Source organism: Clupea harengus, chromosome 15 (assembly GCF_900700415.2).
Source record: "Clupea harengus chromosome 15, Ch_v2.0.2, whole genome shotgun sequence".
Classification (NCBI taxonomy): domain Eukaryota; kingdom Metazoa; phylum Chordata; class Actinopteri; order Clupeiformes; family Clupeidae; genus Clupea; species Clupea harengus.
Window position 1 is genome coordinate 8,397,460 of NC_045166.1, and position 144,179 is coordinate 8,541,638.

General features: G+C 43.6%; 4 protein-coding genes across 5 annotated transcripts; all 4 read right to left on the reverse strand.

The window, feature by feature from the left end:
* Positions 1-7,716: 7,716 nt before the first annotated feature.
* On the reverse strand, positions 7,717-15,224 carry LOC105889656 (cholesterol 24-hydroxylase-like). The gene is given in 16 exon segments (XM_012815556.3): positions 7,717-8,739; positions 8,958-9,024; positions 9,155-9,243; positions 9,598-9,708; positions 9,853-9,937; positions 10,733-10,805; positions 10,904-10,969; positions 11,424-11,580; positions 11,904-12,017; positions 12,392-12,530; positions 12,728-12,797; positions 12,800-12,813; positions 14,007-14,080; positions 14,179-14,260; positions 14,746-14,826; positions 14,984-15,224. Coding segments are annotated over 16 exon segments (1,518 nt in total). The 5' UTR covers positions 15,133-15,224; the 3' UTR covers positions 7,717-8,592.
* A 4,864-nt stretch (positions 15,225-20,088) lies between these two features.
* ism2b (isthmin 2b) lies at positions 20,089-30,706 on the reverse strand. Its single transcript, XM_031581183.2, has 6 exons — positions 29,262-30,706; positions 26,860-27,102; positions 25,719-26,109; positions 23,372-23,512; positions 23,147-23,215; positions 20,089-22,951 (listed from the first exon to the last, which is right to left on the reverse strand). The coding sequence occupies exons 1-6, from the start codon at positions 29,391-29,393 to the stop codon at positions 22,434-22,436; spliced, it is 1,494 nt and encodes a 497-aa protein (XP_031437043.1). The 5' UTR covers positions 29,394-30,706; the 3' UTR covers positions 20,089-22,433.
* Positions 30,707-30,794: 88 nt separating this feature from the next.
* Positions 30,795-44,513, reverse strand: sptlc2b (serine palmitoyltransferase, long chain base subunit 2b). Its single transcript, XM_012815568.3, has 12 exons — positions 44,239-44,513; positions 42,076-42,270; positions 41,586-41,740; positions 40,811-40,959; positions 40,410-40,534; positions 39,034-39,127; positions 38,713-38,818; positions 38,003-38,222; positions 37,584-37,710; positions 33,892-34,027; positions 33,509-33,638; positions 30,795-32,498 (listed from the first exon to the last, which is right to left on the reverse strand). The coding sequence occupies exons 1-12, from the start codon at positions 44,386-44,388 to the stop codon at positions 32,388-32,390; spliced, it is 1,698 nt and encodes a 565-aa protein (XP_012671022.1). The 5' UTR covers positions 44,389-44,513; the 3' UTR covers positions 30,795-32,387.
* Positions 44,514-49,121: 4,608 nt separating this feature from the next.
* Positions 49,122-66,395, reverse strand: snw1 (SNW domain containing 1). Of its 2 annotated transcripts, none has more exons than XM_012815567.3 (14): positions 66,292-66,395; positions 65,223-65,376; positions 64,956-65,117; positions 63,978-64,073; positions 63,734-63,840; positions 63,396-63,500; positions 59,841-59,910; positions 59,612-59,677; positions 59,350-59,466; positions 58,620-58,761; positions 54,076-54,178; positions 53,400-53,517; positions 50,448-50,611; positions 49,122-50,046 (listed from the first exon to the last, which is right to left on the reverse strand). In XM_012815567.3, exons 1-14 carry the CDS (start codon positions 66,303-66,305, stop codon positions 49,854-49,856), a joined length of 1,611 nt encoding a protein of 536 aa, XP_012671021.1. In that variant the 5' UTR covers positions 66,306-66,395; the 3' UTR covers positions 49,122-49,853. The 2 variants fall into 2 exon arrangements, with proteins under 2 accessions (XP_012671021.1, XP_012671020.1); XM_012815566.3 differs by having other exon boundaries at positions 54,076-54,181; positions 66,292-66,394.
* Between the last annotated feature and the right edge of the window lie 77,784 nt (positions 66,396-144,179).

Consider the following 144,179-nt stretch of genomic DNA (forward strand, 5'->3'; position numbering starts at 1 on the left):
CTTCAGAGCATTCTTTTTTATGGGGTTGCATATGTTGTATAAGTTAATGTGCCTCAAACCACCACACTACGTCAGAAACCACTAAAAACGAGACATGTCTACTTACTTGTACTTGTTTGGCCAAGTAGGCTTCATTGTCATGCCTGGCCTCCCGCGCTTCCGCTCATCCTTCTTCAACACCACCATCCCTGGCCTGATAGGATACCTCTTGGTCCCCTTCTTAATCCTCTTCCCGTAGGCATCTCTCTGTCTCTGCTGGGCCCTCTCCAGGTTGGCATGCACCTGGTTATGTAACAAAGCAATTTTGTGCACAACCGACCTTTGTTAACATTGTCCACACGCTACAGGTGTCAACTCGCTAAATATTTACTTACCTTTTCAAAAACCTCGGCATCTTTCCTGTGTCGCTCCTCGACATAGGCCTCGACGTCCGCCTCATCTGGACTGTCGACATCCTCCTCCTCCGGAGAGTCTCCTCCAGTGACCTAATGTATCATGTAATGCAATGTCACATAACATGACAGAACATCGTAGTCTATAATATTTGTATGCTACATTCAAAAAGTTTCAGGTGAATTGAATTACCTCACAAAAGAGTCGTGGCTCACGGCCATACATCAGGCGGAAAGGCGAGAACCTAGAAGAAGACTGAACACAAGAGTTGTGGGCAAAAACAATTTCTTTTAATTGATCTTCCCACCTCTCCTGAAGTCCGTCGAGGGTCTTCCCAATCGAAATTTTGAGAGTTTGGTTTGTCCTCTCATCCAATCCTGTTTGTCGAAGTGATAACAATAACCAAAATAAACATTTTTCTTTACCACAAATGACAATTGCACCCAACAGTGTGATAATGCTATTCCACATACCATTAGTTTGCGGGTGGTAGGCGGAGGACATGCGGTGCTTGACCCCACACCTCCTGAACATGTCCGTGTTCACCTTATTCAGAGAACAGAAAAGAGTTAATACCAAATGGAAATCATGAGTAACAGACAGCATTATGTTGTTAGTTTCACCGTGCTGAAAATGTTAACGAATGGTGAAACAACCTCATTCCAGAACTCCCTTCCTCTGTCGGTCAAGATGACCTCCGGGGCACCATGTTTCAGGAAGATATCCATCATAGCCTTAACAAAAGCAACAAAATGTAAAGATACATTCCAGTTTAGGCAGCATGATACTGGATGACACGACGTTCGAATATGGAAAGCTAATGACTGTTACACCTCATAGTGCATTAACTTTTGATATTCAAACGTTGTGAATTCCATTATCACACTTATTCAACCAAGCAGTGGTATAAGAAATCACTACATCACCATAATTCACAAAATATCCATCATAGCCTTACCTCCGCAGTCAACACGGCTGCCTTCCTCTTGATGGGAATAGCCTCTACCCACTTGGTGAAATAGTCAGTCGCTGTGAGGCAATAGGTGTTTTTCCCCTTTCTTGACGCCTTCATGGGTCCGATGAGATCAACACCTGCAAGTAATTGTTTCAGAGAAAGAGACACAAAGGCAAAAAAAGGCTGTTTTTGCAGCTATACTATCAAAGGTTTTTAAATAACAGTGAATGTTACACAGAGATGTTTAGTCTACCAATCATGTGCCAGGGAGCAACTGGCTTGATGGGCCTCATCTCCGGGGCCTCCGTCTTCACCCTCTCAAAGCGTTGGCACCGCATGCAGGTCTGAATCTGAAAGACATTGGTCATTAAGTGTTGGAATGACTTATCCTGCTGCAATTAATAGTGTGTGCCTCCTTTTTTTACCCAGTTGTCCACATCCTCCCTGATGTTCTGCCAATAAAAGCGCTGCCGGATCTTGGCCTCCATGCGCGCTCGCCCAAAGTGGCCTGCGTGTGCCTCTTCGAGGATGGGAGTCTTAAAAAAATCAAGGCAGATTTTTTTTTGTCACATACCCAGTCTACAATTCCTTAAGTAGCCCTCCCATTCAAAATGAACAACTAGTACATTTGGGCATGTGTCATTGAAGGAAAACTGCACACACCCTATAGAATCTATTAAAACATATTGAGGGGATAACCTTTAAAGATGTGTTGAGAGAAGTCCCACCCTCCTTTCACTTTGTTGTCCAAGACTATAGGTAAATCAAGTGTATGACTGATATATATAGGCCTCTACTATTAGGGCTTGGAGGGCTTGACTTATCTTAACTCATGTTAAATGACATCTCAAGGGTGTATGTTTTTAGGAAATATATAGTTTTGGTGGTTTTACCTTCAATGACACAGACACAGAAAAACACACACACTGTGGCTACAGTCTTTTAGTTTTGGGAAACAGACTAAACTGTTATGTTGCCTCTATTAGGCCGCAACATGAACCACGAAAAGTCCTTTAGAAAACGAATCCCGCTCCACAGGCGCGCATCTACACAATCTTTAGCTCATAAAAAAGAACGAGTCGTGCTTAGCTACCAAAAAAAAGTTCGTCGCTGACTTTCCAGTCAATTTTTGGTGCGTCTATGTTTTATGCCGAACTAGTTTCTTCAGAGCGCACAAGGATCTTGGTCGCGAGTGCTGGCACTTTTCGACACGTGATCATGCTACACCAATAAGGTAGCTGCTTTTTGTCAACAGAGTTGCAAGATGGCGTCCACCATGCCTTCGTCGTGCAGTACGGAAGACGAAGAAAAATACACCGGAATGTCTTAATAAATCAAAAAACAAACATTGTTTTATGCATATTACTTCAGTCAAGCACGAGGAGGTACATTATTTCACCACTACACGATGGAATACATACAGGACAAGCCTACAAACGTGGCTCGGGTTGGAGGGTGAGTCTCGAGACATGGCTGAGAACTTCAAACACTGTGTTGATGTGGAGTTTGAAAATATTCCCGAGGATGCATGGGCCAGCTGAGGAAGGCCTTAATTGAACTGGTGAAAGCCAATGAAGGCCTTGATGCTTCAAACTACAGGTAACTGCAATGCATTTTTCTCTCAAGTCTTATTATTTGTCATGTGCAAGTCCAGCTTTACACAACATGTGTGTGACAGGCCTGAGAAACTGTTTTTAAGTCTTGCTGTTTGCACAGACATGTACCAGTTGGCAACAAGGAGAATAGCTGGTGTGTGTGTGTGTGCGTGTGCGCGTGTGCGTGCGTGTGCGTGCGCGTGCGTGTGTGTGTGCGTGCGTGTGGTGTGGTTAGTGATGTTGTGTGCCTTTCTTGGGCATCTTTGGTGTTAAATGTGCTGTATGGCAGATAGGTTCTCTCAAGTCTTATTATTTGTCTGCAAGTCCAGCTTTACACAACATGTGTGTGACAGGCCTGAGAAACTGTTTTTAAGTCTTGCTGTTTGCACAGACATGTACCAGTTGGCAACAAGGAGAATAGCTGTGTGTGTGTGTGTGTGTGTGTGTGTGTGTGTGTGTGTGTGTGTGTGTGTGTGCGTGTGCGTGCGTGCGTGTGTGCGTGCGTGTGTGGTGTGGTTAGTGATGTTGTGTGCCTTTCTTGGGCATCTTTGGTGTTAAATGTGCTGTATGGCAGATAGGTTCTAGCCTGTTATGTCTTGTACCACCTCCACCACTCTCTGCTTTTCATGATACTCCTGTGACTCTTAATTGTCACTGTTTTGTTGTGTTGCAGACAGGATATGTTGAAGAAGAGGCTGACTCGTGATTTCCCCCATCAGTATCAAAAACCTAGAACGGTCACGTAGAGCTGATGCAGGGTCACAACGCATACAAATCTTAGACCCGGATCAGAGGACCCCAACCCAATGGAAAAAGTTTCTCTCAGAAGGAACAAATAAGGAAGCACTTGCCGAATTCCTGTATGTTGCATGGAAAAATGCAGACCTTACAATAGTGGGCAAAAACCTCTGCTTGTACATCGCACATACAAATCAATGTCACTGTGTGACTGTTAAGGAGAGTGTACAGTCTGTTCGTGTTGTTGAAGACCTGTTGTTGTTTTTACATGCACAACATGCTGCACGGGAGCATAAAGCTGTCATTATCAAGAGCTCTGACACTGATGTGGCAGTCATTGCTGTAAGTGTGTAGACAGATTTCCCATGCAGTTTATATGTTTTCACAGGGACTGGCAACAGGACACGTATCATTGACATTACCAAGGTGTCATCAGCAAACAAAATATAAGTGCTCCATCACCTGCTGAATGTGGTTGGCAAATAGAGGATGGGACCTTGCACCTGGATGACCAGAAATCCGGCCCCTGACAGTGGTTTGCATGTGATACACTGCGGCTGCAAAGGTGCCTGTGAGACAGGAAGATGTTCCTGTTTTTCTGCAGGACTGTGTTACAGACTTATGTCGTTGCTGTAATTGTGCCAACACAAAAGAAACTGAGGAACTGGAAGATAACTCTCCTGACACTGACAGTGAGGACTGAGTGTCCTTAATCTGTTATTTCTTATTTAGTTTTGTACAGTTTTATATATCATATTTCATATTTTTCATAAAGATTGTTTTTATGGTTCATCAGTGTTGTTTTCATTTGTGGAAGAATGAATGAATGAATGAATGAACGAACGAACGAACAAATGGTCATTGGTATAAGTACAATTACTGCCTTTTATTGATACAAGGAAGGAGGTTTATTTGTCACATACATAGAAATACTAACGTAAAGCATGTAGTCATTGTGTGTGTTCAGGATACGGAATGCTTGAGGAAAGAAGCTCCTCCTCAGTCTCTCTGTTCTGGTCTTGTAGCAGCAGAGACGTTTGCCTGACCTCAGTGTTTTGAAAAGTCCATGGTCAGGATGTTAGGAGTCCTTTACAATACTTTGGGCCCTGGTATGTAGTCTTCTCTTGTAGGTCTCCTGCAGAATAGGGAGAGGTGCTCTGATGATGCGGCACTGCAGTCACAGGCTGTACAGTTCCCATACCAAGTGATGATGCTGTCAGGACACACAGCTGATGGGTGCTGATGCTATGAACTTCCTCAGCTGACGTAGGAAGTACAGTCTTTGCCTTGATTTCTTCAGTGTGTGCTGGGTGTTCACAGTCCATGTTAGATCGTCAGTAAGGTGTATTCCCAGGTATGTCAAACTTGATCTAAATGACTTAACATAAGCATAACATTATCGTATATTTGCCTCATTGTTCTTATGGGACGCGGCTATGTATACAGCACTATTTAGAACCCATTTAGCCCACTTTTGAGGATGTTCGGGTGTTTTCCTCTTTATCGGTAACGTTGAATCTAACCACGGGAGCCGCCATCTTGCCATTCTGTTGACAAAAAGCAGCTACCTCATTGGTGTAGAACGATCACGTGTCGAAAAGTGCCAGCACTCGCGACCAAGATCCTTGTGCGCTCTGAAGAAACTAGTTCGGCATAAAACATAGACGCACCAAAAATTGACTGGAAAGTCAGCGACGAACTTTTTTTTGGTAGCTAAGCACGACTCGTTCTTTTTTATGAGCTAAAGATTGTGTAGATGCGCGCCTGTGGAGCGGGTTGAAACGAAAACAGTGTTCATGTTGCGGCCTATATGTTTTAACTATATGTAACCATTCACAGGCACACACACACACAGAGAGCAACAAGGAAACACTTGTAGCTCGTTCTATCACTTCAGCTAGTCTGGTTTATTACAAACGAGAATGTATACATGATACAGGTGCCACTTAGTGTTCACCATCAACGAAGCAACATTCATCTTCGTAAATAACTCTAACCTTCTCCTCTTCCGTCATCACCACTCTCCTCAGACAGGACTCATCGCCTTGGTGGTACAACGCATCACCTGTAAATGAAAACAAATTGTTTCCCAACGTGTCCGTAAAATAAATCGACATCAATGTCCTACTGCCTGTCAAAACTACTTCATAACATAATTTCTTTTTCTTTAAGAAGTCAAGCTTGCTGGCCGTTCTCGTCGACCAAATAGTCCGGTAGCACTAGTGCCATTTCAAACACTTTGCTAGCACTGAGCTAGGGCTCTATCAGTTAGCTGAACTCTACTCTTGACACTCTGAGGTAAATTTAGCTAGGTGCTACTGATAACTAGCGGTGGGGAATCGCTACATGCCTTCTCAACTTGTAAAACACAGCAATTAAATATAACTGCGGATGTTTTGATATACTTTGTGATGTTTTTCTTACTAGCCGAGCAGTTCAAATGCATATTAAAGTAATGAAGTAGTGCCTAAACAATGTCCAAAGACAGCTAGCTTTAACCATCTCTGCTCTGGATCTTCCCGAAGTAATAACAATTAACCTTTCTGTTCATAACAACCTTTAAGAACCACGTCGGTATTTCATGTAAAAATGTAAGCTAACAATCAAGTACTAAAGACGAACGATTTAATTCTGACACAAGCAGCTAATTGCTGGCCTACCTTAGACACAGTAGGCTTTTGCAGCTTTTCTAATAGCTCTTTTGGCGGACTCTTCCGTCCCTGGTTTGTACTTGTCCTTGCTACCTACAAGATAAAATAAAATATTATCAAACGATACCATTTTCACAAAGTAGGCAAATAGGATAATGAAGATTAGAATGTAATAAAGAAATGTAATTGAAATTGAATGCTGTCGCTGTCCGCTTGTGTGTTCCTGAGGTGTTCCTGAGGTAAATGACAGCTTCTCGCGACTCCTATATGTCAACCGCGAGCTCATAGCAACCATCATAGCAACGACGCCAAGATTCTTTGATAAACAGCTGATCGGAACGTCTGTTGCGTCATCCGGAACTTCTCGCTAGCCGGAACTTTCTGTCCATGACAGCTCCTCTACTCTCTGTCCCTCTCCATTCAACTGTATAACTAGGAATACTAATAGAGACCTTCCATACTCTACTTTTTTTTTCTCTCCATCTTTCTCTCTATCCCTCTGTCTACTTTCTCTCAAACTCCATCTCTCTGCTTCACTCCATTTTCTCTCCTTTCAATATTTTCCCTCTTCACTCTCTCTTCTTTCCTTCTTCCACTCTTCTTTCCTTCTTCCACTCTTCTTTCCTTTCTTCACTCTTCTTTCCTTCTTCCACTCTTATTTCTTTTCTTCTTTCCTTCTTCCATTCTTCTTTCCTTCTTTCACTCTTCTTTCTTTTTTCTTTTCTTCTTCCACTCTTCTTTCCTTTCTTCTTTCCCTTCTTTCTTTCTTCCACTCTTCTTTCCTAGCTTCACTCTTCTTTCCTTTCTTCTTTCTTTTCTTCTTCCTTTCTTAACTTTTGCATTTCATGCACTGGTATTTCCTTTAGGAAATGCATTTTCTAGTTAGATTATATGTTCTATCCATTTACACTGAAAGTGCAGTGAAGCATTGAAGGGTGGAGCTCGCACTCATGCTTTACGGATAATGATCGCGTTGCTGCTTAATGTCGTCCAAAGTTTCTATGGATCAGCTAAGGGCAGCCCCCACATAAAGTAATCTAACTGCACAAATAAACGAAACTATACATTAAAAGCGGACTAGGTTACCGCTGTAAAGGTTAACTTCTCAAACCGGCTTTGACTTGAGTGTTCAGCGTGGACGGTGTACTTGATTAACTGCTATTGTGAGAGCCGAAGGTGGTGGGGGGCTCCCAGCTCCCCCTGCCCTCTCTGCTTTCGACGCCCCTCGCCCATGGTGGTACGCAAGTACGTTTTTAATAGTTTAAAGCCACTGACTTCTGCTTGTGCGTAGCAATTGTGAGATATATTTAGTAAAGGGTTGCATCTCAGTGTCCAGGATATTAAAGGACTGCCACGTGGTAAAAACTGTCAGGCAACACAGGTGTGAGACTGCAGCTTTATTCAAGGCACCGGCACCAGGGAAAGTTACAAGCACCACAAGAGTCAAGCAACAAATACAAAGCTCTGTGGGGCAAAGCCCCTGCTTATTACAAACTCAACTCATGTCACACATACAGTTGCATTATTTCAGTGAAAGACACATGGCTAACAGACATGACCCAACTAGTTTTGGTTGGTTTCTATCAAGACTAGGACAAATTGATGACTCAAGGGGGTTTCACAATGCACTATATACATCCTTCTGTCTTCCACTTGTTGTCATCACATGCTCCATCCCATGGTGTCAATTATGTATGTCAGTATCCTTTCCTGCCATGTATGCTGTATTGTGGCTTATGTCTGCCTAAAGGAGGTCCACAGGGTCCTGTTAATATGTTTCTCATGTTCCTCGTTAGGAAAAGGAATTTTTGTATGCACCAAAATGCATATTACAGTCATATGACCTCAGGGACAGAAAGGAGGGCATATTTTTCAAACCTACAGACAGTAAACAGACAAATTATCTCCACCAAGCTCTTTAAGGTGAACAAAAATGAACCAACAGCCACGTCTCCAGTCAAGCCTCTGCAGCAGTGCAGTGTAATAGTCTACCTTTGGGTGTAAGCCTATTATGAAGTCTAAAATGGTTACTGGTTTGGATAAAGTCAATCAGAAGTCATAAAAAGACTAGATACAAGCAGATATAATACCTCACACATAAAACACTGGGAAAGAAAAATGAATGGTTAATTAGTCTTTTAATTAAAACAATAAGATAAACGCATTCAGAAGTGTTACTGTATAAATATGATATATTTTTATGATTCAAAGCCAGCCTGTCTTCTTACTGTGAGACACTGTTTGTCAAGGGCTCTGAGGGTCATGCACTACTGCGCTGTTTGATCTCGCATATCACCCCGCTCTCCGGCCGCAGTGACCCCGTGTCTAGGATGTCAAAAGACTGCCCTGGCACCAGGGTGAAGTCAAATCTCTGCAGCAGTTTAGCCAGTGCAACCTTTGCCTCCATCTGCAAACAAACATGGCATTTATTGCCAGGCTGATTGCATACGCCCATTGATAACGCTGATCTCATTACGAAATGGGTGATTTCTCAGAAGGGCAGGTAATCTTTTAGGGGTCAAGGTACACTTTACATGTGGAAGTGGTCTGTAATGTAGCATACTAAAATAGCCTACAGGTCTAGTCAAAACACAATTTTAGTGACTTTAGATGTGTGTGTTTTACCTGAGAGAAGTTTTGCCCGAGGCAGGACCGTGGGCCCAAGGCAAAGGGATAGTAGCAGAAATAAGGCCTTGATGGATAAAGCACAAAAAGATTTGTTTCGTTTTTAAAGTTGAGATAACATTGTGTGTGTATTCCATTATATACAATACCATTCTTATAAACAAACTCAATCTAAGGAGCCCAAATTGATGTCTTACTTAGGAGCATTCAAATGAAATCTCTCTGGATCAAATGTCAGTGGATCCTTGAAGAATTTGTCCATCCTTGAACTCACATATGAACTGAGCTACAAAAAGATGATACAACTGTTACAACACTTCTATCCATTTAAAACATCCATTCTGTACTGCCAAAGTACTGAGATGACTTCAATATGTAAATCAGGATCGTGCCAAGGTTGTGACCAACACAGACCTGTCATAGAATTAATCAGGATGGTGTTCTGTTAAATCATAATGGCCCAACCAACTCTAACTTTCATTGAGACCTTCACTGAGACTTTCAGTAAGACAATCACCCAGATTGCAGATTGATGCTTTAACAGACCGGGCCCTGATTGGGCAAAGGGTCTGACGGATCCATGTCAGATCAGGATTGGACCAGGTTCCAGCATGTCATAATATAAGAGCTTGACACTCACCATAATGCCACATCCTGCAGGGACCTTGATGCCATTAATGACAGTTTCCTTTGCCAGCCAGCGAGAGGTACCAGGAGCAGTTGGGTATAACCTCAGAGTCTCTTTCAGCACCTACACAATCATCATTTAAAGACCTATTTTCAAAATGTGTGATTTAGACATCTTCAAACAGAAGTTATAAAAGATGGGAAGACTCTGGTCAGTAATCCCCTTAGGCTGATTATTAGAACAGTGATATAGGATAGTGTAAATTACCTGGGTTAGGTAGGTCAGATTTCCTAGGTCCTCATAGCTGATCTCCTGTTTCACCCCAAGGACTTCATCCACCTCCTCCTTTAGCCTGGGTTAATAAGCAGAATTATTATATGGCAACGACAGTACGAGCATTCTGATTGGCTAATGGGTAGTCATGCCAGCCGCGTATTGACCTCCTCGCTGGTCTGCCGGTCTGATAAGTATTCTTATTACCCTCCTCTGACGTCATCTTAAAAATTAGCGATATTGATAGACATAAAAAAAAAAAAGCCAAAGAAAATTCAGAAGCAGCGAAAATGTGCCAAAGGGAAAAAAAAAAATAAAGACATCAAAAGCCATGAGGAAATTCAGAAGCAGCGAAAATGTGTTATTGAAAGTGATGATGAAGACTAGACTACTATAGTTTGAATCACTTGTGTTGTTACTTTACTGTAAATAGGGGTTAAGCGCAACATTCTTCCTCTAGACTCTTCTTCTTAAAAAGCCATTTTAGCTGAACCGTTTTCTATTTATCATTGTAACTTGAAGTTAGCAAGTAATTGGTTGCTAGGCAACGCCTGAAACAAACTGCGTCGTGAGAAGACTTGAGAGCTGAACAAAACGACATGTTTTCTATTTACAATTACCATTTCTTTTCATTTAGAAAATGAAAGGAGCTAAAAATGCCATATAATAAACAACTTACTAACATTGACCGTTCGCTATCGCTCGGTCGATACGTTACAGCCTCAGTCTGATATTTCCCGGCATGACCTCACTCTCGGTTAGTAAGTAGTTAGAATTAGTCTTTTAAAAACTCTCATTATTACACTTATTATAACTATACAGCATATATATATGTGTTAGAGTCAGGCATATTAGCACTTATAACTCTTCATACCTCAGTAGTATCTCAGGATGTCTTCCAAGTTCCATGATGGCAAATGAAATCTGATTAGCAGTTGTTTCTTGACCTTAATTCATACAATTATAAGGTGATCAATGCAGAACAACAATATCAGTAATTGGATTGTTCAACTGGATTTATTTTTTAGGGTAATGAGATAGCAACCTGCTATGAAAAATGTGACAAAGTTGTCAAGCATGGTTTCCTCATCATTGTCATCTTTGTTTTCCTCTGTGAACATAAAGCAACGTCAAGCATAGACAGCCCTTAAAGCAACACAATATGATTTTTATATTCCTCACACTCGGAATAAAATATATGCAGATCAGGTTATTGGACTCTGGGTCACAAGATTAAATATAGAACCTAAGGATGCAAGTAAACTAAGACAAGTGATTATACCGGCGAGTGTTAAACTTTTACTCTGAAAAGGAAAAGTCTGTTGACAAACTACACAAAGGTTACCTACCTGGAACCTTTAGTAGTGAACAAAGTGGCGCAATAAAATATACAAATATACAAGTAGAGGAGACTAATCCTAACCCTTCTAAATGGACTATGCAACATACTGAACACAGTGTCTGAATCCTGTATTTATGGATATACATACATATACATACATACATATAAATATACATACATATATTAATGTGTGTGTGTGTGAGTGTACACAAATTGAAATTACCTGCACTTTTGAGAATCTGTGTAAGAATGTCCATAGGCACATCCTCACCATTCTGAACAGCCTTCTTCCTCTCGTTTATCCAGATGGCTCCTGTTTCACGGAGAAACTGGGCAGCTTCCTTTATTTCCTGCACCACCTTTTTGTTCTTTCTCAAATACTGAATAAAAGTATGAGGTCAACACTCATCTATCTCAGCTGGTGACGCTCCGATCCAATACACTGGGTCTGAATTGGCACCAGTATTGGCATTATTAACTGGATCTTTTACGGTCCAGACTGGATACCGTTACATTGTCACTGTCATAAAGTTGTAACAACGCAATCTTATAAATCTTCAACATCAATGTAATTTGCAGTGGAATAGGATCAGACCTCTGTGTCAGCTGATACCATTAGTTATCAGGTTATCAGTATCCGTCTCAGGAGATAAAACGTATATATCACTAGCTTGATTTCTCCCATACTGCTGTGACACCTTACCTCAAAGAATGGATCTCGTATGTAGAGGACCATGCCCTTCAGACATAACTCTATGGCTCGAGGGAAAGGGGAGTCACTGATGTTCAGTAAATCTAAATCAACTCCAAACGCCACCTACATGGAATATCACAAACACTTCATGACAATCAACATAGCATAGCATAGCATAGCATAACACTATAACGTATTTGAAACATGTTTCTTTTTGAGAACATTACTACAAATCTGTGGGGAAGGACCCTGATCTATGTTATGTAGTTATGAAGGTTGGTTAAGTAAGATGTAGTGAACTTGCTGTTCATTTAGTAAACACATAGTTTGGGACGACATTCTGTGCCTTATCTTTGGGTAAATTTGCTCCGCTATTTTGAACTCCTTGACATTGAAACGTTTGCCATAGGACGTTATTAAAAGTATAACAATGAATTCATTCAATAATAAACAGTTGGCCACAAACTTGTTCACATAGGGCTCAAAGTGGCAGTGACCTTTGTAATCACATCCAGGGTGAAGGAGGTGACCAGCTTGTGCATGTGAGCCGGTGTCTGGCTATCGACATACTCATCCAGTTTGGTCATCAGGTGCTCCGCTCTCTCATTGAAGGTAGTCATCAGACCCCGTAAGTATCTGTATCACAGCATCACAGACTTGAAACAGCTCAACACACCCTTCAGGATACTTTATAGAAAGTACAGTGATTCTACAACTCAACTGAAAACTGTTAGGAATACACATACTATTTGTAATGCATACCTGTACCATGAATTGCTGTAGATACAGGTATTTGTTTTAAATGAGTAAGTGATTAAGATTGTATTACTCACACACTACTAAATGCAGGATCCATGATTCTGCGCTGCTTGTACCAGAAATCATGGTCCATGGCAGTCACCAGCCATTTCCAAGGAATCTGAAGGGTAACAGTCGAGATTGTTTACTAGAGCAGTGTAAAGGGTCCTCAGAGGCTAAAAAAACAACTCTAAAAGTCTTCTTCCATGCAAATTTTAGCTTTTGTTCATCAAGCAGAAGAGAAGTTTGAACAAGATTCAAGCAAAAACAGAGGACTGACTGTTAGTTATGCATATACATGAGAAAAGACAATGCAAATAAAATGCATGAAATCATTGCACTTGTTCAAGTTAATCGAATGCTGCTGCAGTTAGCCTTGAAATCGAGTTATGTGTGTGGAGTTTGATCTCGCTTTGCATTTGAAAGATTTAGCCAGAGGGGCAAACTCAATTCCTCTCCACACGAAAATAGCCTCAATTGGTTTGTCAAGCAGAGAAACGCATAGGTAGTGCAAATAATTACATCGCAGTCTGCCCTTTCTGCAGGCCTACTCTCAGCTACACGGTTGAATAACAATTAAACCTCTTCCTTCGTTATGAGTCAGGATATATTGAACCAGTCAGAGGTTTAAAATAAGACCCTGATTGCGCTGTGTAAAATAAGTATCATGCGTGAACATGGTTAATCGAAAAGATGGTGATGGAATGTAATGTGAGCAAGCAGGGAACTGAAAACAATGAGCTGTGTATAGTCTGCATGGCAAATGTGAGTGGGAGTTGAGTTCTATGTCTCTAACAATGTCAAGGTAGTTTAGGAAGCTGAAGAAAAAAGTGCTCATGCTCCAATGGCTCTGGTAGAAAGTTATAAAACTGTGATTTTGTGATCAACCATGTACTGACGACAACGAAAAAGAGCACTAAACTCGTAACTGAAGCATGATTGGATTCGGGCTTTCTATTGTCCGTCAATAAGTCATATGCTAAATGTGCATTCCTTGTTGCTGGCGAAAGGTTGTTGATATTTGAGCTCAACAGCCAATCAAATTACACCCCTCACTTCCATGCTCCTGAAGCAATGTGCTGATTTGCTGGAATAGTGTATAGCCTGGTCTGAGCCCCTTTGTTTGTTTCCCATACAGAGCCAGGACTGTGTACAAATACTGAGTATACACATGGCCAGCTAGAGGAATGAGAGAGGATTCTGCTGAATTTGATGAAAAGTGTAATGTATTATAATCATTGTGCCTTTACATGGATGATTATATTTTAGGTTGCATGTAAATTAGCACAGTGAGGAGACTTTTCAAGACATTACCTGGTACCAAATAAGTTGAACAGGCGCTTGTACACAAAAGGGTCTTTGGAATACTTTGGAGACATTAAGAACTCCTGTGTGCATAGAGTATAAAAGTTATGGTGTTTACTGGAGAGGTATTTGCCATGAGGAAGTATTTTTAAATTTGATTTTAGGAAGCAAAATTTCGTACCTTGGTTGCCTCAGGACAAGTAACAATGAGAAATACAGAATGCAGGCTGTTCACTCTACAAACAGGACCATACTTCTCAGCCCTACAACATTAAGATATTAAAACATGGGATCGGGTTTATTCAAGCTCTATTCACAGATTGTTCATGCTTAAACTATCCAAATTGTGCTGTGTCGTAAAATAAAAGTAGTTTAAGACCATGACAGTTTAGTTTAGTTCAACTGTTCTGTCCAACAAATCCCCATATGGGTGTACTAAAACTGCTTTCCTGTATGAGGCTTAAAGCAGGAGTGTTAAAGCAGGATATGTAACCTTTTTGCAGACAACATATTACAGTAACAGTTACAATTCGCAGACTTCTTAACCCGCAGAAACAGTGAAGAGACTTAGCCCCACAGGTGTACTCGTTGCACGTCAACTTTGAATCTATGCCTTACATCAGAGCGAATGGTTTGACATATTAGGCTAGTCTGCAGTTTACATATTAACTGAAGGGAGAAACTTTGCTTGAACCCTCAAAAGCAATTAACATACTAAATACATAGTTTTACGCATGGTTGCGCTTACCATTCCAGAAATCTTTGGTTGATATGTCGGCCAGGTGTTTTAGTGTCTGCCAAAATAGTTGGCAAATGTCCAAGTAGGAAGCTGTAGATCAGCCAGGAACAAAAGTACGAACACAAGAACCATCAAAAAAGTATGTGGTCCAGATGTCTTTCATGTTAATAATAACACAATTAGGCATTCGTAACATTTGAATACATTGCTGTTTTGTTTTTTCGCAAAATAAGGATGCGTCACTTACTTGTTTCTTGGCGGTCCTGGGATATGACCGAACTTTCGATGAATATGTTTAATGTAAAGTAAGTAGCAAGCAAATGCTATAAATGCCACCGTAATCAGTAATAATACTAGATATCCAGCCCATCCTGTAATCATCTGAATAAATGCCATTTTCTGTTGACGTTCTTCTGAGCTGTCAAGTCTGAGCGAGTATGCATTACACTCACCCTTGTATCAGTTGCATAACAGCATACGTGAGGCCGGGACAGCAATCTACATCAAAGATGATTTATTACTCCAAAGAAAGTTTGTCCCGAGTTTCCCTGAAGCTTGGAGCCACTCAACACGAACTAGTAAAGAGGGAAATGGTTTAAAGTTGGATTTTTAGATAAAATCGCTACTACCACTGGGTCTAAAGTGACAGTTTGCAAATGTATACATAGATCGACAGTATGAACATAATTTGAATCGACATTAAATATTTTGTACAAGAGTTAGCCTATGTGTGATATTAGGCTATGTGTGGTACGTGATATAGGCCATTATGCACTGGGAATTGATTCTTGTAAAGCACATTTCTAATATGATAATTTTGTCCTTTTTTCTAATTGATTTGTTTGGAGAAATTGAGATTAGCTGTCCATCAGACAATATTAATTTGGTATTTGACGATAAAAAAGGTGTTTGTGAGATCTAAGTACTGTTAAACAATAGGGGGCAGTCTTGGTCCTGGACAGTATTGCAAAATATGCACAGCACAAAGACGCTTCTTGGATGTATGTAGTTCCCAGAATTCTGTCTGTTCTATTAATTCTATTAATTAAGAGTAATTCCGTTTTTAATGTTCGAATTTATAATATTCGTGTTCCTTTTTGTGTCGGTGTGTTATTAGTGATGCCCAAGTGTAGTTTTCCTTGTGTTTTAGTGTCTTGTCCAACACTGCCCTAACTATCATGTTTGCGTAAAATATCTCCACCCGTTTGCTAATCTGTATCATTTAGCTGAGGTTTATATGGTGGTTATATGATTTTATGGGTGATATGTCGAGACGACTAAGGATAGTTATCGTGATGCTCATCATTACAATATGGATTGTAGCGACCCCTTTGGTAGTGACCACGTTGAATTGTCTTGAGGCTGGAGAAAGTCTTCCCTTGGTGGGAAAATGCACCTTGATAATTTAGGTGACAGCTGTGTCACAATGTTTTTTTTTTTTTTAAACTAGAATAAATACATATAAAAAACTTTTGCACGCCTGTAAAGAGTTTGAATGGCACCTAATAACTATATAAAATACACATCCAAAACATACAAAAATATCTCTCTGAAATCAAATCAAATCACCTCTTAGATAAAGTTTTCACAAATGGCAAACTGTTCTACACGAATGCAAAAACAAAATCTATTATTTATAACGGTGACTATAAAATAAGGTCCCAGGGACAAGATGGTCTCCAAAGACCCCCCAACACCAGCAAACAGACCACTGACTGGCCATAACATACACACAACACATGTTCCATTTGTACAAGGCAATGCACACACAACACATGTTTCATTTGTACAAGGCAATGCACACACAACACATGTTCCATTTGTACAAGGCAAAAACAGCCCTCCTCTCCCACACACTATTTAATCATAGACCTTTGCATGAGCCCTTCTGGGCCTTAGGCTGGGGTCATCTTAACCCCCCCCCCCCCCCCCCCCGCCCTCCTGATAGCAGGCCTGCTCCCCATCGCTTCTCTCATGTGTATTTGTCTCGCAAAACAAAGCAATCATATTCTGGGAATGTGGCTGGACTTGGAGTCCCAGGCCGAGGTCATTTGCTGTTTGATGTTGTTTTTCCTGGCTCCCTGCCCTGCAGTAGCACTGGTTCCTCTGCTATCATGTTTCATGCTTTGAAATGGCTTTTGTTATGATTGCATCTCAGAGAATGACGGAGAAAATTAAAGACTCCTGTTGACAAAAAACCTAATACCCTTACCTATGAACTCTGGGGTATTAGAATGGCTTAATGAATATATAACTTTCACATCCTTAAACACTATAGAGTTGGTGCAAATTATATATTGTGATCTATTAATCTTCCATGTCAAAGGTTTTACATATAAATGTAATGTAGAATGTAATGTAGTAATCTTTCTGATGAAGACCTGTTAGCATTTGGTCTCCCTTTATAGTATGCATTAACATTCCATGTGCATGCCATGCAGTGACAAATCAACAGTTTAATCATTGTGACATATATTGGGACGAACAGCACCAAGACATGGCACCACATGCGCATGAGGAAGAGAGGGAGAGAGAGAGAGAGAGAGAGAGAGAGAGAGGGTGAACGAGAAAGAAAGGGAGTGAGAAGGAGAGAGAGAAAGAGAAGGAGTCTCTCAAATCATCTGTTTAGGGGCTGAGCCAGTCAGATAGCATTGGCAGCGCTAACGCTCTCTGTTCTTCCAAGACGGCTCCATCAGTGAGCGGTGTCCACTCTGCAGCGCTGGTCTGCACGTGTGGTCGTCTGAATCACTTTAATCTGTCCACCGCAGGGGGACCTCTGGCTCAGTGGGTGGCTTAGTGGGTGGCACAGTGGCGGAGTGACTGAGAAGGGGTCTCGGGGGAAGGCTTAGCGGTTGCAGACACGCGGTTGCAGACATACGCGCACACACACAAACACACATGCGCACCCACAGAAGAAATCTCAAATTTCTGTCAGCTTGGACGAGTAAGCAGTCGTGACCACCAGGACCTGGCATAGGGCCTGGCCAGACCTCATCACCAACACTACCACCACCACTTCCGCTGCCACTGCATCATCAACAGACAGCTCTCCGTTAAAGGTGCATACCGCAATTCTACAACAATACACAGTCAAATTCGGTGGATTTTTCCTCAACGCCCTCAAGGTGTACTCAGTCTTGGCTCTGTAAGTGTCTCGGACCGAGCCATATACCATACTAGCCAATCAACAATGTTGCGTCAAGAGCACGGAAGGGAGGGGTATAATTTTGATTGGCTGTTGAGCTCAAACATCAACCACCTTGAGCCAGAAATGTGGACTGTACCTTGAAGCCGCTTTTATATTCCCTGTCAGGCAGACATGCCGACAGCACCTGCTCATAACAGGTCTGGCTAGCTGTATCTGTAACAAATAAGAGTGACGGGTCTCCCAAAAGTTTCCCATTTGTTTGACTGACACTCTTCCAAACAACCATCAAAGGGGATAAAGTGTATCCCAAACACTGAGCAACCAGCAGGAACCGATGGAACACTGAGGTACACAGATGTGCCAGCAGTACGTCATCATACTACAGCAGGCACCAAACATCAGATTTAAACAACGTTTGAGCCTGGTCTGGTGATTTCCCTGCAGTTAAGAACTTTTTCAAACATGCTTATTTATTTTGTAACTGCCTCTGTATAGTATTTGCTGATAGATCTGTTGAAACATATGTGGTTCTTTATTGATGTTTGTGAGATAAAAATAGTAGGCTTTCAATTTCCTGTGTTCCCATAACATATAGTTTGTTTTGTATGCTATCCTTTATCCTTCTTCTTCTTTTGTGTGCTTTCCTCAAACATGCCCTTCCTCCTCTGTCTTCACATGTGCAGCTATTTATCTGTTTTTCTTCAGCCCAGATGTGGTCAACATCTGTCTGGCATTATTTCAAAGAATGCTCATCTGCAGTCAGCATCTGTCTCCTCTCGGCCGATTCCATGCATTCATGAACCAGTGACACTGCCTCGAGTAACATTCACATGCATGAAGCTGCCACCGCAAACAACTAACTCCACCGGGTTTACTGAATCTTTTAGCCTGTGCGAAACATTTGCAGCCAAGAATATTAGCAATAGCATCAATAACAGCAATGACAACTAGCTGCCAAAATGTCTTGAGTAAATCGCAAGTTCTTCGGTCAGTTTACCTCAGTCCAAAATGTGCAACTGATTTTCAATTAGAGCAAGCCCATGCTTTAGTGTGTTCTTTTACGATGAAAGAGCAGGAGTATCTTCAGGAGTATTGAGGATTACCTTCTGTGGATTCACATTACAGTGCCCTTTGACCGCCTAATCCCTGCCATTTAATCCAAGTCTAAGACTCCTCTGACTCTTATGATTAACTGCAGGGGGAATTGCTATCTGTGCCCCTGATGCCAGGAGCCTATGGAAACTGAGTATATGAGCACTGAGCAACGACTATGTTAATGGCAGAATAGGTGAAACATTTTCATACACCTGAAAATAAAAAATAAAAGGAAAGTTGGTGGTACTTGGTGTTTTGTCCCCCTGTGTTTAAATAGACTCTGTTAGAATGCTACCTCCTAATATATGATTAAACATACCAAGGCATTGGTAAGGTAGGTTGTAATGTCAAATCCATCACTTTTACAGGGAAACATCCCGCAAAATGTGGAAGCTAAGGTGAGCTGACCAATAGATCTCTATTCTTTGAGATAGGTGAGCCATCTCTTCATCTGATGAGAGTCGTGTGCTTTTCCTCTCAGTTAAGGGACGAGCATCATCATCATCATCAAACCTTATTTCATGTCTGTTATCTGTAATCTCTCTTGATTCTCTGGAGAGTATCAAAGGGTGGAAAATCTGCTTGCCCAAATAGTAACAGGGGTGATTGTTTCAAAGCTCCCTCTCCCCGATGAGTAACAAGGTTCCTCTGTATTCATGGGCCCCAGTTCATCTTTCGTTAATATCTATCATTCGCGAGGGCTGGAATACAAAAGGCCCTTTGATCCGACGTCTCTGTTTGCCTCCTGACTCCTCAGAAGATAGAGCAGGTTTGTCGGAGGATAAACAAAACGCAAAATGGAACATTACGCCTGTCTTTCTGTGTACGGGGGCTGCAAAATTGGAAACAGATTGCTTTGGGAGCACTAGGGAGATCAGCAGTCCCTGAATGGTCTTGGTTAAGGCTGCGAACGGCAGGAACAAAAACAAATGCATCAAAACCAATTCGTACCTACAGCTTTCATCTATGAGACACACTTTCCTTGTAGGATCTTTTATATCTTCTGAGATATGGTATCTAGAGGCTTTTGGGGTTCGTTTGAGTGTGTTAATTCTGTTTGTTGGCAGATGAGTTACGTGTCACTACAGAATTAAAACAAAAAACAAATACACAAGAGAATAGATTATCTTTATACACATCTTTGTTTTTATCATGACATGTTTCTTTAAATTGCATAATGCAGTGAAAGTCACAGGAAAATGATGCACATTGATGTACATTGTTTCTTTTTTTCACAATACAGTCATTGCTATTGAAGTGGTATGAGGCATATGAATTCCCTTTTGACCTGTGTTTCTCAGTCTGAGAAGTGCACCGTCTGGACAGAAGCATCAGTTCAAAGCTTAAAACATTACAAAATAGACAATAAATACTGTACAGGCACAAACCTACCACTAGTCAATGAACTTACTGACATGGAGTGGAGCATTTCATAAGAAAGAACAATGCAGCATTTCTGGCAAGTTATCCCTTCACAGTAACAGAACTGCTGTATAAACATAGACCAATTCATACTCATATACATGTTCATTTTTATATATACTTTAAATAAAGTGCCATTCATAGCAAGTGAATATGATGCACATATGCACACACCGTTAAATCATATATTCCTGATGAGAGGCCTGAAGCTATCAGTCCACAAGTTTTATACAGGCCTCAAGCGATGCGTCACAACATATTTGAATAATAATAATAATATAATATAAAATATACAACGATTACAATGAATGACTTTAATTTGCTTGCCAAAACTGCACACAGATCGTTATGTAAATACACAAATAGTATCAACTGTATGTCATTCATTCTGAGACCTTCACATATACCAACTAAATTAGCCATGTATTTTACTCCCTAACATTCATCATTCCCCATAATGCTAAGTACCAACAGTGCTCCGTTGTAGAGGTACATTGACTCTAACTGTAACAATATGCTCCCCCTGAGTTAACAGTGAAAAACAGGTCTTTCATGTGTCCGGGTCCCTCGTGCACTGAAGTTGAGAGACTAACAATCTGTTGCTCGTAACTGATTTGAGAATGAAAAGAAGAAAACTGAGCAAAGAAGAGCACTTGTTTTCCGATTGGTATGTTGGTAGTGGAGTAAGTCACCCATCTGTGAGGGATTGATTTCTGATGTTGAAACTGGTGTGTTTGTGAGTGGATGGTCCTCTGTGTGCTGGGTGCTCGTAAGACCAATTAAAAATGGCCCTGCTCGAGCAGCAGGTCACCACACATAACGAGCTAAACATTGCTTTCTCCTCTCCCACATTGTGGCAGTATTGGGCTCCATTTGACAGAGAAGAGCTCTGCGCCAAAATAGTTTCCTATGTCGAGCTTCCCACAGTTGGACGGCTTGCCCCAGTCACACAAACAGAGGCTCTGTTTGATCATGCTGTGGATTGATGCTGGCTTCTCAGCGAGGAACTCTGACCAACGTTTAAACCCGCTGCAGTTTTAGAGGCTCGTCAGGAATTTCACTCTTCAAATGTGAGAGTTAAAACGAAAACTTCAAAGGACTCGCGACTGATCAAATATCAAGTACATGTCTACATATCAGTGGCAATCACCCCATCACATCACATAGCATATCTGATGTTCTTCCTTTCTTATCTTAGCAGCGGCATTTATATGAAAATATACTTCGTGTGTGTGCATGTGCATGTGCGTGTGTGCGTATGTGTGTGTGTGCGTATGTGTGTGTGTGTGTGTGTGTGTGCGTGTGTGTGTGTGTGTGTGTGCAGAGCTGTGATTTACAAGCCCTGCAAAACCACCAACATTGGTAAAGGTATCCAATCTCCAAATGCTGTTTTGCCAGGACTATGAGTACAACATGCAGGCATTGACTTTAACAGTGTGGCGTTTGGGTTACATACATCACCAGCCAACACCAAACACCAAAAAAAGCAACGACAACAAGAAAGTGTCTGTTCATTGAGCTGTCATGCTATCAACCCCGTAGTAATGTGCATGATCTAACTCCAGTGCTTACAAGCCCACATCACGCATGCATGATCTAAGCAAGACCAACAAAGACATCAACGAAGTCAGTGATTGGTAAAAGCACTGTGAGAAGACTGCCACATGGAACACAAAATGTATACAGTTTATGGTGGATTAGTGGGGTTGAAAGAGGGACTGGTTTGGGGCTCTGTTGGTTTAGTCAGTGTTTGACTGGTGAAGGCAAGGCTGGGTTTGTTTGGTGACTGTTATTTCTTGCCTTGCCTTGCCTTGAGCTTGTGCAACTAGAATAGTAGGGGGTTGGATGGAGATGGTTGGGATGAGTTGAATTGAATACAGTCTGGATTGATTTGGCAACTCAGTTCCATCAAGGCTCCTTCAGCTGTTGCACGAGCGACTGCTTGAGTCAGTTTCGAGTTCGGTCAGGCTGGGGCCAGTCGGGTTTGGTCGGGTTGCTTCAGGCTGGGTTCTGTCGGTTCGGTCTCGGTGGCTCAGTACTCTCTAGCCTCCTCCAGCTCATTCATGAACACGTCCTCATGGGGGTTGGCGGCACACCGCAGGTCATTGTTGGGCGGTCGCACTGCGTGGAAACGGCTCCAGTCCCCCTTGCATAGGATCCAGGGCAGCACGTCCACCTTGAAGTGGAGCTCAGGTGAGAACTCGGTGCTGATGAGGTTGGGTGTGCCGGCGCCCTTGCCCCGCGTGATGAGCCGGCCACGGTTGTCGTAGCAGCAGTGCTGGGCGGCCAGGGTCGTGCCCTCGCCCGTTAGCGCTGACCTTGCGCATGTCCTCGCTGACGGCTTGTAGATGTCCAGTCTCTCCTTTGGCCCACTGGCATCACGCCAACGGAAGGTCTGTCCGTGGCCTTCGTCGAAGACGCTGACCGTGGAGTGCGCTAATCCCTCGGGGTAGCTGCAAGGGCAGCTGGGTAATTCTGTCAGCACCTGCTGGAGGTATTGCTGCAGGAAATCGCTCTTGCAGTTCAGCCACTTCTCACAACTGTCGACATCTGTGCGAGAAGGAAAAGCCAGTGCTGTAAATATCTTGCCCTGAGAATGGCAGCAGAATAGCTACAAGCGAAGAATATCTGATATGGTATCACACTTGATTTGTATTAGTCATCAGAGTGTTTGAAGTAAAAGGGTGTTAAAAGTAAAATGCATTGTGTGTAATTGTGTGTGAACTACTGTTCTAGGCCACAAACCTGTGCCAAAAGGTTCTGAACCATTCACCATCTCAAACGGGAACAGATCAGATACTGTATTCAGGTCATCTGCATGGAAAAATAACTCAAGTTCATCTCCATAAATGGGACAGACAAGTGGAAGCCCAGATCCTTTGCTCTAAATTTACAACAACAACTACAAAAATGAACGAACACAGATAATATGGAGTGGTGTGTTGTATGTTAGATAAGGAGATATCTCACCAGGGCATGGTTCCAGGTCACAGGTTCTGGTCTCTGTTGCCGTGCAGGAGTAACCGCATGACCGTGTGCGGATCTGGTGCCCATTACCACAAGTGACATTACAGGGGGACCATGAACTCCACTCCTCATTGCCAGCATTCTCTGGAAAGGAAAAAAAGAAAAATAATGTAATTGCATTTATATTTTAGGCAAATCAGAAAAAAAAATTGGAATCTCTTTCCACCAGAATAAATGAATGAATTTGGTCACTGGGTAAATGTCACCCCTTGCTGTTGAGGACTTTCCCTCATAAGCTCACAGCTCTCTAAGCGGTGTGCTGCAGCTAAAAGCCCTCCTTTAAAAGCCAGTTTACCACACTCAGAGTTAAATAGGCTCTCCAGGAAAAGAAAACAACTTCAAAAGAGTGATTAGGGGGCTGGCAGCCGTTCCCAAACTGGCATACTTGATGCAAAAAATAGATTTAACCTTTGATTACCACTGGGTCTGTTGAGGACAACCCACTTACACCAAGTTTTCTTATCATTGTAACCAATCATAAGCTGCTTAAGAGCAATGAATCAGTGAAAAAGAGCTGACTTGTGAGGTTCACTACTCACTCAAAACAGCACCACTGAGTATAGTTTCGTTTTTGTTTGCTTTCTTGTGTGATCCACACTTCATGCTTTGACAACTGGATTTTAAGTCCAATGTCAACGAAACCCACATCCAGGGAGATTTTTCCACTGTTTTAACATTGGCCTTTCTTCTATAATGAAAAGGCTTCAAGATATAAAGATGCACTTTGTCTCAATATTTGACTTTCATGGCTGGGGGAGGGAGAAGTTGTTTTTGCTGTTTGGTGAAGATAGAGAGTACCCAGTTGCCTTGATTACAGATATACCGTGAGATGAGATGGTGTCTTTTTTGGCTTTTTCTTTTTTTGCGCACACACAGCGTGCCCAGGCCCTGGCCTTTGTGGGGGTGCCAATGCGCCGTCGCGCGCATCACACACAGGAATAGACTTCCTGGAGCGTTTTAATTATAGGAGGATGTAGCGTCGATGCACATGTGTCTAAGTCGTTCACTCTCGCGTCTGACCACTTTATGACGTTTATGCTCGTTTTGAGGCTCACACAGGGCTACTTTTAGAGCAGAGAGTGTTTATAAACACATAGATGCCTGCCACACACAGACAGACTCTACTGGAAACGTCTACTGGAAAACACACGCACACACACACACACATATACATGCGTAGATGTTTACAAGCAAACTTCAACACATACCCAAACACATACTCACACAGAGACTAGTAGGTGTGCATGTCTACAGGCAAAAACACAAACACACACACATGTGTACACGCGTAGTTGTTTACAGGCAAACCTAAACACACACACACACACATACAAGACCATATCATAAAATGTTAATCATTGCTCTTCTGTGTTCAATTGAGCTAAGCTGCCGTCGCTCCTTTCCCAGCGAGGGTGAATCGAGAGAAAACAAAAAAACAACAGAGGCGTAATGTTATGCGTGGCCCTGAAAGGCCCAGCGGAATTCTTGAACTGGCTCAAAAAGGGCCGAGCCGCGCAAGCTGGGGCCGGAGGGGCCGCCGGAATCCTAGATGGGGGTAGGGGCTGTTGGGCGGGGAGAATGGGGGGGTATGGGGACCATGAGGATGAAAAGAGCAGCCGAAAGGCCGCTGTCACTCCATGTTCCCAATCCGCTCCCTTAATTGAACGCAAGTACCGCCGCGGCCTGTTTCCCTCTTTTTTTCTTTATCTTTTTTTTTTTGTCTGAGGGAACAGCCTCACGCTGCCATTAGCGAGGGCATTGGAGCGGGGCCTTCAAAAGACAGGGCCTTGCTGGAGCCGAGGACCAGTGTCGACTTCAAAGGCCCCGGCGCTCACAAAGCCTCAATGGTGGAGCCCACATGCTCCGTAAGTGGGGAGAGAGAGAGAGAGAGAGAGAGAGAGAGAGAGAGAAAGACAGTGCTAAAGAGATGGATGCTCTTTCAGCACTCAGCATGCCCTGACTGCCTGAATCTTTTTTCTCTGCTGAGCTAGATTTTTTGAAATTTTGCACAAGTTCTGAGATTTGTTTATCTATTTCCTATTTACCGGTGGCCTATTTCTCTACACTTTAGCAGTGCTACTGACGATTAGTGTCAGCTTTGAACGAACAACTTCCCTATTGCCTGGACCAAACGCATACCAGACCTCTTAGCTGTCTGTCAACATTTTCTTCAGCTTGAGGCTTTTTCAAAATACTTCCCCTCACTACTGGATCTAAGCGTGTTACACGTCGCTCTGCTGGTTTGAGAGGCTTGAACCGACCGCCCCGCCCATAACACTTGTTCGCTCACCATAGTAACCCTGCGTGGAATCCCATCCCTCGTTCCAGTGGCTGTCCCAGTCCCCGCCCACACCGCTGGGCAGGGGTTCCCCGCTGTCGTACTCCAGCAGGTAGTCCTCCTCCTCCTCCTCCTCGCCTGTGTCCTCCAAACCCGAATGCCCCGTCCCATCCTCGCTCGAGTCCGCGTCCGCGTAGCCCCAGAACAGGGGCCAGAACAGCTTTTTCCCGCCCAGCCAATCTACGGTGGATGAAGGGGAGGAGGAGGAGGAGGAGGAGGTTGAGGTGGAAGTGGTTGATGCCGAGGATGATGAAGAAGGCTGGGGAGGCCACTTGTTCTTGGTCTCACTGGTCAGGTCCATTTCTGCCTCCATCTGAGGATCATCCACCACTTCAATAGTCACCTGAGTTATAAAGGGATAGAGAACCATTTAGTTCACCATGTTAGATGTGCTAGATGTATTACTTTATCTCGGATTACGAATACAAAAACGTGCGTCAACCCTGCACAACTGTGTTTCATGCTCAAAACCTGTCCTCTAAAAAAAGAACCGAATAGAACGCAAAAAAACAAGTCTCCAGTCATTGTCTGAGATCATTATACAAGTAAAGAGTCAAAGGAAGAATTTAAATAGAACCCTTCAAAACGCATCCAAATGATTTCCTGCCTGCAAAGAGTAGTGTCTGGAAACAACCTGCTGGGTCGCCGACTCCATGACCACACAATCAATCAAGCGCAGTTCCTTCGGTCTCTGCTTGAGCTGTGATCGCTTATCATGCCTAACTACTCCCCTTTAAGGGGGATGACTCATGCTGGATACTAACGGAGGATCTAACTCACGAGCTGAGAGGAAAATAATTTGATTTGCCACATCTGATCCTCACACATTCTGACTGGGGTATGGCAGCTTCTAAGGAACTGAGGAATGCTTCAGTGAGGAATGCAAGAAATGTACCTGTCAGGGGTTGCGGAGGTTAATAGCCAATAGAGAGATTAGGGCAAGTTAAGGATTGTTTTGTGTCCACAACATTCTTCATTGCCTTCTCAGTTCCTTTTTGTAGCAAAATCTAATCTAATCCTATTGTGAAATTCTCTTTGGCTCAGGCAAAGAAAAGGAGTCCCTTTATATTTTTTGATCTCTATCTAAATTCACCTGAATGTTTGGATTCTGGGAACTGATGTCGGCGTTGGCCAGCTCCGGAAAGTTCTTCAAATCCAGGACGAAAGGTTTGGTCTCCTCCTCTGGTTCCGGCTTAGGAAGGACCCCAGATGAGCGGTGCTGGGACCATCTCCTCTTGTGGCGATGTGGCGAGGACAACACATTTGGCACCTGGTTCAGGTGATGCAGCGGCCCATGGGCATGATGTACATCCTTGGGAGGTGTCTGCAGATTTGCCTGAAAATAAATACGACACAAAAATGATGTAGGTTTATCAGCCAGTGGCAATAAAGCCATCAGCTCTGATGGGTATAGATGAGTTTGTGGGTAGTCATGTAAAGACTGCGAGAAGCACTCTCCCATCCATCACTCTCTCACCGCCTAACCGCTGGGACAGCATTCGGCTCTTTGATACAAGGGGACTTGTGCCAGATTCCCCCTGCTTAATGAGAGGGCCTTCTGACCTCTGAGATGCCTGTTTCGTGTCTGAAATTGTTGTGCCACTGAGATGGATTAGCAGCACAAGTTATGGTGCCCCTCGTCCCCTCTCTGTCATTCTCCTGTCTGTCACAACCCCACCCCCCCACCCCTCCACACACACACACACACTCACACCATGTCCCTCTAACCATTCCCCAAAACCTGTTTCATTTTCCTCAGAACATTCCACAGAACAATTCACTGTCACTACACAGCAAAAATCTGGACGAGGGCCACATGTTGATTGCTACCGTCTCAAGTTGAAAAGGGGGTGAAAGCAGATGGAACTGTGGAGAACTAGGTGGAAAATAACTGTCACAGAACAACAAGCTGCTCTTTTCTTATGTTTCCATCGCCTCTTTGAAATATCCGAATGTAAACACACGGCCGTCATTCAAGAACAAAAACCTTTATAGGTTAAAAAATGAGTAATCGCTCAATTATGATCAATTGTTTCACAAATGTTTAATCAAATATGTATAAGTATGAATCCCTGATGAAAGAATCAGCCTGTTGCTTACTGATGTTCACTTGCAAATGACCTGCCAGCAACTCATAAACCTGAAATGTGGCCATTTTATGCTGACCCGGGTGCCTAATAGCACAGACTGGCCTGAACACTGCATTCTCACCCTCAAATTCCATACGGAGGGGGGGTGGGGGGTGAGGGGTGGGACCATTGCACGCTAGTCTCAGTCACAGCTTTGATGACACCAAAGATGAATAGCAGGGCTCACATGCTGTAAGATAAAGCATGGGTGATGGGGGTGGCGGGGGTTAGCATTGATAGCCTAGATTTATGGTCGCAGGCATATCAGAGGCTTCCAATACCAGGTCATTTCCAAACCATTGCGTAAGAACAATAAACAGTGGAAACCCTTTCACCATTGCCTTTAAAACGTAACACAAAAAAATGAAAACAAGGACAGATTTTTTTTTTCTCTATTTATGTAGGACATCATAACTACCCCCCATTTCCCACAGACACTTCAAGGCAAAACACTGAGCAGGAAATTCCATGTTAACACAAAAAGGGGTAAAGATAAACAATGAATACGATGACCTCTGGCCTTCAGTGAAGCCTGAGAGGGCTCTCTCTCTCTCTCCCTTTCCCTCTCTCTCTCTCTCTCCCTCAGTTATGTAAGGGCCCAGTATTGTACTGTGTTACTGTACTACACAGCCGCCAACGCCTCTCCAGCCCCCACTTTTACCACCACCATCCCGTTTCCACAGCCAGGTCATGGAAAATGTGCACTGTCATCGTTCGCTACTTAGTCAAGGGTGTCGAGAGAACCAGTGCAATGCCTCTACACAGTGCAAACCTGTTCAACATGATTGTGCACTGTCAGCTTTTTGAGGTTTTGGGAGGATGAGTGGAGACAAAACACTGAAGTGAGAGGGAGGTCTGTCAATGTGTTTTCGATTCTTCTGTTTTGGGGGTGGGGGTCTTCGATTTGCACCCCTTGAGAGCACTATGACTTCTAAAGCTTTTGTCCATATGTGCATGTGCATGTAATGTGCAGATTCAATGAGGTTTAAATATCGTTTCGATTCTGAGAGGCAAAAAAAAGTCTAATGTAGCTAAAGTCCCCTGGAAAAGTTGCAAGAAAGTCAATACTGTGACTGACACTCTGAGATTCTTCTGAATGAAGAGTGCGTTACAAATAAAATGTATAATTATTATTATTATTACTGAAAAAAAAAACCCTAAAAAGACGAATCATAAAAACACTAAATATGGCATTATAATATTATGACTAACCCTAACCGTAGGACTAGCAGTGTATCAGTATCATCACCTGATACAATGTTCAACTTTTTGCTCAAATGCATTGCTACAATACATGTAATGCAAACCATCGCAGTTATTGCAATAGCTCAACTAGAGAGTTCAATTGATTATTCAGATGACTTACCTCAGGAGAAACCCCATCCTGTAGTTTACTAGTTTGGCTATGATGATATCGGGGGAAGCCTTTCACTATCCCAACACAGCCGATGAAAAAAACTCCCAAGTGTAGCAAAACTTTTCTTTTTACATTAGTCATTTCTGCCCGTTTTAGAAGAAAGACGACTTTCCAATGCAATTAGTGCTGAAAATCAACGCAATACTTCGTGAGTCTCGGATGCTTGTCTGAATTCGGAGAAGAATGTTGCCTTCGAAAGAAAATACATGATAATTTAGGCTATGGACAATTGAGTGGATAAACTTAAAATACTTTCCTGCAAGGAAGACCTCTAACACAAGAAACGAATAAGAACAAAAACTCCCACAAGTTTCAATATTCACTAGATTTAGAGTGCGATAGACGAGTTAATACTTTTTTTAATTCTGGCTATTCGTTTGAAAATCCGTATCCATCCGAGTCCATTTCTGATGCGTAGAGACGCAATCTGTCAGCTTCTTCCAGCAGTTACTGCGGACTTCACAGCGCTCCTCCTGACCATGTGCTTCCCCTTAAGAGTGGGTACGTGCGCCTTGGTCAGTGTGCAATCCTGAGAAAGGCTCAGTTCAGCTCAGGCAGCTTTGGGTTTAAGTAGACCCACCAAGTCTCCAAACAACGCTCTTACCCACGCACTCTCCCGGTCCGCACCGGTGCGTGTTTATTCAACTAATTTAGTCTTTCGTTGCCGGCTGACATTCTTCAAATACAATGACATCTGGAGTTCAAAATAGGCTGCAAACGTTTTTAATCTCGGTGCGTTAATCCATTATCCAATTGAGGCCCCTTTATCCCAAGATGTTATGGTGGTTAAGATGCTCTAGTTCTAACATGTCTTGCCCGAGAGTATATTGTCTGGCACCGCTGCTTGGCCAAACACGGACTTGCTAGTGGGGTCAGTGGTGACGTTAGGGAGGAGGACCACAGATTAGTTTCCCGAGATAAAACGCAGGAAGCAGTGGGACACTGCACTGTGGCGGTAGAGAATCGACTGCCCCCCTTTCAAAGGGACAGAGGAAACGCGAATGAAACCTCTGTTGACTACTGATGCTTTTTTCAACCCTATTTGCTCGGACGTATCACGCTGTGGTAGGCTACTACTGAGGGTCTTTTGTAGTCTATATTGAAGTTTTTGGTGTTGTATCATTTGGGGACACAGGTGTACATAGCTATATACTTGATGTTCTTGATTAAGATGTTTGATTTTAATATAATATACTAAGCACTGGCATAGCCCAACAAATCCAACCCTAAAATGGTTCGTCTCACATAATTATCCAAGGGACCAAATGCAAAAGAACAATAGGTTGGGCAATCAGATTTAACATAGCTGGTCAAATTTCTTCCTTCACTTTACTAATTCTCAAAGTAAACTTCTCATAGTGTCCTTGAGTTGATAAGGATAAGTCACATGGAAACATCTAGGGGACATTAACCTCAATGACAAAGGACATCAGTCTACATTTTCAGTTAAAATAAAGGGCAAAAGGCAATAAAGCCCCAAAATTTAAGATTTAAATGTTTTTAATTTACTTGTCATTTTGGTACAAATAGTGTTTAATGAGGTAATATTGAACAAATTAAATCACAGTTATGGAAACAAAACATGTAGCTTTAGCCATAGGTCTGATTGGCCGCTCAGCTTATGGAAACAGTGAAAATTGAAGTTGCTGGTAAAAAAAGACAACAAAACCAGTAAAAGATTCTGGAATGCCCTTTGGTATTCTTTAGAAAACAATAACAGCACAGTAGCATTAAGGTCCACAGTGACACTGAAACTAGTCGCTTCAGCGACTACGTCATCCACGCCTGTCTGACTGCTCCTCAGTAGTACGCGCACCGCTAACGCAAACTTTCAGAGCTGCCTTAGGGAGATTAAGAACAAGTGTGTCAGAGAACGGAACAGAGTGGCAGACGACAACTCTAAAAACCTCAATCAATAAATTAAAGGATTATCTGTACATCGGACAAGCATTTCATCCATGCAGTATCGTCATATGTTCAGAGGGGAGCGTGTCATATTGACGTCAACGCTTCCTAATCGCCTCTTCAAAGAGGACCGCAAAAGCTTAACATGTAATTAGTGAAGCCCAAGATATCTCTGCAGAACTGACAAATGGCATATACACAGCGTTATCATTTGAAGAGTGCAAAAGTATTTTTTTCTTTTAAAAGAAGGCATTAAGACTTTAAATAAAAATAAAACACAATAAGCCCATATCCCTCATAGCTAACTGTATGCTTTCAGCTGTGATAAGAAGAATGTCTGTCATTACTCTCAGCTCCCCATCTTTCAAACATCTGATGTGAAAGTGGACAAGTGAAATCATACAGAAAGCCCGACAGACACGCATGCTCTGGGGGTTGCCTCGGCAACAAGGTCAAGTAGTAGAAGGCAATCGCAAGTTCAAGGTCAATGCCAAAGAGTAAACACTTACAGTATGGGAAGAAAGTTAAGATTCGGACTACATCACAGTGCACAAGAACATTTTCTGATAGGCTTCAATGGAATAAATGTTTACAAAGCAAAAATAATAAAAATGCAACAAGTTTCTTCCGTTTGTGGTTTTTGAGGGCTGTAAACATTAGTCATTCGTGCTCCAGGTTCATGACAATTTGATTAGAGTCATGATGCCCATCATAACAAACAAATCCCTGTTTACACAAAACTGTGAAGTTGGACTCATGAAATGCAGTAGGAATACAATGTGAACGTGAAGGACTACACAACAGGAGGTGTACAGGCTTTTCTCTGAAATGCTATACTGTTGCTAACAATCCTGAGAATCTTCTTTTTATATCATTCTCTTGTGATGATATTAATATAAATCCTTTCCAGTCATACCATAAACAAACAAACAAACAAACAAAAACAACAAACAAGAACAGACAAAAGTTCTCATTGAGTGATGAGAGCCACTCATCCCACGCAGCCTGGCAACACAAAGAATAAAGTAACAAACTTGTGACAGATACAACTTAAAAAAAACAAAGACAAGACACCAAGGGTGGGGACAACTCTGGACGTGAACGCCTACAGTTTAGTAGTGGATGGTTGCGCCTCGTCTCGCTGTGTTGTGTCGTGTCGTCTTTCTAGCATCATTCCAGGCTCTCCAGGAACGACGTGGCCTCCTCGAGAGGAGACTGCCTCCCGTGTCGTGAGTATTTCAACTGGAGCAGATCCCCCACTTCGTTGATGGCGTTTAACGCCTGAGGAGATAGCAAGGAGAGGAAGAGAGAGAGTGAAAGAGTGGGAAGGAGAAAGAAAGAGAGCAAAAAAAAAAGATATGAGATGAGATGAGGCTCTTTACATTCGGCTCAACAGACAAAAGCAAAAGGCTTTGAGTCATCAGCAAAACAAACAAAAAATACAAAGAGGACTTCGAGGGGTGAGTCACATTCCTCGCAATGAGATCCGGGGAGATGCCCGGTGACAGGCCCATCTATCCGTCTCAAATAAGACTGAAAAGGGGTCTTTGTGAAGCGCTCAAATGCGCCAACACAAGAGTCCTAACCTGACCCCCCCCCCCACCCCTGGCCTGGTCTGAGCGGGGAGCTAAGCTGGACACACCCTGTGCAAAGATCCCACGGCCTGGGACATATTAACCTTTGCTTTGAATGGGATTTATTTTTCATACTGTAACTGAGAACTTAGATCAAGGAGGTCATAATATCAAGGTACGCGAGAAAAACAAACTACGTTCGTATGGCTGGAGAAGATGCTTGTGAAGCTCTCTTTAGAGCCCACTAACTGGGGTGTTCATGAGACGCCCTCTCAAGAGACAACCTTCACTCTGTGCCATGAAGTTTCCTCCGAGAGTCTGTTTCCCATTGGGCTGATAGCAGTTAGGAAAGACTCAATACAGGGCCATGGTTTAGGCTGCCCAAATAACCTTGCAGGAAGAGGTCATGCCCAGTGTGCCATGTTACAGCATGATATAAATTCAAAGTCAATGACCTTGAAAGATGGTGGCTGGTAAGGCCAGGCCTCCATTTGTCAGTGTCTATGTGACAAACGGGATATATCTAAGGCACATGTGTCTTAAAGGGATGCCGTTTTGTCTGATATACGCAGTAACAAGTACATTATTCACTTCATTTATCAACTGTATTGGTGTTCATGATACGACTCGCCCATGTTTCCTTTGTCCACAACCCGCCATCCAACAATGCTAAAGTTATGAACAGCCTCTCAAGGCTGGGAGGGTTTGCAGACTTACCGTGTCCAGCATCCCTCTGGTGTGCGCAGCCGAGACACAGAAACGTGCCCGCGACTCGATGATTGGGGTGGCTGGGAAGCCCACCACCACTGTGCCAATGTTCCTCTTCAGCATCTCCCGGCCAAACGCACTAAGAAAAGAGAAGGAGTGAAACGAGAGAGAGAGAGAATTATTATTTTAACTGAAAATGTGCATTGATTATTTTCTTGTGCATTTTTTTTCTGGTCATTGAAGTCTAAAGAGTCCAAATGTGTCATGTCGCTGCCAACAACACTGTCCCGACTGAGCCAGCTCTTTCCATAATATTTCACCCCCACTGGACGAAGCGTTATGTCCAGCAGACATGGCAGAACACAACGGATCCAGACTGTTCTGAGACTCACCCAATTTTGGCAGGCATGTAGAGCATCAGGGGCACCACCGGGGAGGCTTCATTTCCGTAGATGATGAAGCCCAACTCCTGGAGCCGCCGCCGGAAATAAGTGGTGTTCTCCGAGAGCTGCCGGAGACGGTCCAGACCTGGGAATGAAAAAAAAAAAACAGACAATAAATAAATACATAAATAAATATGTACATTTAGACATACATTAATCAAGTCTGGTGCTTCAAACATGCCTGTTCTATTTTTAAAAGCTTCTGATTGGTTAGAAGTTTCAGTGATGTTGCTTTTTCCCATAAAGGAAACAGGAAGACCAGATATGAAAATTGGGAAAATCTCAAAAACTCTCACTGTTCTCAGGGAATAAGGGAATTTCAAGGCCTCTCCCGAGCAGCACCAACCAAAAAAATGAGAAAGGGAAAAAGAGACATTCCTCTGGGCTAACTAGTGCTACGCGTGGAATGTCCTGTCCTGTCTCTCTGCGCCCCAGACTCTAAGACTTAGAGCAGAAGCGTGCCACAGAAAGCAGAAAGCCCACACCGCACACCGCACACCTCTGATCTCATCACTTAGATCTCCATGTTCCATTTCAGTCAGATCAGAGGTGGTGATACGGGCCCAGGTGTTCTGGACGCCCTACGGGACAGCAGACAGATAGACAGACAGACTCCTGGAGGGAGAGGTCTCCTGGGGCAGGATAAGAGGGTTGAGCGGAGTGTCTGGATGGTGCGGGCTGTCGGGACCATTAAGACCCTCCAAGAAAATAATGACCACAGGCTGAACCCACAGTCCACACTGTTATTTGTTGCGTCAAGTACACACAATCTCTATATCTATCTATGTATAGCAACTTATATATATGCATCCAGCAAAGCATTGTGTCCAATCAGAAGAGATGAGTACATCATGCATGGTGCGGTCATGTTATTATACTGCCCATATCCCCATCCTGCAGTGTCATTATGGCCATTACAGAGAATGAGGGACTAGTGGCTAATGGCCGGTGGCCTGAGCCATCAGACTAAAACATATCTGTGCCATTAAGACATATCAAGCCATTAAGAAAAGATGTCTGAAGTGAACTCGTAATAATTGCAGTCCATGTATTTTTGCTTTTCCGACTGTTGAAGAAATGCAATACAATTCAAACTGGGTATATCAAAATCATTCGATTTTGTCTCTCAGTGTGAGCTCCCCCCGGCTCCTCGCCACTCCCCATCAACACACTCGGACACATCTGAAAGCCATAAAGGCGGAGGGGGGTCTTCGTCGAGACGGCAGACTTCAAGAACAGAGAGAGGTTTGGCTAGCGTGTTTAAGATCCAAGGACAGAGAGAGAGACAGAGAGAGAGAGAGAGAAAATGAAAGAGAGGGTGAGTGAAAGAGGGCTGGAGAGAAGAGAGGCAATAGCTAAGGAGAATGGCTGTACAATGTGTTTGTTCTTTTTCCTTTCCTACATAGAAAGCGCATCTCTCCCTCTTCACTCTTCTTCCTCATTCTGTCCTTTCCCTCCCTCCCTCTCTCTCTCTCTCTCTCTCTCTCTCTCTCTCAACACCTTCAGAGACTGGGCCTGGGCTTGACACGGAGGCAAAGAGCTTCCAGATGTGGCTGCGAGGCGCAGCACGGTGCGGTGCTCCTTCTTCCTCCCTGTGGCAGAGGCGTCCAGATGGGTTTCAAAGGGACGCCATGCCGACGCTGTCTGTTTGATGGACGGCCATCAGGAGGGCCCACCGATCAAAGGAGAGAGCCGAGAATGGGGCCCCCTGTTGTACATCGTGGGGGGAATGGATATGGGCACTGGTATGCTCTGGGCAGTGAGGGTGGAGGGTGGGGTGGGGTGGGGTGAGGTGGGGTGACTTGAACCGGCACAAACACTTCACTGAAATGTTTTGGTTTGGATATTTGAATGCAGGTGGATCAACACCCTCTACTTCTCTGTCATCTCTACTTTACCCTCTGTTTGTTAACATGGGAAATTGATCAATATCAGTGCAGTGGGTATAATTCAGTACATATACAGTCCACCCACACATAAACAGCAGCATGAGACCCCATTTAATTTACATGACTAAGTTGTCATTATAACACATTCTACAACCAGTGCAATGACCGCTCTGTGGAAAACAGCATGTGAACTTCTCGGTAAAGAGGTTTTAAAAAAAAAAAAAAAAAAAAAAAAAAAGGACATAGCCTACACAAAAATTCGTTGACTAACGGAAAAGATACCACCTCCAAGTGTTTAGTGAAACCAGAAACTAGCATGTGAAACTGCAGAGATCAATATGGATCAATACGTGACTGTGTGCTGTTGGAAGCGCATTTTGCATGTTGGAAAACCCAGCATTAAGGGTGTCAGTTGGATATTTAATACTCATACTGGATCCATTACCTCCTTCAATTCTCCATCTATCCAACACTTCAAAGCAGAGAAGGAACCTGTTGAGTTCCATGACATGACCTTCAAATAAATCAAATTTCTTTTGATTCTTAGTTTTGGGCTGCAGCTCAGTCATACCCAGGAGGTTTCCATAGCAACATTGCAAAACAGCACACCCGGGCAAGCCAAGAGTTAGTCAAAAGGGAAAAGAAAAGAAAAGAAAAGAATGGAAATTAAACAAAAAGAACAGTAAAAGTATATGGGAAATGGGAACATTATGTATGTCTACTGTATATGTACTACGATGTCTACTATGTCTGGGACAATTTAGTGTTTTGCAAATTAAGGTGCGTAGTTAAGATGAGTTTTCTCTTTACAGTGTGTAAATTCGATAGGATATGCTTCCTTTCTGTCCAGGAGTTCTGTATCTGTATTTCCCTGAAACAATGGGACTGTATGTGTGATACACATTGATCTTGTAATAAGAGGGGGCCTAGCCCCGGAGAGCTTTGTTACTTGAACCTTGTGTTGCTTGTAACTTTCCCTGCTGTGAGTAAAGCTGCACTCACACACCTGTTGCCCGAACCACTGTGGCACATGGCTTATAGGCCAATCAGAGGGCCTGCTGGGATTGCCATTTTTTTTTTTATCTCTAAACTTAAAACTTTCAGTGTGGCAAGTGCCGTAATTTTCATGTTTGAGGTCATCACTGTGTCACCAGCACACAAAAAGTGCAGTTGCAAAGGATGTGCTGCCATCTTGTGGTCTTGAACTTAAATGCAATTTCAAGTATTTTTCCTTTTTCAGTGTGTATGTGTGTGGTGTGTAAAAGAACAAGATAATTATTATGTAGTTATTAGTTATTTATCCAGTAATTATCTGTTTGTTGGTTAGTTATTTAGTTGAGTTACTATAATAGTAGCTACAGTAATAATAGCTATAGTTGTACATAATTGTTGTACATTTACTAAAATTAGTAACAACATTTCTATTCAGAAACTACGCAAAGCACTATGCATCCTTCTACACTCACGTCTTTCTACCAAAGGTGCAAGCTACCATACGAGACCCACACTTCAAGCCACTGAGAACAATTTAGGGTTTAGTGTCCTCAAGAACCACTTGGTCACAGAGCCTGGTGGAACCAGGCTAGCATGGGAAACCATCAGATGCCCAGACGGCTGTTCTACCCCCTGAGCCACTACGCTAAGCGTCTAAATGTCACAAAATGTCACTGTAAACATGGGTTCAATGGTGGAAAAGGGATGTGGAAAGAATGCTCAAATGCATGCATGAGGGAGCCAGCCCTCACAGCTCACCAAGATTGGTGCCATCTTCTCCCATAATGCACTTCATAGAAGTGATGATCTGTTGGGCGACTGGCGGAGACATGGAGGCAGCATAGACTGCACTGTGGGAGTGCGCGCGCAGGTAATCAATCAGCTCCTACATGGCAACAGATAATCAATCATTTGTAAACATATATGTTTTTATTTTCTTTGAATATTCTGTATTCAAATATATTTCTTGAATCAATATCGTATAGTATTGTACACTTTGACCAGATGTGGCTCATTTGTTATACAACACATCTCAAATCCAATACCACCTTGGTATCACATGAGGCAGGATTACCACATTATATTATCCATATAACTGAACTGAGTAAAACCCTAAACCTATTCAAGGAAAAATTAAGAGATCTTGCTTTGCGACTTAGAATTATTACTCCACTTGCCTTTTTCCCACCAATGTAGCCACCAGCTGCTCCAAAGCTCTTCGTAAAGGTCCCCATCATGATGTCCACGTCCCGCGGGTCCAAACCAAAGTAGTCCACCACGCCCCTGCCCCTGGGTCCTAGCGCCCCAATGCTGTGGGCCTCGTCCAGGTACAGATAGGCCTTGTATTTCTTCTTCAGTGCAATCACTTCAGGCAGTCGAACAATGGAGCCCTCCATACTACCAGCAAATAGAGAAGAAGAGATGGTCAGGATCTCACATACTGCAGATAGTATAAACGTCATACATGTGCTATCATAACATAGAGAAGAAGAGATGGTCAGGATCTCACATACTGCAGATAGTATAAACGTCATACATGTGCTATCATAACATAGAGAAGAAGAGATGGTCAGGATCTCACATACTGCAGATAGCAAATTCTTTGCAAGTGCTAGTATCTACTTCCTTGAAGTTAATCTATTTGGAAATCTTGAGTAGCAAAAAGTATACCACATTCTGGGCCAGAGTATGCCAAATGGATAGTGTTAACTTTGAGGGAAAAGTAATTGTGTGTGCATAACCAGCGATCACAGTTAATCAACAAATAATATAATTTGCAAAGAATTTACTACAATAATATAATCAAGTAGTATAAAATGGGACATTCAAGCCTTCATTATGCGGTCACCCCTAAAAAGGGTGCTTTTTCACTACTGTTGCAGGGTACCTGTAAATCCCCTCTACCAGGATGAGAATTTTCTTCCAGGGACGGTGCGTTCGGGGCTGCCCATGTACTATGGCGTCTCGCAGGAGTTTCTCAAGACTCTGCATATCTGGGACAGTGAACAGAGAAAGAAAGAAAGAAAGAAAGAAAGAAAGAAACTCAGTCAAAACATAAAAAAATTCATAGGTGGCTCCATCCAGTGAACACAAACTAGCTACTAATCGCTCATGATCTGGAGATCTGCAGCCTGCCTTAAACACATGGACTGGATAACTTTGTAAGTATATAAGGTAAGAGGGGGAAGAGAGAGGAAAGGAGACCTACTGTTGTGTTTGAAGACGCGGATGGTGGATCCAGACAGCCTTGCCCCGAGCACCAGAGAGGCATGGTTCAACTCATCACTCAGAATCAAACAACCCTGAGAGAGAGAGAGAGAGAGAGAGAGAGAGAGAGAGAGAGAGAGAGAGAGAGAGAGATCTGTGTTTAGCAAGCGTTGGGCACACCTGAATGGGTGTGTGGGTGCTTATCAGCTAATAAAAGATATCAGTGCCTTTTCCAGTGCACCACCAAAGTACAGGTCCATAAAATAATATCCTGCTCTGAATATAAACAAACCATTGCCACTGCAAGGTCATATTCAACCCCGGTGTCATTAACCTCATTGAGTGACGTAAGCGGTTCTTCTCCATACATGTGACCAGACATAAAGGTCATCTGTGTTTGCGAAACAGGAGAATAGTCACAAGTTATACTGTCATAAAATGCCTGCGACATCTGATCAAACCTGTTGTGTTGCAACCCAAGTGATGCAAAGGCTTCTGATTCGGTCAGTGCCAGTAAAGATGAAGCCAAACAGGAAGTGTGAGTCAGAGGGCTGCACCGACTTCCCATGAACCTCCTGTGCCAGGCGCCATGGTGACAGCCAGACCTGATATATTTTCAGTCTATTCTTGAAAACAGGAGGCTCGTGGAACACTGCACCCTTTTGTATCAACTGAACCGCCATCAACAACATGTTTTCATGACACAAAGAGGAAGCAGTAGCTCCATTAGTCATTTGACGATTATGGTTTTATGAGCGCTTTGTTTTTTTAGCAGCAGGTATAACTGGATTTGGATAAATTCCTTCACTGTGATTTAATCAGGTTTTTAGGTGTGGTTTAATCAGGAAGTGATTCGAGGAGAGGTGCATCACAGATGTAACATAACTGGATATCACCTGAACTGCGCCCCCGACCTAGTGAACTGGGAGTCGCCATTCTTACCCGCTATTACTCTTGCCTCCCTGAAGACACTGCTCTCAAGCTCTCTCTCTCCGTGTACGGAGCTCTGACTCCCGCACCAAACTTTTCCTTAAGGCGCAATCTCCTGCCTAATTCCTCGTTAGCTAAGAATGCACGGCTAACTGGGTAATGACGTTTGCGATTTAAGCACGAGAAACGGAACCCTGCTAACTCACATGCAATTGGAACACGAAGCAAGTCAGAGACGACCTGCAACTGTGCAAGCTGAACCAGAGCAACCAATCTCCTCTGACATTAGAAGGCCGCACAACACCGACTACAACGAAACCATCTGAGGACAGTACCTATTGTCCCTACATGAATTGCTGCCCCTGCATGAAGACAAAGCCGGTGTACCTGCATGCCGTTGTTTTCAGCTTCCTGATGCCAAACAAAGTTATGAACTGAGACACGTACTTTGCCTGTCAAAGCAGGAATATTCATCGAGTTTGTGGCAAAGCCCATTCCGAAAACCATGGAGGCCTCGACGCCCAGGAAACTGGCAACCAGGTTCTCCAGCTCCTCATGTTTGTCCAGGTTCCCTGTGTGTAGAGCAGGTGGAACTGTCAGTACCAGATCTAGTAGTACCCTCCCTGAACTTCATAGCATTCTGTATAGAACAACTTAGTCATGAGAGTCCTCTCCTTGTTAAGAGCCTTGACAAACGACTAGCAAGTCCTAGCAACAATGGAATTACTATTGAGTTATTTATTTTTCTCTGGTTTAAAGTATCTACAGACAAAAAAAACAAAACATATCCTTAAGGAGATGCCTAAGTTTAAGTGAAGTTCTGTAGACTGAAATCAAGTGGCGTTTACCCATTTCTTGACGGGTGCTGGTGACTCCCACGCCGTACTGCAGGGTGGCCTCGGTGGCTGCGTCCGCACACATGCCTGTGTTCTCAGCAAAGCCGAGGTAATTATACGAGCCCATGTTGATGACATCCTTATTTACCTTGCCTGTGTGTCTACAGATGGAAACGGAGCGAAAAGGATAATCAACACCACCACCCTAACCAGATATCCTCCATTACAAAGCTTTCTGACCTTTGCAACCATGTGTGTGTGTGTGCGCGAGTGTATTATTTCAATGCACGTTCTCCATGTTTTGTTATAGGGGGAGGAATCCTTTTCTATGCCAGATACTGACCAATGATCTGCTTTTCATTTTGTGCATCAGCAGGCATCCCTACTGTAACGCTAAAAGGACAAGCTATGTCCCTGTTGTACACATACTGCAGTCTATTCATCCTCATTATTTGCCTGGTTACTTCCCTGCTCCGCTCCGCCTCCTGTAAGCAAACATTTACTTTTGCCAAGTATATAACCCAGAATGACCCTGACTATCTGGAGAAACCGTTTATTTATTTCGATACTGAAGGATTACAAGTCATCCCATCACACCTTCTACCAAGCTCAGCTGGCCTGATATCAATGGTAGACAACAGATCCAGTCTAAACAAACCATGCCTCATGCTGATAAAAGCCGGATATTAACCCCTATTCTTAGCTCAGAAACCCTCGTAGAAACCATCTTGGTTAATCACATTATTCTATGTAACCTGAGTCTCAGCAAATAAAGCGTGTCACTCACTCAAAGGTCCAGTTGTAGTCCGGGGTAACGCGCTCTACCAGGTCCATTCGGGCTCCCGGGACACTGCTGATGGGTCGGTTCCAGTTGTCCCGGATCCTCATGTATAAATTTCGGGTGTAGAAGTTCTCAAAGTCCTGATACAGAGGAACAAAGTCCTGAAAGACAACAAGAAGTGTTTCTTTTAATGCATTACAAAATATATCCATTGTAGGGCCTAATCACAGTGTGAATGAGTTGCATTTGTATTTTAACAATGTAATCATAATGTGATAAATAATCTTTTATTACAGTAAAAACAAAAGCACATAAACTGACACATCAAACATTAAATAACATAAAAAGCTCTTGAGAAAAGCTCTCCCTTTTACAATGCCAAGCCAAGGCACTAACCAAAACAATCAGGCCATGCTGCCACTATGCTGCTGGTTGTGAGTTACTGAGTGATGCTGAGAGACACAGGTAATGACTGCTGACTGTGTGTGTATGGTACCTTCTGCTCCTCACGTTCCCTGGCAATGTGGCACTTCTCGATTTTCCAGTCCCTGAGGAAGTCACGGAGGTACCCAAAAATGGTGAGGATCCCGTAGCCCATGTAGGTGAGGACGGCCACCAGGAGAGGGGTCTCCTCGAAGGACTCCATGAACGGCTTGTTGTACAGTGCAGCATTTCGGGAGACATGGTGGCTCTGAGCAGACAAACACAAAACACAGACACCCATGGAAACATAAACAAAGGCACAGACACCCATACAGAATGAAATGACAAGATAAGTCAAGACGTGGTGGAAGAACAGGTCAAGACTGTTGACCACAGATGTGGTTGAAGAACAAGGCAAGACTGTTTCATCTGTGACCACAGATGAAAAACAGGTATTTCATACTAAAAAAGGAAAATGAAGACTTAAAGGAAAATGGATGCAAATTTGACTATGGGGAACCACATACTACACTCCTGCACTTTCTCCCTTATTGATTTCCAAGAAACCTATGGAGCAAACATGAAAGGGTGCTTCAGGTAGACGTGTGTACACAGCACAGGGGTGTCAGCTGATGATGAGAAGTTAGATAACTTCTCAAGCAACCGGCAGTACAAGGTCAGTCCACTGTAGGGCCAACCTACTCCTTGATGATTCAGCGGGGGGACAAACTGTGGCCCTTTTGTCCCTCTAATGCTCCTAAATCAAATGAGCCCAAAGAAGAAGGGAAAAAAAACTAAGTCAGTGCCTCCGTCAGTCGCTCATTAAAAGCTGTTGGGCTGCTTAGCAACTACATGTGACTGTGGTCATGCCCTTCTCTGAAATGCCTGTGATGACTAAAAGGGGGGCTGGTGTGCGCACTCCAATGAGCTTAACATTAACAGCCTCCAACACCAACTCCCTCTGGGTGTATTGGCCATGTTACTCAGAAACCAGTCGGCCCCAGGCCAACATTAAACGCTACACTACACAGCACTTTCCACTCCAGGCTCCTTTCGGGATCTGGAAACAGCACAAGTGTGGTTTCGGTTATAGGCTAGACACAGAAATGTCCCATATTTGAGGAATCTTTGCCTCTTCCAATCAGCATAACCATCATTCCTGAGGTTAGGGAAAGGGGACAGAGGCTACTTTGAATACAGGGTGGAAATTCGCGCCTACAGGACGCTCGTGGCTGGACCCAGAATTACTTTTTCCCAAAAACATACAGAGATTACCTAAGAGTGTTTGTTAACACACTTAACATTCGTGTTTCCTGTTTTTAAACATGATGAGGAGGGTGAGGAGAATATTCTACAGTCGGGGCACACAAAGGATGAGAGGAGTCGAAGGGCCTCTTCCAAAGAAAATATTTCTTCCCAGGAGAGCTGCTCCCTTTGCCCCCGGGAGCGCCTGGGAGGAAACTTGAAGGTTGTACGAAATGGCCCTCTCGGGTTACACTAACGTATTCTCCACAGTTGTGTCAATGTAAACAGAGCCGTGTCACCAACACAACTCACACAACTAAATGTAACCTAAACAGTTGGCCATTATCGAGGTAGCCATTGCACTTCAACACGACTCTTCGCCATGCAACAGTAAAGTCTGCTTTGGAGAGAAAGTTCACTGAGATACCGTATGTTTATTAGCTAAGCTTATGTGGGTAGCCAGGTAAAATACTTCCTATCCTAGATAAGTTAGCTATTAGTCAAGGGAAGTTTGCAGTCACTGCCAGAGACTGAACCGAGATAGCTGTATTCCTCTCCGATGGCGAATATGCAACGTTTCTTATCAAATAAGAGGTGCATAATTAACAAGGATCTAACGTTATTAACTAGTATTGAATTTCGTGTTAACGTCCATTTCTGAACTAATTTACATTTTAAAGGTTGCTAATCAAACAAAGATAAATTGCCAGCTAAGTAATGTCAACATGAGCTAAGTTAACTTGAACTGAATGGCCATTCATATTAGCTGGATACCTAATGGTCGCCACCGTTAGCATGAAATTCCCATAACTTACATCATAACAACGCGTGATCTTTTTGGTATAACATCAGTCTATAATGTCCGAAACAAGTAACAATCACCATCGTTTAACATTCAAAACATTGAGCCGAATTGTTATTGAATTTCCGGGTATGCATACCATACAGCCCTTCCCTCTCCCACCCTGCCGTTGTACAGACAGGGCCTCACCTTCTCATTCGGGCGGCGGTACTTCTGCAGCTGCTGCTGTCGGAAAATACAGTGGTTCTTCACGAATCCGTTTCTAACGGCCTTCTTTCCGTTGGCGGTTCGGTGACAAGTATCTCCATTTAACAATTTACTTGTGGAGCTTTCAGTCATGGTGGTGAACTGCAACCAAGACCCCTTCTTCGCCCGAGAGTCTCCGGTGTACTTGTGTAATCGTGGAGTTTCAACGCCGCTTCCCCTCAGTGGAGTGAAAGAAAATACCACCGCCCACTACGGCACGAAATATGAGAACAGCTAACGACCAATGGCACCTTATTTCGTCACATTAGGGCGCGGTTTCGTTTGGAAAATTCAAGAGGAGGCATGAAATGAAGTCACGGGGAATAACCTGTAATAACCTTAACGTGGGTGTGGATTGCCATGACTATGGTGCCACAACAGTCACCATTCCTGTCGTTGCTCCACTAGGCATACCTGCTTTGCACTTGGCAATGTGGGGGAGCGGCTTATCAATATCAAGGATGGTGACAAGGACGTTAGCCTTTAGGGGAATGAATGACTAAAACTATGAATGAATGACTAAACAAGCAAGGTGTGGACCTACATTGTTCCGTTCAGGAAAAAAACATGACATATAACGCAGGAATTACTGAGTCTGTGTGTATTTAAATTCAACTAGACTACTTGAACATGTAAATGCTATGTATTATATTAGGAATAGAATTGGTACTTTTTTTTTACTGCTGTACATTTGCCAGAGAACCTGTAGGCCTACAGTTATTCATGCTTTATAATTAAATATAACTAGCACTACACCACACGGGGGTATGTGATTGGCTTCTGAAAATCTTGTATTTGGATCTTTTCTCGTATAAAGATCTCCTGTGGCCGCTTTAACAAATGGAGGCATTTTTGATTCATTTCAGAAGATAGACCAATTGGCACCCGAATTTATCATGTTTACACGGAGCCTGGATTGCCTGAATCCGGAAAGAAATGTTTCTGGATCGGCCTCTCGTTTACACGAACCCGCCGGAAAGGGTCACTCAATCCGCAACCTTTTCAATCCGGTCTCCACAGTGAGTACATTCGAACCCGCTAACCCTGATCCGCACACTTTCTAAACCAATGACGTAATTGATCCATGTGAACGCCTCGCAAACTTCAGCCTGAACCCTTATTAACCCTGCTGCGTCACTTCATAACAGCAACAACATAAACTAAATCGATGTTGTTAAGAAGCTGGTTAGGAAAGGGATGACATTAACAAGACACACTTTAATCTATCACTGTTTAATCTATTTGCATCAGACCATTGTTGCAAAGTGTCAGCAATAGCCTATATGAGCAAATTTGACGTGAAAAGATTTGTATCATAGACGGAAGTTTCAAAACGGTAACTTACAGTGTAAGATGTACGATTCCCAGACGAGAAAACTTTCATGAATGCCAGAAATGTCCCGCGAACTTCGTAAGTGGTGTTAGGAAGACATTTTCTTCTTCTTAACTGCCTTCGAGAATGAGGTCCATTATTATTGCAATATACAACTATACAATAGTTATGAATTGACACGTCTCCGTGTAAACGCGATAACATTTTTTACTGGATCCAAAAATGTTTCCAGATTCAGGCAATCCAGGCTCCGTGTAAACAGGGCCTAGATGCGAAACTGTCACAGCCCACATTGCTGCTCCTCTTTATGCCCAGTAGGTGTTACTATTATGCTGCAGCGACAAGTTATGGATAGACCACGAGATGATCACGGATCACTAAGCTGCTATTCAGATACGGTCAAGTGCATTCTTCAAAAATGACTAACAGAAAATGTATTATTTATGAACTATGAAGAACCTTCAGGCCATTTATTTAACATGCAAATAGGCTACTCAAGGATTAGACCTTTACCTTGGCTCACAGATGCGGGTAATCTCCCTATCGCTGGAATCTCTCCTGGGTTTGACAGAGGATGTAGAACAGAGCTTTAATGAGATGAGAATTGGAACAATAGTAAGTATCTAACTATCAGTTTGAAGAGTTAATGAATTGAATAAGAATTACAGGAAAATATTAATTTCTGCCTTGTTTGGCTTAAAAAGTACACCATGTAATACGGCTTGGGCTATGCAATGAATGTCAGACTGGTCAAGATGTGAGCACAACATTCCATAAATCAATCTCCTCCCTCCTGTTCTTTGACATCTTATCAAGAGCACAGAAGAAGTCATTACTGCTTGACTCATTTATCATGTTTGAATGACATGATCTTAATGGCAGATTATGAAAAGAGCATATTATACAAGCAGTCCAGATGTATGACAGTGTCCGTCATAGGCAATCCATCAATTTGCAGGTCTAAGCATTACAAATCACTTTCGCTATGGTCCAAACAAGGAAAGAAATGATTTTCATCTCTGTTTCTCTACTTTGAAGTTGCCTAGCCACCAGGAAAATCTCAGATCTTGAGTGGAGATTGGAAGAAAACACACTCCATCAGTGCCTAATGTGACATGAATATCATTAACTATCCCTGTTTGATGATTTTCAATAACTGAGGTACGGATATGGGTCATACAATACAATAAGATATTTTTGTTTACATATTGATTATGGATTTACCATGACTAATATTCTTTGCACTGAAATTTACTTACTTGCCTGTCAGTTTAAAAAAAGTTTCCCAAGGCTGTGTCCATTTTATTATTTTTTTTCCCCTTAAGCTCTTTTTAAAAAGAAGTAAGCCACAATTTGTATAGGAAGTGGGACAACTTTTGTAAGCTTTGAATGGCACTAGTTGGAATAGCATTAACTCAGCTTACTGTTTTGGTGAATGTTGGGCACAAGTTTTGGTCAGGAATGAAGAAGAAGAGATTAGTTACTCTCTTAACTGTAGCCAAACTCATTATGACTTGTACTGTTTGTTTGCCATCTTGACAGAGAATGGTTTTGTAGATACACAAAGTAGATACACCTCAGTCCCTTCAATCCCGGAATGCGCTGAGCTTTCTCATATTCTATATACACTGCATATGACACAATATGTGTAGAAAGGTTTAGAAAGAAAAATAATAGTTAAATTAATGAAAACAACTCTGATGGTGCTTGGGAGAGGAAGAATGACACTTCAATCTCATATTGCTGGTCGTTTTCCCGGCTCACTGATAAAAACCCATCAATCTTTGCTTTTGTTTGCTTGGTGAGGTTCCTATTGTGGCACGGCACAATGTGCTCGCTGTTTGGGCCTCAAGCCACACAAAAGCTTGCATAAGAACCAATTTCCTTGGTCCACCATGAATAAGAAAACTCATTTGTCCTCCGCAGAGCACTTTCTAAAACCCTGACAAGAAATGCGAGCACACTCATTATGTGACTGCCTGGGAAAAGAAAAAATGACACACCTGAAGGCACACAATAGGTGAAGCGCAAAAGCAGCAAAGCTCAGGAAAAACAAGGAGGCAAATCCCATTTCTTAGATTCAAGAAAAAAAGTTGAGCTACAGTTTTTTTGTGAAGGTATCTCAGGGATATATCAGAGGTAAACTATTCCGAGTCTCACAGGACATTGTACGGAGCCCCTTAAGTCCCGTAAGGTGATATTTTGTGTGCAGTTATGTTGTAGGAACAAGTTAATTTCTTGTGTGCACAAGATAATTGTGCTACAACATTTTTTCCACAAGATTTTTAAAGTAACTCTATGCAACAATGACACTTTCTGAGATATGGTTTTATAGGCAACTAGTTTTGGTACCATCCTCAAATTAATTTTGATAGCATAAGGTCATGTGAAGGACAGATAAACACCTGTGTCTTCCCCACTAGCCATCCAGGATATGCTGTATGTAGTTTTGTGTAACGGGCTGGTACACCCTGCAAAAATGGAAGAAAAGCTTTCACACGCATGACATTGCCAGCTAAACTGCCAAAAGACACCAGTTAGTGTGTTGGCAAGCTTCTATCAGTGTCAGCTGGGCTGTTGGTGGTGCTTGCAAGCACCACCTTTTAGGTAGTTAACTTACTAGTTTTGGAACAAAACTCCGTATTGCTGCTTTAAAGGAAATAAAGTTGTGCAAACAAAATAAAAAAAAAGAAATCCACCTTTCAGGACTTTCAAGCTCCTTAGCACAGTGAAAAGGCAACACACCTTTTCCAATCAAAGGACAAACCGCGAGACAGGTTTGGGACATGTTCAAACGCAAAGCAGTAATTTAATTGAGACACTTCCGGGAATTCATTAAGCCAGGGCACCTGCTACAGGTGGCATTCACGACCAGAGGCGCTGTCCAGTGACTCCTAATTAGTGTAACTAGAGTACTGCAGGGACAGGATGATGACAACAATGACAACTGAACTCGGAGTCTACCTAACGATCAGTAATGATAAAATGATCAACTGTAAGAATTAGTCCTCTAGTTTCCCCATTCTGACAGCCTCCTCTTGCAATAATGTCAGCCATGCAAGTCTGCCCTTTTGAGGTACGGCAACTACTACTGAAACAGAATAAACTTACTCAGATAGTAAATTCCCAAGAAAAAGAAACAAGCCATTTTTGTGTCAACTCAAAGAGAATATTTTTTCCAGGGGTTGTCATTGGTAATGCTTTGTAATGGATAGCACAATCTACAAGGGGGTATTCCATTGTCTATGCAAATTGAACAAATGTTTATGGGAAAATGATTCAATCTGGAGAAACCGTGTAATAAACTAACAATGGATTAGTCAACCGAGGAGTTTTTCGCCTTCTTCTACAACTGAAGTGAACTGTTCATTCTTCGACAGAGCAATATGAAACTTTGGCATTATTCAAACTATTCCCTGTAATATGCAACCAGCTTTGCTTTCACTGAATGTTCCCTCATAACTGATCATAAATACTACAAACACCACAAGTGTGTAATTACACTGGTCCTTGCAGCATACCTGTTTTTATTTGTTTTTTAAACCAGAATTAAGCAAACAGTAGCTGGCTCGACACAGCACTTTGGCACAATTGTGGTTTGATCCAAGCATATTGGTTCTTGCCTCACAATGAGAGAAACCAGGATCAGTGGCTTGTATTAATTTCATCTAGTTGTAACTTCTAAAATATAGTCAGAAATAGTCCAACATAAAAAGAGGTAAGTATACTTGATACGTCATTGGTTGAGAGGACTGTGCTAACAATTGAGCTCCAACATGATCCTCAGGGTTTTACGAGATCAATGCTATACATGCGGATACTGAGAAAATATTAACTTAGTTATGGCCTTTCCATGTAAAAATTTATTGGGTCAGCTTTTCTATCAACACTTAAACAGAAGCACATGGTTATACTGACAATCCAAAAAGAAAAGAAACACATCTACTGTTCAAAACCATATTAAAATAACAGGAATGATAAGCAATATTGAGGGGGGACTGTATATGTTTCACAAACGACTAGGTGGTGTTTTTACTGAAAATACACATTATACGATTCAGCTCAGAGGTCGCGTGTGACGGCATTAGAATGTGGAGCAAATAAAGATCCACTCCGAGGTAACAACACAAGAAGTCCTTGGTAATGTCGTCGGGGATACGGTCATATTACACCCGAAATAAAGATGCTGTGGAGCTAGCGGCATGTCTCCAGACCCTGGCTGTGCTCACTCCTTCCTGCGCTTCTTCTCGTGGTCGTAGTCCTTGGAGCGGCCGCTGGCGGAGGGCCTCTTGGAGCCACCGTGCTGCTTGGCTTCCTCCAAGAACCTGTCCAGACCGAAAGGATCCTCCTCAAACTGGACAGGACCATCTCTACGAGGGCCGTGGTCGGCACCAGAGAACTCCCGGTCCGGCACAAACCTGGAGACAGAGAGAGATGGATGTGTGATGTTGGACAAGAACATCTAACAAAATGCTCCTGCAGCTTGGCTAAGCTTGGTTTTTAGGCATTCTACAGGATACAGGAGTGTGGGTCTGCACATCAACATAACAAATAGGATCGTTTGACTAAGTGGCGCTGCGCAGCACTGACTGAGCGCAATGCATGTGGGTTAAACATTTTGTTCAGCGTCCGGCGCTGTTAAAACGTCACGTCATTAATATAGGCATGTGATAATCTCATTTAATTTTTCTTAAGTGCAGGCTTAAAAAAAGGAAATAATAATAATAATAATAATAATAATAATAATTAAAAAAAAAAAAAAAAAGGGAAGGCCAAGTAATTATGCTTTGGAAGAATGAAGAGATGGGGGTCTGCAAACCTGTTGTTCTGCATGAGTGTGTCCAGGTCATCCCCATACATGTCCTTGTCTGCGTTCTTGCTGGGTCTGTAGATGTTCTGGGCCATGTCCCTGTTTCCCCTGAAGGGCTGGTCGTACACAGTGTACATCTCATCCTCCCCTCCAGCAAAGCCACTGTCCATTCCCTGGGAGACGAGAGAGAAAGAAAGAAAGAAAGAAAGAAAGAAAGAAAGGGTCAAGACAGACACACACAAAACAACAGTTGGCAATATGATCCAAAATAAATGTCACCATAATTTCACAGGCCGACTTTGGTGATAAAATTGTGTCAAAATAACAATGTTTCATGTTTAAATCATGAAAAACACAATTACAACCTAACATACAGGATCATCGCAATAAGTTCATTTTGATTGGCAAAAGGTTGTTGAATATATCTGTAAGTCTTCGATTATTTGTCCAGTGTGTATATATAAATAAATAAATAAATACAACACGAACAGTTGCAAGAAACATGGCTCACTGACATTGGACCTGAAATTTAAGCTTACACATTAGGCGTGACACCAGACACTTGTATTTGTGTCTAAGGAACCAGGAGCTCACTTGGTCTCGGTACACTAGTCGCGTTTCCACTATCGTGCCACTGCGAGGGAAGGCAATCTTTGGGCCAACCTGGGCTAATGGTCAGGACATAGCATGCCAAGCCAACACTTTAACAATCATTGGTTATGTATAGATGTGTAATTACCATATTGTGTTCATTTGAACTACCCTAAAGCGTACATAACTTAAACAGACCAGTCATATTTGTATTGCTTAAAAATGCATAATAAAAATTGCTTTATTAACATAAGCCAGCTAACAGCATAAGCATAGTTTGTCATCGTAGTTGGGCAATTGAGTCAGAACGAACACCTATTAAAATTATTACAATCGTGTTGGTTGTTCTCCCCTACTTGATCAAACTATGATCACCATGTTTAAGTATCCGATCCAAAGTTATTTGACAGCATGTAGGCTATTTGATAGTGACTAGTTATCTTGTTGTTTTGGCTCCGAACCTTTATTACCCGATAGTGTAAACAGGCTACTAAGTGCAATATCTGAGGGTGAGACATGCTTCCACCATTTTTTTTACATGACCGCAAGCCTAAGACAGACTGTACCAAGTACCGGTACCAATATGGCACCGGTTCCAATACATCCGGTACCTACCCGGACCGAAATGCAACGCAGATTTCGCTGCTTGCTTTCGGTGCCTGAGCCGATTGAAATAAATGACAGCAACAAATCATGCAGCTAAATGAACATAATTTACGTAAAATGTTGTCTTATGAACAGGAATTATTTCCGGCTGCAACATGAAACACGGAGGCTGGTTCCAAAACAGTACAAAACTAGCGATAGCTAACGAGCAGTAACGTTAGTGCCGTAGATCTGTCTGAATACTTTTTGGGGTTGCTAGGCAGATTTCGTGGGGCACATATAAAACTGCCCCATCTCCCAATGTAAACTTTGGCCTGTGTCACTCACGCTCATTGGTGATTACATAGCAACAGTCTTATGACAGCAAAGAGCAGGCAGCATTTCACCAACCAAGCACAAACAGAGCTAGCTAATCAATTTAACAGAGAAAATGCCGAAAGGTAAACAGTCAAAAGTGTGGCTGTATTTTGCACAAAAAGATTCAAACAACGCGACGTGCAGCAATGCAACAAAAAAATTGCGTGTAAAGGGGGGGAGAGAAGGCAAGAGTCCAAGGCAGATCAGCAACCGCAGACTGAAGACTAAACGGAGATGCCAGCAACCCTAAACCTAGTCTCTTAAAGGGGCAGTACAAATTCACGTACCCAGTGGGTTCAAATAACAAGATTAAGTATAAGCAAGATAGAAAAGATAGGTATAAACAAATCAGAAAAATGGTGAAATTTCATGCAAATAAATGCTAACAAAATAATACATTTTTGACTCCGAAGGCAATTATGCTCATATTTCTGCAAAAGAATTACTGAAGTTTGAAGCTGTAGTGTGTGTACAGAGTGTGTGTGTGTGTTTTGTATTTATTTAAGTATACTGTAAACTGTTGTTAACAGTTAATATATTGTTCATAGTTTGAAGTTAAAAGGTTTGAAGGTGTAGTTTGAACCCAAGTGTTTTGTATTTATTTATAGTATACCTAAAACAGTTAATATATTGTTCAATTTGAAGAAACTTTCTTTAAATGTCGTCAATCGTTGTTTTGTGCTATTTTTTTTTATTTTTTTAAGTATCGGTTCAGGCACCGTTATCGTTTTAAAAGTATCGGTTAAGCACCGGTATCGGAAAAAAAAAAAAAAAAAAAAAAAACACGATACCCATCCCTATGTACTACGCCAGTGGTTCCCAAACTACGATTGATGGCTTAAAATGAGTGAATAATATGTGCCAGAAGTGACACAAACCTTCTAAGGTGGTTGTTTGCCAGTCATCAACAGAACAGAAGACTAAAAAAAAACATTATTTGCAGGCGATTGGGAAGATGAGCAAATTAATTTGACAGGCATTTGTGTGTCTGTGTTGAATAGGGGGGCGTGGCCGGAGCGGAGTTCAGCACAGACGTGACATTTTCTCAGTGGTTTTGTTTTCTAATGAATGCTTGTTCATCGTTGCGATCCTTGTTGTGTTTATAAGAAAGAAATACAGCATTGCAGGACAAAATACAGGGGAATTTGGGCTATTTTGATGCACAACATGATGTTCCCATCTGAAAGTTGCAATTCTGTTTCAAACGGTACATTCTGCGAATTCCGTCCGTTTTCTGTTATCGCGGAAATGTTCTCCCCGCGTACCCCCTGAACCACTTTGCGTACCCCTGGGGGTACGCGTACCCCAGTTTGGGAACCGAGGTACTACGCCATTACACAGTACAGCAGTGTAATGCAAGTGACAGTGGCATTTAGAGAGGAGACATAACGGGCTGTGGGAGGTCACCTTGCTCTGGTTGAAGAGCCGCTGGTCATACTGGGCGTCACTGGAGGTGCGGGGGTTGGGCTGGCCCAGGGCGATGAGCTCACTGATGTCTCGGTCCTGGTCCCTCTGCAGTTTGGACCTGTTCGTGGACACAAAAGGGAACCGGTGTTCAAGATAGTCGGGAAGATGCCACATCAAGAACCACACTAGGGTAATGGTTCTCTTGTCTCAACACATTACCCATGTTCTGAAATAAAGTGTGTGTGTGTTTGGGGGGGGGGGGGGGGGGGGGCAAGTCCTGGTCATTTTTCGGGGGGTTATCTGACTCTTGAATTATTATTTTTTTTTTTTTAAATGGAGCTTGCCACATACATTATTAACAACTACCACTCCCACAGGGTTAAAGTGCAAGTCTGGCTGCTCTCAACTGGAAGTGACGACCTGAATGGTAAAACAGGACGGTTTTCAAATGTATATTAAAACACCCACGTCGCTCAAAACGAGTACATTTAATACGGTTCAGAGAGTAAATGTGATAAAGTCCTAGTAAAGGTCGGGGCCATGATGGGGGCACATTCTCTTTCATTTAACCCCTGGCAGATGATGTGCGCCCTGGAGGCTCTGACGGCACTGGCTGGCGAGCAGACTCAGGGGCTGAGCATGAATGATTCAGCAGCGGGTTAAAAATGCATGTTACCTCTTATCGGGCGCGGCCCGGGAGATGTTCCTGTCGTGCTGTCTCTCTTTCCTCCTGTCGTGGCGGATATCGTCACGCTCCCTGGTCTCACCGTCCTCACCACCTGCTGGGGGTCGGCAGGAAAGAAGAGGAAACGAGTGAGCGGGTGCGTGCTCACACACACACACACACACAGACCGACAACCCTGCACATTGTAGTAACACAACTCAAGATGTCACTTTCAAAGCACATCACTCATTATCCTAATTCAAATCTATGTAACAGCCCTTAGCCCATCTCTTAACCCACACTCGCACAGAGACGTTGCTGACCCCTGGTGCAACATGTGCACCAGACTCTCAAGTTTCCGCTCTGTTGTGTAAAGTCTTGCCCTCACTCACCCCTTTGTGGTCAGTGGACAAAATATCAGTTTGTTTTGCTAGAGTGTGATGTCGACGGGAGGTCGGACTGTGGTGTGACTTGGGGGGTCGGTGGCGGCTAGGGGTGGGCGATATGACCAAAATCTTCTATCACAGTATTTGTAATTTAATATCACGGTTACGGTATATATCACGGATATTTATACGTAGGGTGACCAGATTTGGGTTTTTGAAAAAGAGGACACTTCAGCGGTGGCGAAATGTGTCCACAGACATTTATTTATTGACCCTTAAGAACACTAAGGTGCAGAAACAATACTGCCTCAATAGACTATTGGCCTAAGCAATAGTGGCCAGTATCCATTGAATCTTTAAATAGTAAAATAAAAGCAAAGTGTATGTTAAAAAAAAAAAAAAAAAAAAAAAGGAAAATTCTTTCTGTGGCATTTAGTGCAGTGCTTATGTTTCAGTGGTTCTTTAATGTACTTTCAGAAGATAACTCAAGTGTTAAAACATTCTTTTCAATGTGTGTTCATATGTTAACGCAATAATGATTAGCCTCTACAGAACTTCAGGATATTTTTAACTTCTTTAACATCATTCAACATGTCGACTTTCCCACCCATAAAAAAAGGACACACGCTTGACCTGGTCTGCACTGCCGGCATTACCATCAGCAATCTAACCAGCATTGACCTCACCATCTCTGACCACCTGGCTATCACCTTGGACATTAACACCCCTACCCCCCACGTTAAGCAGAAACGCACCATAACATTCCGGAACACCAAGTCCATTAACCTCCCCTCGCTTTCCTCCGTCTTGGCCGCCAACGTCTCTGCCTCTGTTTCTATTCCTACCGTCTCCCCTACTGCCCTGGTCAACTATTATAATGATGCACTTTCCTCCTGTTTTGACATCATCGCCCCCATAAAATCAAAAGTCACATCCCTCACCCGCTCCGCCCCCTGGTACACCGACCAACTTCGCCACCTCAAACGGCATGGCCGTCAACTTGAACGTCTGGCCAAAAAAAACTGGGCTCACTGTTCACCTGGATGCCTTTAAACTCCACCAACAACAATATATAGATGCCCTCAACACCGCTCGCTCCTCTCACTACTCCTCCATCATCCAATCTGGCTCCAACAACCCCAGAACGCTTTTCTCCACCATCAACAAACTCCTCAAGCCCATAGACACCATCTCTACCTCCTTCACCACAAGCAAATGAAACTCATTTCTATCTTTTTTCAATGACAAAATCACTGCAATTCACAACCAGCTGGCTGCCTCCTCCCTCCCCACTACCTCCCCCCCCAGCCCTCAACATGACCCTCCCCTACTCCCAAGCCATTCACTCTCATCCTTCAGTTTAATCACCGAAACGGACCTTTCCTCAATAGTACACAGCATGAAAACCTCGACCTGTGCCCTTGACCCCCTCCCCTCTTCCTTAGTCAAGGCCTGCCTCCCCTCGCTCTCACCTCTCATCACCAACATTGTCAACTCCTCACTGTCCTCTGGTCTTGTACCCCCCCCACTCAAGCTCGCTGCTGTCACCCCCGCACTGAAAAAACCTGGTCTAGACCCTGACATCCCCAACAACTACCGGCCCATCTCCAATCTCCCCTACCTGTCCAAAGTCCTTGAGAGAGCTGTTGGCTCACAACTCAAGTCCTACCTCAACCTTCATAACCTCTATGAACCCTTCCAGTCCGGCTTCCGTTCCAAACACAGCACAGAAACTGCCCTACTGAAAGTCACAAACGATATACTCCTCTCTGCTGACTCTGGCTTCCTCACCATCCTCATCCTCCTTGACCTTAGCGCCGCATTTGACACCATCAACCACTCCATCCTCCTCTCACGTCTCCAGCACTTCCTTGGCATAACTGACACTGCCCTCTCCTGGTTCACCTCCTATCTCTCAGACCGACATCAATTCATTTCCATAAACAACTGTAAATCCTCCACCTCCCCAGTCACCCACGGTGTTCCCCAAGGTTCCGTGCTTGGTCCCCTCCTCTTCATCATTTACATCCTTCCCCTTGGACAAATCATCCGTCGCCACGGCCTCGACTTCCATAGCTACGCTGACGACACTCAACTCTACCTCTCATCTAAGACCATCACCTCAGCCACTCACTCCACTCTCACCATCTGCCTTGCTGATATTAAATCTTGGATGCAACAAAATTTTCTCAAACTCAACTGCAATAAATCTGAAATACTCATTATCGGCCCTAAACACCTCACCCACTCAGCCCAGACTTTCTCCCTCAACATTGACGGCTCCACCATCACCCCCTCCACCCAGGTCCGTAACCTTGGTATCATCTTAAATCCCACCCTCTCTTTCTTACCCCACGCCACCAAAACCGCCTTCTTCCACCTCAAGAACATTGCACGCCTCCGGCCCTCTCTGTCCTTCGACTCCACCCAAACTCTGATTCATGCCCTCATAACCTCCAGACTGGATTACTGTAACAGCATTCTATATGGCTCCCCAAACACTGTCCTCAATAAACTTCAATATGTCCAAAACTCTGCCGCTCGCCTGCTCACCTCCACCCGCCGTTATGAACACATCACCCCGGTCCTCCGAAACCTCCACTGGCTCCCGGTCAAACACAGGATCAACTTTAAAATACTACTCATCACCTTCAAAGCTCTCAATAACCTGGCCCCTTCCTACCTCTCTGACCTCCTCCCCCTCCACGCCCCTACCCGTTGCCTCAGGTCTGCCGGCGCAAACACTCTCAAAACCATCAGGACTAAGCGCCGGACCTGGGGCGACAGGGCCTTTTCTGCCGCTGCACCCTCCCTCTGGAACGACCTCCCTCTCCCCATCCGCCTGGCTCCCAACATAGAACTATTTAAACACTCCCTCAAAACCCACCTGTTCAATCTCGCCTTCACCTGACCATCCTGTTCAACCTCGCCTTTACCTGACCATCCCCTGCTCCCTCCCCTCCACTAATAGACTAGTTGCTACTTTTCTTTTTTATATAATGTTCTGTTTGTCTGTTTGTCCGACCCTTTTTGTTATATTTTAGTGTTGTCTTGTCATGCTTGTCCTAAAATGTCAAAGCGACTTTGGGTACATAGAAAAGCGCTATAAAAAATTGAAGTATTAATGATGAGATATTTCCTTTATATGGCCACATATTAAAATAAAAAAATTAAGAAGTTGGCCATTACACAGACATACAGTATATACATAGACGCTCCATTGACCGCCTCAGCCCGTTGCTGCGACGTGCTAACGTGATGACGAGGTGATGACTGGTCTGTAAACAGACGCAAGTAAATGATGAAGCTAAAGTTTTTCTGGATAAAAAGCACTATAGATAGCGTTTATATTTCTCAACCGATTTCACTGAGTCGTTTTTATATTCAAGGGTTTATGATCAACGTGGAGTACCAAAAAAAGTTTTGTCTCCATATTACTTAGAATCTCGTTGGTTTGGCCGTAATCGCCGTTGACATACATACATGTATATGATAATAGCTGCTAGACGCTCACTGTTCTTGTGCTCACAGCTCATTCACTTTGAAATACTGAAAAATAAATGCCTACACTAGACACTTTTCAGTCCATATTTTTTTTTATATTGAATCTTGCCCAACAGTCGAGGATTACTCAACAAGTAGGCATGACAGTCCTTGCAGGTTATGTGCTTAAAATTTTTACTGGGTATCGTATTATACGGCTCTTCAGAATGTTCAAAAAAGTTCCGTTGATTTGAATGGGCCACCCCAACGTTCGCAGGTCTGTAATTTCTTTATTTTCACTGCTGCGAAAATGTAATGACCGCTGACCATCTTTCATATCATTCCGCAAGTAGTCCGGTCATTTCACGTAACGGGAAGTAATGGGTTGCTACGCAACACCTGAAACTTTAGAGTTCTATTTTATTTCTCAGCAGAAATCACAAAACGGCTACAAAATCGTTAAAGAGGTATTTTTGGAGGAATGTTTATTGTTTTGGCGAGTTACTGTATAATAAGAGGGATGAAGTATAGTTCGGAGGTCATTATCTAAAAATAAATCGATTGGATTTCAAAATAAGAGTATACCGCGGTTGAAACGGTATGGCCAAATCTCTCCCGGTAGACACATTTCTACCGTTGCACGGTATATACCGTCATACCGCCCAGCCCTAGTGGCGGCAACATACCTTTGTCTCCGTGACTCTTGATCCCGGCCCTGCGGTCGCGAGCCATCTGGGCCAACTCGCGCAGTTTCTCCTCTTTCTTCTCCTTCTCCTTCTGAGCCATCTTCTTCTCCACTTGGGCGCGCATCTCCACTGCCTCTCGGGCCTGGAAAAGGACAAAAAATAGTTTAAGTTTAAAAAACTCAGCGTTTAAGAAAAATTCATATGATCTTTTCTGCCATCATTTAAATGGCACAGTTTTTACTTGGTGAAATAGCACCCACTTGATGGTTGTTAAATAGACAGTGAATTTGGTGTAGGAATACCTGAACACTTAATTCAAAAGCTAGTATTTGGTCTCAGACAGTAATTCTCAGGGTAAAGATTCCTGCACTGTCACTGCATTTCTGAGTAATATCCTTTGGACACCTATTCTAATCCATGTACCGTGATTATTTGGTCACATCTTGCATTACAGTACATTTGACAATAACTACATCCTAATATACAATATAGCACAATCGGGTAACAATGGTTAATAGAATGTTAATGCATTTTATTAACATACAATAGGGTTAGCATTTGGGCTAGGCTACAAGTGCAGGGGGGTTAATGCACACAGATATTCAGTGTGTTACGGCACTTACTAGTGTAATTAATAGTGTGGTAATGTCACTGTAATACACAGTGCTGTCGATTCTTTTCCAAAACAAAAACAAAAATGTTCCATATATAAAACCAATGCTTTGCTTACTTTTCTGTCTGCTATGTACAAGGCCTCAGCCAGCTTGGCAAAGTTCTCATTGATATGAACCGTCTGCAGGCCTCTTCCATCTGCAGCCAAGCGCTTGTCCAGTGGGATTGTGTAACCCTGAGTGATAGAGGAACATTTGATGGCGGCGTTAACCTCAGCAGTCAATAGAACACATCCGTCGCCTTCTAAATGATTAATGAAGCCTCATATTCTGGGAGTGAGAGGCTAGGCTAGACTAGAGAGAGAACACGCTCTGACAAACCTTTGCGTTTTTCCAGTTGGAGATGCATGGAGGAATCTTCCATTCCTGCTGTTCTTTCACAGTCATCTGGAGAGAGAGAAAGAAATGGAGAAAGAGTGAGCGATTGAGTGCAAATGGGTATTGTGCACCAAGCCATTGTCTCCATTAAGAAGCTATGTCTAGCTTCCCCCGTGGGTTTCCCCATATGAAACATGTGAATAGGCTGGCTGGGTGAACACCTCTGCCTTACCTTTCTGCTGGGGGAGTGCATGACGGGAGCAGGAGGAGATGGGGGTCCGCGAGGAATCTTCTTGTTGATCCTGCAGAGAGAACGCTTAACCATTAACCACTTAAGCTGCTACACAGAGAAATGCTTCCCCATTTCGTGCAAACACCAATGGTAAAACCCAGCAAGGGTTCGCACAGAATTTTAAAATTTAAAGACAAAGGGCAAGACCTACTCAAAGACAAAAGTACATTACTCGAAAACAGCTCACGGTCCACCTGGCATAATCACATCGCTTCACTACAAGGTAGCCCTATGAACCTTCATGGCCTATGCTGTCCTAAAAGCTGAGGCACGCCTGCATAACGTTCTCCATCTGTTTTTCAGAATACCAAACACATTCTATACACCTGAAACATGTTGTTTGTCCTACATTACAAAGGAGAAAAACAGGGTTCTTGCACCATTTCAAAAGTAAAATGTAATGCTTTTTAAGACTTTAAGACCTCAACAAATATAATTTAAGACCCAAAAATGTCACAATTTCTTTGGAATACTCAATTCAGGGGTGCAAACTCATCAGGGTTGAAAAAGGTGACAACGATGCGAACCCCCTAGGAGGGTCCGGGGCATGCTCCCCGGGGAATATATTTTATATACAAGAACATTTTGCACATTTTCAAGTTGATTGCATCAATCTGGTGCACTTTGACAACAAAATTATGAGGCTAGATCTATGAAGAACTTTGTGCTGTTGTAAACTATTTTGTGCTCTGGTAACAGTTTAATCATAAACATTCATGTGTTGAATGTTGCACGGGCACAGGCCAACCTAACCTGCCTCTAGTTGAGCCACAGTAATGGCATCCTCCTCCTAAAATTCTCTCATTCTGAAAACAAACTGAAGTAGGAGAGTGGTAAATTTGTTCAGTTGCAGTGAAGCGCCCAGCAGTAGAAAACGGGTCAGTGTTTCAGATTACAGATTACATAGGGACGTGTGGTCAGGGGAGGCAGAGCCTCATAAAAAGTAAAAAAACTAAATAAATATTAATATGTATCTACTGATCTGTGCTTTAAATAAAATGTTTGTATGATTCCGATCATTTTTATAATCAAAATTGCTGAATTTGACCATGTCCAGTTCAAACAGAGGCGACTCACGAGGTGAGGCAGCAACGAGCTGCGCCTCATCCCAGATTGTGCAATCCCTCACACACTGGGTTGAGCACATGCCTTTTGCTTTCTCATTGTTTGTCATCACTGAAATATTTGTAGACACTGGTTATTATTATATGTCGTTTGTATCCATAGAATAGGTAATGTAATGTATTTTACGTATGTGAAGAAGCTATTTAGTCTTGCTGATCTGTCATAAAACCACAGTGAAAAAGCACTGCCTCAATGAAGGGGGCATGCGAGCCTGGAAAATGGTCTTCCAATCCAGTGAAGTGATAAATACATAATGGGAGACCAATGCCAGAGCTAAAAGGTTTGCTTTAAACGACAGGAAAGAAGATAACTTTAGCAGCTAAACTCCGGACCAAAATCGCCTGACGGCCATGTCTTTTATGTAAATGTACATTTTTCGGCGTTTTCACACTTAGATTTGTCAAAAGTTACCGAGAAAAAGACACTGTACTATCCGATAACACCGTTATTGTAACTAGCAAAAATGGTTGATGTGATTTGCGAGGCGTCTGTCAGCCAACTGTCTGACTTTAGCACGTTAGCCTACGTTAGATAGCATAACGTTATTGCAGTGTACCAACGTTACACGTTACCGTAACTGCCATCTTAAAAAGGCCGCTCGAAATCAACGCTTTCACCCGAAAGACATGTCTTGTAATACAGGGGTCCCCAACCTTTTTTGCACCACGGACCGGTTTAATGTAGGCATTATTTTCACGGACTGGCAGATAAATACAGCAAAAATAAAATAACGCGACCGGCGTAAAAACGAATGTTAAGTGCATGAAAAATACAACTCACCATTGTACTGACTTGTACTTTATCCTATAAAGCAGTGGTTCTCAAAGTGGGGGGCGCGATGTCACAGACGGAGAAAAAAAAAACGTCGAGGACCTATGACTGTTTAGTGAAAGCTCCCTCTGTGGCGAAATGCAAAGGGCTGGACTGACACAAACAAATCAAATACACAGTTTCATTTCTGATCCATCAATAAAACGGAGAGTTATCATTTGAACGCAAGTTGCACCTATGCTTCCGTGTATAAAAGTAACTGCAGGGACAATTCTGGCATTCATGAAAGTTCTCTCATCTGGGATTCGTTTTTAACTTGGACCAGAATTTAAGAACGCTAAATAGCAGTGGTGAATCAGCCAGATTGTTTTTAAGGGCTTAATTTGTGAGAAACCGTTAGTGATTGCGTTCACGTCAATTCTACAAACATCCTCCGATTTAAATAATTATAAAAATAAAAAATATGAGAATATTTTAATCATTAACAATTACGTTTCACATTTAAATGTATGCTTCTAAGAGGCATCGTAATGTTCTAAAAAAGCACTACACGAACACTGCAAATATAAGTGAATAAATAAATAAGCATTATGGACACATTCTGCAACAGTAGCCTACCTCCACCTCTGCACTGGTGAAGTTAGGTCTGCGTTTAATCCACTGGTGCTTGCTTTCTGCTTTGACATGATTTTGATCAGTCTGAAGTTGATTTTGCGTTGCTGTGGAGTCTGTGGATTGTGCACACGTCTCTTCAGTTGCATGCCTATAAGAACGTTTGTTTCTTACTCATTTTCGCTAGTTTGCGTGCTTATTTTTTGAGTAACATATCTCGTGACCGAGAAAAGGGTCTTGACGTGTCAAGAGGCACAGGCGAATGTTACATCGGGGAAAATCCGGTTGTTTTTCTAAATAAAACACCTTTCGGACTCTAATAATTAATACAACGGAAATTATATAAATTATTTATTCTTTCTTTGCGGCCCGGTAGGAAATGCCTCACGGACCGGTACCGGGCCGCGGCCCGGTGGTTGGGGACCCCTGTTGTAATACACCTGTCAATTACGGCATTGAGGCAGCTACCTTCCATTTCGAACAGACCAGAAGACTCAAAATAAAAAGCGTGTCATGGTGACATGGGTTGGCCAAACAAACAAGCTTGAAAGAAATATTCATGACAGCTTGCGTTCACAGATTACTTGGAGATACCCAAGTGTGTGTGTGTGTGTGTCGAACCTCACATCGACCACCGCGTAATGGCGACACGCAGCCTGACGTCAGCGTCTGTAGCCGACGTACCGTAAACAGCTATTAAATTGCGGAGACTCATTTCACACAATACTAAATGAATCAACTATTAGATGTTTTACGATGCGCCACTGTGCTTTCTCATCGTCATTAAGTGCACCGGCAAAAAAATTAATACCTACAGCAACTTTACGTGAAATTTAAGACAATTTAAGACCTTAATTACCCGAATTTTAATTTAAGACATTTTAAGGACCCGCGGGAACCCTGAAAAAGTGAAAATGGTTGGAAGAGTTCTTTTAGTGCACAGAGGTCCAGGAAGAGAACTCTTTCAGGAACTCAAGCAATACTTACTTGAAGCGTGGGGGCTCCATGGGATCCTTCTGCATCTCCACCATGCGAATGACTCGCTGCTTGGCTCCGGAGTTGAACGCCACTCCCTGCTGTGAAGGTGTGTACCTGAACCAAAACACAACAGCAGAGACGTATCAGGATTGCAAAAGAGTATCTGATCACCACTAGGATTACTACACATGTCCTTATACAAACAGAACACTCGGCAGTCAGAGCTAAGATGGACCACTTCTGACGGTGCCCTGTTTAAATTCAAGTACCATTCAATGCATTTCAGGTTCCCTAAAGGGATATATATGATGATATGGGGATCTATGAGAGATTCCACTATGGTGTACCTAATATACTGAGCTGGGGCCTGTTTATCTGCGGCACGAACAGGCATAGCAGCGGCGATCTTCTGCGAGACTTGCTTGTCCAGAGCAGCGCGCGTCTTGTCCGTGAGCTACAGAAGAGGATGGCAAAGAGCAAAAACCGAACATAAGCTAGTGGTTCCCAAGTAAAAGTAATTGAGTAATTGGACATTGTCTTTACAAAAGGAGTCTGTGGGAGATGAACGCCATCTCAAAACTTGAAGCTCACCTCCTTCACAGCCTCCTCATCAGGCCTCTGCAGCTCTGGGGCCTCGTCGTTTAGGACTTCCTTAGGAAGTAGGTCTGTGTATTTGCTGAAGATCACCTATAATCAAATTTAAACAAGAAGAGAAATGTTTACAAATACTAAATGCATAATTCTTCACAACATATATACATGTATATATACACTAGTGCTGTCAGTTTAACGCGTTATTAACGGCGTTAACGCAAACCCATTTTAACGCCGTTAATTTTTTTATCGCGAGATTAACGCGATTTTTTTTTTATTATTATTTTTTTTTTTAGATTAACATTCTTTTTGGCCTCGCAGACTGTGTAGTAGGCTAACGTTGCGGTTTGAGTGAATGGTGAGCGCGATACGGCGAAATGGATGATAAAAAGCTTCTGAATGGAAAGTTTACTTTTAAAAGTTGTGTTGTGCAAAAGAAGCGAGCTTCACTGTTGTCTGAAAATGTCAACAGGCAGCTGGCTGAAAGCAAAGAAGTAGGAGGCTTACCTTTTATTGGTAACCTAACTGTTACAGTTCACTGTTTCTGAGATAAGAGGCCTGACTGCTATGTTCCCAGCAAACTTGGAAAAAATAAAATATTAAGCCATGGTTTAATTGCACTATAGGCTGAGTCCTTGTTTACCTGAAATGTGCACTTTATAATTTTATTTTGTACCGCCCTGTTTGGCAATGTTGGTTTTCAATAAAAAAAACATTTGCATAAAGCAAGCCAATCCACTTTTCAATGTTGATAAGGGCATTAAAATAAAAATAAAATGATGGAAAAAATAAATAAACGAAGGGACATTTAGAATAGATAAAAAAATTGCGATTAATCGCGATTAATTTTGAGTTAACTATGACATAAATGCGATTAATCGCGATTAAATATTTTAATCGTTTGACAGCACTAATATACACACATCATAAATGGCTAGATCATTTAACCACTGAGGACTGTGACGGTGGTAGTACCTTCTCTTTGCCCTGGCCCTGCCTGGCAATGGCATCATACTTGATTTTGCCCTCAGCATCCACCTGCAATGCCAGGGCATTGGAGGTTTTCTTCTTTCTGCCCATTTCCAGCGGGTACTGGGCCACATGGACTTCTGGGAAAGCACCTCCATCTCCAAATTCCTGCAACACAATTAACCAGACACATGTTACAAACCACACTGCATATGAACACTTCAATCACACACACAAATCGCTGTGCAATTTCATAAGATTCATGTCTGTCACCTCCATTGTGCGGGGGACCCATGCTTTTCTGAAGCCATAGGCGGGTGGTTCTCTACGCGAAGACACAAGCGCTGTGGAATGAGACCTCTGGGTGCGAACCCGCTCCTCCGCCTCCAGCTGGTCCTGGGACAGCTGCGTAGGCGCTGGTAGAAAGCTAAAGAGAGAAACGAATCAGTTTTAACTTGAGTCATTTCTAAGCAAGATGCACGTTTTACCAACACAAATAACACTCGCCCCCACTCACATGCAACGTATACATATCCTAGCAAACGCTAACTAGCAATACACTACTGTTAGCAACACCTACTGTTAAATGCAGCTGAATGCATCTTATTTTACATACTAAATAATCGCAACAGTTTATCTTAATAATAGTTCATTGACCGTGAGATGACTGACACTATCACTTAACTTCACAGCAGCATTTTGTCTAATTTAGCGACCTAACGGTGTGTGAATGTAGTCAGTAACTGGACATTTTGTCAGTTGTATCTTTATTCCTGTTACCAAGTGGTCTACTTGTAATGATAATAATACATTCCAGTATAGTAGTACAATAGAACATTAGGCCAGATCCTGCTAACAGTTACAGATTAACAATTAAGCCACCACAACTGAAAAGACAAACGTTAGCCTTCGATGTTAGCTAATAACGTTAGCTGTTACACAACTACCAAAACACGCAGGTGTGTCGTCAACTATGACTTACATTAGCTCGAACACCAACTAAATGTTTAACACAGTTCGACCACATGTAAAAGTATCAAAATAATATGTCAGATACTGCCGTGATACCGTCCTTTTAAAAGCCCAGAAAACACGTTAGCTAATCCTGGAAACTAGTTAGCTTTGTAGCATTGCCTATCTAGCTAACGTTAGCATGCTATCACAATGGCTCCACCGACAGGCCCACGTAGAACTGATACCTCCAATATCAGGTCAGAAAAATACCTATCATGTCCATTTCTGTTATATGTAAATGTTAAATCTATAATAAAAAGAAAAATATTCAACAATGGTTCGGTAGTATGATTCAAAAAATGAATCAAGGCCTGTAATCAAGACTCACCTCGTTAGCGACATACTTCTCCCTTTCCTGATGGAATATGACGTCACAAGGTCTCGCGATATATGAATATTTGTGACATCGTGGCCAGATACTTTTTTCAAGGTTTTGTAGTTATAGTTAAGGTATTTTCAAAGTTTTTTTTTTTTTTGGAATGGCAGTCAACATATTCAAGAAAGCAGTGTTTAGTAAACACTGTTTACCCAAACTGGCTAGGGCAAAATAGCTTCCTAGAATCCCTCTGTATGCCATTGAAATGGTGATGGAGCATAGGAAAGGATGTAAAACCCCGAGAGACTGAGGAAGTCCAGTGCTGAACATTTCCCCTAGAACAGGGGTGCCCAACCTTTTTTGAACCAAGATCTACTTTTAAAGTTGATAGTGTATCGAGATCTACCAAGCCATATCGAAAGCCGTAGCGTAGCCACACTTTATTGTGCAACTATATAGGACACTGTTTTCTGACACATAGATACAGTTTTAACAATAATAATACATGTATTGAAGTAAATGTGAATGTGCGTGGTGCAAAGAATAAGCACAAGTAGGCCCATACAGGACTGGCCCATAACAACACAACAGACAAACAACCCAAATAATACAATGCCTAATTCAAGTTGGAAAAGTGGTATTTCTCTACCTTAGTGGGATTTCTGGCACTGAGAGGAGGAAGCTAGTCTTTCATAGAATGGACAGTAGGAGCTGAGTGCCAGCCGTAAGCTGACCGCAAGGTGGTCATCAGTCATGGTGGATCTGTATTTTGACTTGATGATTTTAATATGTGAAAAGGCAGACTCACAAATATGTTGATTCAAAAAGTGCAGTCAAATTCCCTGCAGTTTGTCTGAGGTTGGGGTACTTCTCTTTCTGCATTATATTCCAGAATTCTCATTCTCAATAGCACAGCTATCCAGGTTGAAGAGTGATGCCACGTTATACAATCCACATCTATATTTTCCCCAAATGGAAAACAGAGATAACTAACAACAGGCTCAATGGATGCAAAGTCAGTAAAGCTCCTGTCAAATTCTGACAAGATGCTCTGCACTTGCTCATCATAACGTGCACTCTCAAGCTCCGCACAGTTTTTGCCCTGACGCTTAAGTTCTGTGTCCATGTGTGGAAAGTTCCGCAGATCACACTGTTGAAACCGGATGATAGCAGGTGTAACTTGCTTTTAAACGTGTTCACGGAGCTGATCATGTTCATGACGTGTTTCTCCTTACCCTGCAGCTCTAGATTCAAGTTATTGAGCTTGTCAGTCAGATCGGTAAGAAAGGCTAAATCCAAGAATGATTTAGCTGGGAAGTTTGTATCGTAGCTCTTGTGGACCGTCTTGAAATGCTGCTCCAAATTCCCTTTCTTTGGTAAAGCCACGTTTGCATTGCAGATAAGACAGATGGACTTTGCATTCGAATACACGAAAAAATAATCTTCCTCCCACTCTGAATGAAAATTATAAGTTTTAGTTTGTTTTAGCTTCTGCCATGGTAGTAGCCTATCCACTTACTCTAGTCTAGGTTATCGTGCCCTTTCGAGTCCTTAGTTACAACCTAGCAACCATACCCTGCATGCGTAGATAGAAAGAGGCGCGTGAGATTTTTTTTCATTATGCCTGATATAGCCTACTATTGTAGGCTACAAATCTACACTGCTTCACGCGATCGGCAATTCTTTGTGCCTATTTAAGATGTTTTAAGTTGGAAGTTTTATTGTATTTTACACAACAGTAGGATTAGACTACAGACAATACACGAGTGACACAATATTTCTCACGATCGACTGCAACTCAGCCCGCGATCGACTGGTAGACCGCGATCGACTGGTTGGGCACCCCTGTAGGAAAAGCTATTTAAAAAAAAAAGAAGCAGAAATCTAAATCTCACACCCCCGATCATCATCATAATAATAGTTTTTTGGAGTAGTTTATTATTTTTACACTTTTTATTACCATTGTACCAAATCATTAGCCTGGGTACCAGACTAACTTAGCCCCGCCCACAACATTTGAGGTCTGGAAGTTCGGTCTGGCATTGCTCCGTTGGGGAGAAAATATGCCCGACCAAAAACTTTACCAAACCAATCAAATTGTCAGGGCGGGCTTTATACGATGATGGACAGATGATCAACCGTTAAGTAATCAACCATGTCACCAAAGAGCGCTTGGGTTGAATTCGTTTTCAATAAACATGGCTGCCGCTGGAGAGCTGAGATGTAGATGTGTAGATAGAGATGTTTTAGAAGACATCGACAGCTCATTCATTTTGAAAGAGGAACAGAGAAACGCGATCAAGGCATTTGTCGATGGAAAATATGTTTTCGCCGTCCTTCCTACAGGATTCAGTAAAAGTTTAATTTATCAGCTGGCCCCGATGACGACTACGTTGCTCTGATTGGTTGTAGGTCTATCCAATTGAGCGAAGAGGCATTTTTTCCCTGGTTCGGTTGAAACACGCCCCATAATCACAGCCCAATGGAGCAGTATCAGACTCACATTCTGACTATGAGTATGACATCGTCAGGCTACCAAATCATTTGAACACTCAACAAAAGGACAATTATTATGAACACTTAATATAAATACCTATACCTACATAGCCTAGAGAGAGATGATTACAGAAGAGAGATGTGTGTGTGTGTGTGTGTGTGTGAAAGAGAGAGAGAGAGATTCCAATGTGTACCTGTCAAAAAGTCATTAGCTAAAATTGTGGAGAAAAGGCTTGTAATTGTGTTTCCATTCACCCAAACAATCGCTTCTGTCGCTTCTTGTTCCTTGCTCTGTCATTCACCCATCAATTGTGATTTTTTTTCTCAACAGTCTGTCAATCATTGTCAATCAAAAGTGTTGCTGCTTACTGTGAGGAGAGTAATTAGTGTTGCCAGTCAAAATATGTTCTTACAGAGAGAGACATTATCCTTTGTTACTTGAATTAGCAATGACAATGACATTGCCCACCCTAGTAGGTTTCTCACAATAGTTGGTGCTGCCCAACAAAAAAAGATGTCACTCAAATTCAAATGTAATTGCACCGAGACAACTCACAGAGATTTCTCAGTTTCTCTTGTGAGTTTATTTTGCACGCTTACAATTTTATCAGCTAATACTTCACAGTCCTTCCACCTTTACTGTTCTTATTTGAATTATTATCCAATTATTTTCTCTCTTTTAATAATATATATTAACTATTAGAGCTGATGTTAGCCATCTTCAAGGGATTACAAACAGAGGCTTCATCTCCTTAAGTATCCCATTTAAACTGGGATGAAGAAGGTTACTGACTCACCATACTCTGTCAGAAAGTGAGTGTGATTTTCTACGATCTCGTACACCATGTTGGTGGCGCTGCATACAAATTCGGTGTGCTCTCCTGCAATGTGTCGGCAGTTGCTGCACAGCCAGGCAGTTTAACCCGAGAAGACAGCCGATGTTATCCTTGGCAAAATAGCCACGAGGGAGCCTGCAGGCCATGCCTGCGTCAGTCTCCATTTGCACCAACAGGAGTCTCGCTCCACACAAAAGCTAAGGAGGGGCTCTGTGGATGCACAACATCACAAACTACAGCATAAACAAAGGTTGCAATGAAAACATGACAATGACTCAGTCGTAAATTTCTACATCAAAGTGCTAATCAAGAACTCAAGCTGCATCTAAATCGCCTGGGTCTTGGCCATGAATATCTAAGAGAGGAAACACAGGCTGCTGTAAGGTATCATAAGGCACTTTAGGTGTTGAGTCTCAGCTGGCAAGTTTTTGGATTTCTTTTCATTCATTACTTATATATTACAGGAGCGAGTGCTTTAACCTTGAACAGCCTGCTGTGTGCACCCTCTCTCTCTCCCACCTTTCTCTCTCCCTTTCCTCCTCTCTCTCTTTCTCTCCCTCTCTCTCTCAGAAAGAGCGGTCTGTCACTCTCTCCAGAGCAACATAGCTATTAATGTGACAGAGGGTAAAAGAACGTGTCGGCTGAGATCAATCATACCGGCCAGGCAGGGGGATGAGCAGGCTTTTAATAGACCCAATGATCTGCACGGTGGAAACTCTTCCCTGCCGCATGTGGGCTGGACAAGCCCCTCTTCCCCTTACTGGAGGTCTTCCCTGGGAGCTATTGACGACTTGGGAGATGATTTGGAATAATTTACCCTCTTTGGGAATCTGTGAGCATTCAACAACCCTCAATTTTTAAAAGCTTGGCTGGATTTACAACTTTTCACGTTCATATTTTTGCAGTACAATACATGAATTACTGATGTACCATTATTATTTCTCTCCTAAATGATGAAATCACTCTGGATTGATGCAGTGTTGGTTGAACCATGTGTTCTCTCTCTCTCTCTCTCTCTCTCTCTCTCTCTCTCTCTCTCTCTCTCTCTCTGTCACTCGTCCAGAAGCATGACCCACCAGTCTGAGGCCGTGGTGTCCACGTGCCCCAGACACCAGGCTCTGCCACCATCGCTGACGAGAACCGACAGTGAGGTGCCAGTGCCACGGGCCATGGGCCACGTAAGCTTCAGAAGCACGGAGGTGTGAGAGGGAAAGGGAAATATCACATGTTCTCAGAGCCCCTGTTTACTAGCTAGCTTTAGACACACACACACAAACACACACACACACACACAAACACACACACACACACACACACACACACACACACACACAGTACAATACACATACCCAATACACACAGGTACACAAACACAGACAGGAAAGCTTGCACACATATTCCCTCACTGCGCTGCACAAATACACAAATGCAGACATATGCACAATATACTTACCAGATACACAAACACAGACAGAAAAGCTCATACATACTTGGAATGACGCACAGACATGCACAGATATACACACAGTAACAGATACACAAACACAGACAGCAACTCGCTCTCACATATTCCAATAGACAGAGGCACAGATACGCAAACACTGAACCACACACCCTTATATAAACACCCACTCCTAGTGTTTCACATGAAAGACTTCTATTATAAGTTAATGGATGGTAATAGTGCTTCACCTTTTTAAGCGCAGGTTGGCTGTAAGTGGTCATAGCTTGAGATAAAATTAGAAACTGATTTCATTGGTGTTCAGTTATTTCAATTTTTTTTTGTGTGAACTCAGCACCCTTTTAATGGCCTGTGTGGGCGTTTACACATCTTAAAACTGTTGTGTGGGCTTAATTGATTCTCCCTCCATTTTTGCAGCTTTGGCACAGACAAATGTAAAGTTTGCTCTTCCCAATATGCTCTTGAAGGCGAGATAATGGTGGACAAATTAGCTTCATCATGCTCTCATGAGCAGAGCATTTCAAAGCGCTAACAGACCCTTCTGATTGGCGTTCAAAGAGAAAACTCACTCCCCGGTTCTTTCCTTCCTTTCTCTCTCTTTTCCTTTTTTTTCCCGCCTCTTGAAATCCTCTGTTGTTTTGCCTGGGCACTGGCTCAGGCTTGTCGGAAATGATTAATTTCTCATTGATTCACAGGTAAACGCTCCAAGGAAGCGAACCCACCTTTTTTTTTTTTTTGGCCAGCGAGAAATGAATGCGGAGTAGAGAACAACAAAGTGGGTGAGCAGCCTTCCAGTCTGGGGAGCATGCAGCGCCTGTGTTGTGGATAGACAGAGCCAGCAGTGCCCTGGAGACTGAGCCGAAATGCAACAACCGAGAGGGAAAAAAAGAGCACGCAGCACACAAAAAGAAAAAGAGACCAAAAATGGGGGGAAAGTTGCTGAATAAGAAACTGCGCCGATGACACATTACATGAAGATGCTATTTCTTAGCCAAAGGGTCAGGTTGTACTTCAGTTCTGAATATCTCTTGGCAGATAATATATTGGTCATCTCAGTCTCTTTGTCACTTGAAAGGCTTAAACACTCTCAAAGAAGAGTGTGAGAACAGGAAGGAAATATGACATTATTACATCATCAAGAACTTGAAACATTAGAGAGCTGCTTTCTGTAGTTTCATACTGTTAGATTTGGGCATTTTTCATATACTTTCAACTCATATGAGTTCCTCCCCCACAAGAATGTGTCACATTCTCGCTACCTTCATTAACACACAAATGGTCAGAAAGACCCTTCCTGTCTGCTGACATTCACACCTTTTCATATATAGGTAGCCCAGCATGCACACAACCAGACCACAGACACACCCATTATGCTAAGTTGTGTATTCTATTGACTATAACTGAAATGTAATTTGTATACTGAGTGTGTTGTGTTGAAGAAAGGATGCCGTAGAGACATCAACCGCTACGACCGGTGAGAGAACGGAGCAAGGAGAATTGAGGAGACATCGCGGCCTGTGGAGTCAAAGGCCAACCAGAAGACAAACTACACTATGGACCATACCTCCTAATATCTCCTTCTCTCTCACCATCGTAGCGTGTTGTGTGTGCTCGAGGTCTGGTACATAGAATAAACCGACATCACTATCAGACGGCATTTCATCGAGTTCTTTGCTAGAATCACGCAACCGCAACTAACGTCAGAGCTAACATAGAGGTCTGTTATATAGTATAGCAGTGGTGTTTTCACGGGAAATCTGTTTAGCTTTCCACCCATACCAACGATATTCTTCAATACCATTTCTACATCTGAGGTCAATGACTTTGAATGTTGTTTAAATATTGTCTTATCGTCATGTTTAGTAGATACACTGGGAAATGTCTGCCACTATTCTGATATTTCTCCAACCTCTTTACCTCTCAACAGTATATTTTAAAAGGGCTTGTTTGTGCCCAGGATAACACAAGGTTGATGATATAGAAATCTGAAACAAAAACTACTTTTGCATTCAGAGGGTGGACTGCAGCTCCTTAGACACTCAGCTAAGCTCATCATCTCAGGATCCTGAACAGTTTTGATGAGGCTCTTTAGTATTTGTATTCTAGCAGTCTCTCTCTCTCTTTCCAGTACGATGTGATGTTTTAGCCCACAGTGAGTTTTCTCCTAGGGGTGAGTTTTCTCCTAGACGTACCCAACATACATCATACATGTTGGGTTCTATGGCTGCATATATAATCAGGGTTAAAAAACTCTCTCTCTCTCTCTTCGAGATCCTACAGAGCATTAGAGTATTAGGGGAAAAGTTGCGCTGGTTCTTTCTAAGCTCACTGGGATGAGTTAAACGGCAACTGGCAGATGTTATCTTCAGGTGACACAGCCGAGGTTGGGCTCTTTTGTAGTCAGAGCAGAAATGTGACAGGGTGTTTAAAAGCACAGCTTTCATGAGAATTGTTCAGAGCACTCAATGTCATTTTGTTCAGGAGAAGCAAGCCCATCGCTGTGATGCATGATGGGAAATGCTAAATGGGAGTACACAACAAAGTTGCACGTCTCTTATGCAGTTGTTGGTGATGAGGGTTTCTTCTTCTTCTTGTTGTTCTTCTTCTTCATCAGTAAACTGGAAAATGGAGTTCATTAACATGCTCTCAGCAAGCATGTTGTCCACTAAACAAGGCATGTTTTTAATCTTACTTGCCTGTATGCTCTCTTAGCTTGACTGTTCTCTCCCTTGTACGTCGCTTTGGACAAAAGCGTCTGCTAAATGACTAAATGTAAATGTAAATGTTAATGTATGCTCTGAGAAGATAATGGCATAATTATGCAGTCAAGAAACAATTATGCTTTTCTTTCAGATGCCATCTGGGACCTGAGAATGTGATCCGATGTAAAGCTTAGGGGACTTGTCAGAGCGGACTGATAGCTTCTCAGATATGTAGACAATTAGAACATGGACATTGATTTCTCTTCAACAAGGTCATTAGATGCCCCAGGTGGTGGGTCAAACATTGACATCATACACGTGTTCGAAGACGTGACCTTTCCCTTTCTGAAACAGGTATGGAAGAGGTCAAACCACACGACCACTAGAGGTGGCCTTTCATTTAGCTTCCGTTGGCATAGAGGTCAGGTAAGAGAGCATTACTTCATCATTATTGATTGAAGAGTGTAGAGTGTAGGAGTGTGATGTATTCTTAAAAAAAAAAACACACTGGCTGCTCAGAATGCCTTCTTCACATGAAAACATCTCATCAGCCGATAGAAATAGAAATAGTAATAGGTTGAAATTGCCAGAGACTCAAGAAGATGGGTCCCCCCCGTATGTGCCGTGGTTCTGCTTAAGGTTCCTTCCTGATTAACAGGGAGTTTTTTCTTGTCCAGGTCGCCATTGTGCTTTCTCTAAGGGGGTCCAGGCACTGGGCTTTAGCCAATTTTATAAAATTGAATTGAATTGAATCGAATATAAATTCTCTAAAGGCTGCACAGCCTTGTTTCCTGTGGTCTTGGGTTTTCCGGTAAAACAGGGGTTTTATAAAAGGCATTTGGAAAAACATCATTAAAAATGGTTGATTTCAAACTAAGAGAAGTTAAAGCTCCCTCGTGTCTCGATGGTAACTATAGTCAGTGATCCTGAGTTGAAACAGGTCGACTGGCGACACTGCCTTCTTTACCTCAGAAAATGTTGAGTGTCAGGGCGACAATACCACGGTCCCTATGTGATGTTATGTTGGTCTGTATCGACCACTCCCTCGCCGGCACAATCCGCAGGGAGCTGAGACCTCTATCAGGTCTGTTTAAGGTCTGCCTGTGCTTGTATGGTTTTCTTTTTTTCCTTCTCTACTTCCATTTGAAGTGGGGTCAATCCCAGCCATCCGCATGACTAACACCGTATCGGGGGGTGGAGTGCAGCACAAATAACTGAGTCAAGCAAGGGCAGCGGTGGGTTTTAAAAGCTTACAGGAGTAAATAAACCACGTTACAGGACCTTGCAGGGCCAGAGCTTGGCTTTAAAAGCTTTAGAGGGGAAAATACTGCAACCCGGAGGAACTACCTGGGACTCTTCAGGGCTCCTTATATACAGATACATTTTGACTTTGTGTGTGTATCTCTCTCTCATATACAGATAGATTTTGACTTTGTGTGTGTGTGTGTGTGTGTGTGTGTGTGTGTGTGTGTGTGTGTGTGCGTGTATATCTCTCTCATACACAGATACATTTTGACTTAGTGTGTGTGTGTGTGTATCTCTCTCTTATATACAGATACATTTTGACTTTGTGTGTGTGTGTAACTCTCTCCTATATACAGATACATTTTGGCTTTGTGTGTGTATGTGACAGAGGGAGAGAGAGAGAGAAAGAGAGAGAAAGAGAGAGATAGCCTCAGTATCCAATAAAGTACCTGTTTAGGGAGCATTTTAAGTTATCCTGCACAAAACACTACTTACGTCAATGTGTATTCATGCACACCCTATTCGCTTCAATTCAATTTTATTTATATAGCTCCAAAACAATAAAATTGTCTCAATTAGATTATTAGATTAGATGCAATCAAACAACAAAGTAGTCTCTCCCACAGTGACGTGACAACATCCAAGACATTGGATGGCCATTATAAGATGTTTCACTTTCACACAATAGAGGGCACGACTCAGCAAAATACAGTGTAGACCTGATACAAGATTGGCTTATTCAGTAGGTGGTTTTGCCTCATCACTGTGCCCCTCTCTGCTTACTCATCTCTAAGCCTTGGGTTCTGTCAAGCACCTTGCAACAATGCTCATTGTCATAGGTTGTATATAAATAAATAAAACTGATTTGAATAGTTGCTGTGTGCCTCAGCTGAACAGCTCATCTCTACCAGCAGATGGCAGTAATGACTGAGGTCTCCTCAATGCTACAGAACCTATGTGGCTGGCAACGGATCCTGGAGGGGGGTTGATTTTTTTTTGCTCATACTCATACCAAAAGGCTTCTCTTCTCATTCTCACTGGAATTTACCTATGCATCATCTATGCCACAGAGACCATAGGGACCAGCATGGCATGGAGGATTTGACATAAGTGTGCTCCAAGGAATGGGGGGAGAGAGAGAGAAAGAGAGAGAGGAGGAGGAGGATAGAGATTTTACTTTGAGCAGAAAAACAACCTCTCTCTTTTACTCCTGCATCTTCTCTTCCGGCCGATCTTAATCATATTCTGCTGGAAATGTATTCCTCCAAGAAGCCTCTGCTCCCGTGGCGGTGAATGTAGCTCCCACACTGGGGCTAAATCACTCACTACCTAATCGACTCCAAAATTGCTTCATCACTCCTTGAGTGCTCGTTAAGAGGCAACGAGATGGCTAATTAAAAACGCTCTCAGCAAACCTCGACAAGCTTTGGCGCTATCACAACAGTGCCGCCCGCGCTTTCGACTTTGTCCCTATGTAGACTGTATCAGAAAATGTCCTGTCTTTCCAGCTGGATTCAGGCTGGAAACAGGCATTTTGCGATCTTGAGAATGACAGGCGTTTCCTCAAGACCTAATTTAATGAGCATGTTGTTCGATCGGAAATGTAGATACAGCATTTTTCACCCGCCGCTCTGATGTGGAACAGATACAAACCTATAGACACAGCTGAAAAAAAAGGCGATATAGGAAAGTGTAAGGCCTCCACTCATTTCTGCCTGGTTGCATTAATGCATTTCGTCTCTGGAATGTTTGTGGAAGTGGAGTTGACCTGCCGACCTTTTTTGGCTTTTCAGGGTTAAGAAAAATGGAGGCTTTTACAGTCATATGCTGGCTGCCATGCTCTTCAGAAGAGTTGGGTAGAATTAATGCAATGCTGTTAAGGAAATATTGCATATGTATCATGAGAACATCATCATATATATAGTCGTATATTCTATACAGTATACATGTACATATATGTGTGACGATTTATCATCCATGCTTTCTTCAGTTAGCTGTCGTCCAAAACGGGTCAGTAAATAATGATGGAAAGATCCTTTTTTGGTTGAATATGCCTTTTAAAAAGTCTGTCCTATGATGTGTGTTTGGTACGTGTCACAAATCAGTTGATCCGTCAACCAACTGCCAAGTGTAACTGATGTGACCTCACTAAACTAATGCTGTGCTTTATAAAGAGATTATAACCTTGGTGTCCTGTCATAACCCCAAAATGTGCATACATGTGCAGAGATGTATGGCCCTAGGTCATAAGGTCACATGCCAGGCAAATTTTTTGCAGTGTGCTATCACATCCAGTCAGGAAACTGTGTGGGGGTCACGAGGGGTAAAGTGTGTGTCTGTGCTTGTATTGTGTGTGTTTGTGTGCTTGTGTGTGTGTGTGTGTGTGTGTGTGTGTGTGTCTGTATGTGGCAGCCCCCCCCCCCCTCTTCCTCCAACACTTCTTCACCCTCTCCAGTAAAAGGATTATTGAATAAAAAAAGAGAAACTGAAAAAAAAACTACTAAATAAAAAATATTTTACTTGAAGGGGTAATTGAAGGCTCATATAGAATGAAATGTTGACTCTTGGTGCCCTGGCATTTGTGCCCTATACGGCAGAATGTAATGTGCGATCACATGGTTTTTGGAGAAGGCTGTTGGCCCAGTGGAGAGACGCAGCACATTTGTATGCAGCCCAGTGTTAATTTCGTTGACGAAAACTATGACGAAAAATATTCGTTAACGACCTTTTTCCCGTGACTAAGACGAGACTAAGACGTGACGAAAACGGATCTTTATAAATAAAAACTCTGACTAAATCTATTTTAACTTTCGTTGACGAGACGAGACGAAAATGTTGGTGGTTGACTAAGTCACAATTTTTTTTTTTTTTTTCTAAACTTGTATGCACATCATTGGTTGAATGTTGCCCGGTCCTGTATCTATCCCTCCTCCACTCCCTGAGATGGCCAGACATGCAAGTGACGCCCAATGGCTTAACGTTATGATGGCTGAAGTTCAAGCACTCGGTACTGGAAGACAAATAAGAATAGATATCTGGACAGTCTTAAATTATAACTTGACAGAAAATAAAACACAATGCACCGCAATAACCGGAGAGAAACCGTGTGGCTTCAAAATAGATGGGAAGAACACAACAAGAGGCACCTGAAAGCGCACAAGACAACCCTGCCATTTATGCCAAGGTAAATTAGCTAGTAACTGTCAATGATAATTAGCTAATGTTAACTAGTTATTCGAATATATTAGCCAACGTTAAGTTAACTTCAAAGGGGCAGTCGAGTGTATAGGTTGTGTCAGCTTGGATAACTAGCTAGTCATTTTCGATTGAAACCTCCCGTTTGGCTTGGCAAATGAGTTCCAAAACTTTTAGCTAGCTAACGTTGGCTAACTATGAGGTAGCATAGCTAAGTTATACTAGCTATCGATAACTAGCTAGTAAACACATTGCAGAATGGACTATAGGACAGGCCACGCATGACATTAATCAAGAAAAAATAAATGAATATGTGATTGGTTTACATATCCTTGTCTATTTATGCAATTGTTATTAGCACTACTTTCAACTCTCAAACTATCCGTCTAGCTAAATACTGTATGTTGGTTATCAGATTGCACAGCAATTCATATGGAGGATATGTGGTTGATTTAACTAAGGCCAGGTAGGCATAGTAGTTGTATTGTGTTATCAGATCATTTGAATCTTCAAAATCTAGACTTGATATTCTCTTATATTTTAATGATAATACTGTTAATTAAGTATTGCCTTAAAATGATTATTTACATTGAATTCATTGGAATTCAGCTGTAGGCATATGAGATCTGTATCTTAGAGACTAATTGCATCCACAGTTTACGTACTGCAAGCTTGACTATTATGCAGTTGTAGACACAACACAAGGGGTCCCCGGGCCTGAGAAGGGATGGAAAGGAGTTTAATGTGACTATAAGATGGACTTAATTTTTAGTTTAATGTGACTAAAACTAGACTAAAATGTAATGAGACTTCGTCGACTAAAACTAGACTAAAATGTTCTGAGTTTTCGTCGACGAAAACTAGACTAAAACTAAGCAGGATAAAAATGACTAAAAGTGACTAAAACTAATATGCATTTTCGTCTAAAGACTAAGACTAAGACTAAATCTAAAATAGCTGCTAAAATTAACACTGATGCAGCCTGGCTGTGCTTCAAGGAGAAAGGCGAAACAGACGTGCAATTACTACAACAGCAACAAGCTGTGCTCTATGATACGACAAACCTTATGTGGAAAGGGGTTGCATCCGGTGAAACAGAAGTTTGTGGTAGACACTCCCCCCACACAGCTTTAGCAACTCAGGACCAGACGTTTGGGGGACTTGGCAGACCTTATGGGAAATGCAGATGAAAGAACTGGCAGAACAATTTACTTCATCAAAGAAATGGAGCTTGAACACATTCTACATTTATGCAGTATCGTGACCCTGAAGAATTAAAGTTCCTCTGGTCAACTAAAATAAATGTCTTATGTGTTATTTGTTTGAGTAAAACAAAATTGAGTTAACCTAGCTGAACTGGAGATAACGACAGAGGCCTTAAGATCATCAATATTAAAGTTCAAGTAAAGTTTATCCTAAATCGTATGTCTACAATATCCTAAAAAATACAGACCTGTTCTTTTTTGTCCAGAAAGTTCCCAAGAAATAATCATCAATAAATGAATTCATTTTGTTGAACCGTGATGTGCAACCGTCAATTGTCAATATACCTGAATGAGTGTCTACTGTAGCTGGCAACGATGAAATGCAATGGTTGCCAGTGGATAGCATGTTGCTATCCTGTTTAGAGAATAATGCACTCACTAACTCCATCTCAGAAACTCCTACAGGAGACCCATCTGACACACTCCCCTGCATTGGCTTTGTAGGATGGCCGGCCTCGCGGCGATGAAAAAAGAAATGGAGGCAGTGTCTCAGACGTTGTGGTAAAAAATGGCAAATGTTTAATGGCCGTTGGTATTAGGCAAACACACCAGACTGGAGAAAAACAAAACAGAAAAAAAAACCCCTCCAAAACGATAACTCTCGATAAATAAACAAGCCCTAAACAATTCAGCTCCACAACTGCACAGGTAAACTCTCAATAATCCTCAGTAAAACTTGTGTCGCGCTCCAATCTAAACCGATTAACCTCTAGTCGTCTACAGGGGTGGGAAGTTGTTCCCCTAAGACTTCTCGCTTCTCTCACAGATCTGTTCTGTCCTTCCCGACTTTCCATCGGGTTGCTCCTCTGTGCTGCGTCTTGAAGTCCACACTCCACCACACGACAAGCACTCCGCTGCTGTCCAGCCCCGTACAGCGCCCGCCACGCGCCGAAGGGAAGGCTCTTTAGTTACCGTATGTCTGATGCGTGTTTCTTCCCAGATGCAGTCCTGATCGCGGTGAAATCCGCTAGTGGTGTTTGTGTGTAAATAAACTGTGTACATGTACTCCGAGCTGTCTTCTGTGTGTATTTTAGCCCCGGAATGTATTACCAAGACGGTAACGGGCAGCCGCACTGTTACAGGCTTAATGACCTCAATGCTACAGGCATTACTGCCCCCTCATACACACATCCCAGATAAAATGTCAGTCATTTTATTAATGACACGTATGAACAGCCGTGGTCGCCTGCTGACAGCACAGTCATAGAGCGTTTAGCAGAATTTTTGGAGACAGATTTTTCATCTTCACCATCAGACTTTCAAATCATGGGGACTAGCAATATTTGGGGTTCAAGGCCCGGACTAGATGGTCCTGCTAACCATCATCATCATGACATGTCTAGCGTTGAATAGTCAAATCGGTCTAGGTCTGGAGACCAGTGAGGCAGTTGTGCAGACCCTACAGCCAGCACATGTGATACGGATATGAAAGTTGTCAGACATGACAAGTTTAATAATCTGCAAATTCATCAACTGCTCTTCGTCCCCCAGCCACAAGGGGAGCCAAATTTCTCTGAATTTGACACAGGCATGATTGACACTTTGCAAAAGCTTTTACAGAGAGCCGTGTGATGTTCTGCAAATAAGATAGAAATCAAGCGATTTGCGAAAACAGCATTACGGTGCAAACCCATGACACCGTATAACATACCGTATCGAGCGACGCGATATTCTAAATCCCATGCATTTCAACGGGAGCCAATCCATTGTGACGTACACCACCGTTTTGGGCGACGCGACCGATAAAGGTTGGAAAAAGTTGAATCCTATGCAAATGAGGAGCGATTTTCCCCGGCAGCGGCCAATCAGATTGTTTGATGTTGTCTCTGACACATTTGAAAATTGCTGGACTGTGGCATTGTTTGGTCGTTTAATTTGCTAAAAAGAAAGGCTTGGATGGCCTTGTAAGGGCTTGTTGTTGCTCCTGGTATGTTATATATTTAATCCTGGGCTTATTTGAACAGAATTACAGTTTTGATATAAAGACAAGTGACTAGATAGCCTGCTAACTAGCTCACTAGTCCAGTCTGTTATGCTATTTCCACACGCTACAACACGCCCACTCAAAGAGATGGAAGCGTATCGCGTCGCTGTCATGGGTTTGCACCGTTAGGGTAAATCTATGAAGAGAGCGATTTTACTTTAGATACTTTCAATGTTCAGTTTGAGCTGCTAGTCGATTACATTTTTGTCGTCATCTAGTCGTTAGAGCTAGCCGTTGATGTTGTCAGACCTAAGGAGTGCAGTGGCTTTGTGAGAAAAACTGAAATGATACTCCACAGTGACATATTTTGATTGTCCACAACACCGACAACAAACTGTGTTTTTCTTTCATTTGCATAGCCCATCTCCTGCAGCCTGACATGGTAGATGATGATGCTCTACTAATCGTGCATCAGATGAAGAAGGAGGTTGGTTTGTCGGTTCAGACGAGGGTGACATAGGCAGATAGAGGGACATTTCAGTAGCTCCTGGGGTGTAAGATTATATGTTTTTTATAATCTTGGTATTAGTGTGCGGGGTCAATCGGTTTTCCAGAAGGCAGCGTCCCGGAGTGAGAAGCTACTGTGTCCCTTTCTGCACAACCATCACTACTATGAAATTAAGAACAAATAACAGGATTTCTAGCTGTGGATTACTTTGTTTTTGAACGATTGTCACCCCTGCTTTCAAACGATCAAATGATCTGATGTTTTATGTCTTTGAGACATGTCAGCATGCAATTCTACATGTCCCGATTTATGTTAACGCTCTGACGGCGAATGGTCCTGAGCAGCCTGCCCAGGGTGTGTTATGACTTTTCTGCGTTATTTCAGAACCCCATGCTTCAAGGGATACACCTTTATCGCACATGATGCAAGGGGTTATGACCACTACCTATCTCGATACCACCCGTCCATTATAAAGCCAGGGCTCGAAAATCAGTTACTTTACAGATGAGGATTTCCACCAGCGCTACATTTACTCACTTTCCTTTCTCTCCATGTGTTTAGCACAGATGCCCAAGACTATGTTAAATATGTATACCTCTGGATACATGGGTGTGTGTGTGTGTGTGTGTGTGTGTGTGTGTTTGTGTGTGTTTTACTATGGTTAAGGGGTGGAGATTATGGGGGGGGGCATGCCTTCCCCCTCTGCTTACAGCACTGATCTGATGAGGCAGTTTATGGTACAACAGTGAAAGAGGGAGAGTTTAATTTCAACAGTGAAATGGTCAAGTAATGTGACGCTCAAGTCACAGCACTGAAAGAGGGGAGCCTCTGGTTCAGGTCTGAGCTGATGGCAGAGATGCATGTCGAACCCTTCAGATGTGCTACCCTTGCCTCTGTCTGTCTCAAAGTTTTTCAGACCAAATTTCTGAAACCACTAAACTGTCACTTTATTGTCTCCTAATGACTACAGCAGACAGACCAAAAGCTACTTGCATGCTTCCATTCAGTGGCCTGAATATTTAGCAGACACCCATGATGGTTTTTATCCAGTACGCTCTTAACAGAGGTGAGAGAATAATAGGGCCATACTTTGTAGATGGGAGATTGACTGTGTTCAGTGCTGTCATGATTTCATGGACTGCTTTTTTTTCACGGTTGTCCTGAATGTTTTTAGGCTAGTGAAGCGTGTGATCTGACACCGAAGTCTGTTGGGGGAATGTACACTGAGACACAGGACAGTTTACAGCTGTCAGGAAGAGGTTATCTCGGAGTGTGAATGGAACGGTTTAAAGAAGAATAACGCCAAAGTAAAACCTTTCTGGCACAGTTTCAGCTACCTAAGGCTCTCAAGCTGTGTAGGGCTTTATTTGGGAGCAGAACCTTGTTTGAGGTATAACACAGAGCCCGAGGAGAAAATTTAGTTCGAATTTTTCTTTACGTGGTTAGCTTGTATCCTTTCGTGAACTCCACTCTCCCCATCCGATAGGTCACCCCAACATTATTAACAATCATTGTGATGTTACTTTGGACTTCTGCTTCTGTATGGATTCCTTCTGTATAGATCCATTCTCCAGTTGGGAGACTCTGCTACGATCCAGACAATGTTGTTTACCTGTCTAGACCAGGCGATTTCCAGCTACCACTAAGCCCCTATCTGGATGTGTTAACCAGTGAGCTAAAGAAGAGGAATCTATTTCAGAGGCAGTCTCAGGTCTCAAGTGATATGCTTTTGAACAAAGACTGAGTGGTCTTGAAAGCCAATGGCATCACACAGACTGTCTGTTTTCAACACTTTACAGAGGTTCAGGGACCAGTAGTGGTTCGTGGTTGTATTTGACAAGAGACGGTTGCTCCCACTGCCTTTGGGTTATTAAAAAAGGTCTAGAAAAATTGGATAGCAAAGGTGGGGTTTGACCCTTGACCCTGGCTTCCTTTTTGTTGAATGATTGTGGAACTGAGTGGGTGTAGGAGACATTTATTTGATAACATTTGGAAAATTGTTGTCATGTCATGTCTGGTGTACCTGATACTAATGTATAGATATACACGTCATCATACGTACGCCAATTGAACGTATTGAGTGTCTCTTGCTTAGATAATGACCGTTGTTTCGGTGCACGGCTACTAACTGGTATGGTTATTAGTGATGGCTCAACTACCTTCTGTAGAAGCCAGTTGTCGACTCTTTTATCTGTGTTACGTTGGTTCCTGTTGGGATGGGTACGGTGACCTTCTGCTGACCGTTAGGAGTAATCCACAAAAAAATGTATTCCACTTTTTGTTTAAAACTCCAAGAAACAAAGTTCAGATCAGACTTTTACAGGTCAGATGTTCCCTCTATGATTTTTTTCTTGGAATTCTTTGAGGACTACTGCGCACACGCATGGCTATTAAGAGGCAGCCCAACTGTCCAGAACATCTTAGACCGAAAACTGGGCTACATCCAAACTAATTCCCTGCTGTCTAAGTGCCTCGTCGCTAAAGAACCATGTCAGATTGTATCAAAAGGAACCTCCTGGTCTTATGTAAAGGACTTTTGGCCGGTTACTCCACAGACCTCTTTAGAGAGTTTCGAGATCTGCCTGACTCTCCTTCCTAAGCAAGAGGTGGGTGTTAAAGATGCGCTTTAAACTTTAAACAGCTTCCCTAATAGGACAGCACTTCAGACCTGCCTTCTGAACTTTTTCTAAAGCCATATTCATTTCCTGTAACAGAGTATTGAACCCTCCGTAATATCCAGGTTTTATAGAAAGCGTTGTTCCCTCTTTGTCTGGAAAGGCAGAAACCTCCAAGTCCTGAACATAAAATGTATATTCCTGCACCGACATAAAAATCCCATGAAGGGGTAACTTCACAAAGCACTACGGCCCACACTCCCTCCAGCTCTATCGGTTGTGCTAAATTCACAATGTATTTTGGGCCTGTATTTTCCAGATGTATCTTGGTAACGACGCACTGGAAGGTTTAGTCACATAAGGGATTGCGGCTGTTGCCCGACTGTATTGGAAGAGACGTGTCGCCTTAACGTTAGCTGGTCTTAGGCCTTTTTTGACTTTTGCAACTTCTTTCAAATCTTTGGCTAAAATCCAAGAATTACATTTCTCCAGCCAGTTCTTCTATTTTACAAGTGCATACTTTTGACCATTTCTGACTAATCTTTTCAAAATTTCTTTCACAGGATATTTTTATACTGGGACACCTTCACCCTCTATAACTCATAAAAGCTCCCCCTGATAGTCTCTCAGTCAAAATATTTCAGCTTGTAAACTGACGGTACGTATTTCATCCCTGCTTGTAAACCTTTCAGGGCCTACATTGATTGGTCTCATGCAAATACTTTAGTGGTGGCTGTGGTTATGGCTCAAGATCAAATCGAGATCAAAACGTCTATATGTCTGCGGGTGTTCTGAGCTGAGCCATGGTGACTTCAGGGCCAGTTTTAGTCTTTGAAATGCATGCCTAGGCCATTTTTAAAAAGACGTACGTATGTGACTGAGTAAATAACATGCAACATCATTTTCATCTTTTAACAGCTGCACGTCGCATAGATCTGCTTGGAACTGGTATAGAGGTCAGAGGGTAAGCACTCTGTTCTGTGGAAACCCTACCCGCGTAGGTCTGTGCAGTGTGTAGGCGTCTTGCTCAGGTGGCCACTTATCTTCTTTTTCCTGACATATTTTCTCCCCAGTTTTCTGTTCGACCGCCCTGACAAACCTCTTCTTGTGCAAAATAACCTGAGTCTGAAAGTTTCTTTCAACAGATGCGCTCACTGTTTTTTGCTTTGTTTGTGACTTTACCATAGCTCCTATTGGTTCAAGGCATGACACGTGTGGCATGACAAAAACACAAACCGTTGTTATGGTTTTATGGTTACTTGCATAGGTTCAAGTAGAGAAATACACTTTTACAAAAATCCAGCAAGATGCACCAGCAGATGTGAGAAAGAGATTTCAATAATACATGTATGTACACCATCCAATATACAGCTTAGAGGAATACCATACTTTTTTGTAGAATGCTACATCTACAAACAGTGTACACACACATCATAAATGCCATAGTGAAAATGAAGGACGCTCAAGCAGCTGACCCACTACTTGATGCAGGGATCTCTCCAGACAATCACCCCCCTCTCTCTGCGGATTCTTTATACATTGCCCCCAATGCATGTGTCATCCACAGTCTCAGACTATGTGCAGTCCTGGTGTCATGCCCTGCCCTCATCACCTGTCGCAATCACATTTGTCAACAGCGATGTTATGCAACGAGCAGCCATCTTTTGTGCGGCCGTCTCAACACATTTCCTCAGACAGTTGTTGCCCATTTTGTGACAGGGTGCTGCCATGCAGCCCTGCTCCAGGAGGCGTTTATCAGCACTCTCAGGGTCTGAGGAATCCGTCTCCAGTGAATCCACACCCTCAGCAGTCAGGTGATCTGTAATATCTCTGGTTTTCACACAGATGTAAGGCACTTTGCACAGCTCATACAGGAGGGCCTCTGACATGCCTGTTACGTGATCTTTTTCGGCATCAAAACCATGTGAGCTTTCATGGCTTTCACTGTCTCTAGCTGTTTAGGTTTTCACATCAGATTCATTCACATGTCCAGATGCATTTTAGAGGCATTAAAAAAAAAAAAAACATGTCACTCCCTGAAGGGCAATTCTTCAGCAACATGCTGAAAAGAAAAAAAGAGGCGCAGTAGGAAGTTTGGGGAGGTCCTTAGTTTCAGGCAAAACTCAACCGTCCTACTCAGGGGGAAATGCTCAGCCTTCCCACCCACCAATAACTCTCTTTGAACAAGTCAAGGACATTTTTCATGCTGTCACTGACAAACATGCACCTTTTAAGAAATGTAGGATAAAAAATCGTTTTAATCCCTGGTTTACTCATGATATAAGTGAGGCCACTACTAATAGAAATAAGGCCTGGGCATTAGCAAGATCCACTGGCTCTGCTGCAGCTTGGCAATCTTTTAGACACCTTCGTAACAAATGCACACATCTGGTAAAAATGGCCAAATCCAAATACTTTGTGAATCATTTGTCTGCTTGTGGTAGTAATCCAACAAAATTCTGGAAAACAGTTAAGTCTCTTAAAGGGGTTTCCCCACCTACACTACCCCAGCAGATCATGCTGGAAGATAAAGCAATTAATGATCCTAAGGAAGTTTGTAATGCTTTCAATAATCATTTTATCCAATGCGGCACTTTGTTTGACCTTTCTAATTTCCCTGATGTACCGGATGGAGTGCTAGATAACTTCACTGTTGATGCCAGGTCACTGGGAACTGACCCAACCACATCCTTCTCTTTTAGACCAATACAACAGCATGAAGTCCTCTCTGCTCTTCGTAATTCTAAATGTATGAAGAGCTCAGTGGGTGCAGACCAGTTAGACCCACGTCGCTTGAAGCTTGCTGCCCCCATTATAGCCAGACCCCTGACCCACATTTTTAATCTATCACTTTTTTCTGGCTACATTCCTAGCATCTGGAAATCTGCATTAGTGGTGCCCCTTCATAAAGGGGGAGACCCAAATGAAATGAACAATTATAGGCCGATCTCCAAGCTCCCATGCCTAGCCAAAATGTTGGAATCCTTTGTAAATGAGCAAATTAGCTCTTTTCTATCTTTAAACTAAATTTTATGCCCCTTTCAATCAGGTTTCAGAGCTGGCCACAGTACCATTACTGCAACAACCCTTGTGGTAAATGACATAGCCTCTGCTGTAGACAAGAAACAATGTTGTGCCGCTTTATTTATTGACCTGTCGAAAGCTTTTGATACAGTAAACCATGAGATACTTTTTGGCAAACTGAACTCCCTGGGATTTGATAATGTCTCCCTCAGATGGTTCAAAAACTACTTCACGGGTAGAACACAATGTATAGATGTTGCAGGCCTTACATCTGAGGCCCTAGTAATTAATTCTGGTGTCCCTCAGGGCTCTATTTTAGGCCCGGTATTGTTCTCACTTTACATTAATAATATCTGTGACCATCTAGAACATTGCAAAGTCCATTTTTATGCCGATGATACAATTTTGTATGCCTCAGCGCCCTCTATAGATCAAGCAGTTTCAAACCTTCAACATGCTTTTGATTGTGTACAGGATTCCCTAAAGTCCCTCAAATTGATGCTGAATGAGTCTAAGACTAAATTCATGATTTTCTCCAATGGTAGAAATAATGTCCCCTCCACCCATAGGATTTGCACCCGTTCTGGGACTAATATTGAGCAAGTTCCTTGCTATAAATACCTAGGTATCTGGCTAGATGATAGGCTGTCATTTAAATCACATGTTCTTGACCTAGCTAAGAAGGTTAAAATTAAACTGGGTGCTCTTTATAGAATAAGATCTTGTTCTACTTTTGAAAACCGAATGGAAATAGTGCAATCAACAATTTTGTCAGTTCTTGACTATGGTGACATTGTGTACATGTATGCTGCACCCTCTACCTTAAAACTCCTGGACTCTGTTTACCATAGTGCTATTCGCTTTGTTACAGGAGACGCTTTCAGGACCCACCACTGTAACTTATACAAGAATGTTGGTTGGTCCCCTCTAGCAGACAGGAGGGAAAAACACTGTCTTTTATTTGTTTATAAAGCCTTAGTGGGAAAACTGCCTAATTATCTCATGTCACTTTTAAAATTAAAATCCATCTGTCATAATACACGGTCACAGAGCCTCATCTCCCTTGAAATCCCCCTTACAAAAACTAATATAGGTAAAATAGCTTTTAAGTTCTTTGCTTCCCATAAATGGAACACTATTCAAGTGGAGTTGAAATTAACCAAGTATTTGTCTGTCAACCAATTTAGGAGCCTTTTAGATAATAAGGATGTGCCTCAATGCTGTTGTTTTGAATGATTCTCTGATTTAATTTTTTTACTTTATGTTATTTTATTTATTTATTTTTTATGCTTAATTTCTGAGTTGTTTGGTGTGTTTTTTTTAAATTTATTTTGTCTGTTTCGTTTTGTTGTGGTTTGTTTATGTATTGTTCTTCTGTACTATGTGGCCTCAATCAGGGCATTGCTGCAAAAGAGCCCTGTGCTCAGTCAATTTCTCCCTGAATAAACAATGATGATGATGATGATGATGAGCCCCTTTCTCACGATGAATGCGTAATCACACTTCCATAGGCAGAGAGAGAGAGTGTGTTGTAACTTCCTTCTCCAATCGGTAAGCCACATAGTACAAAAATCCTCATTCTATCCCACGGGTCTGACTCCCATTCGGCACCTTCCAGACGCCATGTTAGATTCTGCTCCACAAGCTCAAAGTTTCCAGTCGTTTTTGCTTATCACTATGCCTCCCATCTCCTCCACAAAAATCTCCCCCTACTCTAGGAAAAAATCTCCAGCTGGAAAATACATCCTAAAGTCTTTCCGTCCCCATACACATGTACCCAGGTTAGAAGGTTGACATCAGGCACATGGGTCCTGCATTCAGCGGCGGGACGTTTCCTAGGGGCGTCGGTTATTCCTTCTCCGACTGGTGTGGAGGATGTTGGCACGCTACTTTGAGCACTCATCTTAGCACGACAAACGCAAAAGTGAGCTATGTCTAACCTCTTATATATATATATCTTTTTTTGGCTTGGAGAGGGAGGCAGGGTGTGCTGGAAGGAGAGGGGGTACTGCCACATACACACACTCACACACACACACACACACACACACACACACACACACACACACACACACACACAGACAGACAGACAGACAGACAGACAGACAGACAGACAGACAGACAGACAGACAGACAGACAGACAGACACACACACACACACACACACACACACACACACAAATGTTTTGTTTACCCCTCACAACCCCATTCAGTTTCCTGACCAGATAGGACACCAGAAAATAAACAAATAAACTCCACTTGCCTGGCATGTGACCTTCTGACCTAGGATGTCATGGCGACACAAATACGTGTGAAGATGGAGTTTATTAGAAACAGCCAGAACCAGGGGCACAGGGGGAAAAATGGGAAAAACACAAATGCAAAACTGATTACAAATGCTCAGAAGATTAGGTGTCCAAAAACTACAATGCACAGAAGGTAGAAAAAGTCAAAAACCCCTGTATGGGCTACACTTAAAGTCTACACTTAAAGCCCAGAGGGATTGCTGACTGAGAACTTGATTGATGCGCTTACTTGTTCCATGTAAAATAACGTTCAAACTTTGAGTTCAAGTTCACAGTTATGACACTTTATTTCTCACCATAAAATCGAATCCATAAAAGTGTCCATACATCCAAACAGGCACCCTAATTACACATTGTAATAGACCTTTGGCGACACAATGAAGCGGTCAAAAAGCTATGTGTGCTCTCCCTCCGTCAAGCAACACCTGACACCTACATGAATGTTCCCACCTATATTGTGTGAGCCCGATTATGGTAGAGCGCCATCTAGTGTCCCAAACAAGATTAAAAACATGAACCCCAATGGCTCTCACAACCACAATGCACAAAAGTAATTGGGGAAATAAAAGGCAAACTAGGAGGAAAATGTGAAGTTATGAACCCAACACTGGAACAATTATCACTGGACGAGAGAGAGAATGCCGGAGGATGACATGGAAGCTGGAGTCAGGGCAGAGATCGAAACGGAATTCGACCAGTCCGGGGCTTGTGTCGCCAGGTTTGCGGCCCTGATACGAGGCCCTGAAAAAGAAGTGAGGGGGGTGAGGAGTTTAAGTAGGGAAATGACAGCTGTTCATGATTAGCATTCAGGTGATTGTGAATGAGACGGAGGTGGGTGAGTTGAAGCCGGAGGGGGCGTGGCAGGATCAGGGTTCAGCACTGGTGTGACATAGAGCCCTTAATCTCTTATTAATATGCATATTTTGGGGTTATGACAGAGGCCCAAGGTTATAATCTCTCTTTTACATTGCACCGTTAAATAATATATTTGGTGGCATTGCCACACTCAGGAGAAAATGCTGGTGCATCTGTGCCTTTTGCAAAAAAGTTAACAGGGACACTTTCTACAAGAGGAATTGTGAAGACAATGCAAACTCAGGGTGCAGACCTACTTGCGAAATTTAGCTGCCAAGTCCCAAAGTTACTATGGAGGAATGCAACTGTCAAGCTGTGAAAACAGGTGCCAAAAAAACCTGCGTAGGATTTTAACAGGCATGTGACACTTGTTGAGAAAGTTTGCAGCCCTGTTACATACACACCTCCAAATAAAGAAGAAAAAAAAAAAACGAAAAAAAAATGAATCAATTACCCCTCCTTGGAAACAGAGCACCAAATAAATGTTCGTCAAATCACATGTCAGGGAGTCAAACCCGAATGAGCTCTCCGCTTCCACTCTCCCACCTCCTGCTGTCTCTTTTCCTTCCACCATTTACCCTTAGCTTTGAGCTTTTGTGCTGGCTTGGACCTCACCACAGTGGGACCGCTGTCTAAATCCCCTCCTGCCCTCCTGCCCTTCCCCCTGCGGTTACAGATGGGGGGCCTGACAGGGCAGCCCGCCCCCTCCAACTGCTGTCTGATCGATTTGTCAGTGGAGCCGGGGCTCTTTGCACCTTCATCTTTATGCATCAAGGTAGAAGATTGAGGCAGCACCCCAGTCTTGCTACCCTGAGGGCCCTTCGTCTGGTGCCCAGCACATTTTCATAACAAGCCGGCAGGACACTTCACCTGTAGGTAGGGGAGACACGCTTGATAGCTCTGAAAGCCAGATGGAATGATCCGTCGCGAGGCCGGTTCCCCTGGAACTGCTTTCCAAACAGGGGAGGTAAGAGTAATACTGGTACGGTTGGTCTTCGTGACCTCCCAATGTGTAAGAGTAAGACATGCTATATCATATATAATGATACAACTTTATTTGAATGCACTATCATACACTATAAATAATCTATACTATAAATTATCTTTTGTTTCTTTGTGTGACGGTCCGAGCCTCGGTTGCCGTCAACATGTGTGGGTTTGGCCCAAAAGCTCAGAGACAGTGAGGGTTCAAATATAAAGTTTTATTACGCATCCAAATATTCTGGAGAACTGCTAAGCCTCTCAATAGGCAGAGGACAAAAAGCAACAGTCTCCAGGAATATCACCTGCTTAGCCTCTAAATGGGGTAGAGGACAACATGCAGCAGTACCAATCTCTATTAAAATACCTGCTAAGCCTCTAAATGGGGTAGAGGACAAAAATCAGCAGTAAACATAAGGGTCCACATTAATGCACATACCTGCCAGACTTGACTCTCCCAACAAGACAGAACAATGAACATATATACACCTGGTGGCCAGCACCATTTTTACACACGGGGGTAGACACAAACACTAAACAATACACAATGACAAGACAGACCCAGAGACACGAACATAGCATTTCTTCACATTATAAAACAAAGAGATAACTATGTATTAAAATAATGTTCGAAAGGTTTGTAAAACCAACCACTTTATCCAGGTGGCCTGGCCCAGACCATTTTCCGTGTCCCCTCTGCCAGTCTAAGCAATTAGCCGTGTCCATGAGGTGGATCCAATTGTAATCAGTGGTATGAGTGTTTGTGTGTGCGTGTGTGTGCAAACCATGTCTGTTTGGGTGCGCTAGTGGGTGCAAATATGGGGCAGGAGTGTGCAGTTAATGTGCGGTCGCACCACGACCGTCACACTTTGTTGGAAATGAAGATCAAAGTCTCAGATTTGAAATTATGGTGAGGGCGAAGTGATGGGTGTTTTTTCTTTCATAATTAGGTACAAGAGGAATCTAAAATATCGCAAAAGATTAAACTTTTACAGTAAAAACGGGGAAACTTCTGGGATTTTTCAACCTGAACCCTAAAACGATATTCTGGTCTCAGATGTAGCACCCCATTCAGTGCCTCAAGTCAATCAGCCCAGCATATGGTGCTGGAGTGGGCACTCAAAGGAGAGTGTCTCCCTTTGATAATCAACCAGAGGCACTGGATGGGTAGCCACGTCAGGGACCGGAACAAGAGAAAGGTAAAACACTAGTATAGTACAGTAGGACAGTACATTTTCTAGTTTTTAGAGGTTGTTGAGGTAAACAGATGTGGATGTATCTCTGTAGGGATCCTTTTCATGTTGAAAGACCCTTATAATAACGTTTACGAGCCTGTTACTGGTGAAAAAAGTGGTTCACTTTGACGTGCATGCTTGCTCCATAGGATTGTACAGCCGTTGTGGTTGTCAGTTTTAGCATTCTAACTCAATACTGGACTGTTTTTGTCCCTAGTAAAAATCTAAAAAGAGGTTGAAAAAGTCAAAGGTTTATTGAACACTTTTTAAAAAGCTAATGTTACTAATATTTTTGGGACCATCAGTTAAATGTTATAGTAATGACAGACGCATGTGGTGTGCGGTCACCACACTGCGTACGCCATTAAGCTGAGCGATAATCTCTCCTTCTCTGTGAGTCAGGTGAGGTGATGTTCAGTCGATAAAAGGGGCTGTAGCTGTCTATGCAGAGCTGCCAATCAAAGTCCCTCCCCCCCTCCCCACATTATTCATCACCTACCAGAGCCTGCCTGTCTGCCTGACTACGTCTGCCACTTTAAAAGCCGCGAAGGGCCTCGCTCCCTTACAGATGAGCTACTCAGCTGACTGTCTGCTGAGGAAACGCTGCGTTGAGTGGTGGTGGTGTGTGTGTGTGTGTGTGTGTGTGTGTGTGGTGGGGATCACAGGCTGAGTGCATCAGCACGCCGGCCAGCTCAACTGGCCAGAAATTAGCCGCCTGTGACGGCGGAGCGTAAGCCGTGAAATTAACCACAGCTTTCTCGCCACTGATCTCGGCCCTCTCTCGCACGTTGACACTAATGTATTCATTTCTCCCATCCTCCTTCTCCTCCTCCTCCTCATTGCCCTCCACCTCCTCTTCCTCCCATCGTAGTAAATTAAATGTGCTGATGGTCAGAGGGAGCCACTCTTTACAGGGATATGTGAATCCTGCATAAGGAAGCTTTAGGATGAAGGCTACTAGGTGACTCCAAAGGCTGGTAATCGTGACCGAGTCACATTGACCACCAACCCAATAATGAGGGAGATTCTTAAGGGTGTTGACATTTAACTGTGGTGATATGGTGCAACTGGCACACGCACGCACACACACACACACACACGCACACATTCACACACACATACATCTGTAGGTGTTTGAGAAAATAAACACACATACATTAAGATACACACAGAAATGGGCTTCAAAGTCATGATCCGTAGAGAAAAAAAAAAGGCTGGGAAGAAACCTCTCACTCCCATGAGGCCTTAAGCCGTTTGACAGAACGTGATGGAGGTCTGACTGACAGTTTCATTTTCGGGTCACAGAGGACGGCAGCCTCTGACTTTGAGCTCTGCCGACACTCGTGTTCCGCTAGAGCCACCCAGGCCTGTTGGGGGTGACGGTTTTGACCTGTGGTGGTTTCACATGTATAGGCAAACATGGCCTCACTAATATAGTAATCTCAGGCATGGTGCACATGTCTCAGACACAGTCAGCAATGCAATGAATCAGCAATGCAGCTAGCTACAGATAGCTACAAATACTTAGCTGTGGTATTGGAGAAATAGAAAAAAAAATAAACATTAAATGAGATTTTGAATGTTGAAGTGCTATTTAAAGTGACTGTTCTGTTTCTCACTCTCAAACACACACTCCTGTTTACATCCTCACACACAATCACTCACATATACCACTTGTAATACCTCTCACTCCCCAGTCACTCACTCACATACCGTGAACTGTACACTGGACAGCATCCTGGCCTACTACACTATGCCATAGATACAACTAATGACAATTGCCAACTGCCCTGCCGTCTACCTCCTTAATGGCCTTTTAACCTCTCTGCATCCCTCTAATCAGGATAAATCTTCCCTGAAGACACAGGGGGTGAACACTCATTAACCTCTGCACCATCAGTGTGTCAGCACGGCCTGAGAATAATGATCAGCTGCATGGGAGCGCTGGCATCAAGCGGACATGCTGGAACTATCTTGTTTGTTTTATGTTATTTTGTCCCGCTGTTTCCATAATCCAGTCCAAGCAGGGCTGTTTGAGAGTCCACTGAAAGCCCTACTTGACCTTTGAACCCCGGCTGGACGAAGGGAGAAGTGCCAAGATAACGGCTGAAAAATATATTACCTCATTATGCTGGTTGGTTCTGCTCTCTTTTAACGTGCAAGGCACAGTCCCTTATTGAAATTCTGCACTCACTGTGTCTCTCGTGAAGGAACTTGTAACTGGCTTAAGTGAGGATGAAATTGTTCGCTGCCATTAAAAGGGCAGAGTTTCAAAGGAGAGGACGTGTCTCTGATGGACTACGTGCATTCGTTGAGTGCCAAGAAATGTTGGTCTGTTTACCTCCAATGGGGCCTTCAAATAGGTGCAACAAATGCCTAAAACACAGTTTCTTTTTACTTTAAAAGGCTGGGTGAACACCATTCTCTGGTTTAGTGTTGGTTTATGATGGTGTCATAGGGAGAGACACAGAGCAGGGTTAACCCGGGGTGAGAAACTTCCCTAATCCATCCCTTAGCGTAACCTGTCAAGACCTTTGAACACTTCGCTAAGTGAGAATCGTTCCACCGGAAAAATGTCAAGGTTATTGTGCAGATGCCGGCTCCTGGAGAGAGCATTCCTTTGTGGAGCTGGTGTGTCGGTGTGCCGGTACTGCATGGTGGCAGGTTGTTACGGCTCCGGTGGGGAGGGAGTTTGGGGATTGCCTCCGTTGTATCTCTCCATGCACCGCTTCAAAAATCTCCCAGGATGCCTCAGATCATTAATGAAGACAGATGGTGGCACGCCTCTCCTCCTGCCCTCTCCTCTCCTCTCCTCTCCTCTCCTCTCTCCCTCACTCTCTTTCTCTCTTTTCCTCTCTGTCACATAGTCCATCACTCCGTCCATCAAGTTCTCGTTCCCAGTCTGTGCCTTTGCTTGACTTTCACTTTTCCTTCCTAGTTTTTCCACCGTGTGTGCGGTTCTTTTTTCACATGACTGCATTACGCACTTTAGAGGTGTTTGCTCTAAGCATAATTGTCTTAAAGATCTAATTTACTCTAATTACATGATCAGAACACAGAAACCACATGTTATAACATATGTATTAAGGTGTTATTACACTGATATAATGACAATCATTAATTGACAGTTACATGGATTAGTTTCTGCACATGTATCGATACACAATTGCGGAACTATTCCTAATTATACATCCTACAAATTATTATTTGCTTAATGTTCTGCTAATAATGCTCAGCATGTAGTCTATCAAGTAGTAGTTTTAGAAATCAGTAGAAGTAATTGATCTTTCCTAAGCTGAAGCTGGGCTCCCAGGCTGCCTTTGACACACTTCAAACCTCACCTGTAATGAACAGAGAGCAGTGAGCGAGCAGCCGTGTGTGTGAGTTTAAAGAGCCCAAGCAGAGGCATTCCTCAGTATTGGTAACGACCAGCTCTGCCTGAGGCCGTGTTCACTAGGGCCAAATCACCACAGCGCCCCCTCCCCTACCGTCTCCAATCTCCCTCCCTCCACGACTCGTGTTTTTCAAAGGCACACATATATCCTGTGCACGTGCCACCCCTGGACTGGGGTGGAGGGGATATGGATGGAATGGGGGGGGGGGGGGTGTGGTGGGGGTGTGTGTGTGTGTGTGTGGGGGGGTTCTTATCTCCCTCCGCAGCTTTGCAGAAATAAATGATTAATCATGGCGAGGCCTGATGGAGACACCTCATCAGCCGACGTAATGATGAATGTGAGGCCCTAATGGAGGAGCAATAAACTGTATCATTCCTCAGCTGATAGTAATAAATGACGGCCGACACGCAAGCGAGAAGGCTGGGGAGATTATGACGGAGGAGCGCATCCACCACGATAACGGACGCCTGACGGAGAGCTGTCGCTCGGGCCTCAACTGTGAAGCGAGCGAAGGCGGAGGAGGGGTGTGTGTGTGAGTGAGTAGGGGTGTGTGTTATATGTGTGTGAGGAGGTGTGTGTGTTCGTGTGTGTGTGATGGGGCTGCTGTGCAGATGACTCACGAAAGCCGTGATGAATGGAGCGCAATATTACTCATCAGCCGGCGCATTGTTCACGGCTGAAGCTGAAGCTGGGCGAGACGAAGTTAGGTGTATGCAGTTATCAGCTGCTAAGCAACCCCAAGGGTTGGAGGGGAGTGTGTGTGTGGGGGGGGGGGGGGGGGGGTAGGGGGGTAGGGGGGCAGGGATGACAACTCAGATCCTGCTCTCTTGCGTCTGACTTAAAATCACCTTGCACTTGGATCACAACTCAAAAAAAAGAAAATCTGTGATGTAGATGGTTGGGAGGGTCTTTTTCTTTTAGGTCCTTATGACTCTCCTGCTGCCCTCATATATCATTGGCTGTCCCAGCTACCATGTCTGTGATTGGTGGATGTGAGAGGCTCTGAGTGTGGATTAAAGCCCCATCCATTGCTCCTTCTTCAGTGAAATCAATAGTGGGGAAGATGCTAATCAGAGGAGTCGAAGCTGCAGAAACAGCAGATGTGTGTGTGTGTGTGTGTGTGTGTGTGTATGTGTGTGTGTGTGTGTGTGTGTGTGTGTGTGTGTGTGTGTGTGTGTGTGTGTGTGAATATATGTGTGTGAGAAAGGGAACGTGTGTGTGTGTGTGTATGTGTGTGTGTGAATATGGATGTTTGTGTGAATATATTTGTGTGAGACAGGGAACGTGTGTGTGTATGTGTGTGTGCATTTGTGTGTGCCTTATCAGGAGCTTCAAATCAATAATGCAGGTGCATTTCACACAGCTAACATTGAAGACAACTGCATCTCAATTTATCAGCTGCTCTGGTTGACGTGGAGTTTATTGCATTTCAAACCAAACACGCACTCAATGTTGGACAGAAAATTCTGTGCGAGCAAAAACCCAATTGGAAAGGCCAAGCATGTTTTTCTTTTTCTGTCTCTGCAATAAAGGTCACTCAAGTAGCCAGTATGGACATAATGATTGTCAATACAATGAACTCCAAGGATTCTGGTACTATCAAGCACCCGGGCTGAGTGAATCCCGTCTAGGGCTGGGGGCTTGTTCCCAGTGGGACATTGAAAGCCCTTACAATATCTCCCGGTCATACTCCGGCACAAAGTGTATCTATCGATCAATGCCGTGTTAATTTGAGAGCACGGATTATGAAAGAGGCATTAGAGGCCATTGATTAGCACTCTGCTGGGTGGCCTGTCTATGAATAGGGTGGGTCGATATAAACATCATTTACAGCCACAGCTTTGTGGAGTTAACTGTCAACAAAGCAGACCCCTCTCTTGTATAAATGGAATAATAAGACTACCTGTGAGGAGTCCTTCTCAGACTGACAGCAGAAATCCATAGAGGTTCGCACATCAGGAAAATAGTACCACCATTGGATTTATTTTCTTTCACAGAGGTAGGGATTTGAGGTGAATGCATGTCCACTATCAAGTGCCGCCCCCCCCTCCCCAAAAGATGCAAAGAAAGTAACTTTTTTGTCTGGGCTGTTTGTGAGAAGCATTTGAGTCATTCGGAGAGGCAGAGTCCTTCTTTGTGTGTTTTATGTTCGATGAATCTTTTTTTTTTTTTTGCCTGCCTTTGTGAGTTGCTTAGTTGAAATATTGATATTGATCCTCTTCATGGAACATTGTACTCATAATCTGAAGACTCAGTCATGATTGTCAACCAAAGGCACACACTTGCAGCAGAATGGAAGTGAAATATTTGAACAGCTCTGCATTTGCAGTGTCAGTGTTTTGCTCCCGGCTTTGAGGGGTTGACTCATTTGGCACGTACATTTTAATTCATTCCCATGCTATCTCTTCTACTGCTGCTGGGTAAACACCCCAGTGCAATGTTACTTAAATGTCAAACAATTCAATATTGTATCACCTCTCAATAATTGCAGTATTTCCTCTTATGAAAAATCTAAAACAAATACTTTAGAAAGACTATATTGAAAATACAGGCCTCAAAGTAGATACTCAATAAAAACAAAAGTGAACACATCTGCGATCACTGACACAAAATTGAGTACACCTGTTATTTTCAATTAGCTTAATTGCTTGGACATGGTAATACAATTACCTGTGCAAAGGACATTGCATATGTCAACCTCTATGGATGGTAAAAAAAAACCTTGTTTGCTCTTTGGCACAAAACTGCAAGATTCAAATTTGCTAAAGAACATGAAAAGAAGCCTGATGAATATTGGGAGCACATTCTTGGGTCGGATAAGACCAAGATACATTTGTTTGGCTTAGATGGTTATCCAGCATGTTTGGCATAAAATTGGCCAGGGCACACGGTGAATGTAAAGTCGCGACAGTGAAGCACGGAGGTGGGAGTGTGATGATATGGGGCTGCACGAGTGCAAGAAGTGTTGGGGAGATGACAGTTATAGATGGCACCATGAATGCCTGTGGATACACAAAAAACAAGATGACTCCCAGTCTCCAGAAGCTTGGCAGAAGAGGAATATTCCAGCATGATAACAATCCAACGCACACTGCCAAAATCATGCAAGAGTTTCTAAAGGAGAAAAAAAGTGAAAACTCTGACCTGGCCAAGTATGTTGCCTGACTTGAATCCAGTCGAACACCTTTGGGGTATTTCAAAGAGAAAGTTAGAGCACCACAACCTCTCCAACAAAGAGCAGCTGAAAAAAATGTCTGAAGAATGGCAGAACATCTGTCCAGAAATATGCGCAACACTGGTATCCTCCATGCTGAGGAGTCTGTCATCAAATATAAAGGTGGACATACAAAGTGATACAAAATTTGAATCTCAGTAAAGAGAGGAGTGAATACCCTACTGTTCAACTCTGAGGTCATGAGAGAGGTGTGTCAGAGTGAATACCCTACTGTATATACATATACATACACTTCCTTGATGCGTATACAGTGGGGAAAATAAGTATTTGAACCCCTGCCGATTTCGCAAGTTTGGCCACTTGCAAAGAAATGTGCGATCTATAATTGTGATGGTAGGTGTATTTTAACAGTGAGAAATAGAATATCAACAAACAAATCCAGAAAACTGCATTTTATAATATTTATGACTTTATTTGTATTTGATGCAGAAAATAAGTATTTGAACCCCCAAGCAAACAGCAAGAATTCTGGCTCCCAATGACCAGTTATGTGCCCAGAAAGCACACAGATTAGTTCTCATTAGGCCTAACAAGGTACACCTGATCTCAACTGGTGACGTGTATCAAAGAAACCTGTCCAAAGAATCATACTTCACACCTTCAACCTCACCACCATGGGCAAGACCAAAGAGTTGACCAAGGACGTCAGAGATAAGATTGTAGACCTGCACAAGTCTGGAATGGGTTACAAAACCATCGGCAAGCAGCTTGGTGAGAAGCAGACAACTATTGGTGCAATTATTCGTAAATGGAAGCAACACCAAACAACTGTCCATCGCTCTAGGTCTGGGGCTCCATGCAAGATATCCCCTCGTGCGGTATCGGTGATCATCCGAAAGGTGCAGAATAACCCCAGAACTACACAGGGAGAGCTTGTGAATGATCTCAAGGCAGCTGGGACCACAGTCACCAAGAAAACCATTGGCAACACACTACGCCGTAATGGTTTGAAGTACTGCAGAACTCGCAAGGTCCCCCTGCTCAAGGAAGCACATGTACAGGGCCGTCTGAAGTTTGCCAATGAACACTTGAATGATTCTAAGGAGGATTGGGAGACAGGATGTGGTCAGATGAGACCAAAATCAAGCTCTTTGGCATCAACTCGACTTGCCGCGCTTGGAGGCGGAAGACTGCTGAATATGACACCATCCCCACCGTCAAGCATGGAGGTGGAAACATTATGCTTTGGGGCTGTTTCTCTGCCAAGGGTACAGGACGACTCCACTGCATCGAGGGGACTATGGATGGGGCCATGTAATGTGGAATATTGGGCTTGAACCTCATTCCCTCATTCCCTCTGTTACGTTCCCTGCTAGGGCCAGGCAACGTAAACAAAAACAAGTTGGTGGGAGTAAGAAAACGGGCAGACAACGTCGGATGAGACAAAAATAATCATTAATTTATTATCTTTAAACTAAACCAAAAATATATGGAATAGTGGAAAAACGGGGAGACAACAAAAATAGAAACAACAAAAAACTCAAAGTAGCAAAGAAACAAAGCAACAAACAGGCCTCCAGAACTAAGCCTCCAAGAATCCTGAGCCTCCCTCTCGAACTCTCACTCCGAGACAGGTAGGTCTCACGGCCTCGGCGAGGCTCCGAGATCATGCGGCAATCCTGGTGGCCGCCACAACGACAACTGCGTCTCTTCCAGAACGAGTCTCCTTGGGTGACGTCACCAAGCCCTTTTTAAGGGGCCGGCTCTGATCGGGCACCCAATGGGAATAGAACAGCAATTAAGCCTTATGCTGGGCTGTCTGTAAAACACGGAAAAGGCACACAGCAGTATACATAGGCCATGGAAAATGTTCAGGGACGTAACACCCCCACCACTAAAAATCAACATATACATGTTGATACAGAATAAGACAGTTTTTAACCAATTCTTATTGATGGGTGCGAGACAGAGTGTCCGCCAGAATGTTAGTACACCCCTTCTTATAACGAATTTCCAGATTGAAGCCTTGTAGGTAAAGAGACCAACGCATGATGCGCTGGTTGGCATTCTTCATCCTGGAAAGAAACACAAGGGGATTATGGTCAGTATACACACGAACAGGTGCTACAGTGGAACCAATGTAAACCTCGAAGTGTTGCAGAGCTAACAACATGCCGAGTGCTTCCTTCTCGATCGTACTATAGTTCAACTGATGCCTCAGGAACTTTTTTGAAAAGTACGAGACGGGGTGATCCAGTCCATCTGTACCCTCCTGCAGAAGGACAGCACCAGCTCCCGTTGCGCTCGCATCAACCTCAAGTTTAAAAGGCAGGTCGAAATTCGGAGCAGCAAGCACTGGAGAACTGCAGAGCAACGCCTTGGCGTTTTGAAACGCAGTCTCACAATCAACAGACCATACAAAATCGGTGGTGTTACGAAGGAGATTCGTAAGGGGCAACACAACATCAGAAAAGTTTCGACAAAAGCTACGATAGTAACCGGCCATTCCCAAAAAACGGCGCACCTCGCGCTTGGTCTTGGGAGTCGGGAACTCAACAATGGCCTCAATCTTTGCCTCCACAGGGCGGACCTGACCTTGGCCCACTTGTTTGCCTAAGTAAGTTACGGTGGCTTTTCCAAACTCACACTTGGCCAAGTTCAAGGTCAGCGAGGCATCACGGAGCCGATGGAACACAGTGTGGATAAGCTCGAGGTGACTGGACCAAGAGAATGAGTGCAGGACTATGTCGTCCAGGTACACCTCACAATTCGGTATGTTAACTAAGACTTTATTCATCAGGCGTTGGAAACTGGCCGGACCGTTGCGAAGTCCAAACGCCATGACTGAGTACTGCATGAAGCAGTCGGGGGTAACGAATGCAGAGATTTCAGCAGCACGAGGTGTCAAGGGGACTTGCCAATATCCCTTCAGTAAGTCAAGCTTGGTGACGAAACGTGCTGAGCCTACTCTGTCCACGCAGTCCTCCATGCGTGGGAGTGGAAATGAGTCAGGCTTGGTCACAGCATTAACCTTACGGTAATCGGTACAAAAACGAAATGTGCCATCAGGCTTCAGAACTAAGATACAAGGGGAGCTCCAGGCACTTGAACTCGGTTCAGCTAACCCGTGATCCACAAGGTACTGCACTTCCGAATTCATAACAGCTCTTTTTGTCGGATTAAGCCGGTAAGCATGTTGCTTGATGGATGGATGGTCACCCACATTGATGTCGTGACTAAGGACATTGGTCTGCGAGGGAACATCTGAAAACAACTCAGGACACCATTCTATCAACCCCTGGACATCCTTAGCGCGAGAATCCGACAAGTGAGCAAGAAAACGAGGCAAATTTTTCAAAATTTCTGAGTTCTGAAGACGAGGACACGAAACAGACACATCACGAAAACTCAGGCCGTCCTCCTCTGGAGAATAGGAGGAGACCACAGGGGCTGCAGAAACAATGAGCACAGGACACACACTCGCAGTCTCAAGCTCCCTGGAGACATACGGCTTTAACATATTAATGTGACACACACGAGTTTTACGCCGCCTGTCTGGCGTACAAATAGCGTAGTCGGTGTCACTAATCTTGGATTCAACCTCATAAGGCCCTAAAAACTTAGCCTGGAGGGCGGACCCAAGTACAGGCAACAACACCAACACTCGGTCACCTGCCTGAAAAGAACGGTGAACAGACTTGCGATCATAGCGAGTCTTCATCTTTGACTGAGCTGAAGACAAAGCTTCCTGAGCACGAGCACAAGCCTTGTGCAAGCGCTCGCGAAATTCAGAGACATAGTCTAGCAAATTGTGCTGCTGTTCCGTAGTCTCTGCGCCCCACCTCTCACGCAGCAACTTCAACGGACCACGGACTGAATGGCCGAAGATCAGGTCAGCTGGACTGAATCCCAGTGACTCCTGAGTCGTTTCACGCACGGCAAACAACAGCAGGGGGAGGCCATCATCCCACTCTCGGGCAGAATCGAAACAGTACGTGCGGAACATAGACTTCAGAGTCTGATGGAATCTCTCCAGAGCCCCTTGAGACTGTGGATGATAAGCACTGGAAGTACAATGTTTGATGGACAACTGTTCTAACACTTGTTTGAACAAGCGAGACAAGAAGTTGGATCCCTGGTCAGTTTGTATGACCTTAGGCAGTCCAAAAATGGAGAAGAAACGAATTAGCGCCTTCACTACTGGCTTCGCCTTAAGTGAGCGCAGTGGAAAAGCTTCTGGGTAGCGGGTAGCAGCACACATGATTGTCAACAGGAACCGATGCCCCGATTTTGTTTTTGGCAAAGGCCCTACACAATCTAAAATGATGCGTTCGAATGGCTCTCCAATGACCGGAACTGGATGGAGTGGAGCAGGGGGAATAACCTGGTTAGGTTTACCCGTCATCTGGTAGCGATGGCATGAACGGCAGTGTTTCACCAAATCAGACTTTAGGCCAGGCCAAAAGAAATAACGCAGGATACGATAGTAACTTTTCTTAATTCCTAGGTGACCAGCAAAATCATGATCATGGCCCAACATTAAGACATGCAACCTAAATTTAGCAGGAACCACTAACTGACAAGCTGTATTCCAGCCCAAATCTTGACTCTGAGATGGAGTCCATTTTCGCATCAGTAAGCCATTATCCCAATAATATGCCACGGATCCATTCACAATGTCTCCCTTCCCAGCAGTAGCACGGCACTTGGCCAATGACGGATCTTTCTTCTGTTCACGCATGATCAACTCCCTGTCAATAGGCAGAGACAATGCGGATTCGGTAATTTCCAACTGCGTGGACCGCGACCGGGACGAAATTGGAACTTCAGCACCAACGGTGGTAGACAGCGACCGATGTGCTGAATCCCCTGAAGACTCGAGAAAAGACGTGAATGGATTCTCCAATGACATAAAGGTATCAGACAAGTCAGCATTGTTAGACCGGCGCGCTTGAGCCCTAGTCACAACACACACTGGGAAAACTTCAGAAGCACTGTAGTCCACCTCAGTAGGCGTCAAAGGTTTCGAAACTACCTCCGGAAGAGGAAGAACCTTTCCGCCGGCTAAATCATTCCCAATTAGAAGGCTGAAGCCTTCCATAGGAAGCTGCGGACGAACAGCCACTCTAAAACACCCAGAAACTAAATCACTCTGAATATATACGGTGTGCAAGGGAACTTTTAAGTGTCCCAACTCAATTCCTTGAACAAGTACATCAGAATCACAGTAAGTTTCTTCTGAAAAAGGCAACACTGAAGCAAGAATGAAACTCTGGACCGACCCGGTATCTCGTAACATTTTCACTGGAACATTATCCTCCTCACGCCCTGTGAGTGAGACCATTCCTTCCAAACTAAAGGGTTTATAGACAGGATCTATTTTACTGTGCGGGTGAACTGCATTGCTCACACAGCCAGAACTTTTGAAACCTTTTTGCCTCGGAGCTGTAGATTGTCTTTGCAGAGTAGGACAGTCAGCAATGAGATGGCCCTTCTCATGACAGTAAAAACATTCACGCGACTCACCAGTAGCAGATGGCAGCGGAGGTCTATCGGAAGGTCTTAGTCTTTGACTCTGCCGCCAAGCAGAAGGCTGAGGAAAGTCACGACGAGGAGAAGAGATAGACGAGAAAGAGGTTTTGTGCGTAAGCACAAACTCATCAGCACAGACAGCAGCATCCGCCAGTGTGTTTACTTTTTGGTCATTTAGATACATTGCCACCGTCTCTGGAACGCAATTTTTGAACTCCTCCAACAAAACTAATTCTCGGAGTTGTTCTCTGGAATGTGCATGTTGGGAAGTACACCATCTTTCAAAAATGATCTCTTTTTCTCTTGCAAATTCGACAAAGGTAAGTCTGTCTGATTTTTGAAGGCCACGAAACCTCTGCCTATAAGCTTCTGGGACCAATTCATAGGCATTCAAAATTGCAGTTTTCACCGTTAGATAATCAGAACTCTGTTGCATAGTTAGAGCAGAATAGGTAGCTTGTGCTTTCCCAGTCAACACAACTTGCAACAGCAGAGTCCACACCTCGACTGGCCATCTCAGAGTAACCGCAACTTTTTCAAAGTGAGTAAAATACTTCTCAATTTCACGTTCGTTAAAAGGTGGAACCATACGAATGTTACGGGTAACGTCGAAAGGCTGCACTCGTAGTGGCAATGGGCCAAGCTCAGGAGCAAGAGGGACATCCCTTAAGTCACCCAATGAAGCATTCCTCGATAACGCTCCTGCCGGAACATTGAGCGGAGGCGCGGTGTTATCGCCACCTGAAGCAACTGAAATAGCGGCACCTGCCATGAGAGTCAAAGGAGCAGAAAAAACACGAGCAGGAGAAGGCTGTGAGCCTTGCAAGGGATAAGATGAAGGAACTGGTAAAGTGGTAGTAAGTCTTGTTGCAGCCAATTCTAATTCAAGCTTGCGTAACTCGAACTCGCGTTCCTCGCGTTTTTCTTCATATTCAAGTTTTCTTAAGCCAAAATCAAGCTCCAATTTCTTCATTTCAATGTCTTTCGCAATCTCCTTCTCTTTAACAATTCGATTCTCTCTCTCAACCCTCAACTTAGCTGCTTCTAACTGTAATTTATGTTCCTCTAATTTATATTCCCGAAGTTTTAGTTCATACTCCAACGAACTACTAGCAACTGACACCTCAGCAGCAGGATGCGAAACGGGACTTTCCTCGCTCTCAGGTAGAATCGCTTTCCCGACTAGGCCTACAACAACAGCTTTGAACAATGTCTCCTTAAGCCTTCGATCATCAGTTGTAAGGCTAATATCATAATGTTCAGCAATCTCCACTAACTGGTCTTTGGTGCAATTCAGCAACAGAACTTCCGAAGGACTCTCAATAAACTCCTCAACCACAGACATCTTACTGTATTGTTTACAGAGTGCACTCTAAACTGAACCAACAATAACACTATCAACCTATCAAATCGTAACCACTTTGTATATGGTAGCAAGTCTACGACTAGTATAATTCTTACGGCAATCAGTGTAACAGTGTAAATCCCAATAGACCTAAATTACTAACGGAATAAGGTACCCCCTCCACCCTCAAAATGAAGGTTCAAACAACGAACTCTGAAATGAAATCCCAAAACCCATGAACCACCTAGGCCTACCATTTGCCACAAAATGACACCATTTTTCCGACTGAACAAATACACATCAAAACTCTCTACGTCTAAGCCACACAAAAGAATGCTCCGAGAGAGAACAAAAAAAACAAAACCACAGATTTCCGACAATCTGCCAATTAACAATATTCCACACAACAAAAAAAACTTGCGACTTGCGAGAACTAATTATTTGTGTTAACAAACCAACAGCGCTTTTCTACAAAAATACGACTCCTACACACAGCACTGTAACCTATAACCCATACTGGGCGAACCCTGGTCCCTGAATAATACCCGACTAACTAACTAACTACCCTCGAATATCTTCAACGCGTACCAGTTAGAGACAAGTCTCCCCCCGGATTTGCGTCAACAAAACCCCACCAAATCAACAAACAATCAAAACACTAAACTTACCAGCGTTCTTTGGTCACAGCGCAATTCTCAGAGTGTAGTCAAAAAGCGGAGAAGTGAAAAGCGGACGGATAATCACAAACAATTTTCGACCAAAATCCCTCCTGACATGTGTGTAAACCTGGTGACCAACTACAAGAAAAGTCTGACGTCTGTGCTTGCCAAGAAGGGTTATTCCACCAAGTACTATGTCATGTTTTGCTAGGGGTTCAAATACTTATTTTGTGCATCAAATGCAAATTAAGTCATAAATGTTATAAAATGCAGTTTTCTGGATTTTTTTGTTGATATTCTGTTTCTCACTGTTAATATACACCTACTATTACAATTATAGATCACACATTTCTTTGCAAGTGGCCAAACCTGCGAAATCGGCAGGGGTTCAAATACTTATTTTCCCCACTGTATATACTTCTCTTTACATTTTTTGCTAATAAAACCATGCAGCTTTTTCTGTATGAGCAGAAGAGAAGGGAGAGAGAGAGCGGTGTCCCCAAGGGTCAAAGTTAATTTACTGTAATGATGCTCCAAAAGAAATTAGTTTCAACCGCTTCTGCATGGGCTCAGATACCTGTTGCAGCTTAAATTGCATGTGTGTGTGTGTGTGTGTGTGTGTGTGTGTGTGTGTGTGTGTGAAACACACACCAGACATGAGATTACACAGCAGAGATAGGGATACACACCGTCACCCAGCTTGGCCCCTGTTCTGCCGATCTGTGGCATCAGCTGGAAAAGGTGACCGACACATATTGCCAGGCTTTGGAAAAGACCAGGTCTCAGACTCTGAAGGGGACTAGCTGTTGCTAGTGAGCTCTTCAGTTTAAGATGCTGCTCTACAAGTATGGGAAATGACTTGCCAGGCTTGGCTGCAGACTATCGTCATGGTTCACTAAAACTAATCTAGCTGGAAGTATGACTAAATGATGTGGGCAGAGAGTGTTATTCGTCATGGTTACTGGTGTGAAATGTCGTGATGATTTCAGTGGTTCAGAGATAGAGGGGGCCCACAAAGTTTAAAGTTCCAAGCTAGTATTATTTACTAAATAAAGTATATAAACCTAAACCTAAATAAACCTTTGAATGTGAAGGTATGTGTACATACACACCTCCCTGTTATGTGTGTGTGTGAGTGTGTGCAGGTGTGTTTGCATACACACCTCCCTGTTCACCCCCCCCCCCCCCCAGAGTCGACAGCAGCACTTTCAAGTCCTTCACCTGTCTCTCCCTCTCTCTCTCTCTCTCTCTCTTTCTCAAGGGATTTCATTTCCCCCCTTTTATTCCCTCCACCCCAGCCGCCATCTCTGGGGGGAATCGTCCTGAATGCTATCATCCCCCGGCAGCTGTCGCCCTGCCAGGCTCCCGGATATTCGCCCGCCTCACTCAATGACTTCCCATCAGATGACGAGCGCCAATCGGGCCGAACATCTCCGTCCGGCCGCTGCACAGTCACCTCATCTTCAGCCATCTAGTACACTCACTACTGCAGCTACTGATACAAGACAGACCCGACTGACACACATATGAATAGCGATTGCAGCATCTAAAAGCTGATTCATAACGTGCTTTACAAGCGCTAGTAAATGAGAAAGATGAAAGTGTGTTGAGTGGTGTGAGGAAAGAAGAAGAATAAATGATATTTCAATTTGACCTCCTGTGCTCTTGGGATGGGTAACAGACATTCTCAGTGACAAGTCTGTCTGTGAATGTTTGTGTTGTGTCACACAGAGGCTTTCAAGCGAGGTGGCTGAAAAAAAGAGTGTATTTTGACAAGCTGCTAAAGATGTTTCTACCTGATACCTGCCTTGCAGCCTCCACAAAGGAAATTGGATGACACTTAAGGTCTTTGCCAAACATATTGGAAGGACTTGACGGCAGTGATGGGGAAATGAAAGCGTTGTAAATGACACCTCTGCTTTTTAATATATGTATTTATTTAATTCTTTATGTATTTATTTATTTATCGACAAAGGCTTGGATATGCAAAGTGTTCTACAGAATGAATGAATGAATTAAGCTGTCAGTAAATGTGTAGGTCCCGGGAGAGGTATAGTGTGGTTTTCTGGACGAGAATATTCAGGGTTGAATTTCATGCAAGGCCTGAACAGCATTGTCTCACCTTTAATGGACGCCTGAAAAAGGAGAACGTTCACACACCAAGTCACACACACACTAACACACACACACACTTATATTTAAACGAGAGGCGGTGGAGATAATGAAAGTGTTTTTTTAACTCTGGTAGGATGATGCAAAATCATGGTGGTTGAACTCACATATACTTGCATATACATACAGGCATTTACACACATGCATACGCACATACATGCATGCACACACTTTCCCACACACACACACACACACACACACACACACACACACACACACACACACACACACACACACACACACAGGGGAAAGATACAGTTCATGAGCCTAAGTGCTAATTGCTCTGTCGGTTTGAGTTTGAAATTGTGGATGTGAGCGTCGCCCTGACCTTGAGTGAAAGGCATGCGCAGACACTCAAACACACACACACACACACATAGACACTCACACACACACAGACACAGACACACGCACACACACACACACACTCAAACACAGACACACACCCCTCCGCCATGAATGCAAGCTTACACGGGTTTGGCAACGATGTAACATCCTCTTCACTGAGCCCTCGTCATGAAAACCAGCCGATGGCTCCGAGGCTAATGCCTTTATTTAACCACGCTGCAGTTCTGTTATTGTGATTGTCATCCTTAATGCAACACACATCTCCCTCCTTCCTAACTGCACTCTCTCTCTTTCGCTCTCTCAGTCTCCCTCACAACCTCTCTCTCTCTCCCTCTCTCTCTCTCGTCCCTCTACTCCCCTCTCTCTCTAACTCTCTCTCGTCCCTCCACTCCCCTCTCTCTCTAACTCAGGCTCGAGGCAGAAGAGGCAAAGATTACAAAAGCCGCATTACGTAATTCATTATGGGGCCGACTCAGGATTGGTTCATGGGAAGGGGAGCTTTTTTTAGCGGAGGAAAAGAAAAGGCACTTTCAGATGGTGATCCTCAGCGCGGAGCAAGGGGCTAAAAATGGTTGTGCAACGCCTCATTGATTTCTGCAGAGTCGGAGGCTAATCTGCCCATCCGAATCCCCCCCCCCGACACACACACACACAACACCACCCCCTCCTCCATCTCATCAGCGACCCCTTCTCTCCACATCCCCCCAGCACACACTCACACACGCACACACTCAAGCACACATACGAGCACACGCACACACAGATACATTAAGCCTACTCAACACATACACACACACACACACACAGTGGCACATCCACCCTGCTTGACGGCACACACACAATATCACACATTTACCCTTCCAGCCCCCTTACATTCACCCATACACACATATACATCCATACACACACACACACGCACACACACAGTTTCTGAGATTCATACATGGTGCTCTCAGATCAGTTGAGAGTTGGTGGCAGGTCTTTGAACACTCCAAAGCCCACTAGTCATCATCATTACTAAACTTTTACAACGTGCTCAAAGAATAGCTTCCTGGCGTGTTCTATTAGTCATTAACATTCTTGTGCACACAGCTCTGAAAGAAATTAGAAGGAATTGTCATCCTCCTTTTTTACTTTTGCTGTTTAGGTTATTGGAGGCTCATATATAGGACCTACCTCCCTGTTGAAGATGCTGTGGTAGCAATATAAACCTTTGTGCTCCTCGCAGCCTTAACTGTTGGTGCTCCTCTCTATGTTTCTGCTGATTTGGACAAAAAAAGAACGCTATACCCTCAGCACTGAGCGCTAGAAATGATGAAGCGTCCAGGGATTGGAAAAAAGACCTGCGGGGCCACGTTTGTCTAGTGGCTCTGATCCCGGCCAACCTCTTAATTAAGACTTTGTGTTTGAGAATCGACACTTGTCAGATGGCAAGGACAAGGCAGTTGATACAGCAAAAAAGGGCCTGGGTAATCACGTCGGCGGAGGAGGACTATACCGCTGCGTTTAGGAAGCATCTGGTTATGGGAAGGTCACGGTGACAGAGCTGCCTGTTCTCTTTGCTCATGAGTAGATCTGGCATTCTATTAATTATAGAAGGGAGACTGGATGGGGTGTGGGAAATGGTTGCCACCTCTGGTTAATAATTTTGACACTAATACAACAGACTCCATCAATGTCAAAATATCAAAGGGTCCTAAATTTCCCAAGAACCGGAGTGCCATGGCAGCCGCAGTGGTGGCGGAAACTATAAAAATAGCTCCCCAGCAGTTCCTTTGTGGCCAAGGCTTGAATTTGTCTAGCCGGTTTTGACACGCAATTTTAGATCTCAGGGCCACTGAATAAAGAAAACTTAATTCAAGCCTGTCCTGGATGTCAGTGATGGTCTTTGTGCTCGTTTATTAATCTAATCTGCTCCAGTCGCATATGCAATGAATGAGGATGAACCTGTTTTTGTGAAGCGTATATATTTGTGGAGTATATGGATCATGCATATGAGTAGATCTAAAAGTAGTTTGTTGTAAATCAGTATATTGTATTCATTGTTACCAATCAATCGAAGTATAACATAATGTCAAATGTGTAGTTTCATACTACAAGAAGAATAACACCAATAGGAAATCTGTTGGGAGCATGTTGAGTGTTCAGGTAGGGGCTCAGTAGAAAACACAGTCTGAAAGCAACAATAAAGAGGCCTTTCATATAATACAGTAAATACTTATTATATATAGAAATACTACAGACTAATGGAAAAAATATTAGTGTAATATAATGGAAAAAGGCAGGGCAAATTAATACCAAGCTGAGGCCAGAATGGGGATAGTGAATTTAGCATGCAGAAATGGGGCCAAGGTCATAGCAAAAGTCTCCATCAAAGGGCCGACTGGTGTGTCTCAAGGGGACTTTAACCCCCCCCCCCCACCCCCAAGCCCTCGCTAAGGAGAGACTACCAAGGGCACAGTGCAGCCTTTAATATTTAACCTTTACAAGAACAATTACATTTGCAAATGAATGCGCTCATTGGAAGTTCACACAGCCACGGCTTCAAGGTGCTCACCTTTTCTGTGCAAACTTGCATTGTGTTTGCACCAAGGTTTCCAAGCTCATTTACAATGCAATGGTAACAATAGAATGCAACAACACAAAATGGAAAAACAAATATTTTATGCAGTGCTTTGCATTTAGGTTTCCTTAGCCAACATTAGTTTATGTATTAACATGTACAAACCATGAGCTTTAGTAATAAAAAAAGGAAATAAAAACAAAACAAAAACAATACTGATGTAAATGGTGTAAGTGAACTAATGAGTTGCGTTTTACATTGAAGCTCTCTTAAATGGCATACAATTAATTAAATAATCAACAAATCATTTGACATCACTTTTAGTAAATGTTCAGTAATTATTAAACACCGTTGTTAATGCATTATTAAAAATTAACTACTGCATTCAATCACTGTCAGTTACTGAAGCCTTAATGTAAAGTATTACCATGTACTGACAAAATGCTGCCAAGATCTTTTGAAATCATACAAATATGTTTAGTGTCATACACAACCCAGCACAACCTAGTTTGTCAGAGAAGGTAAAAATGTCGAACCAAGTTAGCCCTCTATTTTGTTTGTGGTGTGGTTCTTTACACAGATCCATGTTGAAAGTGGTCAGAGTGACCTGAGCCACCTCCAACGTCTGAACCCCCCCCCCCCCTGGGCCTGAGGCAGCAGAGGTCAATCAATTTAGCTGAGAGGCAGAAACCGCCGCCAGGCCTCGGCACCATGCTAACGATTTTAGCTGCTACACCAAGCGCATTCACAAAGCTGTTGATCAGACTTCACAAAGGCAATATAAGTACTCCTGAGAGACTGTGCATGTGTTTTCCAGCGGACTATAGACTTACACCCCAGGCCATGAGGTTACCTTGAGTACATGGGCGCCTGCCAGTGTTTGATATTTCCTTCCCCCAATGGTGTCCCTCGCTCCTTTTATCTCCCCCTCTCTCTATCTATCTATCTCTATCTCCTCTCTCTCTCTTTGCTTGCCAGGGGGATCTTGAGATGCAATTGCCTTTTCTATGGGAGCCCAGTCTCACACTGTCCTGTCATTCGTAAAATGTCAAAGGAACCTTTTCACCCTCATCGTGTCTACAGTCACCTTGATCTTCCCATCCTCACGGAGGTCAGTGGATGGGGATGTTCTCTTTAAAGTTTGCCCTGCCATTTATCAACAGGGAACAGAGGAGCACCCCATCATGTACCATGTATCACATGGCTGTTTGGGCTAAAGGCCAAAAACATAATTTGAGGTGCTCTTTTGAGGCAGTGATTTACAGTTTTTGGGACTATTAAGTCTTCACATTACATTAGTAATGAGCTCTACAACCGCCCAGACATTAGCTAATAGCTAGGAGTTGGTAACACACTTTGGCTATGGGCCATAATCGACAACACCATTGGATATGCCTGCCTGGGAGAAGGACATGTACTCAGGCTGGTATTTGACACCTGCAGGGTTGTGAAGAGAGGAGGTAAAGGATGCATGGTGCCCATCAAATGTGAGAGGGATTTCTCCTCAGGTTTAAGATTGTCATGCTTCATACTACAGACTGTTATTCAAGTGGGCATTCTTCCCTCTGAATGCATAAATGCAATTAATAGATCAAAACGTAAAGACAAAAAGTAAAGTAATAGATATAAGTCATTTTGACTGGTACTTGTGAAAGAAGACAGGAATTTAATTCGGTGCACATTCTGAATTCATCACTCCTGGATGTTTTGGGTACCGTCAGTAGCTCACTTTGCAAAATCAGGTTAAAGCTGCCTTTTCAAATCCACATATTAAAATTTCACATCACAAACACAAGCCAGTCTGTTACCTTGCGCATACATTCCAAAAAAAACGATCCCCCAGCCTCAAAATTGCCATTAAAAAACAAAAAAACTGCTAAATTGTGTTTCTGGGTGCGTACCCACTGTTGTGGCTGAGAACAGGTGGCCTAAGGAAAGCAGACCTGCCGTTAACGAAGCCACAGCGCTCCATCAGAGCGACCATGAAAAGCAAAGCGGCTGATGGGAAAGCCTGCGCATGTACATTGTAGATGAGTGCTAAGCTAATGCTAACGTCAGCAGTCTAGCCTCGAGAAGGTTGCTAATGAGGCTAGGGAAATGACAAGTGTGGGGGCTGTTGGGCTTTCAGAGGGCCTTGGTGATTGTATTTGCTGTGGAAGAGGAAAGTTTTTCCATGGGTTTTTAACTTTGCCCAAAACTTTGTCTTCGTCAGACTTCGTCAGCTGCGAGTTATGCATGGTTATTGTCAAGCCATTGTCACACATTCACTCTGATACGCATGCTCTGTCCCAGCTGGTTCACTAGAGCTCTACCTCTATGAGTTGCTGCACAATCAAACCCATTTTCCCAGCCAGTCCAGCAATGACCTTCATCTCAAATTAAATATTTCAGTGAGGGCATATTTACACTGAGGGCATTGTGGTGAGTATTCCAAAAGGCAATTTCCAGTTTCCTGACTTTGAAAATTGTCGAATAATTCAAGCTAAGAGATAACTTGGTTTCCTAGCATCTCTAACCAGGCGGTGCCCAGTATGATGACATGTCTGAGTATCTGATTTCATATCCTCATACGTAGACCAAGCTTCTTTAACTGACACGTGTCGGGCCGCCCGGACTGATTTTGTGGCTTATTATGTGGCTGTCGCTCCGTAGGTTTCCCCCCAGTGCGTGCGCACACACACACACACTCTCTCTCTCTCACACCTGAGCACAGCTGTCCGCAGGCCATGAATTTCATTTAGCAGAGCTGTCAGACCACAACCAAGACGTCAGTGGGGGAATGAGTTGTGGTGAGTGGTGAGGTGGTGGACAGACACACACACACACACACACACACATGCATGCACACACAAACACACACATGTGTATGCAGGCAAACACACACAAACACACACACACACATGCTACACACCTATATTTTAGCCCTCACACACACACACTCATATTCTAGTCATGTTATATACAGACTCTCCTCAGCATTCCTCTCTTACACTCGATCTTTTTTTTCTTTCTTTTTGGTCCAGGCACATGAGAAGCCAAATGAGCTCTTCTTCCACCCGCTGCCTCCGTCCTCTGAGATCCAGCGGGTGCCGGAGTGGCTAATCCTCTCCCACACACTCCTCTGATTTACCGCCTTCCTGCTAATCACGCGCTCCCTCTCTTATTAACCCCTGAGCTAGGCTGACTCGCCTAGCCTTGCTTTTTCCCCATCACTCTTTAAAATACGAACTCTCTCCACACCCGTCAATACGGCTGCTCTTCTGCACAGACACATACACACATTCTGCTAATCACGCGCTCCCTCTCTCATTAGCCCCTGAGCTTGGCTGACTCACCTAGCTTTGCTTTTTCTACAAGCAAGACCCCATCACTCTTTAAAACACAAACTCTCCACAGCCGTCAATACGGATGCTCTTCTGCACAGACACATACACACATGCAGTTCACACTCACAGGGGAGTTCGAGTTGATGTGGGTGAGGGAGAGAAACATGAAGGGCCGTTTGGTGAGGTGAGCACTAGCATGTTAGTAAGCTGCCCCTTCTTAACTTTTGGGATATTTGGGTACATCACGGACAGTTACTTCATCACCCGCAAACAGCCCCTCTCTTGAACAAGGACTAGCAGCAAAGAGTTATCAGAACAGAGTATCAAAGCACTGGTTCTAAGAGGAAGACATACACATTCAGAGCATCTCATAGTTGATTGCAAAATTGATTTGAGTTGAATTGAATCAGAGACACAAAGCATACATACTCTCTAACACTGAATCATATCGCTAACTACTCTCTCTGAACAGCTGTATTATTGCTCAGTAGAATGTTTTATTGAGTGTGTCTGCAGTCTTTAAACGTACACTACCTAATCCTTGATATATAATCAGTTCATGACCTTGTTTGTATACAGGGGATGATTGGAATGTACATGCTACATTCTGTTTTTCAGCTCTCGTCTCAGTAATTGCATCTAGGATGACTGTAAATTCACTCCAAATGAATAGTACAAAGGGGAACTAAGGGGAACACTCAACGCCTAGATCTGTATCTAAGATTCCTAGGGAGCATGCAAAGGCTACTGCTGGAAATGTTTATCTTTACTAGAAGTTACTTTGGATAAAATCATCTGCTGAATGAATAAATCTCATCTAAATCTGTGTATAGTGTGTTACAGGCTACATAGCTGATCAGTGCACCTGTAACAGTGTTGACCTTCTTTTAGATCAAAGAACACCAGAGCCTGGTGCCGGCAGCGCCTGTGCGATACCACATCTGATTTGGCCCCCGACTCAACTCATTTTATCACGCACATTCCTGAGGGCCCCTGTCCCTTTATGCCAGAGTTAATCGCCTCACGTCCTTTCTCATGGAAACCTGCTTGCATCAGCGGCTGCCGAGCTGAATCTGTACTTTTATTATGTTGGCAGAGCGCCGACTGTGCCCTCCACATGGGTGACATGTGTGACACTTCAATAATATCGCTATGTGGTAGGGTGTGGGGGATGGGGGCGTAATGTAATTGAGCTGTTATTTCTCGTCAGAATGAAAAAAAAAATAGGAAGAGATAAATGCTACCTGCTATGCACGTCCCTTCTGGGGCGGACAGCCGATGTACGCCATTTCTGCATGTCATGTCTCTTCGCTTGCAGAATTGTGACCTCATTGTGCGTGACGTTTTGAAACCCCAAGATTGTCTCTGCTTTCTTTCGTTCTTTCTGTCTCTCTGTCCTTCCCCACCAATTAGTCCCCTCAGTTTGACTGTAACTTAACTCCCTGGTATGGATGCACGCTTTGGGGGAGTGGGGTCTGTTTGTCAGCATCTGGGTTTTACATGGGAGTGAGGCCATGGTGGAGGAAGAAGCGGAGGTGGAGGACTAGGTTTAACTGAATTAGCATGCTTATGGCTCTGAACTTGGGTCCTGTCACCTGCAGAAGTCATAGACAAACGTGTGCAAAAGAGCCAGCTTGGGTTATGTGCTCTGTGGACATGTTATCACTAAGGTATCACTTCAAATATATGGTTGTACAAATACTTTATGGTTCATGAATACGGCAGTGACTTTAGTACCTAGCACTAGCTCATCTGCTCATGGTTAGTATGGCAGTGACTTTAGTACCTAGCATTAGCTCACCTGCTCATGGTTAATATGGCAGTGACTTTAGTACCTAGCACTAGCTCAGCTGCTCATGGTTAATATGGCAGTGACTTTAGTACCTAGCATTAGCTCACCTGCTCATGGTTAATATGGCTCACTGGGCTACAACAAACTGAAGCACTACTTGCTGGTGTGAGTTGATACCAGTAGGGGATAGATCTTTAACTGGCATGTGGCATCAGGAAGAACATGCCACTGGCAGGAGGCGGGACATGCCAGTGAGCCGCCAATCAGCAGCATCAACCGTTGACAGCCAGTTGCACGAACGAATACTGAGCGAGAAGTGTTTACAGGATCAAATTAAATATTTTGTATTACGCACAGTCGGCAGCGAGATAATTTTTTTTCTTCAAACACCGCACACTGGAGTGGAGTTATCATACTCTCGTAATGTAATTATGCCGGATTGCTCTGTTGTATTATAAATATAAAGGCTGAAATTATCTTTACCACGGTAAAAGCAATAGCCTGCTTGACTGTAAAAGGAGCTTGTTATCGTTCATCAAACTATAACGTTATACGTACTGAAACTTTAATATTCAACACACGGTAGGTCTACCACAACATTTATTAGCTTGTAGCTAAATAACATTTTGACCACAAACTTTAATTTAATCCTGTAAACACTTCTCACTCAGTATTCGTTCGTGCAATGGCTGTCAACGGTCGATGCTGCTGATTGGCGGCTCACTGGCATGTCCCGCCTCCTGCCGGTCCACTCCCTCTCGTTGATACAGTAATAATAGTATTCTCACAGCTCTCACATTATTGTTGTTGAGTTTGTAGCACTTAAAAGCACATTGGAATCAGTGTTTTAGACGGGGAAAAATATAAAAATGTCAAGGCATGTCCAACTATCTCAAAAGTGCCAGACAGGCCTCAGACTTCAAAGGGTTAAAAACCAGTCGGATTTAGACTTCTGATTCTGATCTATGCTGTCTTGCCACACCTCATATGTGCACAACCCAAATCAAATGGATGAATGTGGATTCATTCTTCCCCATAATCAGCTCAGCTGCCTTTCGTTGATCATGAAATGTAGGTCAGGAGAGAGCCTGTGAAGTGACCACTCTTCATCCTCTCTCTGCGGAGTAATTAATACTCTCCCGTTGAGAGCAGTACTCAGAGTCAGACCTGCCTTGGAAAAAAATTTGGTGTCCCTCCACAAAATCCCATAGCATGCTCTCCTCAGCGTGTGTGTGTGGGGCATCACCACGTACTCCATAGACTAAATATAGTAGTCATCATCACAGGCTTTCAGGGCCCTCGTCTTTTTTTCCCCTCTTTTTCTCTCTCTCTTTTTCTAACGCTCTCTTTTTTCTTTTTTTTTTATTAACCGCACCAGTGGTTTTCTTTTCCTAAAGTGCTCTCCTGCAGCTCTCCCTGTCCTCCGCAGTGTCCTTGAGAAAAAGGTTACGCTTCGTATTGTTCTTCACTCTCTTTCTTTCTTTCTTTCTTTCTTTCTTTCTTTCCTTCTGCTCAGTGAAACAGGCCTATGCACTCACCTCATTGGGAACGATCACAGAGTGGGACGGGAGAAAAGGAAGGGCCGCCCTGCCAGATCGTAAACATCCAACAAAGTCACCCATGCGGCAGTGGTGGCGGCGTTACAAAAAAAGAGCTGCTGTGACTGCTGCACCCCGGCAAATTGATGTTCACCAGCGGTAAAGTAAACATAATCCCTAGTGTTCACCTGACCCCCCCCCAGCAGCTCCCAACCTGCCCCCCCCCCCCCAACACAGACACACACACACACACACACACACACTCCCATCAATTGGTCCATTATGCAGCGAACAACCTCATTATTTTGCTCGGAAACAGGCCTTTCCCAGGACAGCCCAAACCCAGCCCTCCCGCCACCCATCCTTTCAAGTGTGGGGCCCCCTTAGGACGCAATTTAAGTGGAGGCCTTGGTTCAGGACCACCTTGAGACCTGTGGACCATTATTTCAAGGCCCCGTAAAGAAACCGGGGTGGGTGAGCGCCTCCCGTCTCTGGCCCCTGACCGTTTCAGCTTGTGCAAGCAGAACCTGAGCTTATTGACAGCCATGCTTGATTGCGAGTGCTGCGCCAGCCATCTGGACTCGCGGAAAATTAGCACCAATGCGCATCCCCCCGCAGTGTCTCTCTCCTGATAACGTTCCTGGTTGTTCAACTCTGACGTAGCTCTGCTGAGGCCATAACACTGAATGGGCGTGGTGGCTACACCCATGGCTACACCCATTCGCACTCCAGGTGGTGTTGATACAACATATTACTCTTTGTTAGCATATTTGTCAATGTGACTATTATCGCAGAGAGCTAGCCTGAAGGTCATTGTCTGATTTATGCAACAAACGGGAATAATAATTGCGTTTTTGGATGTGTTCTCCACTGGTTGTGCGGAAGATATGAGCATGGTTGATAAACTCACAGAGAAGAGGAGAAAATAACTCCAAATACAAGTACGTCCAGTTGACACACAAGTTAAAACTGTTTAATAGGGACTCCAGGAATAAAAATAATCAGTCACCCCTCCATGCTTCTCTCATTTGTCTTGTTTTTTAATCACCCTAGTGTGTTGTACACGATGTGCTAATGCTTACAGAATGTTATGTAAAATAAGAAAAAAAAAAAAAAAACACTCAACTTTTCTCACCGGATAGCCATGGTGCTTCACTACACAGATATGACTCAGGGAGATTCTAATGAGCGGAAATGTCACTCATGGCCCCTGTTGCCTTAGATTATGTACTGTACGCATCCGCACGGCTGACATTCCCTCAGGATCCCACGGGCTTCAACAGCGATGTGTCCAAGCTTGACATACCTCTCTCTTTTTTTTCTCTTTTCCCCCGACGACATTAAAGTCATATCACAGAACCACAAGCTCCCGCTGCAAGAGGACTTCAAAGTGCTCCCTTGCCATACAGCCCTGACTTGATAACCTTGTGTGTGTGTGTGTGTGTGTGTGTGTGTGTGTGTGTGCTGTAGTGTTTTAATGTGGTACGCTTGTGACCCTTTCCCTTTATCTGTGTCCCAGATGTTTCCGTTTTTGTGCCGAATTTAGTGCAGGGCCGCAGCTCTTTTTTATCATCTTATTAGGGGCAAAATTGATGTGTTTGAAGTCCTTTATCAAAAGAATCAATACGGTAATGAAGTTCCCACACTAATTGCCTTCCCTTGCCCTTTAAGTCAGAGAGAAAAAAAAATTAAAATCTGAGCTGCTGCTGCGACGGCTGCAGTTGCATGGCATGGCCAGAGGCGGCCTCGTTAGAGGCCAATGTCCCCCCGGAAGAGAAATGCCATTTTCAATCTCGGGAGCCCCATCTGGAGTTAACCTTTAAGTCGATCTCTTCCCCGACGGCTGGGGAGATTAGCACAAATGTCATTGTGTGTGATGACGAGACCAACCGCTCCAACTTCCTCTCAGCACAATTGGCCCCCTCTCCACGTTTTTCTTTTTGCGTGAGGTGGTAAAGCACTGAGAGCAGCTTGTGAGTTTGTGTGTGTGTGTGTGTGTGTGTGTGTGTGTGTGTGTGTGTGTGTGTGTGTGTGTGGCTGAAAGTGCAAATCCCTCCACCCCCTCCCCAACCCCTCCGGGTGCTGACGGAGAAAGCTGATGACGTACAGCCATGACGATGTATTTTTTTTTCTCTCTCTCTCTTCCCCTTTGTTTCTCTCTCTCTCTCTCTCTTCTTTTAAAGGGGTGTCATTGGCCTGGCGGTGATGGCATTATCTCTGTCTAAAACTCCCTCCTCCTCCTCCTCCTCCTCCTCCTGCCTACTATCTCTCTCTCTCTCTCTCTCTCTTTCTCTGTCTGGACCGCTGGCTCCGTTGTACCGCAGGAGCTCTCTCTCACACACACGCGACTATCCATCATCTCTCCTCCCCTCCTGATACCCATTACGGGGCCAATCAGGCCAATGCTGCTGCTGGGAGTCTCCCCGGCCCACTCTGGGCCGCCCGTCATTACTGGGCTTGGTTAGGCCTGACGGGCCGGCCACATAAAGATGTATGGTAGCACCGCCGGCCAGCTTTGGGTACTCACACCCCCACCCCATCCACCCTATCCACCCGTTCCTGCCGTGGTTCGGCACATTCTGTGTCTCTTTCCTGAAAGTAAAAGGCATCTAGGTCCAGCATGTGTGAGTGGATCAGATCAAATTAGCATCTTCAATCCTGGTGATTTAGTTTTGTGACTAAATGACTCACCATAGCTTGCTTTGCTTTCCTTTGCTTTGTCCCGCTTCTTTACACGGCTTTGCTGTTATCACTAAAATAGCACAGACTATATGCACAGCAGGGTTACCGTTAGCCAGTAATTATATTTTTTTGCCTGATAAAATGTATTTAAAAAACAATCAAGTAAAAACTTGCCATTCAAAATGTCCAGTAATAATGCACATAAAAAAACATAAAACATAGCCTATCTTTAAACAGGACATTTGTGTTGTAACCACAGCAAATACATCAATAAAATAACTATATCCTATTGTTATTATCTTATTTTATTGATTAATGTGAGTCACAAAATCTGACCGTTTACTACTCCCAGCTTGGGGGTAAAACTAATTTTATCCAATCACGTTTCACTCTCACTCTCATCACTGTGTGATGTTTCAGTCTGAGCTCCGCCCTCCAAAGCCTTCACCACGTCCCCAGTAGTGGCAGTGAATAGAAAATCTAATTTTGATTGTCAGACACATCATGGTGATTGTTCTATTTCCACAAGAAGGGCGTAATATATCGGAAACATCAGCAGGTCTCTGGGTTTGTTTGATAACCTATAACACGACGGTAAATGCCTATAACCTGCAGCATAGCCGATGCAAGAGATATGGTTTCACAATGACCTAGCTGGCAACAGTAAACAATGCATTTCTGTAGTCATTTTCATCTTAGAATGCTTGAAAGGTGTGTGTGTAAAAGCTCAACTTTAGTTTCTGTCTTCAGCTGCATCAAATTAGAATCATTGTTGTCAAGCCTGATTGTGCTGCGAAGTTGCTGCACTACAGTATGGCAGACAGGTAGGATTTGTACATTATCTACTCATGTTTTTAGATCACCCTACCTCCTAGTGCCCACCCTGTAAAACTGAATTTAGGACGTTATCACTCTTTTGTCAACCTATGGGTACATTACATTTCCATTTGTAACATAGATTGTTATTGAAACATGCACTGGTTAGTTTCGAAATTGTCCGTTAAAATTAAAATTCTTTCCGGACACCAGGCCAGCAAGAAAAATCCTAGTGGTAACCCTGATGCCCAGTATGTATGCTGGTAAGAACTGTCTGTCTGTCTGTATGTATGTATTTATATATGCATATATGTATGAGTGTATGTACTCTATGTATGTACTGTTTGTGTGCAAGCATATATATACTGTGGTCGTTGGCAGCCAGAGTTGTTCATCCGAGTCACGTTCCCAGATGAGGGCTGTGGCGACTTGCTGGACGATTTCTGTGCCTCTGTGAGTAGATAATGTTTAATCTTTTCATAGGAGCAGCTAATCTGTTATTTGTGTTGATTACAAGCAGCAGGCCCCAGCTGGAGAAGCTTTGCTTTGCCACTCGTGGTGTGGGGCTCTCGTCGGCCGTCCGCTGGGTTGCGCCCTGCCTGCTAGTTAAGATGCAGGACCACGGACCATGGAGTGGGAGAGCGGCAAACTCGCCCGCCTCCTGGGTCAACAAGCGCTCTCTGCCTCCTGGGTCAACAAGCGCTCTCTGCCTCCTGGGTCAACAAGCGCTCTCTGCCTCCTGGGTCAACAAGCGCTCCCTGCCTCAAGGGTCAACAAGCGCTCCCTGCCTCCTGGGAACTCTCACAGCGTCCACCTGCACCGGGCTGCCAGTGCCCTGCTCTTTCTGTTCTCTGAATGTATGTAATGTGAGTATGTCTCATTACTATTTGTGTGTATTTATGTATTTATGTTTTGTCACTATTTGTGAGTTGTAAGCTACTGGATGTCCTAAATATCCCTCGGGATAAATAAAGTATCTATCTAATCACCCTCTTGATACTCAGTGCCAATCACTACACTACTCTAACACAACTCCTTACTCACTCACTAACATACTCACTCATGACCACGTGTCACTGCCTTTGTACCTGTACTCATAATGACAGTATTCATCTAACGAGTCACCCACTCACTCACTTATGTATACACTCACTCACTCACTCACTCACTCACTCACTTATGTATACACTCACTCACTCACTCACTCACTTACTCGGCATGTAATTATTCAGTCATTAATTTACTCAACACTCACTCATTCTATCACAAACTCTCTGTCACTCACTCACTCACTCACTCACTCACTCACTCACTCATTCATTCATTCACTCATTCATTTCTCATTCAGACGCTTGCTCTTACTCAGAGGGTTATGTGTTGTCTCACTCTGTTAGGGACTCACTCATTCGTTCACTCCCTTACATGGAATAGCTTGCTTGCTCGGTCTCTCGTTCTCTCAAACACTTGCCTCCGTAATGATGAGATGAAATGCAGGCTACCAGTCTGGGAATTAAAGAGGAGAGCTGCCTGAGTGCTTTTTGTTTTCTTCCGTTACTATCCACATGTGAACAGTTTATTTCCCAACAGAAGAGCTGACAACTTTACCACCTTGTGAAAGTTAGCTATTGGATATTCTGTTTGTAACTCGTTTTTTTTTTTCTGTGAGCGAGCGTAGGTTGTAAAATTAGGACAGGCTTAAAATCTCAAGGCAGTGCTCAGAAGTTCTGTTGTCTCTGAAACAATAACTGTTGGTGTCTCTGTGTGTTGGCTCAAACTGTATGTGTGTGTGTGTGTGTGTGTATTAGTGTCTGTGTATGTGAGTGCAGTACCCTTTGTTGTAGTTGCAGGGTCCTGCTCTTGACCCTCAATGGTGTGTGTGTGTCTGTGTGTTTGTGCGTGTGTATGTTTCTCTCTGTGTGTGTGTGTGTGTGTGTGTGTGTGTGTGTGTGTGTGTGTGTGTGTGTGTGTGTGTGTGTGTGTGTGCGTGTTGTGGTGGCTGGGAGAGGTTCCTGCCCCTCCATTAACCCCTGCTACACAGGAGCAGAGCTTAGCTCACATAACCCAAATGACTTCCTGCGGAGTCTTAACAAAGCTCACCCATGTCCCAGAATACTGGTGGACTTTTACCACTGTGCCACCGAGAGCACACACACACAAACACACACACACACACACACACACACACACACACACACACACACACAAACACACACACACACACACACACAAACACACACACACACACACACACACAAACACACACACACACACACACACACACCACACACCACACACCACACACCACACACACACACACACACACACACACATACATTAACTGCATCTGAGTGTGGTCTGGTAACTGCTCCAGCGGGTGGAGAAAACTGCCCAACAGATCATCAGCCCCCAGGTGCCCAGCACTGACAGCATTTACCATAAACGCTGACTGGGTAGGGCAACAAGCATTATCAAGGATGCATCCCACTCTAACCATGGACTCATTTGGCAGGTGTTACAGGAACCTCCGCTCCCACACCAGCAGGTTCAGGAAGAGGTTCTTCCCTGAGGCTGTGACCCTGCTGAACTCCACACCACAGTACTAAGCATTACTGGACTCTTTACTGCACTGTCTTAGTATTTTTATATTTGCACCGCTCATTCTTGCACACACTGAACTTCTCACATTGTTCAGGTTGCCATTATTTATATTGTACATACCAGGGGCGGCCCTAGCACATTTGGCGCTCTAGGCGAGCTTCACTCCTGGCCCCCCCCCCCCAAATACAAATTATTTTTATTCCCCACGAAAACGGAATTGCAGCTTTCAAACGCTATTTTGCCCTGTAAGACTGCATTATCTTCACATAAACACAACAACGATCGCGACGATGAACAAACATTAATTCAAGAACAAATCACTGAGAAAATGTCACGCCTGTGCTGGACTACGCTCCGGCCACGCCCCCTGTTCATCTGTTTATGGACACACACACACCTCCACGTCATCTTCCCAATCGCCTGCAAATAATGTTTTCTTAGTCTTCTAAAAGTGAATCTAAAATGATATAACAAAAGTATGTATTACATTTGTTAAATGTATTTGGACAGCCTGACATTTTTTTATTCCAAGATGCATAGCTCTTGATTAGTTGAATCATGTCTAATTAAACTGGCTAGCTCGCTCCATCAAAACTAAAGCTGTCCAAATTTGATTACTCAAATTTTTATGACGCAAAATGACGCAAATTGCGGTACAACTGAACTTGAAGGGTGCTTGTGCAACATCGTAAGAAAGAGTTCATATTCACGAGTTCATATTCATGAGTGCATAATATTTACACATGAGTTCATCACAAGCTAGCAGCTGCCTACTGTATGCACCTTACCTATGTGTGTGTAAAGAATGCTGATATGAAAAACAACCAGTAGTCAATGTGAAAGCTGCCAATTGAATGGTGATCTTAGATACTCTATTGGGTTTATGTATTTGTAAATTTGACTGAAAGAATCAGTGCCTCACCAGCCACGAACCTCACCGCACGTCACTGACTTGAACTGATGTTTCGACTGAATGGCAATAACAAGGAACGTCACAAGTCACTGGCTAGCTAGCGTTAGCTAGCATACAATCCATTCCCTAAAGTTGACAATGCAACACTTGGATTTTTACCAGTATTCCTCACTTGTTGACAAGTTGCCGTGTTTGGCTTCCTTAATGGGTGTGCTATGCAACGAGTAAGATATGTGTAGTGTTGTTGCACTGGCTATTGGCTTTATATGTGCGCCCCTATTTTAATCATGTCTTTTTTTGTATAATGTAGAATAAATGGACACATCATTTTTGATATACCCGCCTCTGTAAAATCCTTAAAGAACTAGCCTATGTGACAGGGAGTAGGACAACTTTCAATGATAAGGAAGGTACATCTTTTCTTCTTAACTCCACTAAAGTGCCAGGGGCAATTCACGCATTCGTGAACGTTTTCTTATCTGGAATTCATTCTAGGCTAGAACAGGATTTAAGGATTTACCTTTCTCCTTGGCACGTTTCTCTTCTTCTTCCTTTCTTTTCTTTCCTAAATTGCGCCCCGGATGGCTTTTGCCTCTTCATTATTTTGTTCTTCAAAAGTTTCTTGAACACACACACACTCTAACCAAACGCCTCACTGTGCTAGCATGTTCTGACAACACCAAGGACGTACGTACCCCTTCCGTTTTCGATTTTTGGCTCATTTTACCCTAATGTAAGATTTTTTTTATGTCAAAATATTGGTTGGAGATATAGAAGGGGGCGCAAAAAAACTGTCCAGCAAAAAAAAAAAAAAAAAATCTTTTTTTTTTTTTTTTTTTGCTGGGCGCAGTTTTTTGCGCCCCCCTCTGAGTGGCGCCCTAGGCGACCGCCTATACCGCCTGTAGGAAAAACCGCCCCTGGTACATACAACCAACTGTACATTTTTTGTCTATAATGTACATACAACATACAATGTATAATACTGTAAATACTGTAAGATATAGCATAATTTACTGTGCACAAGGACAATAAAGTTGAATCTATTCTAAACTATCTTCATCTAATCTAATGATATGTGCCTTTCACACACACACACACACACACACACACACACACACACACATACATGGAGTTTTCTTCTCAACAGCCTGGAATGAAATTGCCTCACATTGCCTGCAGCAAGAGCACTTGCCTTTCTCCCACCCACAAGGGACTGCGACTCACATCTGGTGTGCCATGCCACATGCAGATAATTAGTCCAAACTTCTCTGGCCACCTCTCTGTGAGTGGCTGTTGGAGGGTATGGTGAAGCCTCAACACACTGTGACTTTTAAATGTTAGCTAATTATCTGTTATTATCATCTTCAAACACAGTGGGAAATCATGCGACCAATCACCTACAGTATTTAGTATCTAAGTATAGTATGCGCTTTATGAAAAGAGTATATTCTTCTTTATAAGGACTGGAGATAAGAAGTCAAACCCTGACAACAATAAACATCTTTTGATTCCAGTAGGCATAAAAACAACAAATGTTACAACCTGAGCTCTCAACATTGTCTGGGACTGTGTCATGGCAAGATCACAACTGCTTTTTGTCAAATGGCCAGTGTCTGTCACGGATTGTTTGTTTAATTTTCAGTGGGTTATGCTTTGAATGAATGGGCCTCTCCTATGTAGCACAGAGAAAGGTGAAATATGTAGCCCTGCAAACTTGACCATCCATACATCCATAACACGGTGACACAAATGAAATGACTTACAGAGAGGCGCACCCGTGGGGCATGTGAGAGTGTGTGTGTGTGTGCGTGTGTGTGTGTGTGTCTGTGTTTGTGTGTGTTGGGGGTGTTTTTTTTTGCATGAGAGTAAGGCGCGTTTACTTTATGACGATGTTCCCTGGTGGAATGTTTGCTTGTGAAGCACTTCAGCATGAAATGACTGCCTGCTTTCTCTCTCTCCACCACCTGCCTCTCCTGCCCACCCGGCGGCTCACACAGGAGGGGAGATGTGCCGACTTAGCCGATCTATACACAAAGTCAATGGTTTATGTCTGAATTAAAAATGCTCTTGCTGAGAGAACAATGTTTCGAAATGGCTCAATAACTCTGCACTCACTTTGCTGGCATTTATTTTAGTTGCTCTCGATGATCCCCTGATGAGAGTAGCATTGGAGCGCTGGGTCAAATATTGCTCTGCATCTTGTAAATGTATTGACTCACAAACAAAACAAAATGGCGAGCTCTTCTCCAGATAATATGAGTAGAGTCATGATTTGTTTTGTTATGACTGATTGTGGCAGTCTACATGCTGTCATTATTTGTACTAAAAAAGTGCCTGCTATCCTAATGCCTGGTTCCTGACAGTGGTACAATCAGGCAGCTTAGGATTGGTGTGTACTCACTTTTGGAGGTGCTTCACACCATGACATGTGGAGGTTTTTATTTCTAAGGGGGAGGGAGCAGGTTTCACATCCTATTGTGAGTAGACACACACATGTTTTGTAGGTGTGTGAGTGCTGAAGGTGAGGTGTTTTTCAACTGAAAGAATTTCTCAGGGTGGCTAACTTCACAGGCTCTCCCTCTTAGCTGTTACGCATTACAGCACAGTCAAAACACTTCATACACAAAAGTATGAATACGTTCTTACCACATGGAAAAACGCATGGTAAAAACATGTCCGAAACATTCATTCTGTTTTTCTTTTTGACTGTTCGGTTCCATTTATACCCTTGCTTTTAATGAAACAGTTTTCATAAAGGTTCTGATATTAAACTCTCATTTTTTACCATGGCTGTAACCAGCTATGAGGTCACTGAGGTATTGACCTTGTTTCAGATTCAAAAATAAAATGTTTAGCTAAATACCACTGAATGAAAAAAAAAAAACAGCGGTTGACAGTTGGTAGAGTAGAATAAAGTAAGTAGTCTATTTTTATGCAAACAGCAAGAATAGGTTAATATAAAACTCTTAACCCTACAACTCCTCACCCACCATCTCCCAAATGTTCAAACCCTGATTTTGGCTGTTTTTTTTACCAAACGGACATTGTGTCAGTGAACCCTCTTTATTCAGAATTGTAAGTGTAAAGTGTAAAGTGCAATCTGAATCTAAATCGACTGAATCAGTCAGTCAGTTAGATATTAGTTTGTGGTCCTCCTGACTGATGTTCATATCACAGGCGCTCTCAGACACGGACGCTCACTGCTGGGGGGCTTGTTTCACAAACCTTGGGAGCACGAGATCTTCACATGTCCTTTTTGTTCGGGGGAGGGGGGGTATTTTAGGAGGAGGATGAGAGGAACTTCAAGCCTGACTCCTTGCGGGAGTGGAGGTAGTGAAGGGGAGTGAGGCCTTGCTCCCTCTCCACCCCCTCCACCATTCAACGTGACCGCAGGAGGAGGAGGAGATGAAGGATGCTGTGAAGTGAGCCACCCCAAAGTGAGTTTGTCACTCCAGCTGCCCCTGGAGACACCTTGTAAGCAATATTCATCTTGAACTCTGATTAAAGCACCTTGCAGAGAGGAGAAAGGGGAGGAGGAGGAGGAGGAGAGAGAGAGAGAGAGAGAGGGGGGGGGGAGAGAAAGAGACAGACAGAGGGAGAGAAAGAGTGAAATAAAAGAGTAGAGAGAGGATATGACTGCAAAGGGGAGACAGAGAGGGAGAAAAGGACTAGGATGCATAAAGATGAAAAGGGATAGAAACACAGAGAGGTAAGAGAGCTAGAGCGTAAGGGAGAGAAAGAGAGAGAGAGAGAAAGGGAGAGAGAGAGAGAGCTAGAGAGTAAGGGAGAGAAAGAGAGAGAGCATTATCTGAAGGGTGGGGAGCAACTCATCTCCCTCTCTCCCCTGTGTGCCAGTACAGTGTGGCCTCTTTCTCTCTCTCTCTCTCTCTCCCTTGCCCTCTCTATCTCTGTCACTCCCTCTCTATCTCTGTCTCTCTCTCTCACCCCTTTCCCTTTCCCTCTCTACCTCTGTCTCTCTGTCTCTATCTGGCTAAGCACCCCCTCCAGGTGCTCCAGGGCTGTGGGGATGTGAAAATGCAACATGACAGCAACTGCACCGCTGCAGAGCCTCCTACTCCCACATCAATACTGCCAGCAGGACCTGCTCTCCTTTTTCTTTCTTTCTTTCTTTCTTTCTTTCTTTCCATTCAATCCCTTGCTCTTTCCTCCATCTCCTGCTGTCTGGTTCCACTCTGACTCCATGTGTGCTCCTGTATAAGTGGAGCGAGTGGAGGTCAGATATGTGTGTCTGTTGACCCTGGTGTGTGTAGGGGCCATGTGATTGGCCCTGGTGTGTGTAGGGGCCATGTGATTGGCCCTGATGTGTGTAGGGGCCTTGATCTCTTGGCTCCGTCAGCGTTGGCTTTTTCACAAGCCTCTTCATGTTCAGCAGATTAGCAGATTTACTCAACAGATTACAAGCATGACAAACACTCAATTCATGGTCAAGCATGCACAATCGTGGACACACACATACACACACACACACACACACATACACACACACATACACACACACACACACACATACACACACACACACACACACACACACACACACACACACACACACAAGTTGCCATTCGTCATGCTGTTATGTATGCTATGAAGATAGGCCACGGCAATAAAGATGGCCTCCTTCATGAAAACAGCTCCAATTTTATTATTGTTTAGGAAGAGAGACTGCTAGAAAAAAGGTGAAAAAAAAGAAATGACTCTAGAGGTCAGGGAGAGTGTCGAAGAGCAGAACAAAAAGGAGCACAAATTAGCCAACAAATGAAATGCTTCTTCGTCTCCTCTCCCTCTCTCTCTCCCTCCCTCCATCTCTCACACCTCCCTCCTCACTTTGTCCTCAAGGTTGTTTTCCATCTCGATATCCATCAGCGTTGCGTGGCGTGGCGGAGATGGATTAATGCGGTATTGGAAAGGAGCAGTCTTTTATCAACGGCCCACAATGCCTGTCCAGGTTAACCCGGCCCGTGTCACTCACGTCTGCTTTTACTCTTTCCACCCTGGCAGCACCTCTCAAATCCACTCTCCCTCTCTGACTCTCTCCCTCCCTCAATATCACATCCCTCAGTTTCTCTCTTTCCCTCTCCCTCTCTCTCTCTCTCACTCTTCAACACCCCAGCTCTCTCTCTCCCTTGCTTCAACACCACATCGCTCATTCTCTCTCTCTCTCTGGGTCTCTTTTGTTCTCTTTCATCCCATCCCTCTGTCTCTTTCTCTCCATCTCCTTCTCTCTCCCTTGTTCTCTTTCTCTTATCCCCACTCTCTCTTCCCTCACTCCCTCCTTTCTTTTTCTTTACCCCTCTCTCTCCATTCCTCCCTCCCTTCCCTCCCCCTCTCAGATCCCAGGGCTTTATCATCCTGGGCTTAGGTTGATTTTTGGTGTCACCCTGCCTAATCTAGGTTGTGTCTCACGGGCTGCCTCTCCCCGCTGTCACCGGGTGAGAGATGGAGCCTCAACTCGCCTCGCCTTAGTGTTGGGCTGCACTGCCCTGTCCCTCCAGGGCTAAACTGATGGATGATGTGGAGGTGCCGCTCCAGCACCAGTTTCAGCAATGCCAGCCACAACAACAGCAGCACTAGTAGCAGCAGCACTAGTAGCAGTAGTAGCAGTATCACTAGTAGCAGTAGCAGCAGTAATAGCAGCAGTTGCAGTAGTAGCAGCATCACTAGTAGCAGTAGTAGTAATAGCAGCAGTAGCAGTCGTAGCAGCAGTAGCAGCACCAGCAGCAGTAGTAGTAGCAGTAGCACTAGCAGCACTAGCAGCAGCAGTAGCAGTAGCAGCAGAAGTAGCAGTAGCACAAGTAGCAGTAGCCGTAGCACTAGTAGCAGTAGCAGCAGAAGTAGCAGTAGCACAAGTAGCAGTAGCCGTAGCACTAGTAGCAGTAGTACTAGTAGCAGTAGCAGTAGCAGCAGAAGTAGCAGTAGCACAAGTAGAAGTAGCCGTAGCACTGGTAGCAGTAGCACTAGTAGCAGTAGCAGTAGCAGTAGCAGTAGTAGCACTAGTAGCAGTAGCACAAGTAGCAGTAGCAGTAGCAGTAGCAGTAGCAGTAGCAGTAGCAAGTTTCCAGGGCCATGAGCGAGTACCAGTACCAGTAGAAGCACTTGTAGCAGTAGCAGTTGTGGAAGTAGCAGCATTAGCAGCAGAAGTATGGGCACATTAAGAAGAGGCAGCCAGGACGCTACCACGACAGGGATTTCCAGGGCTCTCAAGTGTCACGCATTGAGCGTGACAGTCACTCATTTCGGTCTTTAGTCACGCACTCCCGCCACACATCGTATTTCTCACGGTGAAAAAAACCTCTAGGCTATTTAATGTGTCGCAGCGCGCAAACATGACCTGGCCGCGCTGCCCTCACCATGGAGGAATCAAGCACGTCTCCCCGAATCCCCTGGGGTTCTGCCGTGAGGTGCCACTTATCAGCCAATCAAAAGAAAAAATGGGCTACACAATAGCCAATCCGAAAAATACATCTTTTGTATCTGGGTAAGATTTAATCCAGCAACCAATTAAAATAAAGCATCCTAGAATTGCGCGCGATTGATCTTCCGGAGCTCCAAGCATCAGTCTTCTACAAAGAGTAAGTCGTCTCCTGTTTTAATGTTACAACACATTTACAATGGTTTGACACAAGCAATGACAACTTGACTGCAGTTAGAGAATATTTCCCAGATGATTAGCATCAGTTTTTAATGAGTGTTTGTAGCCAACACAGCCTGCCTTTACACTATAGCTTTGACTCCGAACTTCGTTAATAGGCTATAATAAATTCGAGTAGGCCTATTAAAAATATATATAGCCTATAATTCGAACGAATATTAGGCAGCCCTTAATATTCAATGATGTTATGGGCATTATTTTTGGTAAATGTGTTTGCTTGAACATTCTATTCAGATTCCGAGGTTTCTTCACGCCTGGTGAAGTTGTGAATCGCGAGCTCATTAGGCATACTAGCATGTTATAAATATCCTGGCCATGGATGCATTAATCATTGCATCTGTCTTTCAAAGATGTCAGGTAAAAAACAAATAAGCATCCTGTCCTTCGCCCAAAGAGGAAAGCCCACTAAAAAGGCCAGATTAGGCCCAGAGAAGGTTGTAAACACATTAGAGGAGGAGATGGTGGAAGAGGAAGAGACAGTACAGGTTGAAGAGGAAGAGACAGTACAGGTGGAGGAGGAAGAGACAGTGCAGGTGGAGGAGGAGGAGACGGTGGAAGAGATGGTGGAAGAAACAGTGGAGGAGATGGCTAGAACAAAAGAGAGAAAAGTCCCAGGAGCAGCCCTACAAGACCTCTTTTAATAGTGAATGGACCTCTAAATGGCCATTTATTACTGTAAGAAGCACCAGCTCATATTACTGGTGCTCTATCTGCCGCCAAGAGACCTCGTGTGCCCATCCAGGTGTGCGGGATGTGACAAGGCACATAGGCAGTAAGGGGCATCAGCCCAAACAGCAGGCACTGAAGTCAACCAGCACAAATAATACATCCAATTCTATGACTATGGCATATATAATGGGAACCAACACCAAAAATGATAAAAGAGTCCAAAAAAGCAACAAACACCTACAATAAACATAATTATCTTTCTCTCTCTCTCTCTCTCTCTCTCTCTCCCAAATTGAATACATACTTTGTAATTGGTTGAATTGTCAGTGCCATGTGTCAAATCTTTTCTGCAAGTCTGAGCAATTATTAACAACAAAACACTAAAAATAATATGGGGGGGGCGGGGCTGGTCTGTGGGCATACGGCATAGGCGGGGCGGGCGGAATGGGGGTGGGCCCATTGGGGTCAATGGGGTCAGTCACATGTGGATGAAAGGAACACAAGGAGGACTAGTAGCAGTAGCTTGGATGGAAGGAGGAATGTAACTAGAGAGTGAAAGCAGACTCCCAGCAGGCCTTGTGAGCTGAGTGGTGATGGGAGAGGAAGTCAGGATGTTTGTGGGCGTGGAGGGTGAGTTGTGGTCAGCTTCCTGAATGCGGCCCGGTGGAGGATGTTGATATCCCCACTTTAACGACACAGAGTAGAGGGATGAGAGAAGCACAACAGATCAATGAGGATGCGCTCCTCCTTCTCCTTCTATTCCCACCCCCCACCCCCGGGTTTCTAATGGAATGTTGCCTCGTCTTCACCCTCACGGCTCGGGGAAGTGAAGGCCCTCTCTCCGGTCCGTTAAGTAAACGGCCTGCCACCGCCACTTCCGCTGTTCCAGTAACCTCTCAGCTCTCTCAGCTCCACTCCCCCGCTCCTACAGCCCTAATGTAGTTACATCACTCAGAGGTACAGGTGGGGAAGGAATCAGCTGCCATAATATGTTCGCTTAGTTTCTGCCGGAATAGAGAGAGGATGTCTGTGTGTGTGTGTGTATGTGTGTGTGTGTGTGTGTGTGTATGTGTGTGTGTGTGTGTGTGTGTGTGCGCGTGTGTGTGTGTGCGCGCGCGCGTGTGTGTGTGTGAGTGGGTCTGTGTGGGTGTGTGTGTGTGTGTGTGTGTGTGTTTGTGTCTGTATGTATCAGAGAGGGCAAAAGTGAGCAAGAAAGAGACAGACAGAGAGTGTGAGCAAATTTGTTTGTAATATAATGCTTGAGTGTGTGTGTGTGTATGTGTGTGTGTGTGTGTGTATTAGAAAGAACAAGAAGGGCAAGGAGAGTGTGCGTGAGCGATATTTTAATGTAGGACTGTGTGTGTGTGTGTGTGTGTGTGTGTGTGTGTGTGTGTGTGTGTGTGTGTGTGTGAGTGTGTGTGTAAGTGTACCGTTATGAAATATTAAATCTCTGAGTGGAGCACTTTGTTATTGTACACTGACTAATGGAGGCCCGTGGGTGTGACTCATGGGATAAGACAGCCCGCTCAGCTTCCAATCAGGTTAAAACCCACAGCTGTCAGCACCTCCAAATGCACCTCTCTACCTCAACCTCTCTCTCTCTTTCTGCTCTCTTTGTCTTCCACCCTCTCTTCCTTCTATCTTTTTGTCTATCTCTCTGTCTCTGTCTCTCTCTTTCATACACAGACTCTCTCTTTCTCTTTGCTCTCTCTCTCTCTCTCTCTCTCTGGGGCATCCTGGACACACAAACAGGAACAAAGCTGTGCCCTAGGGAGAGATGGGTGGGAAGAGAGAGACAGAGAGAGAGAGAGAAAGAGGGGTGAGGTGAGATGAAGTGAGAGAAAGAGCAAACGAGGAGTGCAGAAGAAGAGAAGAGACAAGACACCTGAATACCAGAGATGAGAGAGAGAGAGAGAGAGCGAGCGAGAGAGAGAGATAGAGAGAGAGATGGAAAGAAAGAGCGAGTAAGAGAGAGAGGGAGATAGTCGGTATGAGAGTGGGAGAGTGGGAGTGAGAGAGCGAGAAGCTGAGAGGGAAAGAGAGAGATCAGAGGTGTTTCTAAGTCTCCTGCATATATCAGCCATGAAGTGGCAACATCACAGGTCAGCCACCTGCGCCAAGAGCCAGCATAGCTGTCAGCACCACAGCTCCTGCGAGCGAGAGCGGCGAACATGCATTATACAAGCCATAAGTCACCACTCCACTCCACTCCATCCCAAAATGATATTTTACGTCACTCTCACATGCAGCAGAGGAGAGGCTCGGGTACAACTAAAGGCGCCAAGTTATTGTCCCGTATGGAAAAGGTCTGAAAAAAACATATAGAAATCAAACTTGTGATGTAATTTGTCAATACTATATGTATACTTCATACTCATGATGAATCTGTGGTGAAGAGCTCGCACATACATTTCCAAAATGGCCGCCTAATGCCCTTCAACATGCAAGGTAGGTTATATATAAAACATGTATTTGTTCTATGTTACTGTATAAGAAAGGGGCCACATTATGTGTTTTAACACACTGTTATCATAAATATTATATGTTACAGTGGGCTCTTACAGAAAGAGGAGGCAGATAAACAGAGATATTTACTGAAAATAATCAAAATAATAAGGAACTGAAGTCAAAAGCAAGATGTCAAGGGGTGAGAAAAGGGTGTATGTAGTGTGTGTGTGTGTGTGTGTGTGTGTGTGTGTGTAATAAGAGAGTCAGTAGGATGGTAAGAGATAAAGAAAGAGAGAGAGAGTGCCTGTGGGACCGAGCTCAACAAAAAGGCCCTGCAGGAGAGGAGATGTGGCCAGGAGAAAAGTGTCCTGAATCAGGAGGGGTAATAAGGTGGCACAAGGCCTAAAAAGGGCACTGAGGGTTGTAACATGTATAAAAAATGAACATATATGAATTTTGCAGACTTTTTTCATACGGGGTCTTTTAAAAACTGTCCAGGGACCCAGTAAACTCATCAGGAATGCTCAAGTCTTGCGTGGGGCGCGGTGCTTCTGTTGATAATCCCACACCGCTTCTCGACAGGGTGCGAATGTATGCAGACACTTTAGGGCTCCTGCCTCACTTTGATTTGTGCTATTAAGGCTGGCTGCTACTGCAGGGGTTTTCCATTAAAAAAAAAATAATATTAAATGAAACGGAGTGGGGAACTCAGGGGGTTATAACTGTTCTGAGATCAGTTATTTCAATTAATGTCAGACATGCACTAAGCTGCGTTTGCGTATCTGTAGGGTTGAATTGTGGATGTTCGATGCAATTGATGCAACAGCATTTACAAGAGAACATTTGAGTTATTCTATTTATTCTATACAAAATTTTATTTCAGTCCAGGACCACTCTCGTCTAGTAACAATTTACAAAATGCAGACAATAAAACAATACAATATAATACAGAACAATGTAACAATCATACAAACATAAAAACAACATCAAGTACACATAAATATAGGTCAAACTATACGTGACAATTAATAAATGCAGTAAAATATGACACATACAAGGTGGATGGACATGTAATACAAACATTTGAACAATAGCTGGGGTGGTGGCAGGCATTTGTTGGGCAAACTCAGCAGGCGAACTGGAATGACTGAGGACTGGCTTAAATGGACCGCCCTTATTCAGAGAGCAACTATGCTTGGTGGTAGTGAATCAGCTGGGCGTCAGGCAGCAGGCAGAGTATTGTGGCCTGCTTGAATTAACGCTACGCTTGATGTATTGCGTAATGTTTAAAGAATTAACTGAAGCTAACCAAATGTAATCAACTGATGTCAATCAACTGAGTCAGATGTTACCTATCGCGGGACAGGGCAACGGTTTTCAGGCTCTTCCGTGTCTGGATTTTCATGCTATGTTCACATTGGGTCAATGTGACTGAATGGAGGACAGTGTACATGAGGTTTTCTCCAATCCATCTGTGTGGAATGTTTGACAGCAAAAGAGGGCAGCTATGGTCTAGTATAATCAGACACAAATGGTGCAGTCTGATGCAACTTTCACACCCTGTTATGATACTCACACTCACTCTTTTAAAAGCAGAAGCAAAACCTGAATAACCTGCATCGCATTTAAATTGAAAATGCTTCCCTCGCCCTAAAGAAAGAAAAAAAAAACTCATCTTTTAAAATCACTTAAAAATCAATATCATATTCACTCCCTCACAAAGTATTAATGAGAAGGAAAACAAATCAAACAAATGGCAGTACCAAGAACGCACAATGTCAGCAGGGAGCTAAATATCCAGTGATTCATTTGACCACCTGAGCACCCTCTCATAGTGAAGAATGGCGCGTTTTGAGGGCCCTTAGAGAAGTCTGAGACCCTCACCAGAAGAACACACTCCACTCAAAAGGACAGCCGGGTTGGAAGGCTAAAGAGAGCGGTGATGAATCACAGGAGCGCTTCAAGATAAGGCCCCTTTTCTCAGCACAATGCTCTCCTTCACCCAAGCATGGTATATTACACTAAGCATACTTAGGCTAATGTGAATGCTTTCAGCTTCAAGAGGAGGTGTGCGAGGCCCCAACGTACACAAATACACACAGATACACGGATACAGACACACACTCCCATACAGGTGCACTCGCACACACACACACACACACACACATGCTACCCATTCTTAATTTATTTCATGTTCTTTCACGGCTAATGTGCTGTTTAAGTGTGTGTGTGTGTGTGTGTGGGGGGGGGGGTGGCAGATGCAAGAATTCCATTTCATGATGACGTCTGTCTCTCTCCCCCCTTCTCTGCCCTCTCTCTCTCTGTTTATCTGTTCTCCCTCTCATCCTCTCTCTCTCTTAACTGCTTCTACTCCACTACTCCATTTTTCTCTTTCTCTGCACTCCTCACTCTTTCACTCTCTCTCTCTCTCACACTCTGCCTCCCTCTTTCACTCTCTCTCTCTCTCTCTCTCTCTCTCTCTTTTTTTCTCTGTTTCTGTCTCTCTCTCTCCCTTACTCCTCCTCTGCATGAGGAATGACTAGGGGAAAGAAACATGCATAAATGCAGTGATCTGAGAGGAGGGGAGAAATTCAATTAAGATAGAAAGCCCGGTTTTCACTCGATACGCATCTCAAATCTCAGGACAAGCAGATAAGGGAGATCAATGGGGAAAGCACTGCCTTTGAAAAGCACTGGGCCCTGCTCACCGAGCGGACACACCTGGGAGATTACGATCAACACGCACCGGTGAACCACAAACTACAAACTGCATAGGAGACATGCAGTGGGCATAGGCATAGGAGACGTGCAGCTCCTGCTTTGAAGACAGGGGGTCGCAAATGTGAAACAGAAAAGCAAACAAATAAAATATATATATCAAGGTGAGCATGGACATGTATACGTATTATACATGTAGCTTCCACATACATCTTCCACAAAACAAAAAGGGACATGTGTTAATGTATAATGGACAAAAAGGGACATACAGTATGTGTTAATGTGTAATGGAGGCTGACAGGAATGGAGCTATGCTGAGTGTGAACACTCCTCGACATCTTAAGAGATGTGCTAGCAACAGATTTTAGGCTGATCACTTCCCATGTCTAAGGCTGCAGGGTCGAATACAGTGCCGGACTATGCCTCTCATACTGCAGATTGTAAATACATTGCCTGCCCATATATGCAAAATACACATCTGTGTGTAACCTGCATTGTTCAAACAACACGGTCTTGCAACGGACTCGCAAATTCGACATGTGAGGGGTGCTAGCAAGGAGTGCTGGGTGTTAGTGCTTGTCGCTAGCATGTCTCCTAAGGTGGGAAGTGAGGTTTACTTCACTATTTTACTAATGAGGTACCTGCTGGCAACCGGTACTTGTGCACTCATTGTGGCTTGTATGTTGTTTTTGTTTTTGTTTTTCCTGTTTGGCATTCTTGCTTTTGTTTAAAGCCATTTTAAAGTCATTCTCCCCATATACCCCCTACCATCCGCCTATTCAGACCTTGAGACTATGAAGGGCGTTAGTTCTTGGAAAGAGGAGACCCCGCAAGGCTCCTGGGCTCTTGGCAACCGTTGATAAGAGCGGCCGGAGGAGGCGAGGCATGGAAATTATTTCAGAAATAAAGAGATCAATAACATCTTCAGTAAATCTTCCCCTCCAGACTTCCATTAATCCACATTTATCCACAGTCATTCCCCCCTCCCGCCCTCTCTCTCCTTCCATCCCCACTGCTAAAAAAAGTAAAGGGAGCTGAGACAAAAGGCGGTGCTGGAGAGATTCAGTAGAAAAACTCTGTGACTCTCAAGGCTATTCAGGGGATTATGGGCCTCAGAAATGAACCGTACACTGCTCAGAATCCCATTACTGGCTGCAACCGCATTTGTGGAGCCGAACACCTTGTGACTATTGTTTTTATAGACGGATTGAAAATAACCTTCACCACACTGCATTGCTGTATCTATGATATATTAACCCACAAGAGCGCAAGAGGAATGCTAAAAATGCCAAGAAAACACTTGTTTGTTAATGATCATATAATTTGGAAAGGAAGCAGCAAGATCATTTTTTGACACATTGTGTTGATGCCCGAGTGTATGATGCCTTAAATGCCTGTATCTATTTAAGAAACATTCAGAAAATCTCAAGCATAACTGTCAAGTAAGACTGAGTCTCTAATTGTCAACTAAGCGACCAAAACCTGACCCCCCAGTCCACCCTTCAACCCAAATCTAGCTCGTTATCAGTCCCTCACTGTCAGCAGAGTATCAACAGATGGTTCATTGATTGTTTGTGATGGGCTGACCCATTTTGCTGATTGTCAATGGGTCATGATGAAAAGGCTTGAGAATGAGTTCTGCTTATGTAAATGTATACCAAACAGCTTAATGCTCAACCACACAGAGATTGATGACCACAGATGGTTTGTACACTGTAATGTTTTCTGTTGACCCTGAATGAATGGATGTGTTTCTGTGTCTGCCTGATGTGGATAAAATACACCGAAGGATGCAGGTCAGATAAAGGTGGACCCAGCCGAGGGATACTCGTTCATTAGTTTGGTTGTAAACCCAGCGCTTAGATTAGAAAAGGCGAGACATCCCATTATATCTCACTCTCATTCGCTCCCTTTTCAATAAATAGCGTGCGCACATTTTCATATCCGAGACATTATAGCCCATTAAAGACAGCGAGAAGACTAAGAAGGCCAGCGATGAGTTTTGACGCAACCCGAGTGATGATTTATTGCACAGGAAAGTCATTTTGCGGATATATAAGGGAGAAAAACAACTCTGTGGCACTGAGTGTAACAGCATCTAATGTCTTTCCTTATGGCTAATCTCGCCAGTCACAAATCTATCGGAGTGCAGAAACTCTCACCAATAAAAAAGCCACAGTAACTCATGTGTGTGCCAAGACAATAGAGAAAAGAGAGGAAGATTTGAGAGAGAAAAAGACACATCAAGGGCTAGTACATTCCCTCCACTGTGTGCCATTTGAGCTAAGTCTGCAAAATAGACTATTAGACTTCATAGGGACTTCTTTTGGACTCTGTTTAATAAGAGAGAGAAAGAGAAAGAGAGGGAGAGAAAAAAAGAGTAAGAGAGAGAGAGAGAGAGAATGAGAAAGCTTCAAGGTTGGCCAACTATGTGCAGGAGGAATACATGAATTCATTTCCTGCTGCCTACTCTATTTGTTTTGTGCGGGGAAGGAACGACGTGTGAGTGTTTGTGTGTGTGTGCACGTTCTCTATGTCTCATTTTCTCGAGCGCTGTGGAACTTTTGAAAAATCAGCAGTCTCCCCTGTGCCTTGGCACTGGATACAAAGAGGATGGAGGCGGTACGTTTCCAGGACCAAAGCCGATTGCAGGCCAGCACCACAGTGAGGTACGCACTGGATCCGCCCAACAGTCAGAACTCTGAAAGATACTTTAAGGCAACTTAGAAAAGCGCTGGAGATGATTTGGTTCTCAACCAATCTAAATCAATGTTCCAATAAAAACAAATTTTACTCATAGCCTTAAAATGTAACACACGCATAGCGTTAAATATAACTTAACACTTGCCTGAACTCCAACACTGACTCACTCGAACAGACGATCACTGATTATGGCCATATTGCTAATATTAACTATAGACTAGACTTCCAGGAATATACCGTATGGTGATTCAAACCCTCTGGTGATATCTATAAGAACTTTTTACTGTGATGACTTCAAAAACAGATATGTCCTTTTTTTTCTATCCAATCCAATGTTTGAGAATTTTCAGTCAGAATACAAGCTAACTCATTATTTTCTCTGCACTCTGATATGTTACCCACTCCAACACACACACACACACACACACACACACACACACACACACACACACACACACACACACACACACACACACACACACACACACACACACACACACACACACACACACACACACACACACACACAGGCATATCTGCTGCCATGTTGGCTCATTTGAGGAAATGTATTCAGAGCATCAAAACTCCTTGAAAATACCTGTGGACTCAATCTGGACTAACTCTCTCTTTGCTTCTCTCTCTCTCTCTCTCTCTCTCTCTCTCTGTCTAACCCTCCCTCTCTCTCTCTTCCCCCCCTCTTTCTCTCTCTCTGTCTAACCCTCCCTCTCTCCCTAGAGGCTCTTTCCCGTGAGCTGTGTCTCTCCTCTTCCTCACCGGCGTTCTCCCTTGAGCCCCGCTAATTAAATAAGAGGAGTGGAGCTCGAGGAGTGCGGCGTGATCCATCAGCATCGGGACAGGTCCACCAGTCCCTCCCTCCCTGTCGCCCCTCCTCCTCCTCCTCCTCCTCCTCCTCCTCCTCCTCCTAAGCCCATCTGCCACGCGTTGTGTTTTTATTACTCTCGCCGCCCGTGCGCTGATTACCGCAAATATAATGATGATGTAAGTGACACATCTGCTGCGGTGAAAATACGAGGAGTGCGACGTCGGGAGGCTTGATGAGTAGGCCAATGCTGTTGAAGGGCCGATTGTCGTCTCAGCAAGGCTTTCGCTCAATGGCGAGCCAATTAGGTAACGGGAAGAGGGAACAAGAGAGAGGAAGGGTGCGTGGAGTGTTTATCGCCCCTCTCATTTATTGAATAATTGCGCAAACGGTTTATTGTCATTGTCTAGCCAGTGGTGCTCGTCTTTATGGTGATCGTGAATGCCGCTTGCCTCGCTGAAGCACCTGCTACAGTTTGCTCATTATGGCCATGTAGAAAGAAGGCCCCAGGCCAACTATGCACAAACGCCCTACTCTAAAAGTGACAAGTATAAGCACTATACCCTGCCAAAATACAGGCTCAATAATAGCATCATTTGGCACCATCATTGTTTCAAAAAAGAGAAATGGAGAAGACAAACACAGGGTTTTGAAATGATAACATTTCTCTGATTTCCCCCCCCAACCGTCATTAAACATGTATGCCTTTTTCTCGGATCCGCTATGTCTCCAAACACCATTTTCAGCATGTTGACTTTCGACATAGATTAGTAATAGCTCCATTTTTGGGATACGTCTCTCCTTTAGACTCCAGTGATTTCGAACCAACACCAAAGGTCAGGATGTGCTGGGGGAGGCTAATACAAGAGAGCTCAAGCAGGATGGACTGTTTGTGCCCTTAAATAGCTGAGGCAAAAGAAACGCTTATTCCAGTGTTTGGAAAAGGAAGGGGCCTGAAGGAGGCTTCTAGTTTTAATCATGGAGGCTCTGATAAGATTTTAAGTAAATTAACATGCATTATGTACTTTTCCTTAGGTGATCTCAGAGTGCAAAGAGAGTGAATAAGAACTCAAACACTGAGCTGATGTCATTTAGGTTCCCACCTGCCTATTTCTTACACAAACACAGTACTTTGTTAGTTTCTTGTGTGAAGAAGAAGCATCAGTTTTTGGCTGAGTACAGACCTGATTGAGGCCCCAACAGCTGAAGGCAGCACCAGGCTGAGTGAGCAGACGAGTAGCGCAAGTTGAAGTGGTAGGAGACCACCCGCGTTGGAGGGCCCAGAGAATTGTAGGATAGGGGTCAGGAGCCCACGGTGAGGGCACACGGTGGAGGCCAGAGCGAGGGAGGAGGAGGAGAGAGAAAAAGAGAGAGAGAGCGAAAGATGAAGGAGTGGGTAGAGAGAGGCTGTAGAAAAAGATGCTGCTTAAAAGTCACTCTGGTCAAGAAAAGAGAAAAACTACCAGCAGCAGTAAAGCAATCAGACTACCCCCCCCCCCCCCATCCACCTCCACACCTCCCACCCCATCTTCCCTGCCTCAGGAGATAAGTATCGACAAAAGTTCCAAGTTCCTTTAACGTTAGGCAGCATTTGTCAAACGCAGATCAGTGTTTGGGATTAAATGTTATTGACACATTGATCGGACTCCTCACACCTGCATAATCCATCTCTCTCTCTCTCACTCTCTCTCTCTCTCTCTCTCTCTCTCTCTCTCCCTTTCTCTCTGTCTGCCCTCGAGTGTCAGGAATCACTCCTCTGCCCAAAAAGCCTGCAGTGCGTGACCCCGACAGCCTGCCACCCATCCACCCATTCTCCCCTTTGGTGATCGCATGCCATTGACCTTTCCTGGGCATCGATCGTAGACATTGATTGGATAAGAAGTGATGGGGGGAGGGAGGGGGGAGGACTTGACCCATCAAATGGAAGCGTTTAAGATGGCATGAAAAACCAGATGGCAGTGGAGTAAGATTTGCATAGCCGAGCAGCTGGGCATCAGGTGGCATTAGCTCTCGGAGGGCCCACCCCACCATCTGAATGTGCCACCACTTCTTGGTGCCAGTGTGCGGAAGCCAGTGGCACCACCCTGTCTGTGAAAGCGTCCACTCTGGCTTCCCTCAAAGATAGGGGGAGTGAGAGAGGAGAAAGGGAGAGAGAGAGAGAGAGAGAGAGAGAGAGAGCGAGAGGTGGGGAAATGTAATTACTCCTGCTATTTTTTTTAAAGGACAGAAAAGAAAAAAAATCTCCCCATACCTGGTTGTTCCAGTGTGTTTCAAAGCTAGTTGTGTTCTGTTGTAGCGTGGTGACAAATGTGTGAGCTTATTGCTTGTTCTGAGCGTGCTCAGTGCTCACCACTGTCTCCTGAGACTGG

What these genes read in the sequence shown, in the direction of transcription:
- sptlc2b (XM_012815568.3), bottom strand. Translation starts at nt 44,388, where the DNA reads ATGACTGAAAGCTCCACAAGTAAATTGTTAAATGGAGATACTTGTCAC. An exon ending in CCGCGTCTTCAAACACAACA is followed by an intron (nt 38,819 to 39,033) that starts GTAGGTCTCCTT and finishes TCACTGTCCCAG; the next exon opens with ATATGCAGAGTCTTGAGAAA. An exon ending in TACATGCCTGCCAAAATTGG is followed by an intron (nt 33,639 to 33,891) that starts GTGAGTCTCAGA and finishes CTCTTTTCTTAG; the next exon opens with TGCGTTTGGCCGGGAGATGC.
- snw1 (XM_012815566.3), bottom strand. An exon ending in ATGAGGAGGCTGTGAAGGAG is followed by an intron (nt 63,841 to 63,977) that starts GTGAGCTTCAAG and finishes CCTCTTCTGTAG; the next exon opens with CTCACGGACAAGACGCGCGC. An exon ending in CAAGAGTCACGGAGACAAAG is followed by an intron (nt 54,182 to 58,619) that starts GTATGTTGCCGC and finishes GCCGACCCCCAG; the next exon opens with CAGGTGGTGAGGACGGTGAG.
- ism2b (XM_031581183.2), bottom strand. Translation starts at nt 29,393, where the DNA reads ATGACTAATGTAAAAAGAAAAGTTTTGCTACACTTGGGAGTTTTTTTC. An exon ending in TTCCACGCAGGGTTACTATG is followed by an intron (nt 23,513 to 25,718) that starts GTGAGCGAACAA and finishes TTTCCTTTCCAG; the next exon opens with AGAATGCTGGCAATGAGGAG. An exon ending in TGACCTGGAACCATGCCCTG is followed by an intron (nt 23,216 to 23,371) that starts GTGAGATATCTC and finishes TTTTCCATGCAG; the next exon opens with ATGACCTGAATACAGTATCT.